We start from the raw sequence: 107,316 nt of genomic DNA, 5'->3' as shown, positions 1-107,316 counted from the left end.
TGTTTAGGAACAGCTTTTGTTTGCTTTAAGCTTATTCAATTAGAGTTTTGCTGGATACCAAAAATAATAATAATAATTATTATTATAATAAATAGATTTGCAGTACACCAAGAAGGGAGATAGGTTTAGGTCGGAGTGGAAGATGCAGATGACTCCTAAACTAGAGAGAACATCTGAAAGCTTTTTTAAAACACATAATTGCTATCAAATATCCTAGTGTAAGCCAAGGAAATTAAACATTTTCAAAAGATTGTACCAGCAGGGCAAAACCTAATACTGGGGACAGCCCCTTTGTACAGGTCTGAGAAATAAATGGGTCAAAAGTGCTTCTTCATGGAAGAGGACAATTGTGAAGGCAAAGAACAAGCTGGAATTGTTCAAGCTGCTCCACCTTGTTGTAGGGGGCTGACACAATCCCCAGGCAGCTGTCAGGGTTGAAACAGGGCAAAGACAGATCACAGCTATATTTGCCACCTCCTTCCGCAGACCTTTAACACTGCTTGCCTGACTCCAAGCCCCCTCTGCAGCACCACTGCCAACTTGCAGCCATCCACCCTATGCTTCAACCCGTCCCAGGTGGGGAATGCTCCCTCCAAGTACACAGCATGGCTTGCAGTAGCCGCATTATTACTTGCTTACTATGGTGGCAAAGTCCACTTAACCTTTTCACAGTCATACCATGAAGACAGGAGATACCGTATTAGTTATACCTACAAGTTGCTACCACCTGCAGTCAGTTAGGCAAAAAGGGAGATGAGACATCCACTTCTCTGCTCAGCTGTGTTCATTTTGTTGACTCACATGCTCTCTCACCCCTTCCCCACTGGTTTACTGCATGGCATTTGACACTGAGGTCCTTCCCCCAAACATGAGTTGGGAACTGTCTTCCTCACGATGCCTCAGGATCGGTGTGCAAAATGGGCCCTACTCCTGAGCATCACTAAGGACAGAGCAGGACCCCTTGCCCACTTCCACCCTGATTTACCTCCTTGCAGCCTCCCAGGGTGGTACAGTCTCTTATGATATTCTTTGCTGGAGCTCAAGAAAATTAGGACACTCTCAACAAGCAGAAGGAAGTCAAGTGTGAAAGTCTGTCCCCATCTGCTCCCCTCCATTTTAAGATTTTAATTCCTTACATTACCAATAGAAAGTCAGTCTCTGAACTCTGAGTTATCCAGAGTGAAAAATAAGCATCAGGAATTCCTGGTTGCTTTTGCAAATGTTGCAGTATTTCTAAGAAGCTGACAAACACCTCTGTTCAGCTAACTTGTCACTTATCTTTGAGGTTATGTTGTCATTGTTACTGGTGATGTCCAAGGACTTTCCATAGAGTACCACTAGAAAAGCCAGTGATGAACATCTCTGCATCTTGGGCCATGACAGGAGTGTGCCAGATGTACATTTTAGAACGCAGGGCATGTATCTGCCTCCTCATAGAGCCTTGTCAGAACATTTGATTAATGGTGACGTGCTGGAAATCTTAAGCAAAAACCACGGCCCCTCGCAACTGTTCTACCCAGATCAAAGCCATGTGGCCACAGATACTCAGCACCAAATGTAGTTTCTGAAGCTCTTCTGCCACTCTGAGTGTTTGAAACCAAAAGGATTTCAGGCTAACAGGAGGTTTAGGAGTCATGGGTTTTTAGCCCCTGAATTTTAAGAGCATAAAGATTCACATTATACTGCAATGATCTGAAAAATCCTAAATGTGCAATGAACACCTTACCTCAATTACTTGGTATAGAAGGAAGAATAGGCTTTCCAGTCCTGCTCCATGGCCCACAGGTTAATGGACTAATGCAATAAAACAATAGGTTATAATAGGAGTCTCAATACAATTAATATCATAAAACTAATGATGATCTGTTTCAGATGGAGCCACTGATGAAACTAAAGCATTAAATATTTTCCCCATTTATTTAAGCATATTGAAGATTTCAGTCATGTAAAAGTGTAATATTACATGTATGCACTTGCATGCACACAGACAAATCCACATGGAGAGATCCATTTAAAGTCATTAAAATGTTGTATGGCCATATTTCCCTCACTCATTACATGGAATGATATTAATTTCTATACCAGAAGGATTACTTCTGAAGGAGCTTAATATGGGTATCTTTCTAACAGAATACCTGCTGAAAGAGACTACAGTATGCTACAGAGAGAAAAACAAAACAACAACAAAACAAAAAAAACACAGATGTGCCAACTATCTTCCCTCCCATTCAGAGTTCCTGAAGAAAAGACAAGTTAAACCAATAGCCTTGGCTTCAGTTAACTTTCTGGGAAACAAACAAACAAAAAACATGAAAGAGTGTCACAGTACAAGACTTTAAAGTCAATGTCACCATTCCAACAAGCCACAGCCTAGCACAAACCTAAGACTCGATAATTCCAATTCACTCTTTCTAAGGACAAGCAAGAGCACATCAGTAGTGAGCCCACTGTCCAAGGACCTGGGTGGGTGGGTGCTCAAAAAGCATTGGTGCTCCATGGGGTAAGGTCAGGAGTAGACAAACAAGGATTTGTGAGGTAATCGTCTTCCAGTGGGGAAGACAGACTGGTCTGAGATACAGGAGCAAAATTAACTCCAGCCACTGTGAAGTAAATGGAGGAGGAAGACTGAATAGAGTAAATGACACACTACTAAAAATGTTATTTGCCCCCTATCTCAGCAGATTTCTGTAAGGTCATCGACACAGCTAGGTGCAATTGGTCATTTCTAACTCGGCTTACTACCTTATTTTGGAAATGAGCTTTAATTAAAGCATATGAAGTTGGTGGTGTTACCTCCCACAGATCCTCGTGATCTCATGAATCCTATTTTGTCTCTAAACTAAAATTTAGTGAGGAATTTTCCCTATGACAAGACATACTCCTGTCTGTCTTGCCATTGTCTTCATGCTTTGAACACATTTCTCCAAGATCTAACCCAGCAAAAACTCCTCTGCTGCTGCATGAAACGGTATGATCTGAAAGGACAGATTTGCAAAGAGGGAAGGAGATTCAATCTGAATTTGCATTTAGGAAGACACCTACTGTTGAGGTGAAACAGAAGCATAAAACGTAAAGCATCTCAATGACCTTCATAACTGTCCATTCATTGTCATATCCTTTCCTGTCAAGAGTTTACCCATATGCAAGAAAAAAATGGTGACCTGCAAACAGGATGGCCCCTTCATCTTTACCACTGCATTGGACCACCACTGAGGGCCACCAACCAGTTCAGAATTAGAAAAGTGGTAAGGCAGGTCCAACACAGAAGTACCTGTTCCAAAGTTTTATTTCCTGCAGTTCACATTAAAACTGGCCCTTAATTACTAACATTAATGATTTATGACAATAATACTGAAGGATCACATGGAGAGCCATGGGACCTGACAGAGGGATCTGGATAGGCTGGACTGCTGGGCTGAGGCGAATGGGATGATGTTCAACAAGGCCAAGTGCCAGGTCCTGCACTTTGGCCACAATAACCCCATGCAGCACTATAGGCTTGGGGCAGAGTGGCTAGAAGACTGGGAAGAGGAAAGGGACCTGGGAGTGTTGATCGCTTGCAATCCAAGTAACAGAGCAGGAGAAAAGGAGTTATCTTCATGCTGCAGATGGAGAACTGCACCACAGAGAGAATAAAGTGACTTGTTAAAGAGGAACTAAACCAAGAACTAAACCCAGATTTCTCACATCTTAGTCCATTTCCCAAACCATAGCTGATCGTTTCCCACACAGCCTTGGAAGATTTTCACTACTAAACTCCTCTGAGCTTGCTGCATTTTGGCCCCTTCCCACATGGCCCCATATGCTTTTCACTTACCTTCATCTAGCTGGCTGTTACAAATGCTCTTTCCTTGGCCTCTCTGAAGCATTCTGTGGACAGGCATCTGTTATCCTTTCAAAGAAATGGGACCCTCAAGTCCAGCTTCTGCTCCCTACAGGAGAGCTGATGCCCCTGGTGTCCCATTAGCAAAGACACACTCTCTCCCAACCTCATGGGTGTGCTGGCTGAACAGCTGTCCTCCTCAGGAATGTGCAGTCAAAGCAAATCAGATGTGTTCGTTTGTACGGGCTGCAAAAGCCATGTGCCTGCATCTACAGACTTGGGCAAAACACTTCACACCCATCTATGTTCTTATGCCTCTACCACTTCTCAGGCATGCATCAGTCATCTTTGTAGTTGAAGAACCTTCCTCCCTTATATACATCATCTACTCTGACTCATACAGTCCCCATCTCCTGCTCTTCATCCAGTTCTCTTCTTGCTTAGCCAGTCTTACAAACCTCTATCAAGCCTCTGTTACCAAAGCATGCCCCTCAGTTGCTCCTTTCCTGCCCATGATGTCTGTATCTCTGCAAGTGCCTCTGAGACCCCCCTTTGCTGCTCCCTCAACCTTTGAAGCTTAAAATGCATCATTAGTGCTCAACGTCTTTGCTCTGCTTCTGGGGAAGTATCACAGCTCCAAACACCTTCTGTGCCAGCAGACTCAGCTGGATTGATTTCCCTTGCCTTCAACTCTCCCACTGTCCACAAGGGATCCCTCTTGAACGAAAGCCAGAAGCCCTGCTCAGGGAGCAGCATCAGCCATATGCTGTTAGGCCTCTGCATTTTTCTCAAAGTGCGATACTCAGCCACGCACTGCCACATCAGAGTCACAGCCAGAATTAATAACGTACACAGGGACACCTTCTCTCTTCTCACCTTTGATTATCACATGTACGTTACATGTGTTTATGCAGCTATTTTCTTGATGCTGACTGAGATATATGCAGTCTAATAATGCTGCAGTATATTATTTTTCACTATTTGTTTTCAGGCTGGAAAAATGCCATAAAAACTGTGAAGAAAATTGAGAACAGATCCTTTCAGCTGGTGTAAATCTAGATACCTCCATTGATTTTGGTGGATTTATGCCAATTTCAACAAAATGAAGATTCAGCCCTTAAAAATATCAAGTCATATGTTTTGCACATCTTCCATATTCCTAATAACGTGATTTGATGTGATTTTCATTTCATTAAAACTTCGCAAGTTATTTTTGTATGGAAGGAAATTAATGGAAATCTTATTAATCCTGGACAACTTTCTTTGCATCTGACACTGATGCAATACTTGGAGATTAGAGTGAAAAAATAGTGTGGTTGAATTCAAGTGTCTGTCCCACCAATCTGAGTTTTACCCCCAAAACGGGTAGATGAGGTCACACGCTAAGAGTTTCACACTATCTTTATTAAATTACTGTGTGTTGATTCCCTGTCTTGCTTTTTAAATGTAAGGTGACAAAGATCACTGTAATCTACATTTAATGAAACATCGTATCTCCTGTGTATTCTCATTGATCGCATCTTTTCTTATCGTTTTTAAGAGAATATTGTGCTTTTGAAATGACAGAAGCTCCTTTCCTTGAAGAAACTTGCTGTCTGCCAGTGATCTTGTTATATGCTTTGAGAGCCTGTTCCATTTGTAATTACAGTCAAACTATCAGGGACTTCTTGAATCACAGAATAGCTGTCCAGCAGCAAAATTTTGTCAACACAATGCACCATTCACTGCCTTCTTTGTAAAAGTCACACTGCTGGGATTGGCATTTTACTGTTTATTTTCCTCAACATGGAGATTCACTTTGAGATCAGTAAGGAAAAAAAAATAAAGTGAATCATTTCTTCAAAAAAGCGATGAAGAAATTACTGAAAGAAAAAGTTTCATGAGAACCTGACAAAAACTGGCCTGAATTGCCATCTAGCTGAACCACCCCAGGTAGCACTCCCAAGTAATGGAGTTATATTTCTGGGAAGCAGGTATTCAAATATTAAGCATGGGATCCCAATTCAAGCCAGACTTTTGCCCAAGTGTTTTTCTGAGCACTAGAACATCCCTTGTTCTTTAGTAGGAGGATTCTCTTGAATTAAACTTAGAATTGCTGCCATAACTCTCTTCTATGCCACCATTACTCCTCTTGCAAATAGAATAATTGTATTTGGTTGCATTGTATTTGGTTGCTGATTTCAGAAATTTATCAATATTTCTTGAAAGTTCTGGAACAGGAACAGATGCTGCAAATTCCCTAATGCACTTAGCATGTCAGAATTTAAACAGCCCCAGTAAAATATCTGAATTGAGATCTGAGATCCAACGCTTTGACAAGCATTATTTAATGCTGTGGTCAGGGGGGATGATGTTTGCAATGTTATGCTGAGAGGGGGTCAGTTTCTAAGAGGACTGACAGACTGCACTTCATTTGTTAGAGCAACCCCACCGAAACCAGTGGACTTGACCGTATTGGATCTGTTGAGTGAAACAGGTCTGGTGGTATCACTCATCTCCTAAGGCATCAGTCTGTCTCGCGCAGAAAAAAAACAGATGTCATCTAGAGCCTTTTCTGAACTTTATCAATTCTTCTCTCCTGTAATTTTTACTCATCTCCCCTGCAAAGGTCTGACTCACTGTTTCCTTCTTTCTTTAGATTGTTCAGCCTCCAGGAGGGAGCTCTGACTTAGTCATGACTGTGGACAGAAAGGCTCCAGATTTGTAGTTCCACCCTACTTATGCTTGACAGCAACCTGAAACAAAGGTTTGTGTTAAAGTCAACATTACAGCAAACCTCTACACATCATTATGTTTGTATAGTTGAAGATCTTAGAGACCTGCATCGCTTATTACCCAACTCAGCATTATCATATGTCCAAAAAATAAAGGTCCTGATTTATTTTGCAGGGCAGAAAACAGGGAGAGCCTTCAGTCAGTGCCATTCAGTTCAGCCTTCAATTTGCCCTGAGAAATGTGAGATTACTTTGAAATCATCGTTGTATTTGTTCAGAGAATACAATCCCTCTTCTCAGAAAAGAATCATAGACCTTGCTCACTGCTTTTGGAAGGAGGGAAAAGCAGCAAGAAGAAAGTGTCCAGTTACGTCAATTCTGCCATTTGCCAAGCACTCGGGACCACATGGTCCACACGAGGCCCAGATCAGCGTAGTTAAACATGAATTTCACTGTGGCATCATTTCAGGCTTTGAAGAACAGCAAGATACAAGACAAAAGGTTTTGAGTCAAAAAAAATGTACTCTACAACTATGAAATTTCAGTCCTGACAGCAAAGGCAAGTCAAATTATGGTGCCTAGACTATTCTCTTCATAATGCTTCCTTAGGGTCTAGAGCAGCCGATCCCTGCACCTCCTCAGACCTGCCGTTTGGTCCTGAGACCTTCCAGGGAAAGCTTCCTTGACCAAAGCTCTAGCGTACCTTCCCCCAGCCAGGGAGGGAACAGCGGCAACCACCCCCAAGTCTATTTTCCACATCTTTTTGGCTCATAGGCCAGTTTCTTCTGGCAGGCCTGTGCAGGTGTTGACAAGAGTTTGAGCATTGGGTCCCTCTAGGCCAGTGCCTACAGAGATAGAAAAGGGTGAGCCCTGGTAGCTGGCTGGAAAGGAGAGCTCTTTCATCCTCTACAACGAACCCCATGCAAGCAATCTGCACTTCTGGGTCAAGCAATGGAGTCTTCCCCTTGAGCACATCATGGTGCTCCCATCTTATGGTCCCAAAAGATAGGGCCAAACACAACAGCAACCTTTTCTTTCTCTTCTCCTAGGAGTACTACAAAGCCCTTTTCCTCTGTGCTGTACATATACCTGACCTTTCAGAAAGAATGCAGTTCATACCTTTGACAAGCAAAATTGTTAATTACAATGCAGAGCCTGCACGGATTCTCAATCTGAAATAATTCCTAAATTGTAAGTATACATAAAGCCTGTAGCATTTAAACATTTGCAGCCATGTCTTCACCCAGAAGGCTCTTGAATCATTTTCCCAAGGTAGAGTTTTTTTCTTGGTAACTACATCTTGTCAGAGATATGAAGTGAAATATTGGCGTCTTCCATTTGTGAGTTGATTATAGCTAATGGACTCATCACAATCATAGGACTTTTTTAATTTTTTTTTTAACTTCATATTATCCAATCATGGAATGTAGCAGCACAAAATGCAGTCTTTATTCTTTATTTCATTCAATATAGTAAGTATTCTGAGTAGCCCTTACTGACAATCTGATTTCTCACAAAGGAGTATTTGCAAGGTGAAAGATGAATATTCTGCGAAATAGTTTACTTGTCATCAGTTTTGTGTTCTTATATCTCAGGCTGAGACATCCTCTGACAGATAAGTTCAGTCATCAGAGGAAAGAACAGCAGTGCCTTTCTCAAAGGCTAGACCACACTGCTCCCGTGTGGTTTCTGTGGAAAACAGAGGATGGGCTGAAACGATGCTGTTCTACAGAAAAACTCCTGCTCCTCTGCTTGTACAAACCTGCGGCTTCGTGTGTTTCCTACATGGCACTATGCATTTTCTTGACACCTGACAAAATACAAACTGACAGTGGCAAATTTCAAGCAGATACATTTTTTTCCACTCTAATGCCGATGGCCAGTACAAAGTTGCCTTGACTAGAGAGGCATTCAGCCACCAGTGCCAGGTGATTAGCACTTGGGTAACCATTTCACACCAGAACTGAAGGAAGAATCCCGCACCTTCCCAGATCTCTTCTCAGACACTAAAATCGGAGGGTTTGTCTGCTTCACACCACAGAGAGATCCGCATTACACCTGCAGCACCAGTCTCCATGAGAAATGCTGCGCGTCGGCACCCCAGCCAGGCTGTGTCTGGCGGCATTTGCCATTTGGCTGCTGTTCTCACACATCACAGGCAGTGGGCATGATTCCTGCAATGATTCGAACCCAAAGGCTGCAAGCATCTTCAGAAAGAGTGCAAATATTTTCCTCCTGAGAGAGACGTCTGAGAAGTCAAAAGCTATTGATGAGCAAACACCGGCCCAGCAGAAAGTACTTCCAGGATCAAGTCCTTAATTTGCAAAATATTTACTCTGTAATACACATTTATATCAACTGAGGTGACAGATGCAATATAAGGCATTATGGAATCATAACCATTAATGCCAACTGCAATAGAAAAATGACTGAAAAAATAATTGTATGCTAGATATACTTGCTCTTTGAGTTTGTGTTAAGACCAATAGTGTTTCCTGTAAATATGACATTCAACTCCTCTGAGCTTCACACAGCCAATTTTACATTAATTCAATGGATCCTTTTCAGAATGATCTAAATTGTTTTCTTTCTTATTCTCAAACCATATCTGCAAGAAGATGGTAAAAACAGCTGCTATTTTTCAGAGTAAGAGCATTTTTAACCCATTCCATCAGAAAGGCCTGTCTTCCTTAAATTCAAATTCAAAAGCTATTCCCCTGTATGTGGAGAACATGCAGACAGGAGGGAGGGAACAGGGGAACGAAAGAGACCTAAGAGAGAAATAATGCCGTATAGAAACAAGCTTTACAGGATAAGTCTCAAAGAAAACCCAAAAAGCTAACTCTACCCAAATCCCCCTCCCTTTCTATGGAAAACCCAGCAGGCTGGCAGCTCATAGGAACGGAGCAGATGAGTTCAGCACAGGGAAGGCAAGAGGGAACAAATCCCTGCTGGTTGTGGAAGCAACAGCTATCCCAAAGTCTGCTCCTGTAGTATCATCTCAGACTGCCAGCAGAACTCATTCCAATTAAAGAATACATTTGTCAATTAGACGGAAGTGTTTTATCTTAGAACTAAATAAGAGGATCTGTCAGTGTACTGCAGAGTTTACTTCTAGCATGTACCAGGTCTTAACCACACACACACAGAGGACAGAGCATAATGAACACAGACTTAAAAGTTCAAATGGTTCATAGGCCCTCAAAAGGGATGAATGGCTCTGAAGGAGACGTTATGGTGCATCAAGCAAATCCTCCTTAGTTCACACAATTATTGACCCGAGACATCACAATTATTCGTTCAGAGCCATTAAGGGTCAAATGTGTTAATCCCATTGCCACCACAGATTATTTGTTATACAGTTTAGTGAGTAGAATAAGGAGGATGTTCTATGGGAACTGCACGCTCATCGTATGGTGACTGCATCTCCCCCCTGTGCCACATTGTGGTCGTGCCAAATTGTGGTCAGGGGCTTACACTAGGGATGAGATACAATGAGAGAGGAAGCAGGGAGCTGGAGTAGGAGGGAGAGGTATGCAGCCACCTGTAGGCAACACACTGGGACAACACAGCTGCTCTCCTCCCCTGGTCCAGCTGTGGAGAAATGGGAATGGAGCTGGAGAAGTCATTTTCCTTCTAAGTGCAACATGCTCACAGAACACCTAGGAACAGCTTCTGGTACAGGGAATTGCTGTCACCAACCTTTCTACCTGAAAGCAGGAAGCAGTTTTTGTATCCTCCATGTGCAAAACTCAGTGGCAAGCGGAGGTTTAAGCAGAGGTGAGCTGACAACCTACCAGCTATACCAGCTGCAGGAAGACAACTGCCCTGGGGTACTCTGCAACCCTTCCTGCAGCACTACCAAGCAGCCAAATGCACAGGAGCGAGACCTCTCCATGTGCCAGTTAGACCTCTTGGATGGACACACAAACCTCTCAGCTGTGTACTCCAAACACCTTTGTGTACATTTTTCCTAAAAACACTCTTACTTTCCTTACCCTCTTTTGGGGTAGCGCCTTAAAGAAGTGGTTTGTCGCAACTCAAAAAGCAAAACCCCCAGCAAAGAAATGAAGCCTTCAGCAGCCTTCCTCCAAGGAAAAACTGCTGACATGTAACAGCTGAGACATAGATCAACAGAAATCAGCATTTCTGAAGTTAGTTTTAGCATAGGGCGGAAAGGAATAACTAGTCAATTCAAGTTTAATCTCAGTGGAATTCTTTACCTTCTCTAAAGAAAGGAGAGCAAAGATGGTCAAGATAAGAATTGCTTGGAATGCCTAAAAATAATTTAAAACTTTCTTTAGGTATCTCAAGTTCATCCATGATAAATAATTTGCTGAAAAGCTAAGCTGAAACTAAATCGCTTTGGCTACACTGGGCTGTTGATTTTTGACTGAATTTACCATTAGCTATAAATTGATGTTCCTTCTGAAAACGATGGCACAGTGAACTATGAAGTCAGTCATCTCCTCAGTGGACATAAAGGGAATTGTGCCTAACCCCACAATCCACCAGCTGGAATAAATGACTCTACTGTTGGATTACAACATGCAAAACATTGAGGCAGTAAAAGAAATGATCCTTTAACACCATAACAGTTTGTCTGAAAGCACTCCAAAAACCCATATAACTCTATCGTGACTGCAGTCTTCTGCATCATTCCTGTGGAACACAGGTACACTTTTAATCATGGTATAAGCAGAGAGGATATAAATAAAAATAGGACACAACACAAGGATGAATATAAACCATTTACTGCATCATCTCTCATTACAGAAACTACCCTGCGGTTCCTGCTTTGCTCTGCTACTTGTAAGCTATATAATTGCTTGTCCCCTGACAACGCTATTTATGTTGCCTCCACTCACACTATACATTACTCTCTGTCCTGTAGGATATACACATATATGCTAATATATTATTAATATGATAACACTGGGCCTCATTTTCTTGCAATTTTTTAATACTAAACTGGTAACAGCTGCACTGCAGCTTCTGTTCAACTGTTTTTCAGTAGCAGAAAACTTCCAGGGGACAGAAAAAGGGAATGGGAAGAAAAAGTCTTCACTTGGGGCTTGAATCGGCCTCCAAAATATCATCAAAATACTGCCTAAAAGATGTGTTTTTGCAAAGTGTGGGAAAACCCTTCAGTGATGTATGGGTTACTCAGTGGGAAGAAAGTAGATTTTGGCTATACATACACATTAAACTGCACACAAGCCTAACATTTATAAATTTCCCTATAGAGAGGTGAATATTACCAGAGACCTGGGAGGGAAATAGGAGGCAACTGAAGACAGAAATACAGGAAAATGGTAATTTTAGCATGCACCAGGAAAAAAAAACACCTTATATTTGTTCTTTCCTTAGAGATGTACAAAATTTCAGGAAGCGAGCACAGCAAGTTCATAAGTAGGATAACTTACCTACAAAGTCAAGTTTTATAGTAGCAACGAAACTTTTCACAGCTCCTAAATAGTATAAGCAGAGAAACTGGATTCTCTGTTTTCAGTTCTTTTTGTAAAGGTAAGAAGCCCAGATTCAGCATAGTACTTGAACAGGCTCTTAAATGGTAAGCAAGAACGTTATCTCAACTAACGTGTACGGAAAGAGTCAGAAGATTCAAGCTAAGCATGACTTGAAAATAATTTTTTGAATTGATACCATTCATCTGACTGAGCAGATGTAAAACATGAGTAAATACTAATATGGGGCTATTATTCATTTTCCTTCTTTCCTCAAACCCACAAATTGACGACCATACTCAACAATGTTGGGAAGACAAAGATTTTCCACTCACTTGTTTTTATGCACAAGAAACTCAAAGTAATATTTTTTTTTCTTATAACTGCTCTCCTGCGATGGGAGGAAAACTCTTGTTATGCTTTTATCTTGAATTCAGTAAGTCCTGTGAGAGGTAATTGTTTATACTTGGCCAAATGTTTCCATATTTGTGCCAATTTTAAAACCACGGATTTGTTCTTCTCAGTGATTATTGATGCTGAGATGACGACCACATTCTGTGCTGTTCTCATCTACTTACAAGTATAGATAAGCTTTCTACCAAAAGAATTCCTTTTAAACCTGCAAGACAGTAACATCTTTCACACGCAATGCAAAGGGAACATAAACACAGATAGCTGCTAAAGACCTTACTTTGTAATTACCATTATTTGTAATAAATGTTTTTAGTTTAGCCTAGATATAAATAATTCACAGCTGTATATTCAAAAAACTAGTCAGAATCTCATGTCACTATCCATAATTTATTATGGATATCAGTCCCAGGTGTCTGCTGTTGGAAGTGATCAGTGAAGACAGACTATGGACAGGATTTGCTTCCACTTACACCAGTACAAAAGAGTCAAGGTTTTATTTTATGAAAACAGCAGGGAAAGATTTGGCCCAGAACTTCAGAACATTTTTAGTTGGAGGAACTACAATACCGACAGGACAAACAGAAAGGCCTGCTGTATGCCTCCTGTTCTGTATCTCCTCTTGGATGACCTTGAACCGTTTTCAACTTCCCTCAGCTTCTGAACTGTTTCGGGTTGCAAATTCCATGGCACAGACCAATTCACACTGATGCTCATATCTCATCTTAGCATCACTGTTAATGCCAGCTACAACAGCTGAACTATCCCAGCAGTTATAAAGGCACCAGGGCAGCAGGTACTGCAGCAAACGCAGAACTTGGAGCATGTAAGTAGCTTCCTTTACTTCAAAGAGAAGCGTTCTGCTGGAACAGGGATATGAAGGCCATAACTGTCTTTAGGGGTACAGGTAAGACTATGACATATATAAACAATTACTTCAGCAGTGTGAAGGATTCCTCAGACACCTTTTAGTCACTTTTCATCATCAGAAAGTTTCTTGCTGCTCTCACCTGTGTAACTGTTTCCTTCTCATGAACCTGTATTACAATACAGCTAGCTCAATGCTGTGGGTCACTGAAATTAGCTACTGGACATTTCTAGATTAGAAAATTAAATGCTCTGCAATAAATTCCAGGTTCAGGCACTAAGATCTAACCTCATCACTTGCAGGCTAGTCAAGTAATCAAGAGATTTTCTACACAAATATCACTGAGCCCAACTGCTGCTTCTCAGCCTTTTTGCAGACCAGCCCAAGTGTTTTTAATCCCGCTTTTCTACGTATCACAGGACATAAAGGTTTCAACTGTATGTTCTGAGAGCTATGCAAAGCTGAACTGACAAGTTCACTGAAATTTCTACAAAATTTCTGTGAAAGGCATCTGTAAATAACAAAGTCTGTCAACACTTGCTGTTCTACACTGATTGCCAACATCTCACTACTCTCAAAATAAATACCTCCTACAACTACTTTTAGTTGGCTGGAGTACTAGATATTTAAATGTAAGTTTAAAAAAAATCAAGTTTCCAATGTGAATTAATGATATTTGTTCACCATTAGAGAGAGACCTGGAGTCCATAAAACAGATCCAAAATATCAAATCAAAGTATGTTGCTCTCTGTACATAGAACTGCTGGGCTTGAATGGACTTCAAATGGCACCTCATCCTTCCTCAAGTGATTTATGACAGCTGCTTCATCATGCTGTTCTGCACACAGTAGTCCGCAGTGCATTTCCAGGTTTCATTAAATCCTGGATAGAAGATAACCCATTCATTATTTCCTGTTTCTAAAAGTCTGAAAAGCAGAAGTATCCAAAAACCAGTACAGGCAATCATACAAAAGAGGAGGAACACATTCAGCAGTAATAATTACTGAGCAAAAATCAAGCAGCTAGAGCAGAATACATATATCCCATTTCAGAGCATTCTTTCTTTACAAAGAAAGAAAATAAGCAAGTGTTTTAAGGAACAGCCATTTAGTATATCCCTCTTAGGCAGAAATCAGCCATGAGACTGTAAAACACTAGGCGAAAGCAAACACATACCACGACATAGAAACCACATTTCAAGTGTTCTGGCACTACGTTACAGACAGGTATACCAACACAGAGTTATCACTATGAAGAGTAACATTTCACTAGAGATGAGTAATTATGCAATGCAAGACTACTTTTACCCAATATCACCCATTTAATGGTATAATTACCTAAGGAACTTACCCAAAGTCTCTTAACAAAGTGCATGGAGTACCCAAGAAAAGATCAAAACAACATGATTAGCAAAGCAAAAATGAAAATGATAGAGATCTTTGAAGAGGATTAATACACATGGGTCCAGCTGGCAAGCTCCATCCCAAAGACCCAGCCAAATATTATGCCTCAAATTTGCAAGAAAAATGCTACTGTTTGATCATATCCTTCTTCCATCTACAAACAAACACCAGAATAATCCAGCATTTACATTTTCTCTGTCTGCAGACACATCACAAGTAGTAAAGTCCATCTCCTTCCTGTTACCAAAGGTATGAAGAGCTAGACACTTGCAAAATCACTTAAGACAGCAGGTCTGTAGGGAAATAGAGACGCTTTCTGCCAACCAACTCTTTTAAAGTATTAAGAACTTTAAAACAAGCTCTGGCCGTGCTTCTGTTGGCTGGACTTTTACTATCAAACAGCCTGAAGGGCCACGTTACCATTTCAGACAGACTCATCAATAGAGGGAGAAGTACATTTTACAGTATAATCCCGCTTTATAAACTCACACTCAAGAAGGATGGAGTTAAAAAACAGTTCCAGTTCAGTTGCTGATAGAGAAATAGGTCCTTTCAGGTGAAATAAGTCTCACTCAATTGCCCCAACATTACGTACAAAGCCAAACTGAGCGTTAGCACAAGCAAATGAAACTGTGCTATGGATCACAGCCTTCCCAGCCCATAGCCAGGAGCCAGAGCAGCAGCTGATGTGGACGACTCTATAGGAGGAGGATGGTCCTGCGTGAAGCAGGAAGGAGCTCAGCACATCTGCCCTGCAGACAGAGCAATGGCTCTACCCGCTTCACGTCATACATCGTCCCCCAAAACCTCACAGAGTGCAGAGACAAGGACAGGAGCTGCACAAATTCCCACAGCATCGCTGGCCCTGGCAAAGACTGTGTCACATCAGCACCATCCAGCTCAGAGGCCAAAATCCCCTCTCCAGTGAGAGGGAGGCATGCAACCGTGCTTGATTTAAATTCTTATCCTCTCATTTGATAAAGCACAGCACATCATTATAGCCATCTTTTCAATAAAATGGAACATTTATTTTAGGCACAAAAACAGGCAACTTAATTATGACCCTTCTGATGAGATAGTTCCTAGGTTTTCTATCAACATGTTCCCAGACCCATTCCCAGGGGAATTCAGTGGTAACATGAAGAGCGTGACCGTTTATTTGGCTTAAGGAACACATTAATTTATCTGGCTTATAGAATTTAAACATCTGACGAATGACAGTGTGGTTGATTTTATTCATCAGCTAATTGCTTTGCCACCTGGAGCTGCAGCTTTATATATTCAGCTTATAAAAGATCCGAAAAGGATCTCAATTATTCTTTAATTTGTTCCTTGAATATAAAGTAGGAAAATCTGGCTTAATCAAACATTGTCTCAATTCTATTGGGATATGTCTAGTTACCTTATAACAAGGTAAGCTTTCATTTAATCATATATGATATGATAATTTCCCACTTTCAAGCCAAGTATCCTCTTAGTTACAATCAATTTTCCACTGGAAAAATAAACATTGTCTCTTTACTGAAACCCCTGTAGAGGAAAATAGTCCTTTTAATGCAACTTGCTGTTAGTACAACCATCCTAGGAATTTTTGTGTTGGAATTCATTAAACCCCCTAATTTAGCAGTGACGGGCAAATTGTGATATCCTGAATTTTTGGAAATGACTCTTCATGCACAGGGCAACTTTCAGCTTAGTTGAAAGGCTGATAATGAGCATTTGGGCAGAACAGTGGAATCAGCTAAATCTACCTTTTTAACATATAATAGAATTTTATCTCATAAGAAATTCTGTGAAAATTCAATGGCCAATATTCTTTGTAAATGTAAAATTTGAAAGCAAATAAAGGGAAGAGAATATATGTCAAACAGAAAGTAGCTCTTCTCCAGAAGTTGTGTTTAAAAAACCCTGTGTTTCCATAGGAAGATTGAGAAATTTATATATATCAACAGTCTTGCACAGTCATAAAATATTTGTCCACAACTACACATCCCAACAAAATATTTCCAAACAACAGAGCACATTCACCCATTAACAGAGAAATCTAGATTGTACAATGAGCTATGGAAAGAGTAGAAGGAAGATAAAGAGTAGTCTGTGTCCCTAGGAGAGTGCAATAGTATGGAGTTTGCTACCTGAAAATGGTAAGATAAATTAAGAAGTTGAAGACACCGCTACATTGAATGTGAAGCAAGTATAAGTTTGTGTGGGAAAGAAAAGAAAAAAACGTGCATAACTGCAAGGAAATCCCAATGAATTTGAACTGATTGAAGACTCTTTCTTTAACCCAACCTACTGCCTGGCACAGTCCTCAGTGCTGAGCTAGACATGCTGCTTACAAGTGAGGAGTCTGAAGGCCAGTTGTACTGAAGAAACCTCTGATGATGAAAATGGCATGACAGGCTGGAGAAAGAATTAGATAAGGAAGGTAACATGAGAAAGAGAAAAGCAAGTTAAAAACAAAACTTTATGTACTAAGTCCTGGAATGCAAGCGAGCCAGAGGTAGGAAGGCAAAACTGAACCTGCTGGTGCTTTTACAGGTAGAATAACCCTTCATGTTATCAGAGCACTGAGGACCTTTAACATCCAGACGTTGGAAAAGCAGTGGCAATAGCAGCACAGAGGAAGGCAAGTCTGAACAGCAAACTGAAGTAGCTGATACAGCCTGATCTGGGCCATCCTGGAATGGTTTGGTACGATAAACAGGCTTATATGAGAAACAGTTCTCAGATGAGAAAAACAAACAAAAAAATCACCCAATAAAAGACACAAGTGAAGATCTACCTACTGATATCTATTTTGCATCTCTGCCTTTAGTTATCATATGTTCCAGCTCCAATTGCCTTCCTTTATCAGTGTGGGATGCTCCTCATTTTGCTTATCCGGAATTTCACAGCACTCACGTGACACTAATGGCATCAACAACACAGATGTGTGGTATTAACATGGTGTTCTTTATAGGAATTGTTGTTAATCAATGTAGTTATTTTAAAATTATACTTGTGTTGGAGAAATTCTATTTTAGCAGTCAGTTGCATTAACTTTCCCTCAGATGAGAAGGGGAGATCTCTCTGGAACTCTCTTCTCTGGGAATGTCATCTTTGTTCCCCTCTAGCATCTAATACACATGAGGTTGAGCCAACAGCTGATTTCTCAATTAGCTTTGTTCACTGAATTTAAGACAATAATATCTATTTTTAGCACTGAAAAAATCTTTTAATCTGTCTCGGTATTGCTTTAGAGAAAGCTGGATCTTGGATGTATTGAAGATATTGTGAATTTCCAGTCTGACTATTTTGAGAGAATTCTGTAAAATGGGTATATTTTTAGGAAGAAAAATATATACATTTCCAAAGCTAACACCCATACATGTTTTCTGCGTTACAAATATCAAGGGCCCAAATATGACTGGCCAGCAGGAATTAGCTTAATTTACATGTCTTCTCAATGCAGCCTGTGATGCGTGTTGTGCAACCATAAAACAAACCAGAATAAAGCAAACTCCAAATTCTAACAGGTTGAATAGACACAAGAAAAAAAGTAGACCTAGACGGTCTGTAAAGACTGCATTCTGGGGCAATATATGAATATTAAATTCTAACACAGGCATACCAACAGGTAAATATTCATTCTCACTTCCTCATGAACTAACTGCCTTTTCTGCCAAGAATAATAATGCAATGTGATCTACAAAGCATCATAGAGCGTTAAAAGTGATAAAGTCTGTCCTGACTTTTATGCAGTGCTAGCATGAGAAAAGAGAGCACTAAGTTTTGTGCAAGTGTAAAAGCACCACGTCCAACAGAATGACTCCTGGCAGAAATCAGAAATACCTCCCGTATACTTAGAACTGGAGTCACTAGACAGAGCAGAAATAGAGTATCCTTTGCCACAGCTTTAATATCACCCAGTGATGCTTACCCCACATTTCCAAAAATTGCGAGAAGCCAATCCTGATAGCCATGTGTATGTCATTACATATACAAACATATGAACTCTAAACACAGTTATTTGGGACTTAGTTGTCCCCTTTCGGTCTATTCCCATTCTCTAGTTATGGAAATAGCAAGGTACAACAGTAGCCCCATTAGATTTTGGCTAGCTTCAGAGGGGCTGTCCTGGCCAACCAGAAGGAGAATGTACTTCATTCTCCCAAACATATGGCAGCTATCAAGTGGAGCACTCAATTAGAGCTGTTCAGTGCTCTCCCAGCCTAATCTTTTTTCAATGAATAATCTTTTGTTTTCTTAAAGAAATATCTATACATGAAAAACACATGTTAGATGGGGATTTGGGACAGCATTTCCTTTATTAAAAAGAAAATCTATTTTCATCTTCTAGGCTGTGGTCCTCTGTTTTATTTTCCTCCTGCTTCATCTCTTTAGCCTCCAACAACTAATACGGAAAAAAGAATCCCATCCTCCAATTTTTAGAAACTAAAAGCCTTGGAAGAGTTTTATTACAGAAAAAAAAAAAAAAGAAAGAGGAGAAGGACAGATTTAAAATAAAAATAACTTGCCAAACAGATCCAATAGTTTTCCCAAGTTTCCAAGCTTCATGTGTTGCCAGAGCAAGTAATATTTCTCAGGCTCAAATTAAACAGCATTGCCAATGGTCACCTCCTCTCACAACTATCTACTCTCCATCTTGCAGCCGGATCAGCATTAGAGATCCTGACAGCACTGTCAAGAGATATCATGATTTGAAAGACCATGTACCTTGAGCATTTCTTTCAAAATCATCACTGTACATGAGAGCAGAATCTTAGCAGACGGATGCAAGTGCTGCTCCCTTTGCTTTGGCTGTTCTCTGAGCAAATAAACTACTCGCAAAGCACATCACTTAATTTTAGCATAGACCAATAATTTTAATAGCCTAATTGTCAGGGGTAATAAGCTAAAGGTATAAGAAAGACCTCATCCGTTTTCATTTAAGCTCAGAGTTCTTGTCTTCTCAATTTCTCTTGACACAGAAGACAGGATAAAAAAAAATAAGGAGCCAGAGGAAGAAAAAAATGGAAAGCAACATCCGAACTTTCTCTGCCAACCTCCTGCCACAGCATGTGCATTTTAAAGAGGCAGCTTTACTACCAGCACTGGCACATAACTTTAATTCATTACAGGGCAGCCTCATTAAATTGACATGTTCTGAATGGACACCAGAACTAGAAATTACTCATGAATTCAGGTTTACAGAGCTCAGCACCAGATTCAGCTGGGCTGATTAGATGAAAGTATAATTCAAGTATACCTCTCAGCTGTCCCTCATTCAAGCAATGTTATTATTTCAAGCCCTAACAAACCTGTCTTCCTCAAGAATTTAGTACCTTCCCACTTTTACTGAGGAGAAGATTTACCTCTGAAATAAAGAATCACCAAAAAAAAAAAAAGACATTATAGAAAGAGTTATTTCCAGTATAGAAACATGCTCCAGTGCATTCAGAATCTCTTGAAAAAGCAAATGTTTATTTTATGCCTTCCTCACTGTGGATCTTTGTCAGAGAGCTAGTTACCCCTTGACAAGTTAAGGCATAAGACTTTGGAGGGAGCATAATCTAAAAATGACCTGCACTGTGAAGAGAAGAAACCCAAGAAACACTAATATTGAGACCACCAAGTGAGGAAAAGCAATAGATAGCACAGGCTTTGAAAGGCAATATTACGTGCACGTAAGCCAAGCCAGTATTTTGTAGCAGACAATATCCCAGCAGAGCACAAAGCTGATAATCCTCTCACTAGATAGCTCAAATCCAGAATCATTACATTAATTTGTGGATATGATATTATGAGGATAGATATTCATTAAAAGGAGGAACAGAGAAGTGGTCAGGGAACTAAGGAGGCTGTCTTGAAGGAAGATGGAAAACGGCATTCGTTCAGCTCGGGTAGGCAACGACTGGGAAAAATCGTAACTGGCCACTTATCCGTGAAGGCTAGAAATCCCAGAGACAGAACTTATCATTACAGCCACTGAGCAAGAGGAGGTATGGACAGCTGAGGAGAAGAGTGTTAACAAGCATCAAGGAGACTGGAGCTTTCACTGCTCTCCTCTGAGCTGGAGGAAGAGGGTTGTGCCAATGGAGCACATGGAGCCCGCTCTGTGTGCTTGCTTCCACCTGTAACAAAGCAGTAAGGTTGCCCTCAAGGAGAATTAACAAAAATGAAAGCCACCTCCTCACTGAAGTTTAAGCAGTGAGACTACAGCCTGCACAGCCTACAAATGAATAAAGCATTTTCAGTGTGTGATTTATTTACAACAAACCACATTTTTAAGATAGCCAAAATGAGATAAATTCAACCCCAAGCTTACAATGCAAAAAGAATTTTTTGTTGTTGCTGGACACTAGTAATATAAGCTAGGAAAAGAAAGTTGGCACCCTTATTTGATAGCCTCAAAGATGGGATACTTCCACATGCTGGGAATGTTCAAATAGAATTTTCAAAAATTCTCCTGCTCACCTCTGTGGGAGTTGATCTGAAGTTCAGCCTCACACCTCTAGAAATAAAGCCTTCAGTTAATCTTCTGGGGTGCCTCTGCCTCTCCTATTGACAGTGTTCCACTTTTCAGGTCCTTCTTCAATACTCAAAGATCCAAGAAGACTTGCTTTAAACACCACCATTTATAGAAGACCACTGAAAGGCTGGATACCTGATTTGTTGTTTTTTTGTTTGTTTGTTGTTTTTTGTTTTTGTTTTTTTTTTAAGTCCTCTGAGAGAAAACTTCTCAGTGAAAGAATTCTAACTCCTTGCCACTGTGGCCCAAGCTCATACTGGATTTTAGCCAGCAAATGTGGGTAACAAAAGCTATTTCAGCAGTCCATACAGGCCTAATGCAGGCAGAGGTCCCTGAAATCCATCTTGCCCTGACTGTACTTGGACTGGTACCCACATTATCTTTAACCTTTCTTTGTTTAGTAGTATTGTAATCCCCTTTCCAAAACTCGGATCAAGGTACTTCCAGGCATGAGATTAGTCAGCTGTGAAGCTCTCCCTTGCCATAAGCAGCAGCAGTCCTACTGCTTGAAGCTTTAGGGGAAAATCTTGCCTCTAGGAAAGATGAATATGTTGAACATCCTTCAAATACATTGCTGAAAATGGTTACCGTGAGACATTCCTTAATTAATTCCTTATTCCTTATTCCTTAAAATATATTCCTTAATTAATAAAAATTCCTTAATTTCAAGAATTAATTTTACAGATTCTTTGGATTCCTGAGTGGTGGATCTAGTCTTCAAATTATCTGTTGATCAAACCAAGAGAAGAACTACTATTTCTTCTTAGTCACTTGACATACACAGCATTAGGACAAAGGTCACATTTCAGCCCTTTCAATAATTTTCACAGATTTTAACTAAAGCCAAAAGGCCTAATTTTCCTCTAGCAGAAAAGGGGTTAAAAAAAAGCATTCGCACTGAAGCTGATGAAGTTATATCCATATAAAACTGGTAAAGGTAAACTGAGCCCTGAAACGGGTTTTCAAGCTTAAATGGACTAGCAGAAGGCTTGTGTGAATGATCCTGTATGGAATGTGTGCAATAGCTGCCTCATCAAACCAGGACACTATGTAGAGATAACATGATACTACAACCATGTACTTGGCTACAACAATATAGGCAGCACTGTAATTACAATAATGACCTCCCAGAGCTATTGTGTCTTTAATTAAGTCTTTAACAGTAGGCATTTGCCACTTAATCCTAACTCACTGTAACTACTGCAGCGTATCATCTACATTTTCACAAAGAATTACTGTGTCATATTTCTGTCAGAAAGATGAAAGGGAATATTTTAGTTCAAGTGCCATTTACAGAATGAAACCGTATGAAGTAAGAGGCCCATAGATGTCCTTTTAACAGCACTTCATACCAAGTAAACGCTTCTGTTCCCTTTCTTTCTCTTACTACTCTGCTTCCTCCCAGCATAAACTAGGAGAAAGCAGGCAGGAGGGGCTACACAGAGCCAATATCACACCTGATTACACGGATGATAAAGCTGTGACAACAGATTTTATCCAGAATAGGGTGCACAGCAGCAGTGCCACAAACGAAGAGTTTTCAGGTTTCACTTAACTCTTTACCACTCGTCACAAACCAGCCAGCAAGCTGTCCTTATTCGTGCCCGCCAACCCTCACCACGCTGTGTTTGGATGGCAGAGCTTTCCTGAGATCCCTTTTCATTCCGAAGTGCTTTGAGCTCAATCAGTATTCAGTGCAAATGGGTATGGTCATGTTATTTTCAGCATCAATAACAAACAGTTATCTCAGGGAATTTTTCTAATAACGGTTCTGCAAAAGTGTGTAATTCTTTCCAAAAATGTGTGCATATGTATGTAGAGGAGTTTCTGTCTGTTGTCTGAATGGCACCACTGTTAACTCAAACATGGAGATTGTGAGTAGCTCTGTCAGTTCTACTTTACTTTAACAGACTCACAGGCACCAGAGATGAGAACAATTTTCTGCTTGTTTATTTGAGAGATTCTTATTCTAACTATGGAAACCTGACTCGGCCCAATTTCCACATCTTTTCAGTGTCTTCTTTGATATGAGTATTTTCACTCCATTTTAATGCTCCCTTTCATCAACCCAAATACCACATCCAAACTGTTTGATGAATGAGAAGAATTAAAACTGAAAATTATCAAAGTAAAATAGTAGGGGAATTTAAAAGTGATCAGTCTCTTGTGTATTTCTGTATCATCACAGACTCTCAACACTGTTTTGCCATCACATACCAGGAAAAAAAAAAAAAAAGAAAAAAGAAATACAAGATGATCTCTAGTTTTCCCTAGAAATAAAGTAGGGACTTTCTGTTGACAGTCAGCACTGGATTAACTCAGGCACTGTAATTGCTGTAGCCTTCCCAAATGCATCCGCATCCCAGTATCTTACCAGATTTTGATGTCTTCTCTGAGCCTTCTATTATTCCTCCAAGCTACTGTGTGCAGTGCCTTCCCTGGCTGGTCTGTAAAATACCGAAAATAATTCATTGCTTGCATTAATATACTACTTGAATGACATTAAAAAATAGCATCAAAAATCTTTTCACTTGTCATAGCAACATTAATGTATCTTCTGCAAAGTCCTGTTCTTTTCTGGTCTTTCTGACCTTTGTCATGCTTGTTCTTCCCTTTTAAAAGATTTTTTTTTATGAGCCTGGAAAATACACCCCATTCACATCACAGGATAGATGTCAACTGTTGCCTGAAGCATTTACCTTTCTCCTTTCCCTTTCTTTCCTACTGTTTGTTGGACTGCTACAACAGGATTACCTTCCCAACCTGCTCTCAGTGGTAAAACCCCAGTTTCTAGAGCAGGAGAGACATGGATGCTCAGGGTTTCTTTTCTGCCACTTGAAGTGCAAGAAGTATTACTCTCAGGTACACAGATACAACCTGTTAGCAAATTCTAATCTCCTGCCCACAAACCATGCAAGCCCAGTAAGGTAATCAAGGCTGACACAGACTGGGGAAAAAAAATGACAAAGCTATTTTGCATTGTAATACCTAATGCTTTATTCATACTACAAACCAAATTGAACACACACAAGTAGAAAGACTTATCAATAAATACCTGTTACATCACAGACAACCTATCTGTAGGAAGATAGTTAAATAAAAGATATTTGAAATAGCTGAGGAGATGCACTCTTTGTAAGCGAGTAGTATAAGCTCTACAAATGCATCAGGAATTGTCTACAAGATTGGCTTATAACCATAGCTGTTTGGTGGGGTACTACATGAACAAAAAAAAAGTTGGCCAAAAACTAGGTTTCTACTAGGAATGATAAAAATATCTTTTTGCTTCTGAACAAATCAACAATAGGGAGAAAAAAAGACAATATTTTTCTTTAATTCTTTAGATATCAGCTAACCAAATGAAAACACATCAAAATATAGCTGCTGTTCTTTCTGCTCACTACAAGATTTTACTGCCCACCAAAACTATCCCACTTCATTTTTTGATTAACCCCTTCATAAGGGCAGCTAATTGTGAAAATAGGACACTTCTTCAAAAGCTCAAAAGAAAAGCACTCCTGACTTTTTTGAAATTAAGTATATCACTTCAACGTTTCAGAATGTTTTTCCTTGTGGTTCCATTTGTAAGGAATAATCCATCATACCTGTGAAGATTCAGCAATGTGATAGACACATCTTAAATTACTCCCCTAAGGTAAGAGAAAGGAGCTCAACCTTAATGAAGCAGGCCTCTTGCCAACGCTTTTGCATACCACGCTCAACCAGACCCTTCTCTCCAGGCTTGATGCAAAAAGGTCAGCGGCCTTTTATCTGGAGGAGATAGGCCCTGCACAGTCCGGCCATCTTCTCATTTCATTTGACACCAGTACTACAGCCCCTGCTCTGCTGTTACCAGACAGGCACCGCTGCATGCCTGATCACATATCTGTCTCCTACAGCTTGACAGGCTCTCAGTGTGAGGGATGTGTTAGAGTTCATTCTGTTTGGAAAAGAGCATCCTTAACTGCTGAAATCATATCGCTCTCTCTAGAAGATGTGCTAAGTAATTGCAAGTTCTCCTTGACAATTAGGATCACATCCCAAGACTTGCCATTGATTTCAGTGAGCTTCAAATCAAGCACACATTTACCAAATTAGAAGTGTTTGGATTTAATTTATTTGAGGAATACAGGTTTGAGCCCATAAGTGTTACAATAGTCCTAGGTAGCAGCACGGTGTGACCCACAAACTCTCACACTTTCACACAGTAAGCTGGACGGGTTTCTCCATGCACATAAGTGCCCCCTTTTGAAAAGCTGATCACATCACAAAAGTATTTTAGGAATATACTTTGTGAATAAAATTCTTAGTCCTACACAGGACCATTTATTTATTTTAATTCTACTGGGCTGAATTGTTCTCTCAGATATTACATCTGGTCAAGCTCTGAATCAGTTTATTTTAAAGTCATCCCAGGAGTCTGAAATAGGTGTCTTTAAAGAGATTTCTGAAATTCTATGCTAACAGTGTGTGTATATACCAACAAATAACCTTACATCCTTTAGGAACAAAAGAAGTCAATGGATTATTTAAAAAAAAAAAAAGCCGTCATCTTCTTGGGGGGCAGAAATCCTTTTCATGCACTGAAAATTTGGCCAGCCTTAGGTTCTGAGTTATTGCATGCAAAATATTGAGAGCAATTCAGTAGCTTAAGTCTTTCTGGCCAAAGGAGAGTCCACCTCTTAAAGACAAAATTCAAAGTAAGAAGTAAAAATTAAGTGTATGGCTAGTAACAAGAAATTAACAGATACATTTGGGTTCAAGCTCAGAGTTTACAACGATGGAGCTATAAGAAAAAGCAGGAAGACCCCTGGACAGGCTAGTCTGCTGGGCAGACTGAATGGGATGGCGTAACAGTCTGCCAGTACAAACTGGGCCACTGCCAACAGGCAGGGAGTAATCTGTCCTCCTCCTCTGTTGCAAACAGGGCAAGAAGTTACATGTTCAGCTTGTCACAGAGAAAATTTGGGGAAGGTGCTAAGGGTAGAGGATCTAAGGCCTTCTAATAGTTAGGAAATGGACGCTCGGGAACAGACTGGTGCAGCTCCATCACCGGTGGCCTTTGAGGACACTGCTTTCTCCAGAGGAGCACCAGCAGCCAGGGGAGAACAGTATACATGATGTCTGGATTCGTCCCAACTACTTAAGGTGGCAGCAGGATTCCCCTAGAGCCCCAGCCTGAGATTTTTGTTATTGATTTTACACACATGATAATTTTTTCTTGTTTTACACTATCTGTTAATGAGTAAGCATGGCCTAAAAGCTGCATTTCTCTTGAAGAACAAACAAAACCTGTGTTCACAATGCCTTAGGAAAGCTATGCAGCTCACCAGTGACAGCAGAAGAGGTGGGGAGTGGATCCCCACCCACAGCATCGCATGTTGTACATTGTTAAGTACAGAACTGCTCTGGCTGAGTTTGAAGAGAGCTGACGGGAAAGCAGACAGAAGCAGGTATTGATATTACAGCAGAACATATTGTCACTGCTAGAGCCAACTTACCATCGCTGAAGCTGCCAATTATTCCCAAGTCACTGATATATTATTTTTTTTAATCCCAGAGAATCAGCCTCTGCTGGAGGCTTTTTCACACCCATGACTCTGAAGTATCCCTGGTGGCATGTCGGCTAATTAAGAGCAAAATCTATCTCTTTATGCAATAACACTGCCACCGAAAAGGATTTCTACAGTTAGAAAAAATGTTTAATCGGGCTAGAAGGAGCAGCATCCTAACACTTGCACTGAGCACAGTAAAGAGGTCTACAGCTAGCAATTAATGATGAAAAGGACAGTGATTTAAAGCATATTGCCATGACATTTTTATCAAACTAAATGAGTTTGCTAGGCCCAGCGGCTGCATATGCTTATTGTCATTTAATGTTTGGATAGCAACACATCAGGCAGCGAGTATCAGGAGGTGCTGAATTTAATAAGTCATTTTGACACTGGTGTGAAACGAGCAAATCAGCATTCTGAGGAATGTGTTCACACTCTGAGCAGACAGGCAGACATCCTAAGCATGTGAGGTGACACCAATCAACAAAAAAAAGGGGAGGCGGGAAAGAGAGGGAGAGCGAGATGAAAGCCAGGAGAAGAAACAGGCAGCAACACTCCGATGAAAAACTAGTTCTGCCCTGTCTCCTGGCTTGGCTGCTCGGTGTCAACAAGGCAGATTTCTTTTCACTAAGGCTGAGATACAGCGCATGTCTTCAACGCACAGATCTCATGTATTATTTAAACTCGACATGGATTATCTCAAATGAACTAAAATTAATGTCATAGAAACCTTTCAGGACTTTTTATTGCTTTAGCGGCAATGCAAAATTCCTGCCACGTGCACAGTTAATCAGAACTTGTTTTTTAGCACAACAAGGCTGGCTCCGCGCACGTACTATGAGAGCCTCTCAGACATTTCTCCCCGAAGCCCAGAGGAGTTGTGTCTGTGTGAGCAAACTAAGGCTCTGGCTTTTCATGACTTTCAAAGAACTAGCAGCAGTTTTGATCCCAGCTCCTCTGCCCTCTGCAGATTGGCTGCTTGCTCTGTCCCTCTCCTTCCAACCCCCTTTATATTCTCTTTACCTCAGGGTATGCATGTAGTGCAGAGGTAGCAGAGTTAGCTATAAAACCCACCAGCTCAGGTGTCTCTGTAGATGAGGCTGCGTGGAGGGAGCTGAGCACAGACTAATTTACCCCTGCTGTCACCAATTCATTTAAGGCTAGTTTAACTGTGTCTACCTGACAGACTCACCACACACATTCTTACCACCATGTCCCTGTTCTCAGTGCTTCACTTCCAAACAGTGTATATTTCATCATTATCCTTTTCAGTGGGTTGATCCCCTCATAAATTAGTCCCTTTTCTTCCCAAACAAATGCGGGTGCCAATTCCTAAACCCCTTTGCATTTTGAGACTTACCTTATACTATACCTTACCTACAGGGCTCACAAGTTCTATTTTTCCACAGTCCTGAGTGCCTAAAATGCAAATAGCAAAACCTTCAGATGAAAAAATGTCATCTGCTTGTCCTGCAGAGCATCAGTGTGTACATTAAGAGCCAGCCTGCCAAGACATGCAGGGCTACGCATAAGGGAGAAGATAGACTGGTGCTCAAACAGGTACGATGCTCTTCTCAGGGCCTAGAGCATGTTCCTTCTCTAGGATTTCGTCAACTTAAAGAATTCAGCTGGCTGCGTCCCAGGTCAGCTCCTTTGCTGTTAAGAGCTGTGGTAAAGAAATCTAGAAGCAAGAGCCTGCCCCTCCTTTTTGGGGAGCTGCTCTGAAGCTGGGGCACAACCACTGGTGCCCACCTGTGCTGTCAGGGAGCCACGAAGACTGGCACAGGACAGGGAGCTGGGAGCGGAGCAGGATGATACAGCAGGCACACGCAGTGGCCTCACCAACACGGAGCTGGGATGGAAATTGGCAGGTCCAGGGCAAGAGACAGGGACTGTGGTCAGGCACAGTTCCATGATCATCCAGTGAGTCTGCAGCAATGGGGTAGGTCCGACATCAAGCTGAGAAGCCCAGCCAGTGGTTCCAGGTCAGGGTTGGAGCCCTGGTGGTATGAGACCATCCCAGATAGTGCAGTGCAGCACGGGTGGAAGCCAGTGGTAAAGCCCCAGCTTGAGAGTAGTTCCCAAATGAAAGCAATGGCCTGCCCCTCCTTTTAGCTTTCTTCAGCACAGCTCTTATCAGTGAAGAAGCTGAGCTTGGATTCTGACAGCTCAACTCTCAACTTAGCCAGCTAAACTCCTAAAAGGGGCTCTGCCCCAGGCCTGACAGCTCACATTCCTCAGGCCCCCTATCAGTTGCCTCTTGCTGCTACTCACAGGTGAGAGCATGGGAGAGAGAAGAGGGTTTTAAGGGGGCAGGTTGTCCACTCTGTACAGGTATCATCTTACTGAAATCAGGCAGATTACAATGCATTGTAAACTCTGGCAAGACTGTGGTGGAGAAGCAAAGAAAAATTGCTGAAGACAGACAAAACTTGGGCCTGGTACAGCAAGGTTCGAAGGCCATCTGTCAGCTGAGGAAAGCAAGCTCTCAGCCCTCTGAAATTCAGTCTGTTCTCTGTGACCAAGGGTTTCACATACTCTTTTAGAGTTTGAATCCCTGAAGAGAGGATCTAGAACAAAAGGCAGAGAGGGAGGACCCCTAAGACCTTCACATCCTCTACCCTTTAATTTCAAGGGGATGGAGAAGGAGGAAGAACTACTGATGGACCCAAACTAGACATTACTCTGTTCTTTTGTCCTTCATGGAGAAGTATGCATTATATCCAAACATCACACCAAAGCTGCGCTCTTGACTTCAGGATGCAGCAGTTCACACAGCCCAATTTAAAATGCCTTGCATCCCCTGGAATGTGTAAAAGATGCAATAAAAATTTTACAGGCTGCCATTGTAATAGACTTTTCCCTCTTTGGTCTTTCTTCCCACACTCCCTCCAAAGCCCTCACAGCTCAGCGTGTGGACAGCACAGCCTTTTCCCATCCAGTTGCCACGTTGCAACATTAATACTAGGCAGCAAAGGCATAGCAGCCTGCGATGAACAGAGGGCTTTTTGAGTCTTTCATCCTTCGTTATTATCTTTTCCTTCCATGTAGTTACACTGGCAGTGCAGCTGGGCCAGTCTGATGAGAGGATGGTGCTAACGCAGCTTCTTGGTCAGCTGCCAGACTCAGCAAGAGCAGTGCACATAATCCTCCTGTCCCCGAACAAGAGTAAGTTTTTCCTCCCTGTTTACTGCTCTGCTACCATGCACAACGCTGCAGAGCATGAAATCCAACGCTGTCCCTAAGCTTGTGACACCAGAGGTACAATTAGGTTGTGTTCTGGGTCCCTGTTTCAAGCAAGACCTAAGACAACCCAAGTGAGGACCTTCCACTTGGGAAGGAGCATGTGTGCACAAGTGTATCTCTGCTTCCAGCTTAAAATGAAATAGCAGTGATACCAGAAACACTTTCCAGAAGAGTCTGAAAATGCCCCTACTTTATTCTACCTGCAATAACTCATTTACTGCCTGCTTTTTAAAACACTGACTCCTCGACTCCTCCATAGCTTGTTGTTGCATTGCTTCATTCTCGCCAGGTTGCACCTGCTAAGTACACTCTGAATCAGGGACCTCACCCACAGAGTAAAGTACTGTTTAAGCTACATAAGAATAACAGAACCCAGGTCCTCAGGCAGATTTACTCTGCATCTTCAAGCCCAAACAGCTCTAATTTGATACTTTCATTCCGAGGTGGAGAAACCAGAATACTGACTGCCACCAAGAGATGCTCAAGTGTCTGCTATTTATTCTTTTTCTCCTTCATCTACCATCAAAATCAGTTTCTCTGTGGCTGCATAAAGCCTGTCATTGTAGAAATCAGAGCCAGGTGAGCCACATCCTGGATTTTGTTTTCCTAAAGCACGTACTACAGATGGAACAGACAGCCATTTCCACTTTAAATAAGAACGGCTCAAAATCAGTAACAAAGTCAATGAATTATTTTGCCCAAATACATAACTACCTGTATGCATCAGGTCGAGAGCAAGTAAAAAAGGCTGTAAATGGACAAGCTTATGGTCTCCTGTTCATTTTCCAGTCAAATTATAAAGATAGCTGCTTGCTTTCCTGCTTGGTTTCCCCCCTAGGCTGGCAGCTTTTGGAGTGGCGAGCAATGGTGTGGCCATACATGACACAAGGTTTTGTCCATTTCTAAGAAAAGACAGATTCTAAAGGAGGTGCAAGCTGGTGAAACACTCACCGTATCATGCTTCTGCCAAAAGCAGCCTGCAGATACTAGTTAAAGTTTCCAGAAGAACACTGCAGAGATGGGAAAGGTCAATTTAGAAGCATCAACAGGTCATGAGTCTAAAAACAGAAAACACCCTCCTGACTGCCTCCTGATTCCCCAAGGAAGCACTTGTTCTCTGTCAGCCTCCAAAGGTAACTTCACTGCTCTGACCTCAGCTGAGGAACTATACTAGCCAGCAGAGAGGTACCAACATTAGGACGGTGGAGACCTTCAAAAAATGGAAATTAGATGATGGAACTGCTATCATCATGAAAGTCTTGAAAGAATCAAAAGGAAAGCATAGCCTATGTGATATTAGAACAGATTTTTATACTCTCTTCCTCCAGCTCTTCCCTGACAAACTTTTTGTTTGCTGAAACACCATGCCAGGGCATTGCTAACGTCCTTTCTCCAGCACCCATTAGAAGTAAGAATATAGCACTGCTGCTTCCTCCTGAAACAGCCTGTGAACTGTCTTGTATTCTTGATTTTTTTTCCTGCTGGTTTAACTTTGTTCTTCCTTTTAAAACATCTTTATTTCCATAGGTATTAGGAATGGACGTTTCATCCTGGCTGAGGAAGCTGTATGATGGGAAGCTACGTTTTAATGATTAGCACACAACACAAAAATAAAATAGGGCAGAGGAAAGGCTGGACTAGCTAGGACTCTGAGTGGAGAAAGCCCATGTCCCACACAGCTGCTTTCTGGGTCCTTAGAAAAGGATCTAAGTTAAAGCTGTACTAAGTACACCCAGGTGCAGAATGAGGGCTGGTTTTCAATTCTTTTCAATCTGAACCAAAGGCCTGGTTTTCAGCATAGCTTAATTTGTCCAGAGGGCCTTTAAGAGGTGGGGCTTTAATTTGCATCTGGCTTCAGTTTCGGGGTTCGCGGCAGTGGCACTTTCCGAATTCTTATCCCTCACATTAATTGGGCACTCACGCGTAACTCAATTGGGCACTCATGCATAAATTAATTGGGCGTGCAAGCGTGAAGCAATCGGCTTCTCATGCATGAATCAGTTGGGCACCCATGCATGAATTAACCGAGCGTGCAAGCGTGAGCTAATTCAGCACTCAGGCATGAGCTGATTGGGCGTTCATGCGTGAACTATTTGGGCACTCGTGTGTGAACGCAGTAAACCCTGTAATTTATGCCTGAGACTTTCCACCCTCCACCTCTGAAGAACACACATAAGAACTGTTTCAACATAAATCCATTATAAACTCTACTTTCAACATCATCACAAGCTTAATGCACACCAATTATGAACTCCACCCCTACCCCTGGGGGCCAGGAAGCAGGGATAAGCACTGCATCTTGCATACTTTGACCAGCTCAGCACTGCGAGCTGTTTGTTCTGACCAAAAGCCTCCCTTTTGCTCTGAGTTAACACCTTTTAGCAGGCCCTTACTCTGAAGGAGACCCTCAGCTCAACTCCCCAGCCCCTCCAAGTGCTGCTGGGCTCTCTGAGACCTGTTTGGGGAACACAGTTAGCCCCTCTGCACCCCACAGCTCAGCAACATGCAGTTCTCCCAGGTTCTCCCAGCCCCACCATGCCTTCAGGGACAGTACTCCTGGATCACTCACGTGGAGACAGCCCAGGCTTTGGGCCACTGGGGCAGGGGCTTGAAGCAGAATCCACCTCACCTCTTCCCAGACCCCTTCCCAGCCCACAGGAGCTCGCTGCTCCAGTTGCCTCAAATTCTCCATTTCCCACATGCCCACACTCTGTCCCCCCGTAACCCCCTGCAGACACACCACAACAATACAAATTCACAATACCAGAATCTGTACTCCCTCCTGAGCCTCTAAGTCACTCACATTATTTCAGCCCCGTGCCCCCTGGCCATTGCTTGCATTCTCGACCAATTATTACTGCAGCACACAAAACCGCCTCCACTGGAGAATTTTGTACTTAAGAGTTAAATTGCCTGTTTTCTTCTTTCTTGATATGCAAACCAGCATTAGAAGTTTGTGTTAATTGACAGTAACTTACAAAACTACTTCCTCTCCCCCTTTCCAAGGCTCAGCTTAAACCAAATACCCCTTCCTAGTGTCAGCTTTTCCTGTTTGCATCCCAGGTTACACAGAGTCCGCCTCAGTCCCTTTGGTGATGCGCTGAGCGACCCGGGGAGCTGGGGCCGTGTACGTCACAGCCCGCATCTGCTGCTGCTTCACATGTCTCACCAGAGCAGCCTCTTCCAGAAGCACATCTGCAGCCGCATGTCCTCTCTGCCACCTTCCTGTCCGCATGTCTCCTCTGGCATCTCCCCACTCATCTCCTCACACTGTCTGCCCTGGCATTTTGGGAGGCCAGCAATGGTTATATCAACTTCAGAGCCAGCTGCCACCCACACAGGGCAGTTGGTGGCTGCCCCCTGCCCTGCCAGCTCTCTTGCCACGTGTGCTCAGCTCGGCACTCGTGTGAGCTCGCATGGCACTCGGGGTGCACACTCATCGGATGCTTGTGCATGCACTAATTGAGCATTCATGCACAAGTAAATTGGGTGCTCATCCAGAAGTAATTGGGCTCTCAAGCATGAATTGATTGGGCTCTCAGGCATGAACTAATTGGGCGCTCATGCGTGAACTATTTGAGCAATAAAGCATGAACTAATTGAGCACCCATGCGTGAAGTAATTGGGTGATCATGCATGAACTAATTGGACACCCATCCCATGCCTGTATGGACTAGGCACTCAAGCAGAGACTAAATGGGCACTCATGCGTGAACCAAACACGTGCCCATGCATAAATGCAATAAATCCTGCAATTTATGCCCGATAAATTCTTCTCACCTCTGCAAAACACTTAAGAGCTGTTTCAACATAAATACATTACAAACTTTATCTTCAGCATCCTTGCAATCTTAATATACGCCCATTACAAACTTCATGCTTCCTCCCTGCAGACCAGACAGTAGGGAGCTAAAATAGTAGCAGTATGTAGACTTGCTAAAAATTCATTCCTTTCTTACAAAACACATTATAGCAATTAACATTGGTCAGATGATCCTACCTGTCACAAACTCCCCCCTTTGCCCTTGTAGTCCATACTACACAGGGGTTAATATTGTCACAGCATGCTCATTCACTTACTAGAACTCTACCTCTGCCCCCTGAGAACCAGATTACAGGGGTTATCATCAGGAAAGTCTGAACTTTTATCCACTATAAGCTCCACCCCTTGCCCATAAGAACCAGATTATTGCAGTCGACCTTATCACATTCTGAATACATGTACTCTTCACAAACTTCAGTTCTCACCCCCGTAGATCAAACTGTAGGGGTTAATATTATAACAGCCTGAATACATACATATTACGTCCCTGAGGGCATGAAATGCAGGGCTGACTGCATTCACGCATGAGCGCCAAACAAGCTCATGTAGGGATGCCCAACTAGGTCAGACTCAAATGTCCAACAAACTCATGCATGAGCACCCAATAAGTACGTGCATGAATGCTAAATTAGGTCACGCACGTGCATACAGATAATTCATCCCTGAGCACCCTGCCAGTTCATGCATGAGGGCCCAATCAGTTCACCCGGGAGTGCCCACTGAATTCACACATGGGTGCACATTTAATTCACATCCAAGTGCCAAGTTAATTCCTGCCAAACCACCCAAATAGTTCATGCATGATTGCCCAGTTAGTTCATGCATGAGTGTCCTGCTAATTTACACTTGATTATCCAGTTAATTCTTGCATGGGTGCACAATTAATTCATGCTTGAGAACCCAACTGGCTTTCACATGCACATCCACTTGACTCAAGATGCCCCATTAATTCATGCATGACTGCACAAACATATCACATGTGATCAGTTAATTCACGCATGAGCACCTACCAGTCTGACACATGATCTCACAGAATCACAGAAGAGCTATTTGGTGCACCATTTTACTACTCAAGTGGGGACATGCCCATGTTTTAGCAAGAAAACACTGTTTGGCAACCACTTTAGGTCTGGACAATGCCCTACAGCCAGTTTAACTCATGAACCTTAATCTTTACTTGTACTATCTTCGTCACCTGCTTTGTATGCCAGTGCATAGAAAACAACTGAAAAAAAATCTGCTGTATTCTTGATTTTGTGTTTTGTGGGAACAAGTTATGAAATTTGTAATAAGTGCACAGATTATTATGTTAACCCCGTAGCCCACAGGGCCAATGGGTAGAGTTTATAATGTATGTATATCCAAACTGTTGTGACTTCTTGGTTACATGCATTGCAGGAACAAGAAGTGAAGTTCATAAAAACTTCAGATTGTTATATTAACCCCCTGGAGTCTGATCCATGTGTGTGAGGGCTGGAGTTTGTGAAGAACACATTCAGACTATGATAAGATTGACCCCAATAACCTCATTTGCATTAGCAAGGGGTAGAGCTTGTAATAGAGAAAAGTTTGGGCTGTGATTATAAAGACCAATCTGGTTCTCAGGAGGCTAGGGTCGAATTTTAGTAAGTGCACATGTACATTGTTATATTAACCTCTGTATAGTCTGGTCTACAGAGGCAAAGGGTGGAATTTGTGATGAGTAAGGTCTTCTGACTTTGATGTTAGCTCCTATAATATGGTTCACAAAGCAAGGAACAGAATTTTAGAGAGTATATGTACCCATCAGTGCTATATGAATTATTACTATCAAATGTTTTACAGAGGGAAGGGGAAGACTATTGTACAAATTGCAGGATAAACTGCCTTCATGCATGCACATCCAATCAGTTCTTGCTTGAGTGGGCAGCCATTTCCACTCGAGCACTCAGTTAATCCATAGGTAGCTGCCCAGTTAGCTCATGCATGACCACCCAATTAGTTCATGCATGCATTCACAACTAATTCACACTTGAGTGCCCAATCAGTCTATGCATAAGTACTTGATCAATTTTTGTGAGCTCCCAATTTACTTGTGCATGAATGCTCAGCTGTACACACAAGTACCCAGTGTGTTCACATGAGGGCAAGTTTTCTTGGATTTCACTTGTGTATATAGCCAAAGCTCAAAGCCACCAGACACATCCCATTTCCTATTTGTCTTCCCATCCCTCTGGGCCTTGCACAGGTAGCCTTGAACTGTTTCACACTTGTTTACACATTGTTCATACCTACTCACCCACCACCAAGACTCACAGACATGCCATGTACACCCCAGGCTCTCAATACCACGATCAAGGCTCCTTGCTGAGCCTCAATCATCCATGTTATTCCAACCCCGGGAATGCCAGGCCTGTGTTCTCCACAGACCACTGTCCTGGGCCCAACTTTTTGTTGCCAGCGAGACAGCCTCCATTGGGGGAATTTTTGCTTAAGTTGACACAAACTGGCAATTAACACAAACTTCTAATCATTGTTCTGGATAATGAGAAGGAAGAAAACAAGCAATTGAATATTAAGTAACCACCTTTCCTCCCCCCTTCCCCAGTTTCAATTTTCCTTGCTTTCACCACAGGCTAATCTATCAAAGGCTGCAGGGCTTTCTGAAAACGTTCACAGTACTCACAGCAGTGTAAGATGTGGAGCCATAAGGCCTCAAGAACATGCTCAATGCTGAAGAATCAGGCACCCCTAAGCAGCAATGTAACGTGTTGGTTTAATGCAATATTCATCACACTGCATGAGAAAACAAAGGACTTGGGCTTCTCAAATGCATCCCAGTACCTCCTGGACTACTGCTATACCACTCCAGCCACGCAAAGCATTCAGCAGTGCAAGGTAACTGCCTATACCAGAATAGTAATTCCTTTGCAACAGGCAGCCTGGTCTGCATTCAGAAGCCTGGCCCATTTATTGCATGGTTCTGCCCAGATGCATCTGAACTTTCAGCTGACGCTGAAATGCAAACCACTCACGGCCCATAATACGACACTTTCTAATCTCTGAAATCCCACATTACCTCCTACAGGCAGGAGGTTTAGGCCTTAAAATGCCGAAGTGTTAACGGAGTTGCATTGACAGAAACAGCATTTTGTCCTGAAAATTCCAAGTGCATTGACACCAGATCAGGGCCCAGCAGTCTGCCAGCTGCGACACTTGTGTTGACCGCTGAACTTGCTACGGTCTCTCCAACTAAGCAAGAAGGGGGTAAAAAGCTGTAACCTGATCAGAGTGAAAAATAAACATCTTTGGCTGTGTTTTGTCAGTGCAGAACAGCTGGAATTTGTGTCAATAGTGGTTGTAAAAGTACTGTTTGGCTGTCACACTCACAGAGCCATCGCCATCAGGCAAGGGCTGAGTGTTTCCTGAGAGACAGGAGGAGAATACCTACCCCCATAAAACAGCACCAAAGGCTTGCCCCAAAGCATATTCTGAATCACAGATGACAACACCATGTTGCTGAGGTTTAAACCCTGTGGACAGTGCTTCTTCTCCAAGTGTGTTCTTTTCAGTTTAACATGGCTGTCTACAAGGTGATCATTTCTCAGCCAGCATTTCCCTGCCCAAGGGAGCCTCTAGCAGGCATTTATGCTGGTGGGTAAAAGAACCCAGAAGGAATTGCTAGAGAATGGAAACCAGTCTTAGCATACTGCTGTCCTCTGTTCACATTAAAAAGTAACCAGGACCAACAGAGAAGATGGCTTGACAGTCTGAGCACATGCTTAGAGGCACGCTGCATCTGTGGCCCTATGGAAAAGGTTGCCTCTTCCTCCATCAGGCCGACACCTGCTCCCACCCTGCCTCCCATGGCTGCTCCCACCCTGCCTCCCATGGCTGTCAACTACCTGAAAACGCCTGCAGTGTCAGCTTCATTCCTAGCAACAGGTAAGCACCTGGCAATGCAGTGCAGGACATCTGTCCCCATTCCTGCCGCACACTTAGATAAATGGAGGTTTTACATGGCCAGCTAGTCCCCTGTGTTCTGGAGAGCCACACAAAACCCCCTTCCTTCGATGCCCACGAGGGCACCCTGGGTCATTTGGCTCAGCCACACACATCTACCTCGTTACCCATCCCCAAAATTAGCATGGAAATTAAATGCTGCATCACAAGACCCCGGCGTTTAAATTCACTCTCATTCCGTACCCAAATCCAAATTTCACATTCTGCCACAAGCTGACAAGATAATTGTTAAGTAATTACACTGTCTTCATTTCCAAGCACAGCAAAGATGCAACAGCAAGAGAATGTACAAGTATGATAAAAATTACACATGGGGCTGCTTTTCAAAAATGACCCAGATGGTCAACATGTTACCAAATAAGCACTTGCCTGGAAGGAAGCAGTGACTGAAGAATGCTTCAGAGCTCTGCTTACTGTTCTTGATGACAATTAGCACTAGCAGCTAAAATAAGGCAGGGTAACAGGAAATGGCAGCTCTCCCATCAGCTCTTGCCTCACATACCAACGTTGGGGCACCCCACGTGTGACACCTGTTGCCACAATTGGCATGTGGGTGGCACAGTGGGTACAAAAGATGGGTGGGAGAACTCAGGAGGAATCGCTAAATGTATGTCAACAATAAGATAACTCCAGAAGTTTCTGATGTATTTCTACACTAGTTATGGCAGCCGAGGTAGGTCTAACTGATTTAACCTCAAAAGCAGCTCAACTCAGGAGTCCAAGCTCTGCCCAGGTAGGAACAATATGGCCTGCAAAAATCCTGCTGAGGAACTCAGACTGCCAAGCTGTTGTGGCTCTCCTCTGCTGGCACCCGAGTGAGACAGTTTGATGCTAGTTGAGTAGACACGCTCTAGAAGGGCTGTTCTTGCACTGAGGTGTTTTCAGGATCACTGACCACCATGACATTACCACAGAGTAGGTATTTCATCCCTGTAGCTGCTTTGCCTACAAACTGCAAGACGGACCAGGAAGTCCCATTCCTGCTCAAGATTTCAGCAATCAGTTATGAACAGCCTTCCCTGCTGTTTACCATAAGCTAGTTTTATTGCTTCCATGATGTATTTGCCAATTCAGAGGGACACGTCAACTCAACAGGAACCCTAGGTCACAAAAGAACAGTTTTTAGCTACATCCAGGCACTGCAGAAGCTCAGGCAGATGGTGGGAAAAAAATCAGACCAAAAAAAGAATTTTTATTTGGTTCAAAGATATCAACAATATTACCATTTGGATGAAAAATCTGTCCTGTTAGGAAATAGAAAGGAGCATATGAAAACTAATGAAATCCAAAAAGCTAAAAATCAGCAATATCCAAGATAAACAACACACATACAGACAACAGTTTCTGTCAAGTTAGTCCCAGACGTATTCTTCATAACCCCTTACCTCAATTACACACCATCAGTTTATGCTTCTGACTGTGGCTTACACAATGCATCCAGCACACACCAAATGAGGACATTTAATTAGCCTACACAGCCTCATTAGGGGGCGTGCCAACATGGCTACTTTGCTTCTAGGACCTCCAGTCAATGCAGGGCGCTGTGATTACCTGGAAAACGGTTCCTTTAGGGGTAGTAAAGAGGTCTCACACATGATGCTGCATTGCATGGTGCAGAGGTGTGCCAAGCCTACTCCCTTACAAGCAGCAGGATGTCCTCAAAGTGGCAGGAACTGCTAAAGATGGAGGTTAAATAACAGTAGAGGACTTGAAAGGTCAAAAATATTTATCATGCCCAGCTAATGAACCCAATAACAAGAATATAAATCAAGTCTTTGACACACTGAACAATACAAGACAACTTATAGGCCAAGTGCATGTGATTGTATGCAAAGTACATATTGACTAGACATGCACTGTCCTACAACTTCCAAATGTGGCATACAGCATGCAAAGCATTTCTGGGTGGTTTCCACATGTTCTCCAATTCCAACACGCATGTGCATTTGAGAGCTTTCAGAGGCCACAACCTGTGCTCCTGTGTCTGGTCCTACTGCTTTGGGTTTTTTTTTTCCTTTTTGCCTATTTGAATAACAGTAGATCACACCTCTGCACCAGCAATGCCAGTTGGTTAGATCTCTCTTCTCTAACAATTTTTTTTTTTAGGGTCAAGACCATTGCAGAAACAGAAGAGGCAATGAAAGCACAGAACAGAGCTGTGACAGGGAGATGAGGAGGGGAGAGCTCATTAGTCATCCACAATCAACTGAAAGTTTGCTGTAAAAACAACTTGACAATTCAGCAGTGCAGTTCAGGCCTTGTAGGACTGCCTGTGCCCTTGTCCAGCCTGCAGGGCAACTTTTAGCAACTGGCATTTCAGGGGCTAACAAGACAAAACATCCTGTCCACCTCCACACAAATACAAAGCTTTGTTTGCCTTTACATTGACTTGATGGAAATAAGGCTTTTACCCATGCAGACCACATGTCCTAGCTTGACCTCCTGCCACCCTGGGCTCAGAGGTACAATCAGTGGGCAATACACATCTCACTGAATGTCTGTCTCCACCAGAGTTAGTCACCACAGTCCTGTTAGGAAATCTGCTCAGTAGAGTCAAATAATGCCCTAGATCCAATTCAAGTGAACATCCAAAGTAAGTCATTTAAATCATGCTCCAATGGCATCTGTTTTCTCTTAGAGAATGTGCAAGGCCATAGGTGACAAGCACAACGGTAGAAACTGGAAATGTCCACATTAAGTGAGATGAATCTCAGCCTAAACATTTCAAAATCAGTCTTTATCTCAGTGCTCCTGATACTGAGATACAGCAGTACTATTCTTGATAAAATAAGGCAAGAGAAGTCACAAAATACAACTTGAAAGCTCCTGTATTTAAGCTTTTTAGGCCTGGTTTCCTATGCCGTCATTTAAGGTTAACAGAATGTGTTATAGAGAAATTTCCTAAGCAAAGTGACTAGGATCAACTCACTCAGGAATTAAATTGCAGGAAGTGTTAAGTGTCCTGAGAAAACCTCCCCAGGAAACTACATGTCCAACCTGAAACCTTTTTCCTTCACAAATTCAGTAGGGGAACCAAATAAGCTCAACAGGCCTGAACCATTCCTTTTGCTGATCAAAAAGGATAGGGAACTATACAAATTATTCTTTGGGACTAATCATAGCATTAAAATAGTATGCATCAGAAGCTATGAAGAGTTACCAGTTACAGGAAGGTCTACAATATTTTGGGGAACAAAATAGGGAGATGTTTTTTTGCAAGGTAACCTGCCTGGAAACCAGACCACCCCAGAAAGTTTATGCAGCTTGACACAAATCAGACAGAAAGCCCCCACACCAGGCTCTCTACTGTTTTCTGCTGGGGCAGGGCGGGGGGGGGGGAAGGCCTTTCTTGGCAGGCTCATAATTTTTATATGAGGCTGGGCTGACTCATGCTGTGTAAGACCAAGTCTGACTCAGTTGAAGTCAAAGTTCCCACTGATACCACTGCTACAGGCTACAAAATAAGCATCTCTGTCCTGCCTAACCTTCAGCACCTCATTTTATGACTCAGATTTGTAGTCTTATGTTCTTTCCAAAGGCCACAAAGAAGCATTCTGACACTGAAGGCAGAATAATCATTTGGCAAACTTACACCACATGTAAAAAAAAAAAATCATCTGTTTATTTCAAAGAAATGTATTTGACTCTGCTTTGGTAGCTACCACAGAGGTACACCTGGAGTAGGTCTAGGTCATCCCTCAGCTTTCCTGCAAGCCACCTCTAGAGAGGAAGACACCACATCAGCACACCTGACTGAACAGCTTTCATTTGATTTTATTTTTTTAAAGAGCACCTGAATCTGGATGCCAGAAGAGCTACCTGTATTTATTTAGACTTTAATATATGAGCACTAACAGGGCCGTATACATCATTCTTTGGCACAAGCTTTAAATAGTCTTAGCTTATGAACCTTACCAGCAGCATCTCAGGAATATCTGGGGAACAATCCAGCTCCACCATGTCAGACAGTTCTGAAGCTCCTTTAGTTCTGTGCCAGGATGCCTGCAGCTTTTCACCCATCCTCAGATACTTCCTGCATCAGGCACACAGCTCCAGGAGGGTTATATCTGAAGAATCTTCTCAGCTGAAGGGATAAGAAGAACATTGTGACTAGACAAGACAATTTCAGAACATCTTTATTTTAAAGGAATTAAAGTTCGGACCTCCACCCAGATCCCACCTTCAAGGAGAATTTATCCCAGTTAAGAGCTTGACTGTGTATTGCAGTTCAATTGCTTTGATATTCTTGAAGGAAATAGACAAAGAGGTGCAGAGATGGAAGATTTTAACAACTCAAGGATCTTTTTACTGAGCGAGAAGGCACTCTCAGGATGTCTCCCCACAAACAGGAAGAATATAGCAGGGCACCAGAGCCTCCTTAAACTAAAAACCTTGTCTCATGTGCATAAGGGTGGTGTCATTTTCATAGTCTCCTTGGTACCACAGCCCAAGAGCACCTTTGAACACTGGTGACACAAGCAAACCACTGGTTTGCTCACAAATAAACCCAGGAAACGGTGTATTGAGGCCCAAAACCATGGCTAACATGAATCAGCCGGCTCCCTCAGAGTTAGAGTTCATCCAGCTGAAGACTCAGCCTTGTTTATATATTGTCTTACTCCTCAGAGGAGTAAGTAAAGCTGCTTTACCTCGAATACTCATAGAAATGCTCTTGGGGCTACCTTGCTAAAGCAACCTTGCTGAGCCTTGCTATTCATCACAGCAGCATGCACGAGTACTGCAGCTCCCAGTATATCAAACCACGCCAGGCTGTCTGTAGTTCTTAATTGACACTTTTGAGTTTCCACTCTTCCCAACCACCACCCTTAGAAAAAAAACAGAGTGGACGCCAATTTCCCTGCTGGTGCAAATGAGTACACTTCCACTGAAATCAAGACGCTTCAGCCAATATAAACAAGCTCAAAACTTGAGTCTGGTTGCTGTTTCTGCTCCTGTGCACAGCAGCTTTTAGATCCAGCAGAGTTCTTGCAGGATGAGTAACAACCTAACAGTTATCTCCTAAAGCAGCTTTCATAGAAAGGTTTCCAGGCCTTGACAGCGCAGATCTCCTTACCAACAAGTTTGAGCTCAGGCAAAGGAAGAAATGACTTGTCCGAGGCTCTTAGCTAAACAACAGCCAAACAAGGCTATGCCCAAGCCCTGGAGACCAGGTTGCAGATCGGCTGTTTCACAATTACATTTAGCCACATATCTTTCCAATGAGGGACTTGAAAATGAGGAACCTTTTCATTTTTTTTTTATTGCTCAAAACCACAGCTACCACTCTGAGACACATTTCTGAGCTTTAAAAAAAGGCTGCTTTCAGCATTCCTAATGTTCACTGTTTATAAGCCATGACTTTACTGAAAGATTTTTTTTTTCCTGCATAGTTGAATATGCCCTGTATCTAGAGGGTAATTTGGGCTTTAATCTGCACTAAACGCTAGAATGTCGGACAAGTGAAGCATTTGATGGTGATGATAATGAGTAGCCCATTAAAGGTAATTTTTAAAAAGTTAATGAGCTCTCACTAAGGGACCGACACGTACTGTAATGAAAAATGTTTGCATAAAGAATATAACTTTCTAGCTATTTATTTTACTTTATAGAGAACCTATAAAACTTTTTAATATGCCTTCAATTAATTCAGCACTTTAGATGACTCTTGAGCTTTATTTTCATTCTTGTTTTGCCAGAGTAGGATATAGAAATCTAGTTTTCTAAGGAAAGCAACTGATATCCCAATCAATCACTCTTTTACCACCCTATTCTCTATTCAATGTCCACGGATTCAGCCCCCCCTTAATTAAGGGAACTCAGCAATGCAGTGATTTAGTGATAATGACTCTTGCCATTTCTTTAGCTGTGTGGTCACTGTTAACCACTATTTGAATTTAACAGCATAAATAAAGCCCTTCTATGACTAAACAAAGTTAAAGTAGCAATAAATTCAGCCCGCCATGTACACTTGGTTAAACCTTTAGCCAACATAAATACAAGTGGCCTTTTGCTGTGATTTGCATGGTACAATGACATCATACATTTCCAAATAGAACAGCAAGACCACAGCCAAAAAGCTAACAATTCCCTTACGTGAATCAAATTGCAACAATCTAGAGTTTGTAGCACTGACTGCTCAGTTTCTGGCTCCTCCACCCTCTGCTCCCATGTGACCACATTATAAAATAATCTATATGGTGATCTCAATTTTGTATGTTCTATATGATTATGTTTTGGCAAGGGGACTCCTCGTGTTGTCTCTCTGCAGGAGTTTTTGTTTTGTTGGGGGATTTTTTGAAAGTTACTGAAAAGTCGGAATTTGTCAGCTCCGAGTCAAACCCAACTTCTCCAAACTGAACCAAATCCTAGGAGGAACAAAGGCTACAAAGGGCTGCATGCAGAAAGAGACAGAAAAGAAAAACCAGACATAAAGACTCTCAAGTGGAGGCTGTGCTAACCAGAGCTACACAAGCTAGGATGGATGAAAGGGAGCTATAAGATAACACACATGATGACACACAGATGACAATTTTTTAGGTAGTAGTGACATGTAGATGGACAAGAAAGCTATCATGCTACTTGGATTTTCTCAAGGCAGACCTGAACTGTAATTCTGCTCACCTTTTAACTCACTGGAGTCTCTCCCAGAGAACACAACCACACTGCAGGACAATACACAGCCCAGAAACACCTGAATTCTCTTTAGAGACAGCAGCTTCAGTACCAAGAACATTTGCCACAGAGTACCAACCTCAGTAAAAGTTTACTTACTCCATCAAAACCAAGGCAAGCCTAAATCCATGAGGCTGAGCTAGAGGCATATACAAGGCAGCACCCAAGACTGCCTGAAAAAGAAAGTGGCAGCTCCTGAGGGCTTTTATCCCCTGCAGGGCAGCCCCTGGCAGCTGGGACTGGCCAGGAGCAGCACGTAACAGCAAAGCACTAGGGGCTTCCTCCTAACCCAGAGGAACATGCTTGCTTGGCTCCTGTTGGGAGCTACTGCTAGCTGCTCATAGCAGGGAAAATACTGCTTTCTCTGGTGTTCCGTGAAAAACACTTCCAAAAGCCTGGCAGGTAGCTCTGCTAGGCTGTAGCACAGCTATTTTTGCACTGCTAGTACTGCTACTTTTAAAACAAAGCAAACAAACAAGCCAGGGGTGTTGCTGACCCTGTTTCTGAGCTGACAAACCCCATCCACAGGTATCTGTGAGCCAGTAATTGCTTCTGTATCACAGCAATTAAGGTGAGAGGTTGGGAGTCCTTGGGAGCTATTGGAGTGGAAGGACAAATATTCTTCTCTTTCCCACCTCAGCACCAGCTTGGTTTAATCCAGAACTACAACTTATTTCTAGAAAGTGTTTTTCTTATTTTTAGTTCTCTAGTAGCAATTTCTTCCTTAAATAAAGCAAAACAAACTTTCCAATGCAAAAAAGAATCAAATAAGACATTGTATCACAGACATGTTATTGATCCAGAAATGGGCAAAGGATGAAAGAGGAAGAAAACTCTGAGCCCGTGTTCATGACTATTAAGAAAGGAGAAAACTTAATAACGAATCAGTGAAGCCATAAAAAATGGCAATAAGAAGCTTTTGCCTCAACCAGCTTTGTGCTGAGCTGTATAACTTTATGTCACTTTTTATTTACATTTTCATCATGAAAGTTTTGTTGAAAGAGAAGACCAAGAAAAATATTGTAAGGTTGGTCTTTATAACTGATTATATTTTTACAGTACTCTAAAAACAAAGAGATAAAGCAAAGTCACTCATATATCGGGTTATTCTCTACTGTCTCTTTATTCTCTTAAGCCTGTGTTGAGTAATAATTCTTGACTTCTAAATCATGACATATTAAGGATGAAAAAGACTTCACATTCTTTTTTTTCCCCTCCCTTTCTTTTTATTATTCCTTTTGAAAGATCTGCAAAGGGCTGAAATATCATCCAGGTCTCTATGAGGCCAATCAGTACAATGCTTATTAAGCACTACACAGAAGATGTGATCTATTTTTAATTAAGCCATCTTTGAACAATGCAACGTAAGGAACCTGGCTTTTGAACTGAAAGGCAATCAGTGAGTGGATGGTGAGTGAATTAAAAGTAAACAGGAGGAAGAATTCCAAATACAGGGAGGGCTCAGAGGGGACTTCCAAAAAAAAAAAAAAAAAAAGTGTTCTCGAGGAAAGAAAAAAATGAAGATTTTCTCATCATAATTTTGAGGATGCATTTCATTCCCTATTTTGATTCACTTTGTAAAGCCACATCAGGTTGTTTGTAGAAACAATTTGTTAGCAAATACGTGGTTCTCCTCTGCCCGGAACATTAGAAACTGCAACATATATACAACACTTACTGATGTTTAAGTATCAATCAGATTGTGTATTATTTGAGCAGAGTACACATTCAAGTCCACTTTACACCGTTATGGAACAGACTAAACAAACCTGACCTCAGGGGTGACCCTCGTAGGATCCCAAAAGATTGCAAATGTATAGTAGGCAGTCACCATGAGACTTTTACAGCCTGGTAATGGCATGCAAATGACACTCTGTCTCTGTAACGCAGCCAAATTCTGGGGTTGTATATGAGAGTAATTTCCTGAAGAATTTGGGGAAAATGTGATACTTTTCCTTTTATGTATGAAATTCACAACATCTCGTCCTTTTACTAGAGGACTGCAGGGAAAGCACTGACAAACTTACTGCCAGGCCGTACTGTTCCCTGTAGCAGCACCTCTCCAAAAGCCTCCCTCTGTAAGTGGTGTGGGCATGTTTCCCCAGCACACAGGATGCTGAAACAACCTTCCATACCTCAGAAAACACACTCAGCACCTCATTGCAGTATCTGTGGGAAGGAATCTCCTCCAGAGCCCAGCTCCAGGCAGGAGACTAGGGAGAATGCTCTGCATTGCCCTGTGGAGGACCCGTTCTCCCTCTCCAACATCTCTATGAGGTGTAAGGAAACCAACTGCGGTTGGCTCCGTAAAGTCAGTCAGTGGGAATCCTACTCCTTCCCCTCAGGGCCACGTTTCTTCACAGAATACATGCAGTGATAGAGACGGTTCAGCACGAGTGAAGCCGTCTTGTGGGTCTCCTACCAGCGCAATGGGTGAAGGCCTAGCTTTGGTCGCTCCGTCACTGAGAATTAGGCCAATTTTCACAGCAGCCGCCGCACCTACACGTCACAGATGTAACTTCTTGTCCTCACAGATCGTATCTTTCTTGGCATTTTCAGTGCTATAGCTGTGTTATTCCAGTTTTGCTTCAAGGCTTCCACTGCAGCTGTGTATACATTTGCCATAAATCAGCTTATCTGTTCCCACTGGAGCTCTTAGCAGAGGAAAGGAGACAGGCAGGGAAAGGTAAATGCATCTGCCACAAGCCTTTGTACTTCTACATACACTGGCTAGTAAACGACCAGGATCATCCTGGTGTGACATGGAGGAACCCAGTGGTGGTTCCACGCCGGGCTTTGGGAAACGACCCCCTCCTGTCATGCTGAGTAGCAGCTCCCCAGGGACAGCATGCCGTGACCACGCTCCTGCGCTCAGTTTTTATGAGCGCTCACAGATGGATGTCTGTTTTGAGACATTCGTACAACCCAAGGACTCAGGAGGGCTTTTTTCCTCCCAGTCTGGCTACAGGACTTCTGCTGTCCCTTGGGAACCTCCCTAACGTTACCTGTGCTGTTAGCAGCTCGCTGTTGTGTTTCCACTGCATGCTCTGTGCACAGAAACATCATGGGTCATGAAAAACAAAACCCAAAGGAGAATAAAGCAGCCCCACTTCTTTCCACCATTTTCTCAAGGAGTGTGTTTCGTACTCATATCATGCAATTTCTTTCACCTGACTTCCTCTGCCATCAGACACCTGAAGGCAGGACTGCCGTAAGGACCTACGCCATACAATGATTTAGCCCAATAGGTTACGGTTCTTCTGTTAGTACTGACTGCATTAAAGGGAGACACTGGTAGACATAAACAAATATAATAAAAGTGTTAATTAGAATATCTGCTACGTGGAGCACTTCGGTAGATACAGGGCACTGTTTGGAAAGTGCACTATATTCCTCAAGATACTGCTGCTTGAGGTTACCCAGACTTACACACAAGGACTACAGGAAGAAAAAGTGTAGGGCTCCTATTAACAAAATAAGATCCTGTGAGATTTCGTCGCTTTCAAGACTCAATCTAGTAATTTCTTCCTTTTCCTGGTGCCCCCCCTCCTTTTTCTCTCCCCCTTCCAAACTGTACTCTTAGTAAACTGTTTGTTTTCTTCCAATATATAAAGTTACAAACCTATGGATATTTTCCTTTCCTCTTCAGTCCCAGCCTCTTCTGGGGAATTAAGTTATGCATACTGCATGAAAATAGGACCACAGGCTGGGCCTCTACAAGCTGCTAATTGAAAACCTTGTCAGAAGTAGGAGGAAGTGGCAAGAAACTTGGCAGGCCTTCGTGCTTTTCATGCTGTACTTAGTTCTTGGTACTTATGAATGGCAGCTCTGCAGTACTTTGCAGAGGTTTACAAGTTGTGCCAGTGCTGTCTCTGCAATTATGGAACAACATGTTCTTCTCTAGAAGCTGAAAAAAGAAAAGAGCGTTTATATGCAGAAAGCCACATCCTGTGGTTTTCAGCCAGGTAGTTCTGCCACTGGAATGGAAGTGAAGAAGACAGAAGACAAGACCTCACATCAGATATATTAAACACGCAGGGCTATTGGCTACAGAAAGTTGATGAGGCAATGTTATTTTTTTAAAAAAATCCATGTGCTAGATTCATAGCAAAGGTGATCTCTGGCTGTAGTAGGTCAGAAAGTGAAAAAGGGGACAGGGAGGATGTCTGGACCTGATTCTGCAATTCTCAGTTGAATCCTGCTTCAAAACACCAACACACATGGGAGCTGAGGAATCTAGCCCCATTAAAAATTACTACAAATTACCTGGTATGAAATGCTTACATTATGAAAACAGGGATGATTTTGCATGTGTTAATGAGGATAATGACTAATATATTCAGGTAGTAGATGTGACAGCTGTCTGTATGTTTTTAGGGGCATATATTTTTAGATGCCATTTACCTCCAAACATATTAACTGCTGCATTCTCTCAAAGTGCTCCAAACCCCCAAAGCTTAAGAATGCAGGTTGAATTTCTCTCTGCTTCTGCATCACTCAGTTACATCACTCTGCCTCATTATTTGAAAGTGCTCACAGATCTGCCACTCAGATCCTCAGCTAAGTGCTAGGGTAGAGGGAAATGGCTAATGCCGATGTAAAACAAAACACAATTGAAATCACAGTCCACGGAAACACTGCTTAAATATAACTGCACTGCCTGCTGCTCCATTTTAACTAGTTTAATCGCTTGCTGACCAAGCAGGGCTTAAAACTGTTAAGGAATATATGTTTGCGCTTTTGTCCCATTTTCCAAAACCAAAGATTTGCAAGATGAACTCCAATCTTAAGACAAAAGTCACCCCATTAAATCTTAACAGATGTTTCTCAAGTTTAGAAGATTAAGAAAGATTTCAGCATCAAAAATCAAAGAAAATATTCTATGACCTTAAAAAAGGATAAATCTCAAAGCTCTAAACAAACCAAAAGTCCACTTTGACAGCTGCATCTGACTGAATTGATGAGGTGCTATTGATGTTTGGATTAAACTATGCCTCTGTGATCAAGTACTCAAACATGGGATAAAAGAGGAATATATTCTTTAATCCCACCAACTAATTTTGTGTAGGCAGCAGTTGCAGAAAGCAGTGGTTACAGAACAAACGTTGGAAGTGGCTTCACTTTTGCTTATTGACAAAGCTATTTTTATTTCATTAATTCACCACGTATACCATCAGCGTTTAAACTAACACGGGGAAATCTATATCAGGCACAGTATTCTCCACAAACAAATCACTGAAAATTTCAAAGTCATTAAAGACAGAATCAATAGGATATGATTCTGAAGGGCTAGGAAGATGCAGTGCTAAAATGTAATAGAAAAATTAGATATTGATTTTTTTATATATAATCTTGATAAACAAACTAAACAACACCGGAGATTTCAGTTCTGTTTTTATAGCATCTCTTCTCCATAAAGGGAAAGGGTTAAGAGACAGTTAAGTCACTTGTTAATTACTGTCTTCATCTATCATTGTAACTCCAGAAACTTGCCACCTCCATGAGAAGACTACAGGATGCGAGCTTTCCAAAACTCCTAGCGAGGGAGGAAAGTAAGCAAAGCTAGGCTCCAGATGCTATATTACTAGGAATCCAGGTGGGAGAACCGTGAAAAGAAAACTGGCCAACTGGAAGCCTGTATCCTCATTGACTACAGTTGGGAAAGTCTGGGGTAAATGAGAATCAGACCTGTAATGCTTAAATAGTGGCACTGCGTCCACTGCTGCCTGCTGGGACACCTCCTGGAGTTCAGACCCATCATGAGAAGGATGTTGCATGGGAAAAACTCCTGGCCACCTGCAGAAAGTCCACCACCAGGCTGACATCTGGTTGTGCCACGGACTGTCAACGTACAAAGTCCTGCAACCTGAGCAACAGCACAGCAAACAGCTGGGCACAGAAGAAAATCCAGTTTGTTGGATGAAGAGAACTCAGGATGAAGGGATCCCAGATCTGCAGAAAGCAAGTACAGAAAAAGGTAATACTTACATGTGAGCATGTAAGTAGATTTGTATTACAACTAAAGCTTCCCCATTTGTGAAAAAAAAAAAAATCTGAACATTTTCTCACTTAAAGAACTCAAAAACTCTGGTTCTAATTTATTTACTGGAGAATTCGGTCATTTTAGAGCAATAACTCCCATCAATAAATATTTACAGCAAGCATCTTTTTCACTAAAATAAAGGGGAAAAACATATCGTGAAGATGTCAAAGGATGCAGTAAAAGTACACGGGAGTTCCCAAAGCAGAATTAAAGGAAGGGAGGCAATCCACTGAGCCTGGTTGCAAAGTTCTCACTAGTTTCAGAAGGGCTGGGACTTCACCTCTAATTCTTTACACTTCTGCCTCTTTCTGTTACTTCCAATTCTCTTCACAGCTGCTCTCTCCATCCAGGTAAGGAACAGATTTGCACACACTGTTATTTTATTGTGCAAGCATGAGAAGAGGAAGAAGAAAGCTTTATAATTCTGTGAACTGCTTCTGAGAAGAGCCAAGCTCTTCCAGGTGGTACTGAACTAAACCATACATTTTGCAGGATTAAGCCCAAATTAACCAAAAGCAGCTGCCTTGCATTCAAGAGAGGCAGCAAAAGTGACACATGATATCATGAAAATAAAAGAAGAATGAAAATGGATGTTCTCTTCACCTAACTTAAATCCTAACTAGGTGTATTTTCAGCTTTGGGATAGTCTAGGCTCTTTAGTATTTCTTCAAGCACAGTTACCTGTGCATTTTCAGGAAAAGGATGGCTGTAAAAGGAACTTTACATTGCTATCTGTTTAGATAGGTCACTTGTTCTTCAAGGATAAAAAACCACATGATAATAAGACTGGAAAACATCAGATGAAAAATGTATGTGGTAATAATACATCTGTGCATTAATTCCTGTTTATATAAAAGCATTGTGTTTCTGCTTGTAGAAAATGCATAGAATATTGCCAAAATATTGAGTCTACTGTTTTTGTTGTTTTTTTGTTGCTGTTGTTTGTTTTGTTTTGTTGTTTTGTTTTTTTAGTTTGGTTGTTTTTTTGAGTTGGATAAAATCTTTGCTTTTTTTTTTTCCAACTATTTTAAACTCAACAACATATCTGCTTATGCTCTCAGAATCATAAATACGAAACCAAGCAACACCACTGGTTATGATTTATATCATTGGCCTGTGACTATTATGCAAAGGCAGATTTTACCATTACAATTATACTTATGTAATTCTGACAGTTTTCCCTGTGTTGCTAGGGAATTCTGTAAACAAACCAAATAAAACCACAGAGTACTTCAATAGCAGTGACAAAATTTCGTAGCCACAATACTGAGAATCTGGTCTAATTATTCTATAAACACACTTTGATTTGTTTACTTCAGTGTCAAATTAACTTCAAATATGTAACAACAGTCACTGATTTGATATGGTATACAATACTGCCAGTGACTGCTTTCATTGTAGCGTGTGTAAATCTATCTCTTTTTAAAATGAGTTCATTTCTGAAAGCGTCTCTGCCATACATTGTGAATACTAAACAGGGAAACACATGTGCAACTTATTTAAAAGAAAATTATTTTCAATGAATTTTGCTATGATCCAGCATATTTCTGCTCCATTTTATTTTCCCTTTTGCACAGTAGAAGGAATATTTTTTTAGAAAGATTAATAACTCGTGACTTAGAGCAACGAATTATAATCTCGCTGGGGAAAAATGAGCCAAACTAACCTCATCTCCATCCATTCAGTTGTCCCAAATCAGTAGATTGCGCTACTTAAAAGAAAGATCTTTGACCACTTTAACCAATATATAAAACTGGGACAAACTCAAATTTCTGAGGAGTTGGAAAGAACACAGATCCTGGAGAGATGCACTGAAGAAACAAATGATTACACTATGATTTTCATTTCATACTATATTTAACTGAACAGCAATCTAGGAAAAACACCAATAGATTTAAAAAAGTTTTGGATTTGGAGGTTTTGTTCTTTTCAGGGATTTTCATGGGAGGTGTACGAGGTTACTGCACACCATGACCATGTGTGGTGGCAAGTAACAGCAATGGCAGCCACCGCTTTGCACAGATGACTTTGAAGTGGTTTGTGATATGCACACCGCAGCTTGGAAACCCCTGGTTTGTATCATAAAATGCCTTTCACAGAGAAGGATCTCCAAATGGTTTACAAGCTGCACACACTATATACAAGTCAGAAGCCCACCCACCGAAACAAGGCCAGCTCAGGACAGAGTGAGACCGCCAAATGGCATCTGTAAAACAAAATAAGAGAATTAAGTGGAAAAAAGAAAGTGTGCTAGTCCCACTCCTTGACAATGCCAGCTGTCTCTGCCCACATAGTGTTGCGGGGTGTGACAGTATCCAGCAGACCAATTTTGCTTTCAGCAAGCAAGGAGTTAATGTCTCTTGCAGGGGGGGAATTTTGTATAAAGCAGAGCAATTAGGGCAGGAGTGGGTTCCTGAGGTCTGATCAGAACTCACGAGAACTCCCGTAGGAGTGCTAAACTGCTGCCAAAACAGGTCCCAGAAACAAGAAGTGGTTTAAAATGTTAGTAATGGGAGATGGCACTTTTGTCCAGGGGATCTCAGGACTGGACTAGCAAATTTTCTCTGTGGTTATGAATTTTTGTGGTTTCAATGAGGCAGGCAGAATGCAATAATCCATTCTGGAATTTCTTCAGGAGAACAACCACCCCTTTCTTCCTCCCTAGAAGATCTGCAATTAGATGGAAAAGACAAATCTCCATTTTCTAAGCTTCGCAAGGCCTTCAGCAGGTCATTTTCCTCTGGGACTGTGTGAGACAGTAAATTTAAGAGATGCAAACATCCCTTCAACGCCCTGCAACAGAACTTTTCTGCCACAGAGGGAGAGATTGCACCCAACCTGTTTATGTAAGCTGTATGCCGTGACAAAGAGAAAAACATTTCTCTTGCAACAATGCAAACATCAAAATATTGCAGAAAGCCACTGGAAGTCTTGGGGATCCTGCAGGCATTTCACCTACCTCCCCCTGTGAGGGAACTCCATGGGGTTGTGCAGAACAAACAAGACAGACACCATTTTGGCAATATTTAGAGATGGAAGGAACAACCTTCTGTGAGTGATTCAGGAAAAGAGCTGATGAGGGTGTTGACCCAGCAGCCTTTCTGGGTCTGTCATGAAAAGTGATAATAAAAAATGGATTCTAGGGTAAAATGGTCATGGAGACCAGGTGTGAAAAAGCCACATAAAGAAGTGTTGCACTTCTTTGGGACATAAAGAACAGATCTGCAAAGGCTCCCTACCTACCTTTATCCTCAAAGATTGGTGAAGAAATAAGTTGAGGAAATAAAATAGAAAAAGGCAGAGGATCTGCCACTGCACAGTGTCAGCTTCCCCAGCCCGTACAGACACCAGTATTGCTCAGGTTGCTCCAGCCCTCTGGTCTCTAAATAAACACTTGCTGAGTTGTCTCACTTCTGTTCTGCTATGGGACACCTAAGGAATCCTTGACCTCACGGAGGCCCCAGTGACTGGGGACAGTGAAAAGGACTTGGTCCCAGGACTTTACTTTGTGTGCAGTGTGATCATCAGCACAGCTCCACAGCAGACTCCGGTGTTCCCAGCACTGCCCCTCACAAGGCACTGAACAGAGACACAAGGACTCCTGTCTTTTAAAGGGCTAAAATCTCCAGGAAGAAAATACTGGATTTAATGTCATTAAGCTGAAACAATCTGGGGACTCATTGAGAGCTTGGAGTTTTAATACTTGTAAGGTAGAAATTGTGGAAATTAACAATGAAGTTGTGGAAATTAGAGGTTATTATTACAAAGCCTCTATTTAAGGGATAATGTTCTTGGCAGAAAATTATACAAGGCAATAAATTGCATTAGTAGGTGATTACATTCCCAAAGCAAAAACTGCAGCAGAGGCTGAATAAGTAACCACAAACACCATTATACAACAAGGAAAGGATAAAAGCCATGAGATTGTGCTTTCTAAAAATATTTCATACACACACTTTATTTTCCTCCATTTTTAGTGCATTTAAGAGTCTTGTGCTTGATCCTTCTTAGCGTTTCCTTATTTACCCAAGTAGTACAGGATGGAGTCTAAAGGAATTCAATTCAAAGGTGGCCTTGGATACCCAATCCACCTGAAATCCATTAGTAAGGACATAGAGATGGTTTGTAGTTCAAGTGCATGGGTACGGATAAGCGCCCAGCTTCCCAGGGGCCCTTCAGTATAGTTCTGCACTTCCACGAGCAGAAGAGAATAGTACAAGGTCAAGGGGAAAGGACCATCTTCCCAGAAAGCTGTTGTCCAGCCCTCTGGAAGCACTTCTCTAGGACAGAGCCCTCGGATATCCCTCAGGCTGACCCGGGTGTAGACAGCAAACCCCTTCTCCCCACCCTTAGTTCTTAGTTCTCCAAAAAACCTCTCCTTCCTCCCACTTATTCAGGGTGAATTTCATGCAAAAGAAATAACTCTTCCAGCACATGGCCCATATGGTTAACTGAAGCGAAGCTAACTAAGAAATACAGCAAGGGCTAGATCTTCATCTTTCCTGCACTTTATACTTTGCAGCTTGGGGCTCTGATGGCTCTCCAGCTATTCCAAGCCTGTTAACAAGGATTCTCTTTTTCCCCTCATTATGTATGGCTGAAAAATCATAACTGTTTCACCAGCTATGAGCCTCACCGCCATTATTCCTGCCTCTGTCACGTCAGTATAAGCTTGCTTTATGTGTATGGAGCATGCACCAACCCCAGGCTACACTTAAACCCAAATGGAAATGGGAGCAGAATGCAACATGCTATTGTTCTGCACAAGTTCCCAAGAAAATGATTCTTCTGCTACAGTTTGCACTGGCTGCCAGTCAGTTTCCAAAAGAGGGAGGTGGAATGGAGTTGATTTTGCCCTGTAAATCACTGCTTAGCTTGTTAATCTACCTAGCTATTGCTCATTTTCTAGAAAAGGAGGGAATGCTGAAGCCTCTGGAAAGAACAGTTTCAGCTCAGGAAGATTAAGATCTCTGGGCAACATCCACAAGCAATAGAGGGAGACTGATTCCTTTAATGAACTGGTGAAAACTGTTTGTTTCTGAAGTTGGGTGCCTGGAATGAAGATCTGTCTCTGTCTCCAGAGTTTGAGGTCCCTCTGTGAACACACTTGCCACTCTGAAACAGTCGCAGAGCTGTGTATACAAAAGTTCCCCAGACCTACAATAACCCCTTCTCTAACCTGAGACCGTCCAGTTTGTGAGCACGCTCCGAAGTCTCTCTCTTCTGGTATGGATACAGAGAATGCAGGGCAGAGGTGCTGGGCTTCCGGTACTTTTTACCTCAAACTGTGTCGGCTAAAGGGAGACCTGTCAGGTCTGTTATAAAGAGACCTTCCGACTCAGCTTTTCAAGATCCAGAGTTGGCCTCCAGCTTCAGTAACTGGGAGTCGCAATGCTGACTGCAGGGACAGCAGAGGTATCGCTGAATTGCATGATGTCCTTATCAACAAAGCACAGGATTTGAGGGCCCAGACACTCCTCTTCAAACTCATGAGGCAGGATTTGTAGATCTGTGGTTTTTGTAGGTGATCTAAAATGTCTGTAAGTTATTTAGAATGCAATGAATTTTAAAGGACCTGATTCTGCAGAGTTTTGTTGACCCTGCTGTATACGTTCTGGTCTTTGCATCCCTCACCTTTGACAATGTTCCATCAAAAGCATAACTTTTCATCTTTTATTAGGCTGATTTCTTACTTCTGAAGGAGAAACACAAACCAACATTGTCTTTCTCTTAGCAGACCAGAAGCCTTCACTGTATGCAAGCACATCACAGTTCCTGCGCAAGAGCAACAAGCTCTGTGGCTAGCTTAGGCTTTATAACTCCTACTAGTGGTACCTCCCAAAACCTCTACACCAAACCAGCAGACCTACTGCTCCAAAAGGTAATTGAAACTTTACCATCTGTTCCTCTAGGAGCCTTTCACTCTTTGACTGTTCTACTTCTCAAAGGACCAACATTAATCGATTAAATTCACCCTGCCACGGACAGGAAATACCAATACGAGGCAGCTGCCCAGGAGGGATGAGGGCTAGTTAGAGGTTGGAATTGAAGTTCTGGAGATCAAGCATTTATTTCCTCATACTGCACAGATTTCCTGTACGGTGTTGGGCCAGTCACTTGATCTGTCTGTGACCTGGATCTATGCCTGTTACAGTCTGGTCAGCATCATTATATTCTTCCAGCACACCTAACACGAGATTGCTGGGGGTACGGAAGGCAGGGGTCAGCGGTTTTGTCACGACAGCACAAACCAGCACAAACTCTACCAAGTCTGCACTGAGCACTCTCTTCCTGAGCTGACTGTACCATCTGGGGACATTCTCATCACCCAGTCTCTGTTGCTCACTTGTCTGAAGTCAGACCACCCCTATACCTACTGGCAAGAAGGCTCATCGTGTGCTCTCTCTGCCCAAATCTGCATTCAGCAAAGTCAAAGTGCTTAGCTCCAATACCCTTACTTTTTAAGACAGCGTTGTTCATTTTGGCTTCCAGCAATTACCACTGACTGAGTTAGAGCCTTGCCTTTCTGTTCCACTGTGAGCTTGAAACAACTAGATCCATCTCTGTTCTCCTTCTCTTTCCCTCATAATAATATGCAATTTCTCATATCTCCTGTCAAACCCACCATGCCTCCAAACCCTATCCCCAGTACGAGCACATATAGACACATACATTCAGCTCTCCTGCTCATCTGTGAGCTCATTTCAGCCACACCCCAAGCCTGAAGACAGCTTGGCAAGGCAGGCTTCAAGCCTTTACCTCGCTAGCTTGTGCCATCCAAGCAGTTCCTGGGTAGCAATGGCTACAAAAGTCTCCTGGGCTGGGAAGGAAGAAAAAGACATTAAGTGCAAACTGTCTCCTTCCCCGCGGCATTTTGTGTGTCCCCTCAAGGGATGACATCACCCTGCCGAGAGTGACCCCTCACATGCTTTCAGAGAAGTCTGATTCATTTTCAGCTCTCATTTGCTAACCCACTAATCAATCATTGTTTGACATTGGTTAACGATCATTTGATCACTGGTTAACAATCCCAGTTTAAAGAACCCATCTGGTTTTACCTTTAATGGATTAGGGACAATGCATATGATCCCTTTTGCAGGCAGAGTTATAACACTGGGAAAAAAAAAAAAAAAAACATCTGGATTGCTTTCAGCTCTTGCAGCTGCTTGCAAAGCCTCGGACACGACAGGAAGAGTATTACGTGAGCAACGCTCCCACTGCAAGGGCTAGCGTTGGTCCCTTGGCAAGAAGCAACCAGCCTTACCTCTGAACAGGTTTCCTTAGCACCTGAACCAGGTGGGCCTCCACTACCTTGGAACTGAAAAGCAGCAAAGACAAATTTGGAGCAGACCCATTTGGAGGAAGACCCACAGAACTGCTTGAAAGCAATATAGGACTTTCAGGCATTTTTTTTACTTCTTTTTAAGTCCCTTTACATCATTCCTACTTATCATAAGAGCCTAGACAAAAATTATATGCTCTTGCAAGTAAATCTAACCAAAGGCATTTTGCCTTGTCTCTTTAATATCTAACACAAGAATAACTGTAACTTTTTTCCAAAACCTTTTTTCTCTCAGTGGAGTCTTCTCTCTCCAACTCCTCACACTTCTACACGTGTAAGACAAATACCAGCTGCATTGCCAACTATGCTGCCAGCATTATGTGCAAGAACAAAAGTCTGGGGATTTCTAGCACACGTATTTGGTGTGTCAGACACTTCACGGAGTGCTGCAAACCCCCAGTGAAGGCTCTGCATTTGTGTATATTGGCCACAAGCAAACACATTTCTTCTGGATTCCTCCGTGCTCACAGGAGCCCTGTGCTACTCACTTCTTCACGTGAGCTGAGCAAACTGGCTTTCACGCATATGCTGCACTGGTTTCCATCTCTGCTGAAAGTCACTCAAAAAAATTAGATGAGTAGATATCAGTTTCTTTCTCTTTCTTTTTTCTTTGTCTCCTTTCTTTGTCTATCTCTTTTTTTTTTTTTTCCTCTAAGACCAGGTACGTTCAGGGCACAGAATAGGCAGAAAAATACAGTGGGAACCTCTGATTAAAATATTAACCCTTCTACTGTGGTAATGAAGTTTCTCTGTCTCTCTCCTCACTTTGTTCTGACCTCTCCTACCTAAACAGTATGCTCCATAGCTATGAATGCACTGGGCAGTAATGCACCATCGAAATCAACTGCTGCCAGAAAAAAAAGTGGTGCAGAAAAAAAGTCACGGAAAATACTCGCTATGTTTAATTGCCTGAGAATTGTTGGGAGAATTGCTGTAAGTGATTGTCCTGAGATTCAGAGAAGAAAAAAAAAGCCCACTACCACAAATAACAGGTAAGGATTTCTATTTCTGCACCTTCAGTAGAGCAATTTGTAGTTGACAGGATCCAACAAGCAACCCACTAGAAAAAAAATTACCTCCACAGATGAGCTTCAGACCCATGGGATCATCAAGGCACAGGATGGGGAGAAGTGGGGGGGGGTCAGAGGGACAGCATGAAGTTCTCTGTGCAATGAAGTGCAGTCAGATGCAATAAATATCATTGGCAACTGTGCATTGACAAACCATCCTGCCAAGGTCTGCAGCTAAGGTAAAACAGGGATTAAAGCATGTTCTTAATTCAGCATATTCTTAACTTCTGCAGGAGCGCTGTGGACTGGCCTGTTCCACTGCTGATGTACCCTGGGCACACAGCAGTGCTGCCAGATCTTTCCCCTGGTGCAAACTGAGATCTGGTGCAAAACTGAGATACCGATCTTCCTCAAACAAATTCAGATTGGCTTTCTCCACTCCAGACAGCAGTGAATTGTATCTACCAAAATATCTACAGTTCAAGGCACGTAACTCCCTTCCTCTGAGGTGCCAAGTGTTCTGACAAACTTTCTTGCCAACACATATGTGAAAGAGTACCAAGGCTAAAGTCTCAGATTAAGAGATGGAGCTCAGTATTTGAGCAATCTCTTCACTAAGCTTCTGTGCAAACTAAGAGGGCCAGAAGCCCAGACTGAGCTATAGAACAGACTCAGCGAGTTCTGCTGCTGTCTGGAAAGGAACACGCTATCTTTGCCTGTGAAGTGACAGGTCCTCCGTGGTTGGGTTTGGGGTTCTGGAAGGCAGACGGAAGGCAGGAGCCTGTTCCTCTATTGCACGGCAGGAAACAACCTTTCATATTCGATTTAGGAGCAATTCTTCAGCTGCAGAGCATTTGTGGGATGAGCTCTCCCTGAGGAGACATAGAGATAAGAAGCCAAGCAACAAGCACAGGAGAAACAGAACCTGGTCTTCCCAGAAAGCCCCGTTACACACTGCTGTTAGAAGAGGCTTCAGACAAAGAGCTGACCTTTAGGGTAGCCTATGTCAGCACTCGGGCTCAATGAATCACTTAGTCACTACTAATCTCACTATGTTCAATTCAACAACTAACAGCTAAAACATCACATAGAGCATCGGAAGTCAAACAACCCCAAAGAAAAGAGATGTATACTAATTCCAGTTTGCTAAGCTGGAAGGGGGAGCCCATCTTTTGTCTGCGCTCTCCCTTTCTGGCTGTGCATCACAAACGGACTCTGCCTTCCAGAACAGAGGCTGGGGAAGAGAAAAGGACTCCTGGCATTGCCTCCTTCAGAGGCTTGAAGAGAAATATAATCCAGAGTATCACAGTAGAAAAGGAAGGAGGTAAATGGGTGTAAGTGAAATAGGGGGTAAGTGGTGGGGAGAAAAGGCGAGGAAAAACCCTTCCATCCTTCATTTATGAAGAAGAAGGAGCACAACTCAAAAGCTCGTCTAGGGTAACATTTACACAGATACCTTCAAGGCAGATACAGAAATATCAACAAAAAGGCAGCCCAGAGGTGTGCTCCCTCATTTTAAATAGTTCCTGAATAGACAGTGGATGTGTAAGAGAGGATTTGGCTCAGCTGCCTACAGTAGAAATGGTAATGGTTTTGCAACACAGTAAAACACACACGGAGCTGAAAGTAAGTTGGAAGACAGAAACCAAATTTTGCGTCAGAAAATAAAAGGGCCTCTGTGCCTGGCAGGAAGAAGGGAGCATGAAGCTCAGCCAGGAGCTTGGAAACACCACCAGAGCACCCATGCTAGAAACAGGCTGTTTTGCTGGGGAAACTCTCTCAGTTGTTAGCCTACCTGCCGACTCTGTGAATGCATTAATAAAAGCAGCCCGAGACAATTTAATAAGCTCACTCCTGCTGCCAATTCCTTTTCCTCCTTTAAAAGAAATAACCCATCCCACCGGTTCCAGTCTGCTAACCATCTGGCATACAGCCCAAGAGGGGCTCGGCTCTCCAGCCCTGAAAGGCAAGAGGTGAAATCCAGTCCTCGCTTAATACCAACAGCGTAAAGCCAATTTAAAAGTCTTTAAAAATCTATCTTTGATCGAAAGGAAGATGTTGTTTAATTGAAAAGTCTCCTTTTCTGGAACAGCTGGATTTTCCTCAAGCTGCAGCCACTTCAAAAGGATTCCAAGTAATGTCAGAGCTTCTTAGGTTTAAACTGTCAGCATCGGAAGGGCTGCTACAGGCTTTCGTCTCCTGCAGGTTCCTAAAGACCTCTAGTGTATAAAGATCCATTTTAAATAATATAATGCTTTAAAAATACAGCAGGGAGGAAAAACGCTAAGAAAAAGATTCCTTCCAAATAGAAAGTTATATAAAGTTCTGCCGAGGACTGATTTCTGTTGGGTATTTTTTAATAATAATATTTTTGCTTCTTGTTCCTTAATTTGCACAACGTGTAAATAGTAATGAGCTATCCGCTGCTGCATACACACAAAAACATGTTTTGGAATTGCTGTTTTACTTCAGATGCATGGCATTTAAATGCAGATGGAAAATGCACTTAGGCAGGCATTATTATTCAATAAAGTGTGCCCTGTCATGTCTCATCATGCTTGACTAAAACTTGGTAACTGGCATAACAGGCACAAAACCAGGGATGTGCCAGTATCTGGATGGAGATACAACCTTCTCCTCCGGGGAGAGAAGACAGCAGCTTAGCAGAACTGATGGCATACCCAAACTCCACAGAGCCCTCAAAATAAGAAAATTTCACAACTGCCCTCTGCACCTCAACTCTCACAACCCAAATGAGTGACGATTTGCCATTTCTGTATGTATGGCCTAAAAGTCCCAGCATACGCTGCCTAGAGTCTGCAAAATGTCAGGCAGGATCAATCTCCCTATTGTCCCAGGTCTCTGCTGGAGTCACACAAACTGTATTCATCTGTCCTGAATTCTGCTGCCTCTCCATGTCTTGCTTTTCCTGCACATTGGCTCTAAGAGACTTTCTGTTTAGTATCTCATGTGAACTTTACAACTTGCCTTCCCTGGATCTGCATCTTTAGGGGTGAATGTCATCGTCGTGCTTCTTTGTGCTTACATTCCTCGATTGCACAATGAGAACCACAGGACTTCGAGGAGTGTTGGTGAGGGCAAACAGGGCTGCTCAGAGACTGCAGGAATGGAAGTCATAAAGTGGGACATCGCAAAGCGTGGGACAAGAAAATCTTCTAAAACACATACACATATTTAATAACAACTGGTTTGGGGGCTCCCCATGCATAAGGACCTGTAAGGAATCTTCTGTCATGTCACATTTTCTTAGTCGTAGTCAGACCAGCACCTGGGGAGGCTGCTTTTCTGAATGCTCACGTTTGCTATTTGTAAATTTGGGAGCGAGGGAGGAAGGGTTAGATTAGGACAATTAAAAGCTTAATTCATTACCAATTACTTCTATCGCTCTGCTACCCTTACCAAGCCAAATCTATCCCTGGTGTAATTCTATTAAGTTTCTGGAGTTGCAACAGGGACAACTTTGGCTCAATGTGCTTAAATATTTTTTGTATTTGATACTCATGGCTGCATTTATATCCAAAGCAATATGTCTCTTATTACAAACATAAGTCTTTTTAATGGCATAAGCCCTGAATGCAAAGGACATTTAGCCCATAAAGATAACTGACGTCTGATCCAGCCTCTACCGAAATCATCTACAAAACTCTCATAATTTCTAATGGCCACAGAATCAGGCCCCAACTTTTCTGCCCTTAGAGGGGAGAGCTGTATTAAGAGTTAGTGGTAATATCCCCATATTGATGAGTCACTCACTTTGCAGTACATAACATTTTATGAAGTAGAGAATCACTTTCCCTAAGCAATTACAATTTTGAGACAGGATCTCGGACTCTCGCAAGCTCCTTTGTTTCACAGCCCGCACTCGTGTGGCACTGCACCATTCGTAGCATGCCTGCCTGGTTATTTGCTAGGGTAAATAATTCGTGAAATGGCATTTCTGTGGTATGAAGAGACCCCAGCTGGATATCAAGATATGGGCAAAGGTTTCAATGAGTGAGAGGTTTCCTTAAACTTCTCACCCCATTTCTTCTGCTGTCTGTAAGTACGAGAACATCCACCTCTGATGCACATTAACCTTAGTATATCCCTACTGAAAGGAGTTCCCCTTAAACCTTGTGTAATATTGAGCGTGACAACATAAGATTATCATATATGTAATAACAGGAGCAAGTGCAACTACCACAGAAACCTTAAAAAATCTGTGTGTTACTCTAGCACTGACAGCAACGTAGATATTCCTTCTACCACATGTTGGGAAATATTGCAAACCAAGAGCAAAATCCTCACATCTCTCCAGCAAGACTGCTAAGACCTAACGTGAGCTCTGCCCACAGGAACAATGGGCTGTATTAAGAGCATTGCAACAAATGAAATTTGCTGCTCCATCAGAGAGAAAAGTACGTATTGGTGTCCATTGTCCACTGTTCAGCTTTGGTTGGTGAAATAGGAAGATTTAATAATTTGGGATGAAACCTCCGTGCCACACTTATGTATTAAGAAAAAAAAAAAAAAGACATATAAATGGACTGGGCATCAAATGGCATTTGATAGACTGCAGCGGGGGTAGGGAGGACTCTTTTCGACTCAGAAAGATTTTACAGGACTTAAGCAAAGCATTACCTTGGCCACTTGCTCTCTCTAGTGGCCAGCATGGAGAATAACTTCAGTCTTCAACAGTATGCTCATTTCAAATATTTCTAGAGAAGCACTTTTAGAAAAGAAACACAAACTACAAGCCATAAACGGATCATTAAATACTTGATCTGCCCCTCAAAGCTTTGTCATCTCACCATCGCGTCGGGGAGAATGTGGGAAACAGGACTGGAGTATCTGGTTTTCCTCCAACAAACCTCTTCAAGCTTCTAATTGAACTCCCTGCTTCAATGTCAGCCATGGTCAAAGTGTCTTTGAGGCACACGGCCAATGCATGGAATGACTTCAGACAAGGAAGGGGTGCAGTTGAAACAGTGCCAATCCCAGTCTGGTTAGCTTTTACACAGCATGTTTTAACATGGAACAGAATCTGATCAAACTCCAAGAGCAGGGAAAAAAAAATGATGCCCGTAGAAATTAAATTGCTATAGGCTCTGCATTTCTTTTCCTCCAAAGGTAAATGCAATTACTATACCCCAACACAGTCTTACCAGCCAGGTTTTCCGAACCAAGGTATCTGCTTCCTCTTCTACTACAGCTTCTGCCTTTACAAACTTCAGGTGCTGCCCAGCAGCACTGTAAATTCATTTCTAATATTTCTGGAGGATAAAACTTCTTAAAACTGAAGAATAAATAAAATTTATAGATAGGAGTCTCAAACAAGTGGAAAACAGTTTTAAATTAAACAAGGACTTGCTGCATAACAGCAATGCAAAAGCCAGTGCCAAGGTTTTCATTTTACTAGAGCACTTTCATTCTGGGTAATATTTTTTTTAATCCAGAGATTGAAGTTGTAAGGCACTACCTCAGTGTATTGTTTAATGACATTTATAACTCTATAATAGTATTTTGCAAAAATTACTGCTCAGGCTTAATATTTCTGATTATGGAACAGATAATACAGTGATGTCATGAATGCAAAATTAGTAAATTATAATCTGTCATTTGGCTTTAAATAAGTGTATTTCTTCAGACAATAGGTATGATGAATATAAGCACAAATGAACCATGAATCTCTTCAATTATTCTTATTTAGATTCATTTTCCTATGAATTTTCATTTAATTCCAACCACAATCTCCTTACCATAAATCAAAGGCAGACCTGCCTCGCAGCAACACGTCTGCTTAATAAAATGAAGAAACACAGCCGTCAAAAATATTGTTTCAGTCAGTGATCCAAAGTTCCTTTACAGCAGCACAGTCTTGTGTTAGAGGCTATATTCTGGAGTTTGCAATATTGTCCTCTCTTCTCTAGCACCAAACTGCTACTGTCAACTACAGTAATTACACAGAAACTACAATAAAAGCCATACAAACAGCCTTTTACCTGTAACACTAATTCTAGGTAACCTGTGGTGGATAAGTACACGATTCTCCTCATGCTAGAACCTCAGCTCTCCTAGCCGTCACCATTCACCTCTTGCCCTGACTGCATGGAAATCAGCTGGCATTATCAAAACTGCCCACGTTGCCTCACTTGGACTCAAGCCCAAGGCCTGAGAGATTCCAGACCTGGCATTTTGGTTCGGGCAGAGCCTCAGGGGGACAGCATGGGCTGTAATTGCATCAGTACTAATAAAGAGGCTTAGCTTTAGCTGTCCCATTCCAGGCTGTAGCACCCCTGAAGGTGGCAAGAAGCAGGTCCAAAGTTTCCCAGCAGAATCCTTGTGCTCCGCCTCGCTCGTGCTGTGTTTTGAGTTGCAAACCACACATCTGCTGTGGGATTCCCGTGCTGCTCATGGCACCCCGAACCCCTCCTTCTGAATGTCATGGTCTCAGCTAGAGTCATGACCCCTTGTGACAATAAGCAAAGGCATCCGAACTCTCCAAGAGGCTCCAATGACTCCTGTCACGCCCTCTGTTGGGAACCACTGATTTAACTCCCCCCCACCCACCCCCACCCCAAAGCCCTCGGGTCATAGGGTACAAAAAGTGTGCCACAACTCCTTTATGTTGCTTCTCCCTCACCTGTTTGCCTTGTACTACCATAGCAGGTTTTAATCTTCTGTCTTCTTAACCTCTGTGGCATACAGTTGATCAACTTCAGCCCACTTGCCAAGGTGATCCTGTTCACCCACGGGCCCTCCTGCTTCTCTCTCCTGACACTCTCCTATTGTAAGCTAGCAGAATAGGCAGGAGGTGAGCAGATAATCAGGCAGCCGATGTGGTCTGAATACAAGTCTCGTTATCTCTTTATGCATTCTCTCCTCAAATTGTATGACCTGCATTTCAGGCACCCTTGGGCTTGGGATTTACATTTTTAATATTGGGGGCTTGTGACGCCGTCCTCTTGTTGGTTAATTGGTATCAGAGAGCAAGTGTTTTCCCTTCCACTGAAATAAATCTCCCCTAAAGCTGCAATTGCTCATTCTTTTGTTCCATCCTCATTTCAAATGGGTTCTGCAAAGCCTCCACACCACACTAAATAATCTTCAACTCTCACTTTTTAAAATCTGTTGGTTTATGCCTTAATGGCTTTGATGGGCTTTGCTATTCAGTCTTGTTACTTAAACCACTTTCCTCATATTCCTAAACTCTGTGTTTTCATTCATCCCTACCACAGTGGACCCTTTGAAGCTGAAAGGATTTATTTATTATCCAGAATACTTTTCCCCCCTGATTTTGGAAACATACCTTTTTAAATGACAATGTGACACAGTTCAGGGTATTTTCTTGGTCTAGAATATTGAGCCTAAAACAAACACATTTTGTGTTCTGATTTGCTGAAAAATCCATCTGTGCCTCGCAGGGAATCATTTTTCCAGTGGATCTGTGTCAGCGCCAAACAATAGAAATGTTGCACTCATCATGAGTTTAATGTGATCTGAAATAACATTCTGTTTGAATTCAGTTGTTAGTAGTGTTAATAAAAGCTAATCAGTAGCAATGGTGAATTTCTGGAAGATTACTGCATATGAACTGTAATTCTCTGTCTTCAATATGCATTGCAATTTTAAATTAAACTAATTTGGACACACATAGGAAATGTCAGTCTGGGTAACGCTGTGTAAACAGACTGAAGTATCACAGAGGAGGATCAGGAACAAATAAAATCATCTGTGTGACTTTGTTCTTAAATCAATGTTGACACTTTCACTGCTCCTACAATGAGAATGTAACTTTCAGTCCTTTCTTCTTGTGCTGTCTTCATTGTGCAACTACGGAAATATTGAAAAGTGTAATCATCATTTTGTCAGTCATGTAGCTTAATATTGTTCTCCAAATATTTGAGAATATCTAAAAACAAGGGCAGAATTTCCGAAGCTCATCTATCAGTCGGAGGCAGTCAGCCCTCTTTCCAACCCACACACAGCTTCTTTGAAAACTGGAAAGATGTCCACGTATTTGAAACCCTGCCAGCTGCTTCCAGGCCAGACAGCTGATGTGCCCAGATTCCACCATTCTCTGGGGGAAAAAAAAAAAAGGCAACCAGAATCGGGAGCCGAAAATGTTTTGGTTTATCTTATATTTTTACACTGTTTCCAGAAAGAGAGATGGTGTCACTGAAGCACTTAGGTCAAAACTGCTTTTTCTAGTGACTTAAGCTGAGATCAGTCCCAAAACACATGGATCTTGAGCCAACCTGAAGCCAGAGACTTCATTTCAACTGGCATCTACAAAATAAAGAACTGGATCCACACTGAGTAGTGATATGGAATAGCATTTTCTAATTAGAGTCCAGCAGTTAGCCATGCACATGGGCTTGGCTGGAGACCTATACTTTCTGTGACCTAACCAGGACAAAGTGGCATTCAACAGGATTGTGACTCTTTTTGTATTGCAAAACAGCACCTGCAGAGCTTTGACTTTCTCTGCAGGCACGGTCTCTCACCTGCAGGACTCACACACCCCAAGCTGCAGGCTGAAATATCTGACACTTTAAGAGTGTCAGATACAAAGACAGAAGCCAAGGTTTGTCAGCTGCATTGGGCAGCCTGAGGATAACCCGCATAACTACACTAACATCAGCTTTTTAGTTATAAGTTGAGAATAATATCACCTATTTTAGTATCTCACAACATGGGAAGGACTATGGGGATTAGCTGATGTTTGCAAAGTGCTCCTGAGGTTGTAAAGATTGTTAAGTGCTATTTTGTAAAGTTTGTGCAAAACTTGACAACACAGGCCATTCCTTAGTAGGTCTGTTGGTCAAGATGGATTTCTCCAGCATCAGATTTCCAAGAGATAGAGTTCCTGGCTCATATTTGGGCTTAAACTTCATCAGTGAAGAATTTGGAGGGATTCTGCTCTTGGGTAAAAGGGAAAATTGAAATCCCATGATAGAAAATCTTCCAGCAGCCCTTCCAGGCTAGAAACAAGTTTCCACATTATCGAATAGGCTGGGGAGCAGTCACAAGGACTCCCGTCTCCTTGCGCAGTGAAGTGTCCAACAGGGATGACAAGAAATATGCTCTGCTTTGCAAAATGAACCAGGGGCTAGGTCTCACTCACTGCCGTGCTCCCCCACGCTTCCAGAAGCACAGTATTTGGATCTTCAGGGGGATGGAGTTGGGCTGTCTCCACACTGCAGTGATGCCAACAAGTATCCATGAGGACTGAGGCCTGCTGAAGCACAGCAAAAAGACAGCATGCATGCCACAGAATTTTCCCAATTTTTGCATGAGGCCTGAAGCCTCAGACACATTTTCAAAACACTAAGCATGAGCTGAGCTGTAGTAATTGCCCAAGCATGGACACAGAGTCCGAGGGAAGATTTTGACCCATCTGAATTAGCTTAACTTTCAGCAACAGAATTTAGCTGTCTTCAAAGTATGTTGCTAGCTCAGGGTCTAAATGTTTGTGCATGCATATTTACCACAGGTCGGACAACACGAGTATATATACTATTCCCAAGAGTGACTGACACTCTTTGTTCTGATTTAATTAGATGTAGTGTTAATGTGTAAACTAACAAACGTAAACCCACACATCCTTACTGCAGACACTTGGTAAAAGAACGATGTTGTCACTTGGATGGCTTTCATACATTCTCTTCTGACCAAGGAGGACCAAACCTCAGGCACTGTCCACCCTTCCACCTCTGCTGGAGGGCAGGAGGAGTTGGTAGGTCATGCACTCCTCTCAGTTCAGCTCTGGTCCAAACAAGTCAGCCTAAACAAAACAGCAGCAGGTTCCAGTTAACATAGCCCAAGTTAAAGGGGCAAGGCTTGGTAACAATCGCTTGACTGAACAGCGAAGACTAACTTCGGTGGACTACGCCAGTTCAGGCAGCAGATGGGAAAGGGAGGAAGGGAATTAGACCTCTACCACTGGTCCCGAAAGCATTAAGTTCATGGAAATCTAAGAGGGGAGACTCCTTCAGCCAGTGCCACTAACTACCTTGTTAAGGGACATCTGGGACAGCACCTTTCTTAACGGAGCGGAGCAGTGGCTCCACCTGGCATCTCCTTGCCCCACAAGTCCTGCAGCCACCTCCCTGCAGTGTGTAGAGGCCATACATGCATAACTTGCTCCTGCCTTCAGCTGCTGGCTCCATTTTTGCTTGCGTGCCTCTTCGGCCCTGGCAGTATCAGCCCTAAATTTGATTCAGGAAGTCTGAACTCAGAAAGAAAATGAGCCCGAACCACCTAAGAGAGATGTCTTCTTTGCTCTTTGTCCCTTTGCTCACTAATCAGTACTTTTCAACAGCTTCTACTCCCCCATAAGACTTACAATTCAAGAATTGGAGGAAAATAACTCTTCTTATTAGCAGTAATGGTCATAAGGAAAAAAATACTTATCTAACTAATTATGGGCATTGTACTCACAGTCCACTTGCTCTTGATCACTACTTCTTTTCAGCTACTCCTTTCCCTGCTGCTTCATCTTGCCCTGTGAGTAGGACAGCCGCAGCACCAGGGGTCCAGTACCTCCCACTACTCAGCTACTTCTTTTGTGCATAACCTAAGTGAGCCCTTTTCATCTCTTTCTCACAGGATAATTAGGTATAGGGAGGGCTAATACTAAAAGACCGGTGACGACAAGCCCTGTGTAATATTACTCTTTACAGGCATTGCATGTTCTAGCACTGGCAAGCCAGCAGTGTTTTTCCATGGAGCTTTCTCTGTCCCAAAGAGAAAAGAAGGAAACCTATAAGCTAAATCTTGCAAGCCACTTAAACCAACATTAATTCCCTGGTCATCTGAAGGAGTGAGTCGGGACAAGATACCACTGTGTTTGAGAAATGAGGCTAGAATAAGAGATGAGCTCAGCACCTCAAAATGAAAAAAAAAAAAAAAAAAAAAGACAATTCCAAACTGCTTTCTGTTTATCTTGTTTGCAGCCAGACAAACCTCATTAGAGTTGACTTTCTGCAGAGCATCATAGTGACATTCAGTGGACCACTTGCAAACTATGTATTTCCTTCAAGTGTCCAGAACAAACTATCTGGACCTGGAGCTGGGGCCAGCTGTTTGTTAGAAAGCCAAGCTTCGAGCAAAACAACCTTCCAAGCTTCTACACTTGCTCCAATTTGCCAATTAAACATACAAAGCAAATAATGGGGAAGGGGAAGAAGGAGGGGGAGGGATCACAGTATTTCCATGCCAGAAAATGTCAAAGTGAGCCAGAGATAGGAGCCAGTAGAGCTACTTACACCACATTATAATATGCAGAGCATTGCCTGCCTCCTGATCCTGAGAGTAATTTGTCATTATGCTGGAGCCTCATTGCATTTGTTTCCTTTAAGGGAGCCAGAAGTCTCAAACGCCACCCCTCATATTTGAGTGAATGTGGTCAGGCTGCCTATCAAGGCATTTCAAGAAAATGCCAAGATCTGTGCCTTGGAAAGCCGACAGCTTCTCTGTCTGTGCGGAAACCTAATGGACACAACGTAATGTGGAACAGTCTGTCCCAGCAAAGGGCTGAACTACTAATCTTCTCTGGTACCGGATAAAAGCAGCAAGTGCTCCTGCTCTGGAAGCACAGCAAGGTATTGCTCTCACACAACTCAAGCCAGCAGTCGGTGCTGCAAAAGGATGCCTTGGGATGCCTCTCCGGGTTCCTGTACCCGCCTCTTACCTGCAGGCAGAGGCAGGCAGCCACACACCAGGCAGACTGCAGACGTGCTTGTGGAAGATTTTCTGTTTGCTCACGTTGACCTCTCATTTTTGTGCATGAAGAGCAACTGGACATCACTTGAAAAAGCACAGCTCTGCAAACCTCTCACATTATCCTTCTCTCTGGACATCTCCTGTTGCAGCCTGTGACTGACCACGCTGGGTGTCAAAGCAGACTTGCTGTGGCAGCTCAGGTCTCTGTGCAAGCTAATTACCCTTAAGGAGAAGCCAGCTCAGTATCTCAGCCAGAGCTGGCCTGAAACAAGGTTGCCCCTCCAAGCTCTTCTCTCCTTTTCAAGCCTCCAGGCCTGGAGGTATGGTTCCATGGCAGCCTGAGCCTGTTTTGATCCCATCTTCCTCTCCGTAACACAAATCCCATAATCCAGCCCCCTTTCTTGCGCTGTTAATGGTGGCAATGCACGCAGACCAGTTTAAGGAGCTAACACAGCTGAAAACTAACCCGTGCCAAAAAGACGAAAAAAGAATTGATTGAGTTTCAGACAGATCACTCTCCTGAGCAGTCACACAGATGAAAGAAGGAGGGAAATGTTTCTATGAAGAAGACACAACACAGCAGTATAGACCTAGTATGTATGGCAGAACTGTCCCCACGGGCAGTGGTCAGATGATAATTAAACCTGATTCTTGCTAAACCCATAGCTTAACAAGATGGGGACAGAGATGGGGGCAGATGGACAGGAGAGGACAAGAGTCCTAGGATGGCTCCAGCAAGCTCTGTGTACCTAAGACCAGCTCGGAGCTCTGTGTTCCACTATATGTCGGCAGTACAGATGTGTGCATACATTGATCTAAGAGACAGCAAGCAAAACCATCAGCAATGACTCTGATCCATCTGTAATTTCCCTTTCTAGCACCAAATGTGTCCTGTGAAACTTCAGGAACTTTTTGTTGTATGGATTAGGACATGCACATACTTTGCTTCATTTATTTATTATTTTATTATATATTATTTATTTCTTTAATTATCAAGTGCCCATCTTGTACTTATAAAGCCTCTGATTGACCTTAAAATATGTTTTGTGTCCACCCTTTACTCTAAGAAAAGCAGTAATCCTTACAAAGATACAAATTATTCCCACCCACCATTCTGGTTTAGACTATAGCAAAGAAAAAATGTCTTTGGTAATTTGGACTGTTGTTGAATATGTCAATAGATCTGTTTTGTACTCTAAAAGGGAAATCATATAATTGCTTTGGCAAGACTGCACATTGTTTATTGTGCACAGTTATTGCAAAACTGCCAGCAAAGACATATTTACAAAAAAAAAAAAAAAAAAAAAAAAAAAGTTTTCACAGATTCCTAAGCCTATTCTCTTGCCCCAAGCACCCTCTTTTTTCTCACCCCAAAATCTCACAGCTTTAGTTTATCCCTGATTGCAAAACCAGCATCAAAAGTGAAACCTGACAGGAATTTGTTGGGGAGAAGTGAGAGGGTAAGCAGTTTTTAAGTCAAGGGGAAAAAAAAAATCTTAAATGGATTTTGGCCATTTTTAAATATTTAAAGGCTGCAACCACAAAATCAAAGTTTTGTGTTTCGGACACTTTTATGTACTAGCCTAACTGAAAACAGCTTTGTATAAAAATACAGTTTTGCAAGTCAGCCCACTTCCATAAAGAGAACTATCCCCTTAAGCTACTGCTAAAAGGTCGTTTGGCCTGCAGATTTGCCCCCTTCTCTCCTACGCTCAGTTAGTAGAATAGGAATGACCCAGCTTCCCATAAACCTCTAAGCCCTTGAAATACCAGAGGCACCCAAGTCAAAGAGTTAGAAAAGCCATTAATTTGGCATTCATTTCCCTTTTTAGATGCTTGGTGTGAGCCGTTTCTGGACCCGGATCCTGCAAAGGCTCACAAACAGGTTTAGCTTTACACACTGCATGGGGTTCCATTTACTTCAACAATTGCAAACGCTGGGAGGCCCTGGGTCTTAGAGATGAACTAGAAAACAGCCTCTGCTATCTCTTTAAAAAGGATCCCATATATCTGGAAAGCCCATTTGCATCTGGGGGGGTTGGGGTTGTTAACCTATTACAGTTACATTACACCATGATTAGTCCAACTGAAAGAAAACAGCAGGAAGAAAAAAAAAATAGCTCCTACTTCCTCTCCACTCCCCAGTTAGTTTATTATGTGTATTTGATGGCCCTTCACGAAGAGGCAGTAAGACCCTGAACCTGCAATGACCCCTGTTTCCACGCAGACCATATGGACTCTGTGCAGAGGTTTGCCTGAACGGGGCTCCTTGTCAGCTCAGACTCAAACATCCCTGAGCAAGCAGAAAAAAACAAAAACATCTTTGAGTACTCTTGTTTAAAAATAAAATCAGACCAGCAGATTTCGAATGCTCTATGAGACATTTCCTACCCCCTTGTTTTACAACTGGACGCAGCCCCGTAGGTGCTGGATGCTCTGCTGGGTCGGCACTATTTATGTGTAAAGCACCATTCTGCGGCATCCTGAGCCATGCTGCGCAGCACCTTCAACTCCTCCTGAACCCTGCCAGAACCGAGGGCACTCAGTCCCTCTCCGGATGGGACACAAAACTAGTTTGCTTTGATCTTAAGTGCTGGAATTGTTTGGGATTAAATCTGATTTCTTCAAATCCCCAAACTTACCCATTCCCCTAACATTTGCGACTTCTCTGCAAACAATACATGTAGAAATCACTAGCATCGCACATCCTACTGAAGACGAAGTTAATTTACAGAATCCAGCCTTTAAAATACAAGGGTTTCACAACAAATGTGTCGCTATAGCAACCGAGTAAGCTTATGTGAACTTCAGGCATTCATATTCATAGAAACTCCTGAAGCAAGACTGACTGTTGGCCATAACATCCCTACTCTTGCCAAGTTTCAAATAGTGCATGAATTATGCCAAAAATAAATGGGTGTGACTAATACAAGCACACAGAACACCGAGGGAAAAAGAAACACCCAAGCTTTTGCCTCTAAGGCAACATTTGTTGATAGAAAAGATGGGCATTTGGAAAGCATGCCTTTTCCTTCCTTCTATCTTTCTGCTTTCCTTGCACTTCATAAAAGCCCCACATGCACATTTGCCTCCCATAAATTGTACGACTGCTAGTAATCGCACATCTTTGCAGTCTATAGAACAAATCTTTTTTTAAAGACTTGCTCCCTTTGTACTCCCCTGGTATTTAAGGAGCACGTGTGTGCTGGAGGAGGAAAGTCAATCTGTTTTAACTCATGCCCTTCTCTCGTGCAGAACTGCAAGCAATTCTTTTTGCAGCCCCTGAAGAAAAGCATGCCCAGCCTCAGCTCTGCAACATCGAATACCTCTCTCTCACGTCCTCTCTTCCCCATCTCATCTCTGCACCACAGCCCAACCTGCCCGCTCTCATTTACCAAGGTCAGGCTTTTCTGAGGGCCAGCCATGCATTTAACACGCTGGATCCAGATCTGGAAACTTCCCGCTAATTACTGTGGTCACACTTCCTAATCCAACAAGCATCAAACTGCACAGTAGTCTCTCAAGTGGAATAGGTCACCTAGCTGCCTGCTGCAGGTCATTCCGCTGGCAGATTTTTTCCTGATGAAAGATAGTGCTGCAAGGTAGCTGTTCCAACACGAACAGCAATCTGGACTAATTATATGTGATACACCCACTCTGACTCACGAGATAGCACAGAAGGAAAGGGAGGGAGGAAGGGGAAGAAGATGAAGAGACACGGGAAGAGTAAGCAAGGTAAGTCCTTAGCTCATCTTGCCTCACAACCCCTCTGAAAGTTTCACACTTTCCTCTGTTCCCTATGGAATAGAAAGTTTCTGCAAATCTTGGATTCCAGGAATTTATTCAAATCAAGATGTGTCCCCTCTGTCTCTTCCTGTCCCAGCTCCTCTCCCTAGGCCATACACCAGCTCTGTTTCCATTATACTTTAGCCAAAACCAACATTTCCTTCTCAGAACTCAGGAACTGCTCTTGGGTCTGAGGAATTCTATAGGGGCTGAACAACACATTATTCAAAACAAACACGAAGGCAGTCGAAACCTCTCTCTGGCTGTCATTTCACTCCATGTTCCCAGGGATGATTTTACAGCCTTTCATTCTGCCCAAATCCTGATTTTTTGCTTAACGATGGAATTAGCCCAAACACATGTTGAGAGAAGAATGTGAAGACATGGGAGGGCTCAGGAGACCAAGGTGGACAGCCGCGGAGCAGAGGCCTAGCAGTAGGAAAACAGATGGCCCATCGGATTAACTTTAAAACCGATCTTGAAATTCAGCGTGGGGATATGGAAGAAGGATTTCTTCTTTGCGTGAATTGCCTCGACACTCAGTGTACCTTTTCACATGAAGCATTAGGCCCTCAATGCGTGATCTTTCACAGTGTGCTTTGAACAGAACGGTGGCCTCCGACAGGCCTCCTGTCAGGCCTATGTCAACCTGCACTCCCTCCCTTCAGGAGGGGTGACACCCACCAAACTTCAGCTCAGTAGTTAAGTTCTGTGCGGGCAGAATTTTATCCAGGCTTTAGGATAATCACCTCATGTACCCCAGAAATTTATTAGCATAGTCATTTTTCATTTATCTTGTCAGTAAATGGCTTTCAAGTCATTTGAACAGTTGTTCATTCTGGAGTCCGAAGAGAAACTGTTTCATAAGTCAGCCAGGTCAACAACTGAATGCAAGAACATAAAAAACAACATAAAAACAAGGAAGAGGGGAGGAAGGTGAGAAGTCACAAAAGTTATGCTTGGTCCGTGGATTATTTAAGAATGCCTGTGTTACCTGGACACTTGACCTTGCTTTGCCCTGGATAACTCATAATGCTGGCCTCAAGTCACCACTTGCCAGGAAAATCATACTGGGTTATTCACCATCACGAGATGGGCCTGCCTCCAGACAATGCGGATTCAACCAATGCTGTAAATTGCACGTATTCGTAAGCATTTGCCAATTGACTGCCTATTTCCCAGCCATGAGGGTTTTGGTAGTTTGCCCTCCAGCCCTGCTGGCAACAGCACTGAGCTGAACATAACATCTCTTCTGAGCATGCTGGGGCACTAGCAGACACTGTGCAGCCAGGCCTGCCCCTGAGGACCTGCTCAGAGCTCTTAGAAAGGCTCACCTTAACTAACATAGGCCTCAGGTCAAACTCTGCTGCCTCACCATCAGGCTACAACAGCCAGCATCTGGGGAGGAACAAAAACATGGACTCACTCACTAGGTTTAACACTGCTGATCAGAGTGAGTTTGTCCTTAATTTATATTAGAGGTCATTCCAATCTAACTGAGCTCTGTCACGTCATTCTGCAATGCTGGCTATGGATTTTGCCTTCCTGTTTCACAATCGCGTTGATTGATGGGTTCTTGAACTCTCCTGGAGAACTTTTGCTCCAGCGTGGTCACACTGTAGCACCATACCAAAGGAATCCATTCTCCTCTGAGGGTTTTAGCAAAGGACTTTTGCAGGACCCACACTTCACTTGCTCATGCTCTAAAGCACCTCTTCTTTCAGCACTGCAATGCCAGCATCCTGTGGACAGTAGGGACAGTCCCTGGAAAGAACTAGCAAGAGGCTCTGGACCTTGCTGTCATTTCTACCTGTTGCACATTTTTGGTGCTGTCTGTCCTTTGACAGAAATACTAAACTACTGAAAAGCAAAAGCCAGTTCCTATAGTTTCGTTCCAATAGTAGCCAAGGCTGTGCTGTCAGGCCAAGCAGTGCACATTGCCTGTTCATGGATTAATCCTGCTGTTTGGAGAATCTTGCACACAAGTCTTGGCAGAACAGGAGTTAAGATTTCAGAGACACGAGCCTATAGCATTAGTTTAGCTTGAAGAATTACAGGTGTTCCAGATGTGGGCCACCCTGTTCAAACTGGTATTCTTAATAGCAATTCCCAGAACTGCTCAGGACTTGTAGCCATGCCTTTCTTCAAGAGTTGTGATTAGTTAACTTCTCTGAAAACCTGAGCTGCTGTCCCACTTAAGATCCCATTTCCATTTCTTTCTTCTAGAACAGCTAAATGTGTCTCTACCTGTTTCGACCTGTTGTACTTATTTGAAAGAGCATTGCTCTTTGCTCCAGAAAAATGTTGATTGTCTCTAGCCTGCAGTTTTTTGGACGAAAATAAAATAGTTTCAGGCCAAAAAAAATCATATAGTCAGTTTGTAGCTGTCAGAGCCAGGACGCCATCATTTCATAGTGAACAATGAAAGGGCAGTTTCTGCAACAGTGCTGAATGTTCTGGACACTGCCACCAAACTGTCCACCTTCTCCCCAGCTGTGTCAGAGTTGACCTGTGTAAGCAAGCCTTATAGCCTCAAACTGGTACACTTGCAGGCCTAACTACCCCTAAAGCAGAGAGGTTTGGTCTTGAGTGCCTCAGGTTGCGCTTTGCTTGCAATACAGGCAACGTCCAAAGGTCCTTTGATACTTTGTTCTAGGGTAAGCGCCCAAATACTTCTGGGAATTGAGGAGTCCCCTGCAAATTTGTAATACAGAAGTATGACTGACAAAGGACACGCTGTTTCTCAGGGCTTCCCGTTTTCCTGCTCCCAGGATCCAAAAGGCCATGCACTTTTAATAGAGACCACACTGACCTCACTATGAACCACATGGGGCCAATGGAAAAGGCTCCCACAAATATTTATGGATGTGAACCAGAGCCACTGATAAGTGTCTGGAGATGAGTCCTATTGCTTGTACTAAAGGGGCTTAACTACTTCTGAAAGAGGAAAGAAACTACATTCCTAAGTATTATTTTAAATAACTCCAGTGCTTTAAATAAGTGCACTAAATATCTATTGAAGTGTCAGATTCAGAATGACTCTGCTCTGGGTAAATGAAGGCTTCAGTTTTCCTGGTGGCAAGATGGAGATCTGGTGCATAGAGATGAAAAACATTTCTCTCATTAATTTCAATGGGTCTGCCTGGAGACCCAAATCTTAAGCACATGCTTATGTACTTGATTGAACACAGAAAGGACTTAAGCACATGTTTAAGTGTTTTGATGAGTGTTGCCATATGAATTTCAACATGGATTTACAGATCTATGGCTTGACTGACAGACTCAACCCTTTCAAACATATATTATCTAATTAGTGCCTGAAGGGAAAGGCCTAGATATAGAACATTTGTCTTTTAGCACACAACTCACATAGCATTTCATGACGTCTTGACACTTATTAATTGCATTCGGTTTGAATATAAACACTGTCACATGATCCTTAATTGAGAATTGGCTGAAATACCATAAACAAAGGATTACAAGCAGAGAGCGGGGAGGATGCATCTCAGGGGATGCCATGGGGAATTTTGGTTGTGTCCAGTCTTGTCCTCAAACAATAAGGAAAGTAGAATTAAAAACAAGCCAAGGTGTGCAGATGGTAGAAAACAAACATGAAAGGAGCTACAAAAACAGTGAGCCTAGAAATACCTGAAAGTTGGTGCTTTAAAAAAGCAAGAATTTTCATGGAAAGGAGGAAGGGAATTTCTATTTTCTCCTTCTCAGCTAGAACAAGGAGAATATTCTTAACGTATTCTGTCCAAAGAGTAAAAAAAAAAAAAGTGGATGATTCAAAATGTGCACAGAGCAATAGTAAGGACAGTACCACAATCCTACAGAGCAATAGGAGTGAGACATTGTCTCCAGGAAGTAAGGCAAACAAAGAAGATTTCTGAAAACCTACCATGCTTTCTAAAAAAGACCAATCAGCAGGAACGGTGCCAGTATAAATCCTCCTCCCCACCTCCCCTTCATCTGCCAACCTTCCCCTCCAAGCCTGTTGCAGCTTTTCCATCTCCAGGTCCATAGACTGTGGACTGGACTATGGACCAGTCATCCCAACTCTTGTTACATGCTTGAGTTTGTGACAGAGGCAAGTCAAACTACTTTTCCTAGGTTTGTCATGACACCTGGGAAATTCCTTTCTTGCTCAAGCAGCCACAGCCTCGTGTGACTGCCCCCAACAGGCAGCAGAACAAGTGGATGACACAGGAGCAATCCTGGGTTTTAGAGTCTCCTACAGGCGTGTCTGACTTTGCACAAGAGCACGGAAGCTCCTATGGTATTGCAGGACAAAAGCCTGAACTCACCTTGCAAATTAAGAGGAGGACAGCAAGCTCTGGTACCCTCTTTCTGGATGGATTATGCTCTATCCTTAACCTAAGATGAAGCAAAATGCTGGAGCCTGTATTCTGTATTTATAGAGCTGCAAGAAGCTAGCCCAAAGACATTTTTTCACATTAGCTTGGCATTTGTTAAAAGCCACTACAGTTGCATTTATAGCATATCATTTTTCAGATGACCGGAAGACTTATTTTCATCTGCCTGTCAATTAATTCATTTATCACTTGGACTTTTCCTTTAAGTAAAAGTGTTCTCTCATAACTTTCATACCATTGTAAATTTTTACCATGTGGGGGAATAAAGTAGAATTCATCAGAGCTTTCAATCAACGTGAGATATATATATAGATATATAGAGATATATGAAGAAACAGTGGTAACAGTATTAAATTTCAGAGCAAAATCATTTATTCTGCCTAACAATGAAGCTGCTATCTAGAAACAAGACTGATTATTCATAATACTACCCACTGCTATTACCAGAACTCTTTACAGCCCCCGATAAGCTTTTATCCAACACGTTTAACATGTCAAAGTCAATTTGCCTTTCCACATGTATATTTCATAACGTTACTTAAGTATACAGCCAGACACCCAAGTATTATATAGAGTCCGCATTTGTTTATATTTATTTAATATTGCCCTAGCTCTTGACAGCTTTAAAAGAACACACGACTTAGAAATAACTGAGGTCTCTTTAGGAAAAGATCTGCTATGAAAAATTACGTGTTTTTTTTTTCTAAGCAGTTTTTTCTTAATAGTAGAGGGTTACTATTTCAAAGTAGGCAGGAGGATTGTGTAATTATATTTCTTTAGAGTTACATATTCTACGATATTGCAATATACAGTACCATTTACGCAGCTTGAGTACCAAAGGATGAGGATATTTCCCCTAGCAAACACCTAGCAGTGGAGAATTCCAGATAACTTGAGCAATAAGGGGTACACATGGAGCACAAAGCAGACCTACTGACCACACAGATTCAGCTCAGATCCATCGGGGCTCCTGCCCCAAAACAGCACCAAGCCAGCTCCTGGCTGTACTGACACCGTGCTACCCAGGCTGGGCACAATAACGCAAGTAAAGCCATGGTATGACCATGACAAAGATCAGATGCAGTACGGTCAGCAATGAATCAGACTGAAAAGCCCCCAGTGACAGAGGGGCAAGCTGTCTCTGCCTGCACTCCCACTTCTGCAGGCACCCAGCTCTAGCAGCTAACTGAGCATGGCTACCACTTCTGGCATCAAGCTGCTCCTGGAAGACTCACACTGATCTTCTCACCTACCCCTGCACCTGAGCTAACACACCCTGCACACCCAGAGCAAGCTTGGGTGGCCCCACAACCATAGCCCAGCCTCTCCCAACCCCTTGACAAGGCCCTGCACTTCATCTGCCCAAGGAGCACAAAACCTTCACCCAGAGCACCTGCAGGGATGGCACCCACTGCTCCCTCCTCTCACCCAGCTGCCCAGCACCACGCACATCCTCACCAGCTCCCAGCGGAGTTAACCACAGGTCGCTCACCCTTTAGAGAACAGCTCCAGCTCCCTGTTAACCTCGGGATCCTGCTGTACCCCACACACCACTCCAGGGCCCCCATCTCCACAATCCTCCTTCCCACAAGGGCACAGCTCTCCCACTCCTCTCCAACTGAGTGTCTTTTTATAGCCCAGCCTCCTCATGCTGCACAGGACTCCTAGGCTGGCTGAGAGCCTTTTAATGCTCCTCTGCCTGGTGCAGGTGGGAATGTGCCTCCCCACACTGCTTTACAAATACTGAAGAGTTTCACGTGGCCTCTGCAGGACAGAGAAATTGTCTTGTGCCCAAGGGGAAACTGAGGCAAGCAGCTTCAGCATCACTTCTGCTGACTGTCAGCACCATGCCTGTGCTTCTTTTAGCTTAGCACGTTAAGTCAGAAGTAGCTGTGTAGGCCATGAGCTCCTCGAGCACAAAAAGCCTGACTGAAGTGCTTGGCACTGGTGAGCTCTGACGCTGATTTCCACACGGTGCTAGCAGGGCTCCCTTTTGGATGAAGCACTTTCACAGCCAAAAATGAAAGCCTGAGGAAAGCTTATTATCCATGAAATGCAGACTTATGGAAAAAAAATACAAAAACCCTAGGCACTTTGAATTTAGCTTACCTTGGAGCATCCCTGGTAATTTAATTGAAAGACACATAAGCATGCAAATACTGGCACACAGGTTAAGAACAGCCAGCTGAAACCTGGGACCTGTTTTTCTCCCTGCTCACATGTCTGAAATCACCCTTTTTGGGGCCAGGAACCTCTTCCACCACATTCATACCACCAAAATCATAAGCAAAATCTTACCTATTCCTGGTTAAATACTTCTGGAGCATTCAGCTTTAAAATACATTTATTCTTCCTTCATAGTGTACACTGCATGTACCTGACAGCACATGCAAATGACAAACTGCAATGTTTTTCTGTGTTCACTTGTGTTTGTCTGTATAAATAGAGCAAATACTGAAGATTTTCCCCTAAATTCCTTTGGAAAAGCTCCTGAAGTCATTCTTGCAGTCTATTGAGTAATTCCTTTAATAAATGCAACACCCAGAAAGACTGAGTTTGTGTCACAGAGACACATCCTTACGGCTGAGAATCATTTTCAGACTTCGAATCCAGCTAAAAAGAGATGCATTAGCAAATGCGGACTATGCATTACTATTTCCTTTTGAAGGAGATCTGACCAGGACACATGATAAATTCTGAAGCCCTACCATGATATAAATAAATAGGCATGATTTTGTTATTATTTGGAGTATGAGGCAAGCATTTTCAGTTTAAGATTTAAATGTAAGAGACCGTACTTTTCCCATTTATAGCACATACCTTGGACAGCGCTGATGATTAAAACAGGGTAAAGAGGCTTCCCTACTGCCTTGGCATTGTTTGGGTGACCACTGAATTTTAATAACAATTTCAATTAATTAAGACAGGAAAATGCCAGAGTCAAAACAACACTGCTATATTATTGGCAGGCTATCGGGAAAGAAAATTTAAAAAAAAAAAAGAAGAAAAAAAAAAGAAAAAAAAGAGGACTCATCTGTTGGCCAGCAATAAAAATCAAAATAACCGCGAGTTGCCTCAGGGCTAGATTCTGCTCTTACTTACACCACCCAGGTAATTCCATTTATTGCAGTGGGATTACTCCAGGCAGATATTGTGGTCATGTAGCTGTTGAACACCTCGTGCAGAATAGAGCCCTCCAAGGAGAATTTGGCTCCATGCATTTATGCTTTTCATCAGGCACATACCCCTAAGGGGCTATAATGAAATGTTAAATAAATAAAGTAAAATAAAAATAGGGACTTCTGGCTCGGGTTTTAACTCTGCCCTCCTACACAAGGTTCCAACTGATTTACCAAGTTAGTATTGTGCCTGGGAGGCACAGGAAAGTATGAGGGGTAAAGAGCTCATTTGTCCATTACTAATTCCTATTATCATTAGCTGCTGGAGTCAAGAATAAGGTGATTCAGAGTGAAGATGTCCTTAAAAAAAAAAAGATCAAATAACTTGAACAGGCAATAACAGCATGATGGCTAGCTACAGTAGCTAGATAACAGGTGGTAGTTCTTCTTCCCAAAGAATGGCTGGCGTAGTAAGCAATTTTCAGGGTGAAACATGGGATGCTGCTAAGGAGAATGAGAAGACACGGTCTTTGAATTAATTCTCCATTGCAACAACCCAAAACTGAGAAATCTTCCTAGAAGGGGGAAGATAGATTTTATATTTTCGCATGCCTTTATGTTTCCTTATGATCACTTACATTTCTCAGTCCCTGTGGAAGAAGTAAGTGTCAGCTCAGGATGAACTTATCACCAGAAGGTGAGTGAGTGACATGGCTGGGGGGGGTTTCCCTGCAAAGGATCTTTCTGTCAGGCTACTGATGACAACGATGTTTTTGCTTGAGGTCCGTAAGCCAGGAAATGTTCACACACATCAGTAGTCCAAAAAGGTGAAACCAGGAATAACAACAGAAGTTTATCCACTGCCACTAGCTCAGGCAGCGGTCTTCAACTTTTCCTGACCCTTCCTTAGTGGTGACCCATTGGTGGAGCACAGAAAACAGATGTACCTGCCTCCATCTGATCCCTTCAGCTCTGAAGTAGGTTCTTGTGACCTCGTCACGGTAAACCATGGAACAAATGATCTGCAATATAAAGGAACTTCCAACCAAACTGATTCAATTTCACAGGTCTTTAAGGACCAAATGCTTAAGGATATGGTTTCAAGAGAATGTATGCAGATGCTTTTAATTAGATGCAGAAGGAAGTGCTTCACCGAAGGAGAGGCTAAGGTGCAAGCTATGAAAATGAAAGGTTGGCTTGTTAAGCACAAGATTTCTCACATACCTGGATGAATACACCTGCTTAAATTTCAGAGCAGTAACTATTTTGCACCTACACTTCCCACTGAAGGCCAGGCACCCAAGGATATTTTCTGTCTTCACTAAAGTTACAGAAAAGACTCAGGCAAATAGCAAAGAGAAAATAGTGTGCTCCATTGCACAACGTGGATGACATTTTTCTTTACAAAATGCTGTAAGTTGATGGCAGGGTATCAACACAGACAAATTATTTGTACTTGGTGACTAATTCAACTTTGGAAGATATTGCTCCTATAGCTGATAACAGACTCAGACAGGAGTCCTGCCCCTGAAATCATTTCCCATCAATCTCAATCACTCTGAAAGGCTCAGCCACCAAAGGTTCCCAAGTCAGCTGGCACACAAATGTCCAGACCCTGCCAATATTTTGTGATCCACTTACTGTAAACACACAGCTAATGAGTGTTCATTCCCTTGACGTTTCTTTTGGAAAGTGGAGACATGTCTAAGAGTGTTTAGGAGGTATGTAGTTCTCCAAAGAAATTGATAAACATTCTGACACATCTTAAAACAGAGAATATCTTCAGCCAAATAGCAATGTTAATCTTGTATAAAAACATGGGTTATCTCAAGAGCCTCATCATATTCGTTTCATTATGACTGAACATTGCAGCTGATTAATATTCTGACCCCATAGCTTGGAGAAGGGCAGGAACAAGTCTGATGCAGATGAAAATTCTTAGTTGTTATGGAAACCTTTGCATAACTATGATGGTGGCTTTGTGTCAGTCTATGGATTACGTTTCCACCATCAGCAATGGCCATTACTAGACCATTACTAGCCCACTTAGCAGGGTCTGAGACAGCACAGCTATTACAGCAAAGAGGATGCCCCAACACTTGAAGAAATGCTGACCTGCAAGTGAAAATTAAATGTGCCAGGATATCTGTCCACCTTATGACTAGAATTTAGAAATGTGGTATCAATAGCATGGAGGAAGATTTGAATCCTTTGTCTTGATGCCCAGAGGGACTGCTCTTCTAAATACCTGGGCACAAGGTAGAAATTGATGTGTAAATGCACTTAGACTTGCATACACTCAAAGAGAAAGTAGAAAATGATGTTTTAACAATAGCGTGCTGAGAACTACTATGAAAAATATATTTGACTTGAGTTTCCTTTCACTACAAAGACAGATGATGGGACTCTCTGAACACGGGAAAAGTTTGGCAATATAAAGTAACTTGCAGATGTTGGCACAGACACAGCACATCTACACGGCTGCATTCACTGACTGCCATCTTAGAAAACTTCGAGGCACCAAGGAAGTTGAATGCAATCATACCGCCCGCTCTGTCCTTCCACAGAGCCTTCCGAGGAAGGGAATAGGAAACCTGCTGTGTGTGTGATCATGTTGCCATCTAGTGACCGCAACCTAAAGAATACCCAAGCCCTAACACTCCTACACAAGCACAGACAATGCTGTGCATGATGCAACAGGGTCTTGTATGACTGAGACCTCAGGGGGGAGTCTAAACTGTTGCCAAGATATTTCCAGATTATTTCTCCTGAAGTTGCAAGTCTAACTTTAAGCAGGAACAGCAAGAGCCTTGAGTAGGGTGATAAGGAACTGAAAGCTCATAGATGTTGTAGTTCTTCAAGTATGGGTTTTGTTCCACTTTTCAGTTCTAGAGGCAACACAGGGTCCCCTTTCCTGAAATCACATGGAAAGTTGGCACGACCAACCACAACTTTTTTTTTTTTTGCTCAACTTTTCGACAATTTGCTCGACTTTTCCTGCTACGCATAAAGAAGAAAAAACTTTCCAGCAAAGCACCAAACAGTGCAACATCTCTACCGCTCCTTGTGTTTAATTTCAATAGCAGATTTTCTGGGATGATGGAAAATGGAATTATTTTCTAAAGCCCAAACGCTATAACCAGAGCTCTTTTTTAAATGACAAAGATATGTAGTCAAATAAAATCCAAGGATTCCACACACTGGCATTTCTGAAATTCACCTCTCACTGCTCTTTAGGCATCTTTTACCAATCTGTGCCCAAGACATTCAATCTCTGTCAAAGCTGCTTGAGTTCTTCTGTCCCACAATTATGGGGGCACGCTTCTTTTTTGGCAATTTGAGAAGGCAAACGTTCTTGCATAAGCATGTATGTTCTCAGATCATTTATATGTAGTGAGCTATATGCATGCATGTGTGTTTAAATACATATATAAACACACACAGAGAATCCTCTCCTGGGAGATACCTTTTTTTTTTTTTCCTTATGTATACGCATTGCTACAAGGTCATACACAGATAAATTTATATGTGGCTTTGTACAGTATCTCTTAAGAGATTTTCACCCTGAGTAAGTACCAGACATTATTCTCCCAAAGTCTCTGTAGCCTGAAAATGACTTCACCCCACAGTATCAGGTTTTGTGGAATTTCTTTTTGTTTTTCCCCTCGTTGAAAAAAAGGCCTTCTGTTTCTGTCCTTACAGAGCTACTTGTCAATCTGGATCAGTATCATGTTGTTGGTTGTGTCTATAAACATACACACAGAGTAACAAAGACAGATCATTTTCTTCCTATTATTCTCTGTACTATCTCTTTTGCTTTGGGATCTGAAAAGCCACTGATTTGTTTTTACTAAAATATATATAAATTTTAGGCCGTATATTCCCTGATCAAATGCAGACAATGAAAGGCTAATTTCAGCATACTTTTCTCCTTAAACTGTTATAGAAGTCTCAGTGCGGTTTCCTGAGAGATATGATACACACAAGAATTGCTAGCAGATATAATTTACTGGCTCCAATTTATTAGAGATCAAAGAATGGGGAAAATAGGTCTCATCTTTCTTGTTCTTCTTGGCAATGGAACTTTTAGATCACTTAGAAAACCAAAAGGAAAGAGGAAAAGAAATGACATGAGGATATACAATTGCACTGGCACACTGAAATACCTAAGGGACCTAAGAATGGCTTCTAAAAGCCTTCATAATAATTACATGCATAAACAAAGTCAGATGAAGATTACAAAGTACCATGGACCTTATCCTCAACAGCCATAAATCAATCTCAGTGCAACTACACCAGTGTGCAATAGTTGAAGGCCTTCCTCCACTGTGGTGATGCTCTAGGGTTTGGGGGGTTGGTAAATTCCAGTGGAATATGGAGGAGAGCGTGCAACTGCATGCATCCCTGCCTGGAAAAAAAAAAGGGGGGGGCGGGGAGGGGAGTGAAACACATTTCTTCTAACCTTTCCCAGCAAAATTCACTAGCGGAAGAAGCTGACCTGTGCCACTCTTGTGAGATTTGCTCAACTTCTGTTAAGCATGAAGAAATGAAAAAAATAAAAAATAAATTTAAAAAGAAACATGAAACAAGCTGAAGGATGTCCATGTGCCGAACTGCTATTTCTTCCCTATTATGCTATGTTTGATTATTCCTATAGTCAATTAACTTCTCCCAAAAATAACTCAGTAGCTGAAAAGAGACTGAAATCATGTTCTCTTCTCTCCTATGGGAACTTAGATTCCTTAGGTGATTCCTTAAAACCAGATTTTCTTTTAGTCTTTAGCAAAGTGTCTCCCTTCTAGAGAGACCACCCAGAAGAAAATAGGAAGCTAAATAATTTCATAATCTTTGAGGAGCAAAGTGCTGAGTTCAAGCCCCATACTTACCCAGCTACCAAGGAGTTAATGTGTTGAGCAGCTACTTCATGATCTGCAGCTATGTATGTACTGATTAGCAGTGGTTGGAATAAAAGACTACAGCCCAAGGAAGGCGGAGCATTCTCAGAAACAGCAGTCTGGCAAGAAGCTGTCAAGGGAATAGATCCAGAACCCCCAAGAAGAATGAGACGGACTGACTGGGAACAATTAAGGAAAATAATCCCATCCTGAAGTTGTGGGGTCCCTGGAAATCCATACTAGTATAGGATACAGAAGGGACTAAAGGACCATCAGACTGGGCCACTCATAATCATGAGATATCATTATCTCAAGGATAACAGCAACACTCCCCACATGGAGAGACTGGAAAGTCTTCCCCAGTATTACCTCTCTAACAAATATGATAATGATGGTAGTAGTGCTTCTATTGCAGGTTTCACCCCAGCGCAGATCAGAGTGCAGCTGGATGCTTGTTTTGGGGGTCATTGGACAGACAGCAAGGTAGCTGTTGTCTGTCATCACCTAGCTATGCAAATTTCAATTAACAAAGCAAAATGCTTCACAGCTAATGCCTATCTCTCCACTCAACCATTATCTGTCCAGAAGTTGCACTATGCTGCTAGGTAAGCTATCCCAAAAGACAAAAGGTAAGAGTCCATCAACAAGCCCATTAGTTCTCCGATTACTCCATTGGCGCTGCTAATAATTAGCAATGACTATGTAGAGACATATGATTGAACTAGCTAACAGTACCAGCTCCTTTTATGTAGACATACCCAATAAACAACACCCAATCTCACCTGGGTACTTTCTTACTGAATCTTACCCAATTTTGGCTTGGAAAGCAGACAGTAGTAGTCATCTAGTACTGGTAGTCAGGCAAAGTCCCTGGTGACTGGAAAAAGGGAAACATCACTCCCATTTGTAAAAGAGATAGAAAGGAGGACCTGGGAAACTGCAGACTGGTGAGCCTCACCACTGTGCCTGGGAAGCTCATGGAACAGATCCTCCTGGATGCCATCTAAAGGGACCTGGACAAGCTGGAGAAGTGAGCCCACATGAACCTAATGAGGTTCAACAAGTCTAAGTGCAAGGTGCTACACCTGGTTCGTAGCAATCCCACATACGAGTACAGCCTGGGAGAAGAACTCATCGAGAGCAGGCCTGCAGAGAAGGACTTGAGGGTTCTGGTGGACAAAAAATTCAACATGAGCCAGCAGTGCATGCTTGCAGCCCAAAAGGCCAACTGCATCCTGGGCTGCATCAGCAGAGGAGTGGCCAGCAGGTCAAGGCAGGTGATTGTCCCCCAAACCCCAGCTGGAGTGCTGTGTCCAGGTCTGGGGCCCCCAGCACAAGAATGATGTGGACCTGTTAGAGCAAGTCCAGAGGAGAGCCATGAGGGTGATCAGAGGGCTGAAGCACCTCTCCTATGAAGACAGGAGAGCAACTTTTTACATGAGCAGACAGTGACAGGACAAGGGGGAATGGTTGTAAACTAAAAGAGGGGAGATCTGGATTAGACATTAGGAGGAAAATCTTCACTCAGAGGGTGGTGAGGCACTGGCACAGGTTGCCCAGAGAAGCTGTGGATGCCCCATCCCTGGAATGGTTCAAGGCCAGGTTGGATGGGGCCCTGGGCAACCTGATCTAGTGGGAGGTGTCCCTGCCCATGGCAGGGGGGTTGGAACTAGGTGATCTTTAAGGTCCCTTCTAACCCAAGCCATTTATGATTCCATGATTCTACAATTCTATGATCTCAGAGAAAGATACAGGATATTATAGATCAAGAATAATCTATTCCCCATACTTGCATTTGGACTTCATCATGATTCCATCAGTTGTTGTATCTTTTTCAAAATACATGCTTAGCACAAACTACTATGAACCTGGTTACCTCAGTTAGCAAAAGATGGTTTCTTCTCTCTGTCTCTTGCTGAGTTTTGGTCCCACAGCAATCTAGAGGCAGTGAGCTCCACAGACTAATTCCACATTATGTGAAGATGCATTTCCATAGGGCAGCTGTTAACCTTTCTAGGACTCAGCAGCTTTGAAGTTTTTCTGTTCCAGTAAGCATGCCTCTGTGGCCACCTCTGCTTCCTTCTTTCTTCCATGTGACCTCACAGGAGAAAGGCATCTTCCTGGCTGTACCTGTGTCAAAGCATGATAATCACTATACAAAAATAGCTTCCCCTCCTCCCCAAGATCTACTTATTCAGACTATTAAATGGCTACCAAGGAGCAAATTGTCTTAAAGATCAGAGACCCAAATGGACCTCAAGCTGGCATACAGATCAGGCTAATCAGCATGCTCTCAAAGACCAGGAGTGAGCAGGGCACTCAGTCATGAAAGGGAGAGACAGAGGTATGTGCAGGGAGGGCACAATGTGTAGGGAATCAAAGATGTGAGTCCCACTGCTACTGCATAGGCTGTATCAGCAAGTTATGTTCCACAGAGGAAAAAGCAAGGAGAAAATTCCTGCCATCAATCCTACACTATTCCTTATTTGGGGAACACCATCACATCCCAACTCCTTCATCCCTGTACAGCAAATGAATCCGTTTTCCGGCAGTGACTTCCTTCTGGTACAAGGGCGCTTGACAAGCTGAATGCACCACATAACCTCAGAAGTTGTGTCAAGTATTTTTGTGCCCATGCTCTTCTTTTGGGGAGGAAGACAGGAGCAAGGTTCATGATCTGCATCCAGTCAATGGGTATCCTTGAATTCCCCCGAGCATGACATGCCTGGGTAGAACAAAAAGGTAGTCCTGCTCTCCCAGTCTAATATCCTCAGGTCTGGTGTGGGAAAGCTAGGCAAATCCATGGCCTGGCTTTCACAGGTGTCATACAATAGCAGATTGGTTGAGGCTGGAAGGGACCTCTGGAGGTCATCTCATCCAACCCCCCTGCTCAAGCAGGTCACCTAGAACAGACTGTCCAGGACCATTAGCTCCTACTGTTTTCAGTTGGAAGTACTGGTACTTACAATGTCTGTGCAAAGCAGATCTCTTTTCTTAAGCACAACTTTTATTATATACCAGCATAAAGATAAGGAAAGCAAATGATAATATTTTGCAGGAAGTAGTGGTATGTGGCATGGAGATGGACTCTGATACAAAAGATTGTTCATAAAGCAGCTATTTACACACACACACACACAAAAAAAAAAAAAAAAGCAGAGAAGTTTAAAATATTTATGTGCAGGATTAACTCAGAGACTGTAACACTCTGACAGCAATCTTATATCAGAACGAGCCATCTGCTTATTTATCCATCTTGGTAAACTGAAAATATACAGAATGGCAAAACTGCACAATCCCCTTTTTCCTGAAAGAAAATACATGTTGCTATCTCAAAGCTGAAACAAAACAAAACAAACAAAGCAGTCATCTTTGCAAAATAATTAATTTCTTGAAATAATTAGAGAACCAACGGGAAACAGTATTTTTAAAAAGTGGCTTTTTAAGCTGTGGGGCAATTCAGTAAAAAACTATTATTCCATTCTAAAGGTCTTTGTATGGCCTTTCCAGATGGGAAAGCCATGGCATTACAAGGTGATACGATTTCTCCAAGGTCACTTCACCAGCCAGCAGCAGAGGTAGGGCTGACCTGGCTGAGTAAACCATTTCCGCCAGAGGACCAGGTTCACCTTCTGCCTGGGCAAAGCCTCGAGAAGAGGCAGGGTTAGGGTCAGAGTTAGGGTTGGGGTGTCACGACGAACAGCAGGGGGACTTACAACGACAGCGGGACGCGCTTTGTCCCGAGGGACCTGGCTGAGACCCCCGATGGCCGCGCCACGCGCCTGGGCCACAAGATGTCGCCCTCCCCTCAGGCAGCGCCGGGGCTGGAGGGGCGGCCGGGGACCCCCTCAGGGCCAGCCCTTCGCCTCCCCTTCTCCGACCCGACAGGGCTGTAGGGGAGGCGGCGGGATGGCTCTCGGGAGCCGCCCCAGAGCCCCCGGTGCCCACCTGGCGGCGGTGGCAGCGCCGGGCTAACGCGCACACAGGCCGGCAGGAGTGCGGCCGCCATGTCGCGGAGCTGCTCGAGGGCCGCCCTTAGCCCCGCGGGGGGAAGGCGGCTTTTGGGGCCGGCCCTGTGCTCTGCAGGTGTACTGCCTCGTTGCCGGGTCAAGGATGCGGCCTCAGTTGTGATGGCTGAAAAAAGGGAGGGTTAGGCTGTTGGTTTGGGGACCAAAAGGGCATCCAGGGGTGCAGCCCGCCTCCCTCCATAGCTGTGAGGGGTGTGCCAAGGTCCTCCTGCAAAGCTGTCCCCTTTGCACACATGGCCTGGAAGGCTCTTCTGAGCCTTCACTCTGCTTCAGAAAACTTCATTTCCACGGCCAGTTCATTCTGCTCTGCCCCTGTGACACCAATGTCCTATAGCCCAACTTGTTTTTCACACTGTCTTCTGATCAGCCAGAAAACCCAAAGTGAAAAACCCCCAAATCCAACAATCTAAGAGGATGACTGCTATCCTGTTGCTAGGAGCTCGCAGTATCGTCTCATGGTGACTCAGTGTTAAGGTAAAGCTACAGTCCTTCCTAAATCCCCCCATCTGGACAGTGCATCCCTCCAAAATGAATAAATGCAAAAACTTGATCTTAAAATGAGTCTTGAAAAATTCCACAGCCTCCACTCTTGTTCAGTTGAAGCTGATTACAAGTTAGGACTAAAAGACCTGGCCAGGATGCAAACAGCTGCTCTGCTGGAAGACGTATCCACCTCCCACTTGCTTGTCAGCTCCTGCCTGCTGGAGGGTTACCACCTTCCCGACTCTGTAGGTGGGATCATCTTATCTACGTACTCCCTAATCCACTTCAGGCACAGTCAGACAGGATAGCTCCAACTGTCTGAATCGGTGGGCTGAGCTCAGCCAGCAGATTTTCCTTGAAGCCAGTAGTGAATGCTAGACAGACAACTCCATCAAGGTGACAGTGAAATCTTTCAGCAGGTCCAAATAGATGGAGAAGAGAATGAGAGTCCTTCTGGGCTGCTATTCTCCAGTAGTATCAGTGCATGAGCCAGCTGAATTACCTGCTTCTGAAAGATCACAGATTCCTCACTTCTACACCCTCTTTGTCCAGGGACTCCCTGTATGGCTTTGCCCTTCACGCTTTTCTGATTCAGTCCCCTCACCTCTAAAAAGGTGAGATTTAGCAGGATAGCACCTGAAACCCCCTCTGAGTGGCTACAGAAGTGCTCAGTGCTCCTACAGCCTGTTAGGAACAGCAAAGGACTCCATGAAGAAGTGACAAAATAAAGAGAGCTGATGGGTTTCCAAACTGCTGAGTAGCTTCATCACTCAGGTTTGAAATTCTCCTCTTAGAAAGAGTGTGCAGCATTGGAGCCAAGAGTAAGGTTAACTTCCTTTTAAATGTACCAGTAACATATCACTAAAGGTGTTTTGGTGACCGTTGAAGAAGCTTCCTACCCCATGTCGGGTATAACATCTACCTATAGCCCAGACCAAATGTGCTAGTACTCAGTTCTGGAGTCTGGGAAGCTCACACATGTGACCATAAGCACGGTGGAGATGGGAAGGAAGAGGTCACCCACAGTAGCCTCTGAGCAATCCTGTAATAATTGCATGTATGTAAATGACGTAGGAAGGTTCAGAACAGGAATCTGCTCTCAGAAAACATTTGCCCTCTCTGACACAAGGAGTCCTGCTGATGTCAATGAAACAGGAGTGGCAAGCCCTGGTGCTCTCAAAGGAGTCAGATTTCCCTTTTTTTCTCTTTTTTTTTTTCCTTTTTTTTTTTTTTTTATTTTCAGGGTTATTATGAACATCTGGAAAACAAATTCTTTCTTAACGATTGACAAGATCTTGACCACTTCCTTTCAGACAGCTGGCTTAAAGTAGTAAGGCACAGTCTCTAGGTTTTAGATTCACTCTTTTTCATACATAGCTTCTTCCACATAAAAACTGAGCAAGGTTTCTGCTTACGCATAATTGTGTTCACCAGCAAACTCTAACTGCTGTGGGTAAAGCTTTCCCTAGGACTAAGACTGCATTTAAATCCAAGCATCCTCCTTCCTTTTGAAAATCATGCTCATTACAAGAAAGACACAATGGTACTAGCTTTGCACAATTCAATGTTTGTTTGGTACCTCTGGAAATAAAAGGTTTAATGATCCTAAACAATGTGCAGGAAGTTAGAGGGAAGAGTCACACAGTGATTCAATGCACAATGAGGAGATAATTAAACCTGGAGCACAGGAGAATCCTACCTAATTGACTCCCTGGATCAGATTTTGCTGGCAACCATTGGAAGTGAAAATTAAAAGACTTTAACAGATTCCATTTTTAAAAAGGGTTTTTAAAGAGGAAAATATCATACTTCATTAAGAATTTCACTTGAGCTAACATGAATTATGTTCTAAACAAGGCATACTTCATTGCTATCTTTGCTTACATTTGTTCTGTAGATTCAAGTGCCTTCTAGGGGAGGTTATTTTTTGTTACCATGGCAAAGATGATATTAACTATATATGATCAGCATTGCCCTCTCTGTTTGCTCATAATCTCTTCTACTACTCCTCCACTTTCCTCTTCCAAATATATTAGTATGAAGGTTTTTTCCTTCTTCCTTTTACTCGCATAGGTAAGAACAATCTCTCAAACATCCAGTGATAACACCTGTTTACTAACTGATCTGGATTAAAAAAAAAAAAAAAAAAAAAAAAAAAAAAAAAGCTGTGACTGAGTATTCAAGACAAATCTAAAAATGTTAATAGCTGGAAGTTAAACCCTCTATTTTTTAGCCTGGCTTCCCAATGAAATGAGGCTTATGTGATCCTGCTGTCTGTTTACCTCGCCTTTCCCACTCTCCTCCCCCATTCAAATGTGTTTAAACCTGTTGGCCAATTCCAGCTAAATTTGGCAGAGAGGCAGGAAAATAATATCTTTGCAACCTCACCAAGCCTAATGAAAATCAACACCAGGCTGAGAAGGGATACCCAGACGAATGCCCTCGTTTTAGGGAAGACCACACAGGCCCGCAGTTACCTGTTCAGCTCATGGTCTGACGGAGCAGTGCGCGCACATCACCCTGTACACGGGTCACCTGAGGGTTCCCACTGCAAGTGTCCGCTGCTTGGCTGGCCGTAGTTGTGCTATAGGAAAGCTGCTGGGACATATATGACAGGTGGGGGGAAACTGGAAGTGATGGGGGGTTGTACAAGACATTGGGTTGTTTATACAGAGGTATGGGCTAAAGACGCATAGGAACCAGGTTTCACTGTGTCAGCTGCTCCCAGGACAACTTCTCTTGGTGACTGATGCTACCCACTTGCTAATAGGCACCTTCAAAGCACAGTAATGCAAACCAGCGTGATTCCTTCCCCATTTCCCCAAGCAATTTGGGTAGGACACGTATGGGAAGATTTCCTACACAGAACACTGCACAGGAATACTCCTTACCTTCCACAGCCACTGCCTCCAGACAGCCTATATTATACCCTTTGCATTCTGGGTGGGAGCCAGGACTGCCAGAGTGATGAATCAATAACATCCGTAAGGAAAATGAAATGGAGGAGGCTCTTATTCAGTACATTTCTCTTTTGTTAATTGTTGCTATATTTCATTCCAGCCCCCCATCCTTCCAAACTGCAGGGATTGTGACTCAGCTTCAGCAGTTTACATGCTCAGAAGAGAGAGGAGTCACCCTCCTGGGGATGACTTCACTGTCACTTCATAAGCTCCATTCTTCGGCACTGTGTCCGTCATACAGGTCCTTCTGCAGGTCTTGCCTACCTCGCATCCTGGATCCCTGTCTTGTCCCAGGCAGTCACCCACGATGGACAAGGACAAGGACACATGCAGTGTCAGGGGCCAGCAAAATAATCCTGCCAGGAGGATAGATGCATGAGGAAACTCTGGCTTTGCTCATCTAGGATACCCTAGCGTTGTCCTGTCCTCATCGGATAAATGCCAGACTGCAAATTCGGCCTAAAACCAGAGAGATACAAACCCCACTCTCCAACCCTGATGCAGAAATGCCAGTACCTGCTGGTCCAGCAAAGCAGATGAAAAAGGGCAACTAATTCTTTGGATGTGGCACTTAAATCCCTTAGATTTAATTTGTCAGTCATGAGTCAGCTCTGAAGCAAGCTTGTGCCTTCAAGGTATGGTATGGATGCTTCAGGGTTGACACCTAATAACTCACTCTGTATGTATGGGAAGCTTAACATTGCTGGTCCTAGGTAGCAATTACACTAGATGGCAGGTTGGAAGGTTGGAAGGAGGAGTTTGGTAATCATAACTGGTAACCAGAAAGAAGGAGAAAAAAAAAAAAATTAATGAGATTCCTTTTTAAGATAACTGCTGTGTCCTTCTCCTCAAAATAGATGAAGGCCCCTGAGGTGGAAACTGAGGGAAAAACCTAGTGAACACAAAACAAAACAAACAAACAAAATATGAAATAAACTATAAACATATGTAAAACAAAGACAGAGGCAAAACAGATGAGCCTTTCCAAGCCTCACCCTTTAAGCCGCAGCTCCTGGAGCCAGGGGACTGCATGCTGTCCGCAGTGACATTAAAGTTATTTTCTCCTTCTTGCTACCCTTTACAAAGGCTTTGAAAATGTAATGTAGATGCTTTAAAGAAAAGGCACTCAGATTTGGCTAGCAAACACTGTGTCTTCAAAAACTGCAATTTGATGATTCTTGAAGATTTGCCCCACAACTTTTGAACACTGAAGAAATGTTCAAAATGCTGGTAATATTTCATGGGTTGGATGAATTAATAGTTTGGGCCCTGGAAACACTTCACATCTTTGCTGCTTTCTGAACAAACATGACCATTTTCATTAAAAAGGTGTTGAAGTACAAATATGTAGTTTGCAGGTCAAAGAGAAATCTGATATCAAAAAGTAAGTGACAAGGACAGAGATGCCTAGGGACACACTAAAGCCTGTAAGGCTCTGTATTATAAGGCTAATGTTTCCAAGTACATCTTTAGACAGTACATTTATATTGCTAAAAGACCCAGCTCACACCACAATGACAATGGGACACTATAACGATAGTGGCAGCTGACAGCAAGTCTTCTACTGCTAATGTTTTAGAATAGGTCAGACACCACAAACCATATTTAGAGCATGCTTTTCAGAGACACTGGCCACCCACAATTCCTACAGGGCTGGGCACAGACATCAAGCCAACAGCTGTAAAGCTCTTATTTCCAACGTTGTGTTTCCAGTCAACACAAAAGCTTAGGTAGAGAACATATTGTCAGGAATGTCTTCTGGGTTTCTCTCTTTTATTTTTTTTTAAAGCCTGTTTCCCAGCTAGGCTTACTAAGGAACAAGAAAATCAAATGACTTGCATGGAGGTCACAGAGTGAGTCATCAGCTCAGCACAGTGATGGTCAAATAATGCTTATTTGTAAAACTATAATTTTATAGTGCTCTACTGCATAGCTTTAAAAATGAATGTATGGGAAAAATACACCCACATATGACAAACGTACTTATGCTCTCTCCGCTTTGGGTGGACGTTCTGTTAGTCACAGAGGAGCATCTGTGCAAAGCTTTTTTTGTTGCTGCTTTTTGCTTCTCTAGACATTTCATCAAATGGTCCCTGAGTCAGAAGAAGTGGGTTTTGCTATTAAAGTCTGTGTGGAGGCTGCATTCCAAAGCTGTTGGAGGATTCAAAGATAAATATTCTTACTTTGAAAAAAAAAAAAATCAAACATCTCTGGGATTTAAAAAAATAAAAAATAAACAAAACAAAAACAACAACAATCCAAACTGAATGCAATGTTTATGAAGACAGCAACTAACTAATGATCCTTCCTGACAGTCGCTTTGGAAATGAAACCCAAGAGGAGTTTCATTAAAGCGCAAGTTCCTTTAAAATTGCTTTCAATTGTATAATGTATGCGCCTACTGCACTGAAAAAAAAAATGGTATTGATTCATATTGAAACTAATTCCAACAGCAACAAAATATTAGCCAGCAACCTCACACAGCCACTGTGCGACGAACAAAGCTCTTTGGAGCAGGAGCCATCTCCGTTCTGTGATTTGTATTTTGTGTGGTGAGAGCGGAATGCAAGCCTGTAATAATCTGTCTCAAGAAAATATCTGGGGGTGAGCATATAGGCTACGGCTCCCTTGGCTCACTGCTTTAGAAACCTCGTGTATCCTCTCAGAGATGTGACATATCAACAAAGCAAGGGAGCTGTGCTATGGGAGACGGAACAACCACCCAATCTTGTAGAACCATGTACCAAACACAGAGAATACCAGCAGCTGTGAAACACACCAGAGGTGCAATATGACGAGGTCAGACTTGGCTTTGGCGTAAGTTTAGGTATGTTGCTCAGAGCAGCATCCCTGCCTCAGCTCACCTTCAAACCCAGGGGTAGCTACAGGATCCTCCCTGCTGCGGTCCACCGTGGACAACAGGAATGACAAAGGAAATCTATGCTCTCTGCAAAGTGTCTGTCATCACCCCTTTCATTGGGGTACCTAGGCCAAAATAGGCTTGGGAGTATTTTGCCCTCCTGCGTGAGTGCTTCCTTCCTTTTACTCTGGGTGCTAAAGAGCAGGATCCGAGGGAGTGACTGCTCAAGGACAGGGATGCCTGCAGCAGAGCTGGGCCCAAAGGTCGAGTGCCAAGTTGAGTTCTTACCCCGTCCCACTTTGCCTACCTCCAACAACATCCCACGGATGGAATGATCTACTAAAAGAGAGCCCTCAGCAAGGGGAGAGCTTCAAAAATTCATCTAGCCTCCCTCACCTGTGTTGGCTCTGCCTCACCAGACATTCAAGGGAGGACTGGACACAAGGGGAGACAATGAGCCTCTAAAAGCAGAGCTTTGCAGAAGGAAAGCTGTTGAGCGAGACTGCACAGGAAAAGGGGTTGATTTTGTTTGAGTTGGCCTGGTCCCAGCCTCAGATTGCCATTCTGATCATAGTCTAGGGGAAAAGAGTCCTCAAGCAACATCGTTTAGCCTGGTGCACCTCATTTCTGATAGTCAGATCACCAAGCCAATTATAGCTCATGTCCAAGAAAAGCCAAGAAGATGAATGAATAAAAATGTTGAAATATTAGATCATCAGTAGAACAGTGAAAACCTAAAACAGATACAAACAATGTTATTGCCTTTTTTTTTTGTTTTTTTTTTTATCTTCAAGATGAAAACCTGTTTGGGCCAGAATTCTTTGGAATCGTGCTACTGAGTGTGCCTATAGTTAGGAGATAAAAAAAAAAAAAAAGGCGTTAAAGCTGCTAGGAGATGTGATCATCACAATGAGGGACTGGTTGCAGCCTGCAGGAACCTGAAGAGAAACTGGTGAGTGCAGGAGTTAGAAGGCATTGCTATGACAACAAAGCAAACCACCCCTGAAGAGAATAGAAAATATGTACATCCATGCCAAGATCATAAGCAAAGAAATGTATATTCTAAGAGGAGGCAAATGGAACATTGACTTGGAAAACAAAATTATGCCTTTAGCATGATTTCTTCTTTACACATGGCACCTCTTCAGGAAAAGCATGCATTTAGCAGAGGGAAAGAAACTTTCCTCGGAGCACCTCTTTGCCTAGTCCTTCTGCTGCGAGGAGGTAGCAGAAAGATCTCTGCTCTGTGTTTGCACTCTCAGATTTCAGCTGGCTGTGGTTGTTTAAGCTGTCCATAAAGTGGTCTCTATGCTTTTATTCCAACCAACACCTACTGTACTTGTGAACAAATTTAATGCTAATTACCTTACGTTTTCCCTCCTAATAAAACTAATCTCATTCACCAGGAGAAGCCTTTTTACTCACATTCTAAGCCCGGGTTACTCCATGGAGGGTTAAACCTAGAAATTCCTTTAGCATTCTGGCAGAGAAGGTTTCCATGTTCTTCTACAGCTGCACGTAAGTCATTAATGAGATCGGTCCAGGCAGTTGTCTGGACCATACCTAACAGAAAGCTCCCTGGTGACACTGATGCTTGATGACAGTCAGCTCTTGAAATCAGAGCCAGCATGGATGTTGACACAAAGGTCCACACTTCGTGTGCTCAGCCAGGAGGGGGAAAATCCTCCGGTTCCCAAAATGAAGCAGCAAATGAGCAGGCTGGAGTAACACGCTACAGCAGCATGTACTGAGGAGGTGGTGAGCAGCATCCAGGGCTTGTCGCGAGGAGCAGAGCTGGGCAGCTTTGTACCACGGGATTGTTCTGCAGAGGGGATGTCCTACACAGGGAATATTGCACAAATAGCGCTGGAGACAGAGCAGCATCGGTCCCTACCTGCACAGTCTTATCATGGCTTTCAAGCCATGCTGTACTCTGTAATGTGTCTGGAACAGCAACAACCTAATGCATGAAGCACGTTGTCCCAGGCTAGGAGCTATCCTGCAGTAACTACAGAGCATTGCTGTCCTTGCCCCTCCTGGGAAAGCTCTGCCACAGAGCAGCACGGGTTGAAGCCCTTAGCAGAGACATGGCCAGTGCCACCAAAGGGAATTTCAGCCTACGGCAACGCCACCTACGTACCCAGACATGCTAAACTGTCAGAAACACTCATCTGTCAGCATAGCTCTGTCTACACCAGCGTGTTGCCAGCAGTGGGGGAGTTGATTTCTTTCCACACCCTAGAATTACAGTGGCAATGCTCTGTAGGTTACACTAAGCCACAGAGTGCAGGCCACGTGTGCATACGCTTTATTGGCCTTCATTTGATCCTGTGCATTAAAGGCAGCTGGGCTTCCTCTCTTTCCAACTAAATAGTAATTACACCTATTGTTCCCAGTGGGCAGGGAGACCCTGTTCACACATATCCAGAAAGACAAGGCATATAATTAACACCTTGCTGGGATAGAAAGCTTTTGTTCAGGTTAGTTATTACATGTCTTGCAGCCTGAAAACAGTGGTTCTTACATCCATTTCAGCTCCTTTCCACCCTGCTCCAGAGCTTAACTCCCTGCTTCGTCCCAGATCTTTGTGTGTCCAGCAGCAGCACTCAGTAGGCTGAAGCAAACAACTTAATCCCAGTGTCGGGAGCAGGGGTCCCAAGTCACCACGTGCACCCCGTGTTCCTGCAGGCAGGTGGGTGTTGTGGCTGCTGCTGCTGCTGCCAGACCTGGTGCAAATGAGTGGCAAAGGTCTCCACCAAAGAACCAAGGCACAGGATGGGTCTCCCAGACCAGGGTGACACAAGGAAGGTGAAGTCCCACAGAATGGCTTGGCTTAAATAATGGCCCATTGCTCTCCTCTTCCCCCTTCCCTTCTCTTTTCTCCCTTATCCCACTCCTGTCCTCACTGCAGCTCTCATTTTCATCCTGTGTCCTGTCTAACCCTCCCATGGGCCAGACTGCACCCTCTGCTGACCACTACGGTCAAAAATCTCCCTTTTGTGTGCGTGTGGATTTAGATTTTTGACTTTCTTATGTGAGGTTCCATTTTTCAAGCCTCAGTATGTTCAGATGAAGGATCCCAAAGATGAGAGGGGGATACACTCCCTTCTTCTGGCAGCAATCTGCCATTAGATCAGCTCAAGCTCCCTTCTGTAATTTTGCCATTTGTTTTACCAACACAGCCATTTGTATGACAGTGCTATGAGGAGGTAGGGAAGGCTGAACTACATCATTTTGTCAGTAATAACATTGCATAGGTACAATTACAGCAGCAAAGAATCACTTCACTTCAGGGCCAAAATCCCGTAGGAAAAAGCATTATATTGCCAGAGTAAGGTCTGTCTTCACAAGATGAGCTTCCCAGGAAGGCAATTCTCACAAAATCAGGACAGGCTTTGGCCACCGACTGATGATGGGTGCTGGGAAGCAGCAGTTACCAGCACCCAGCACACGGCCAGCATTTTGTCACTTGCTCCATGCTCTGTCCAGCTGGTCCTACCTGACTTGGCGAGCTCTCTGCGACCTCAAGGTGCTGTTTTGACCACTGACAGTTTTAACTATAAATACCCAAATCACAATATACAACCTGAGTGAGAAGGAGCGCTTACATACATCAGCCTGAAGACGTCGAAGTACCAAGCTGCTTTGAAGATGGGACCGCTCTCTGCTGCCTGTCATCAACATCAAGCCAAAGTTCAGCTCCGTATCAGAGCACTCCCAAATCAGCTGGATTAACTTAAAACCCCTTTGTCAGCTCCATAAACTAACACAACACATAGCTGGGTTGGTAGCATGTAACATTTCCACTGCCTCGGTACAGATAAAGCAGTGCCAGCACCGCAAAGAGAAAAGGCCTAAAAAAGACCATTTTGCACATGTATTAAGTTAATAAAAACAATAATAGCTACTTTTTGTAAATGGAAAGTGCAGCCACGCTCTCAAAATCATGGCAGACTGCAAAGTCCTGTAGCGCACCGCTACGTCTCCTTTAGCAGCCAGCTCTAAATGCAGCAGCATCTGGTGCCTTGGGGCCTCAGCCCTTCAAATTAACTAACAAGCTTTGTCTCCCACTGGTGCAACTGAAAGGTGGTTCTCTGATCTCAGGAAACACTAATTGCTCCTTTTTTTCCCTTGATCTAATTTAAATAACATTCAGTCCCACCCTACCAAATAGCCACTGTAAGGAGCTTTAAAAGGTATGCACTTAGCACAAAGAGATTGCGGCAGACAGGTAAGCAATTAGGCAAAAATTAGCAGCAAGTTCTTCTAATACAACAGCCATTCAAATACTGCTCATTTCCCGGGATAGCTACTGTATCTAAACGATGCAGGATGTTTAACTGGATTTGGCACACAGCGTTTGGCTAATCATCTGTTTTCAAACCTGTGTCATGAAGTAGTGTGGAGGGGAGGCTTCCGATTTAAAGCCAATCAAACAAAAAACATCAACATGAAGCCCCAGCTTCAGTTCTCCTTGTTTTCCCATTCTATAGCCAACACCATTTCAGCAGTGCCCCCGGAGAAGCCGAGATATCCCTGCAGGAGTCAGGCACTGCCAGAAGGACACGGGCTGCTGGGTATGGGCACTGCTTCCCCATCCCACGAAGCCTCCTGAGGGAAGAGCTAAAGGGGTGTTATTTCAGATCCTTTTGTAGCAGCAAGTCAGAAGGGTTCAGCAATGTCCAGCAGGCTGGGCAGCGCAGGAAAGATTTGTCTGACTGCCCAGGACACTGCTTTACTACTTTCCATGCAAGGTCTCTAGTCTGCCCTTGCTGCTGGTGGCTGGGGATAACAGCACTTGTACTGCCCTGGGCATTTTCCTCCAGGATGCCACCCAGCCCCCTGAATGGGGGGCAACAGATGCACTTCCCACTCCATTCCCTGGATGACAAGGTTAAGGACCCAGTTAAAGGCTCTAGGAAGTGTGGCTTAGCCCTTAGAAAGGGCTGTTGTGAGGAAAAAGGGGAAGCAAAATTAAAGAGAAAAGTGACAAAGCTGGACCACATCTGGCTGAAACCTCAGGTTTTAGTCACCGTTTACTGAAACTCCCTCCCCACTTCCAACTTTTCTCATGACAGAATGAATTGCTCTACCAGCAAGTGTGAAAGGAAATGATGAATTTACCCTTCCCCTGCAAACTGATTGCCATGACTTCCATATCTCCAGGACCTGAGTAATGAATGAGCTTCCTGTGATTCTCGCCAGGCACACCAGGAGGGCTCTGCTGTTTGCCTTCACGCCCCCGGGTCAAAAGCCGTAAGGACCACACAGCACAGCCGTGCTCATCAGAGACAGCAGCGACTTCTTAGCATGATGAACGCTGACTCCTGTAGTCTTTGACCTTGTGCACCGTAGTAATCTTGGTTTAAAATACATATATATATATACGGTTTCACCACATGGCACGTGGAGCACTGGGCTAATGGGAAAATGCTGGAGCCCAAGTCTCCCTGCCACGCAGAGCAGAGCCTGGGAGGCTTCAAGGGTAGCACGCCAGCCTGGGCTTTCTTTGCGAAATGTGATGCTCAGCTTGCCGGGAGAAACACAAGAGGAATCGGAAGCTCCTATCTCGCAGAAAGACAAAATGCTGCCAGCAGTTAATGGCTGGTATCTTGCTTTCCTCCGTGCCAGTCCTTGCTCCTGGGGAGACGGGAATTGAGTGTGAGCTGGAAGCCCCTATTTCTTACAGCTCCTTCTCTCGTGGTGGCATGGTTCCCAGTTGCTGATCTTACCGTGCGCCAGTCAAAATTTGTCCTGCTGCTATCTTTGGCCTCCACGCTATCAAATGCTGACCCTGATTCGGAGCTGCGCTGCTCTGAGTTAAATGGCACAGCCACGAGGCAGCGGGGTTTCTCTGCACGAACGCACTCCCCATTGCTAATGGCAGCGTGAAAACCAGGCTGCGGGTCCATGCGTGGACACAATGGTCACGCTCGTCTGTTCTGTCCTTCAGGTTGGATGTAGAGCCTCTTCTCCACTGGCTTTCAAGGTAGAAATTACAAAATGTCACCATCGTGAAGAATAAAAATATAACCTCAGCCCTAGTGCGCAGGCCAGCATCTCCCCCTTCCCCTGGAGGAAAATGGTTTCTGTGTTAAACTTTCACAACTAAACCTGAAACCCAGCGATGTTTGTTTTAGGTTTCGTTACAAACCTAGAACACAGGCCAAGTTTAAAAAAAAAAATCAGGCAAAGTTTCAAGCACATCAAGACCGATTTATGGTTTTGAGTAGAAACCATACTCACTTCACTGCTTTCGCAGGGGTTTGATCTGAAACCAGGCACAATCTGGCAGCCTCAAGCTGCCTTTTGTTTGGAGATTCAGGTGAAGTGGAAAGCCAAAACCAGCACATCTCCCCTGGTACCCAGGTCCCCGGGGTCCTTGCAGGAAGGAAGTATTCACAGATGCCCTGGGGATCCCCCAGTTGCACAGCGGTACCTAGATGGGTGGAAATCACTCCAGTCTCACAGAGTCCATGGATCTGCCTTCGAAACAGTGCCGTGACACACGCTGGGACCTTTTGGTGTCAGACGCATTGTGTAATTCAGATTCTGGTCTGTCATTGTTCATTTGTGTTGTCTTTTTATTCCTCGTTTCCTTTAATTGTTTGTTTTGCTTTTAATCTCTTTGCCGCTTTGGTACAGTTGACTTTTTATCAGATCGCAGACCAAAATTCTGGTGGTCTTGTATCGAAGCCCGTACGTTGTCACAGTAATTGGGAATGCTGCTGCAGCGCTGATAGCAATTCAGCAACTTTACGGAGAGATAAGGCGCGTGCCTTACGGTGTGCATATACTGCATTATCTTCCAGCTTTCTCTCCCTCTGCCTAACACTGATACTTGTGTACGTTTTAGGCCTGCTTTTGAAGTACTAAATAGAAATGTCTAATAGAAAAACGTGATGGTAACTGTGCCCTTGCTAGAGGTACGGCACAGGAGGCGGCACTCTGCAAAGGCAGAAGGCTGAAGTAAATAATGGACAATCAAAACCATTATTTAATGACCCTGTGCCTCGCTCCTATGATTATTTCACGTCGTTAAATGTAATGTCTCGCCTGTCCCTGCCAGCCCTCCATTTTTCAAGTCCTACTTAATACCTTGTAGATCCAGACAGCAAGGGTTTATGCATCCTTGAGTCTGCCGAGACGCTGCAGGCATGCGAAGACAACATAACAGCCCCAAGTCAGCACATCGCCGTCGGGGCCGTGCAGCCCGTGCCTTACGAAAACGTACGTGTGTGCTGGACTACACGCTGGGAGCAGACTTTCATGGGATTAGCCACTGGGAACATTAAGTGCATGCTTAAGTTTTTGTGGGACTGGCAGGCCTATCTATTAACAAAAGAAACAGATATGTAAATAGTGCCTTGCACGTACCCAGTCCCCCATCCTAATTCTTTGTATTTCAAGCGGATGAAACTCTGCAGAAACCTATTATTTCATGATAAAAAATGTGATGAGGAACAATCCTTTGTATAGGATATCAAAGAAGCAGCTCGAGACGCGGCTCCAGTCGAGTTGGCAGGGGAGAGGTACAGCATCCCCAGCCGCGAAGCCTCCCCGAGCCGGCTGGAAGCCACGGGGAACTCTGCTGGAGCCAGGCTCCTGGAAACGCACCGCTCTCTGTAGTGGTTTCGGCAGCAGCGACAGCAACAAAAATCCAGCAGCAAGGACAACGGGCTCAGCACACACGCTGTACCCAGGGCAGCCAGCTGGATTCGCTGCAGCGGGTGCAGGGGAACCACCTGGGCACCAGCTCTTTCCCCAGGTCCTCGCTGAGATGTGCCGTGCATCCTCCCAGTGGGAGGATGGAAGTGCAAGTATGAGTCCTTCTCCTCCTCCAGCTTTGCTGGCCGAGTTGCTCCCGCTGCCACCATCCCTTGACCTACTCCCTTCGGAATGTGCCCTTCCGACCAGTTACCTGGTTCACTCTCACCTAGCCGTGACGAGCAGCGGGCACGTCCTGCAGGGGCTTTGTCTTCCTCGTCTGTGACCCCCAGAGCCCCAGCTGGCCGTCACAGCCACGCCAGGCACTCCTCCCGGCAGGTTTTGCCCGTAATTCTTCACTTCCGCGTAGACTTTTCAGGGGGTTGAAGCGAAGCCCAGCGCTGCCAAGAAACCTGAGTAACCCCATTTCTTGCCAGATGGGAGGCAGTTTGGGTCAGTATTCCTTTATTTGTCATCGACGACTTTACCAAGCTACATGAGCTTTACACGCGTAAACCAGCCGAGGTGTCCGAGGTTAGGAATGAATTTTTAGGTGCCAATGATGCCACCATTCAGCTTGGGAACTGAGCTACCAGGCAGCAAGACAAATTACTCCTTAATACAATCCCAGCAAAAGGAAGGTTATTACAGCAGGGGCAATTCTTGCTTGCTCACGCCAGCCACTTCTTAAATCTGGTTTTCCACTTACATTTTGAGTAGCCTTCTCGGATGAGAAGCAAATGAGGCTGTTCCGCTAAGGCTGACCAGAAAAAAGTGAACAGAGAAAACTATTCCAGCTGAAGCACAGCTGGACAACTTTTCTTGCTCGTATTATTCGATGCCCTTCAGGATATAAAGAAAGTCCGTGCTCCATTGTTCCAGTGACAGAATGAGGCCTGCTGAGACCCCACCACTTCATCACAAAGCACTGCATGCTGGAACAACTACAGAGGGCCACAGCTGGCCAGCTGTGGCAAAATCAGGAAAAGAATCAGCTCATTTCAAATGGCAGGGATTTGGAATTTCTGCCTCCTGCTAGTTGGAACACACAGCATTATTTGTTGGTCTGGAAGGATATGTGGTTTAGTGATGGGACACGGTAGGTCAGGTTGACGGTTGGACTTGATGATCTTGAAGGTTTTTTTCCAACCTAGATGGTTCTGTGATTCTAGGATATGCCCATCGCCCAAGCTGCCCGTTCCTTTGTAGGTGTTTTTAAAGTGTTACTGCCCTCACGTCAGATATTACAGCTGGAAAGAGAAGCTCCAGGACTTGGCTGTCCGACTGCAGAATGGTCAGCAGGCCAACAAAGTGCCTGCTCAAACAGGGGCATGGTGGCGTGGTATTTCCCCCGGGCCCAGCTCCCACCCGTCCCTGCCCACGGGTGCCAGCACGTCGGGCAAACACTCGGGCTGCAAACCACACTGCTGCTTCAGTCAGTTGCTGGGGATGTTTCCCTCCGGCCTATCAGTATCACCTCTCTTATCTGGGGTGAGCACAAGGCACTTTCCTCCTCTGCACGCCCCTCGCCTGCAAGGCTCGAATGCGCCGGGCAGCCCCTGTTGGGGCAAACTGGCTGAAGGGGGCACGTACGAATAAAACCAGCCCCCAGCTCCTCTCGTCTGACCCCGCACATGTACCCATGCACAACCTGCCAGCAAACTGGGAAATCTTGAGCTTGCTGGGATCACAGGAGCTGCTGTGAGCCTCGTCCTCTGCACCGAGGACACAACCAGGAGCTGCAAGCGCTCCTGGGGCCTTTTGCTACCACCAAGTGTCACCCCCCCACGCACCCGGTTACAAATCTCCCTTTTCTTCTTTCTGCAGAAGCAATTGCTTGGCAGCAGTTGAATGAGGCCAAAGAACGTCCAGTAAAAGAAAAAAAAAAAAAAAAAAGCAAAACCAAAACATGCAATTTTGGAGCTTCCGAAATGAATGAAACATGGCAAACATTTTCAACTGTACCCAAAATATAGGGGGAAAAGACATCCATATCTACATTCTTTGAAAGAAATGGTCTGAAAATGCCACAGCATTTTATTTCAATGCCTCTTAAATGCAACCCTTTGATTTGCTATTTTGAAGTGGCATTTTCCACTCAAAAGAGACCTGAAATAAAAGAGTGTGAGAAGCACGAGGGGCAACTAACCTCAAAACAAAACATTACATTCAAAATGCGATTCAGGTTGACCCCAAATAACACGTTTGGGTTTTTCTCATTTCCCCCGAACAAAGTAGAAAAACGGACATTTCTTTCACTTTGACCAAATCCAGTTCTTTTTCCTCTCTGTTTTCCAGACCCTGGAGGCAGCTATTATTTTCCCAGGATTTTCCAGGCTCTTTATGCCTCTCTGCCATGCAGCGCAGGGGCAAACACAGAACGAGCTACAAAGCTCTGTTCTTCTGCTTCGGGACAAACCTAAACCTCAGGGACCCCCTTTTACTTACTGTTAGCTTTCTACATAAGAAGTTGGCCGATGTTAG

General features: G+C 43.2%; 1 long non-coding RNA gene across 1 annotated transcript; it reads right to left on the bottom strand.

Moving 5' to 3' along the window:
* Positions 1–19,747: 19,747 nt before the first annotated feature.
* On the bottom strand, positions 19,748–90,935 carry LOC121068133. The gene is made up of 5 exons (XR_005818644.1): positions 90,511–90,935; positions 88,671–88,924; positions 41,740–41,908; positions 23,573–23,645; positions 19,748–21,924 (listed from the first exon to the last, which is right to left on the bottom strand). It is a non-coding gene; the product is annotated as an uncharacterized LOC121068133 (long non-coding RNA).
* Between the last annotated feature and the right edge of the window lie 16,381 nt (positions 90,936–107,316).

The sequence above is a fragment of the Cygnus olor genome, chromosome 3 (genome assembly GCF_009769625.2).
Source record: "Cygnus olor isolate bCygOlo1 chromosome 3, bCygOlo1.pri.v2, whole genome shotgun sequence".
Lineage (NCBI taxonomy): Eukaryota > Metazoa > Chordata > Aves > Anseriformes > Anatidae > Cygnus > Cygnus olor.
This window is presented reverse-complemented; position numbering and strand designations above follow the sequence as displayed.